This window comes from Macaca thibetana, chromosome 17, assembly GCF_024542745.1.
Source record: "Macaca thibetana thibetana isolate TM-01 chromosome 17, ASM2454274v1, whole genome shotgun sequence".
Taxonomy (NCBI): Eukaryota; Metazoa; Chordata; class Mammalia; order Primates; family Cercopithecidae; genus Macaca; species Macaca thibetana.
In genome coordinates, this window is record NC_065594.1 from 67,491,440 (window position 1) to 67,635,618 (window position 144,179).

The 144,179-nt window shown below is 34.5% G+C and overlaps 1 protein-coding gene and 1 long non-coding RNA gene across 2 annotated transcripts; both read left to right on the forward strand.

Annotated features, from left to right (window-relative positions):
• The first annotated feature begins 33,548 nt into the window (after positions 1–33,548).
• LOC126940661 (uncharacterized) lies at positions 33,549–86,105 on the forward strand. The gene is made up of 3 exons (XR_007720859.1): positions 33,549–33,784; positions 78,712–78,779; positions 85,792–86,105. It is a non-coding gene; the product is annotated as an uncharacterized LOC126940661 (long non-coding RNA).
• On the forward strand, positions 34,444–40,531 carry SLITRK5 (SLIT and NTRK like family member 5). Its single transcript, XM_050766699.1, has 2 exons — positions 34,444–34,506; positions 36,300–40,531. The coding sequence occupies exon 2, from the start codon at positions 36,308–36,310 to the stop codon at positions 39,182–39,184; it is 2,877 nt and encodes a 958-aa protein (XP_050622656.1). The 5' UTR covers positions 34,444–34,506; positions 36,300–36,307; the 3' UTR covers positions 39,185–40,531.
• Positions 86,106–144,179: the final 58,074 nt, after the last annotated feature.

A 144,179-nucleotide genomic window follows, 5' to 3' on the forward strand; every position in this document is an offset into this window, starting at 1 on the left:
ACTTATGAACTTGCCAAATATGTAATTACTTTCTATTGCATTAGAATTAGTTACTGGAAATGTCTTGATATTAACTTAAGAATAATTTGATGTGTATTAATGTCAGAATATATGTGTGCACTCAATATTTTTTCCAATTAGAAAGAAAAAGAAGATATAAATTCTGTAATTACATTTTTTTCTCAAAATTGCTGCAGTGAATTTCAAAAGTCTCAACTGCCACCTCTTTTTGCAAGGAAAATTTATCTATCTATCTCTCTTTCTAGAGACAGAAATTACCACTAGATTTCTTAGTAGTCAGGTGCAGTTGCTATTAAACTTGAGAATCATATTGGAGTATTTATGACTAATGTAAAATGCAGAAAATACACAAAGGAGTAAAGCATGATATTTGATATGAAGTAGCTTATAAATGCATAATAATTAGTCAAGTATACCATAACCATAATGTTATGTGAAGGGAGATAAATTCTGAAATATAGTTAAAACCTAATGATTGTTCAAAAGGCAAGGAAGTTACGTGCAGCTAATAGTCAAAAAAGAATAAAGGAGGACACAAAGGCTGATAGGAGCACTGAAAATTAAGCAGTCTCCGTAGTGAGAGATGAAGGAGAATACATGTAGGCAGAGAGGACACCATATGTGAGGTGTAAGAACACATGTTGGGTGTATTCAAGAATCAATAACTAGTTCACTTTGGCTGTGGTGCACAACTTGTATAAGGGATGCTGGGATAAAATCCTCGAAAGAAAAGTTGGATTCATATTGTTTTTTCAGACTTTGATGTTCTTAAAAATATATATATTATAAGATATTTAGATCCCTTCATTTCATTGGTGAGCAAACTGTTACACAAAATAGTTACTTGCCTTGCCCAAGATGACCCGAGGAATTAAAAAATAAGATTAGAAGATTAGTAAATGAATATCCTTACCCCCAAGTTTATTACTTTATTAATATCTTCATCCTCATCTACCAGAGCCCTACCTAGCTTTGAATTCCACTCTCAATTACTAATTATTTGACCCTCAGAATTTTATTTAACCTCTATTGGCTCCACTTCTCTCATTTTTTAAGTAAGGTTATCAATAATACCTACTTTATACAATTATGTATATTGAATGAAAGGGTTAGAACAAGCAAGCATTGGTTAGAACCCAGCAAACATTCCATAAAATGCTATTACATTATTTTGTTAATAGTATCATCTTAAAAGAGGTGATGGACAGGTTTGCAGCATAAATTGTGGAAATGGTTTACTTATCTCCAAATTCATTAATTTGTATAGATTAAATATGTACAGTTTTGTATGTCAAATTTCAATAAATTATTTTCAAAAATATATTTAAAATTAAAAAGTAATATTCCTGTTCTGCAGACACAGACTCTCACAAAAGCCAAAATATTAGTGCATCTATGTTGAGCAAAAGTGTTGGTATTTTATCCAGAAAAGTAGCTATAATGCATCAACCATTAATTTATTCATTTATTAAGTGTTTGTTTGGATCCTGTAATCTGACTTCCCACCTATCATGTTAAAAACAATGCTTCATGAGAGAAAAAGAAACAAGTAAAATTAATTTTAATATTAATAACATCTTATTAACATTAACATGTTATAACATTTAACATTAATAACATCAGTATATCCCAAGTATTATTTCCACATGTAATCATTGTCAAAATCACTGATGAAATATTTTACATTTTCACATTATCTATTGTATTAAATATTCAAAATCTGATGTGTATTTTACACTTACAGCACACCTGAAACCTGAATGGCCACATTTCAAGCGCTCATGGCCACTTATGGCTATTGCTTAGAGCATTAGATAGTGTAGACAGTGCAAGATTATTGCTTTCTGCACAAGGAGATATGCTGCTTAGTGTTTATGAGCATAGATTCTGCAGCCAGAGTTACTGTCAAGTTAATTTCAAATCTTACTGTTGTAACAAGGTTAAAAAATGATGTAATTTTGGATAAGTTACTTGGTGTCCTGTTCTCAATTTGGCTATATTATAATGAGGGTTATAAATCTCTAAAAAGATCACAACATTACGAGGATTAAATTAGCAAAAGCATGTAATATTCTTAAAGCCATTCAATAATTATTCTGAATTGTGAGTTTCTATCTTTGATCATAGGTTAAAAATAGACATGAAGTGTTTGTTTTGAATTCAAATATAATTTATCTCACCCTCCTTCATTTTAAAGACAAAGCTTCCCCTTTCAAATTACAGACATTCTATCCAAATGGTATGCTAGCTTCTTTTGTGAAAAACATTAGCTTTGTGTTTCTCAGGCTAATATTTTGTAAAAGAAACTGCTAAGCTTTATATCAAGTCATTTCATTGCAGAACAGTGTGTCAGACTTTGTGAAGAAATACTTAGAGAATAAATAAAGTCGTTTGCAGATCCAGTGCCCTTTTTCTTAGCCTCTATACTGTGAACAAGAAGTAAGGTGATATACCACATAAACACAGGATAGCCATTCCTATTGTGATCCATACAAATACAGCTTTTTAACACTCTGTCAAATGAGCATAATTATGAATGGTGTTTAGACATGAGTTACTAATTTCTAGTAGAGCAAATCATGGACATATTCCAGATTTCTCAACTCCACTATTATTATTATTACTATTAAAAGAATAACTTTAGACTAAATAAGTTTAACAGAGTTTATATAAGCAAGGAACAACTCCTGAGTCAGGCATCACTCAAAACTGAAAGGGGTTCAGGGAGCTCCCCGCCAGCCGTGAGAATAGGGAGCATTTATTTGCTGAATGTGGAAGTAAAGCAAATAAACTACTTGATGGCTACTGCTAGGTTTTTGCTTTACCTGGATGTGGTGGTTATGATTTGATGGGAGGTCTCCAGTTACATAACCAATTGGCCAGTTGACTGTTTGTGACAAAGTGAGACTCTATCTTTTTTCAGGTAAGTTACAAGAAATACATCCACATCAAATTTCGTTTGTTTTTGTAAGAGGCCGAGGAACAGGGACCATCTCCAGCCTGCGGCCTCTTTCTTATTTTCTTTAACATGAGCTAAAACGATCTGAAGTCATATTTCCTGCTGTAGAGAACATACAGGAAACATCTTCTGATACCAAAACAAGTTATTTGATAGAATTTGGTATTTGCATGGTGTTAAAAGAAAACTAGCCCTGCCATCTAATAATTACTAGAGTAATTTTTATTGATAGAAGTTTAAAAACCTGAAAAAGCTTATAGCTAATGATCAAAACAATCAAATATTTCAATTTCTGACAATTTCAAAAATATTTTCTATTAAATGGTACAATGGATAGCAGTGAAGCAATTATGTTCAAAATTTAAATTTATTTATAGTAAGTTTTTTAAATATATAAGCCAATTAAGATTTGCAATTGCCTTAAAAGTTCTAAGGTTGGAATTATTGTCACATCAGGATTTTTAATATAATTTTAAATTTTCCTTTTTAATGTTTATGTGTATTCAAAACAGTTTGTTATGGAATATCTTGATCTTGGCCATGAGTGTTCTATCAGTTCTTCTTCAATTGTCTCTGCTTGATAGTTCCTAAAATTTCACAAATGCTCAACTTAACTGACTGATGATGTAAGTGCTTTTTCACTAAAGTTACATCAAGCTGTGACATAAAGGCCAAGAATTACAATCTTTAACTTCTAATCATATTATATCAAATAAAATATTATCTACAATAAATAATCTTTGAGGAAAACTATGCAGTCTATTTTTCCCATATATTCAAAAATCTACTCAGGATTAAGCTATGTAGTCAGAAAGCTATATAAGTAGGAAGTATTCAATTTGTTCCTCAGAGCATTGTTTCAGTATGATGTCATCGCTCACAATAAGTAACAAGGTAATTGTTTTAAATTCACCTGTATGTAGACTGTAATAGTATCTGTTAAAATGTTATCTCAATTTCATTATTCAGGATTTGTTTTATGAGAATTCCTGAGTGGATTCCACATATTAGAAATATTTGTGTTTGTCCTAAGGATTTGCATGTATTTCACAAACAGTACGTATTACTTAACATAGAGATTTCCCATTCATATTAATGACAAGAAAACTTGTCAAAGTTTGGTTTTGGCCTTAGTGATTGCATGGAAATTTTACATATACATTTTTACTTAAACTCATTTTTATCTCCATTTCAAATCCTTATTCTGTCCCCCCTTTAATTTATCCTTTACATTCTGTTCTGATTTGCTATATTGAGGGATTTCATTTATCTCTGTAATCTACCTCAAGATCTTTTTGTAAGGATAAAAATAAAATGAAATAAATTGAGAAGATAAAAAAGGAAGAAAGCAGAAGAAATGAAGTTAGAAAGGAATATAATACAGAATCATATAGCTGAGTGCTGAAAGGTGCAAGAAAACAGTGCAAAAACTGAAACTGCATCTGATTTTGCCATATGGTAATGGTAAGATGGTATAAGGCATACATTTTTAGCCACCTTAGCCAATACCTGAAAATACTTATTCCCATCCTTATTTCTTTCCCCCTTCTCTAAAAGATAGTAGATATCTTTTCTTATTTGATCATGTTCTATCAGAGTAAAAACCTTTAATCATGCTTTGGATAACATTCCTTATAACTACACTTAGTCAATTATTTGAAAATTTCATCACTGAGTAATTCCCATGAACCTATAAATGAGCTCAAGTCTGTGCCATTTAAATAATAGAAAATCTTAAAAACTGTTCTCAAGCAAACCTCACTTCCTTACTATCTTCCTGTTCATCATCTTCCTATGCTGTTTTGCTATTGTTACATCTTCCTACCCCGCTCACTCCTCATCTCTTCATATTATGATTTCTACCTGCAGCATAATGCTGGCTTCCTTACTGGCCATGGCAGTGGACTTTTCCAGTTGTCCCTTACTTGTCTCTTTAGCATATCTATAATTCTCTTCTTCTTATTAAACTTGTTTCATTAATCTCTATGATTCTATTCTTCCTTTCCTCTTTGAACTCTCAGACTTTTTAGTCCTGTGTGATTCTTGTTGCCATTTCAAAATTCTTATTCTTTCAATTCCTTCATGATTTTGTGTTTTCACTGGACACACTTGCTTTACAAAATTTAATGGCTACCCCATGTTTTGCACCTCCAGTTTTATTATTACCATTAGTTGTGATCTGAACATTTGTGCCCCCCAAAATTCTTATGTTCAAGGCCAGTCACCAGTGTGATGGTATTAAGCGGTGATGGGCTTTGGGAGGTGATTAGATGATGTGGGGGCAACTCTCATGAAGGGGATTAGTTTCCTTATAAAAGAGGTCCCAGAGAACTGCTTGCTTTGCCTCTCAAATCATATGAGGACACAGCTAGGAGGTGCCATCTATGGACTGCAGAGCAGACCCTTATCAGACTTTAATATGTTAGTGTCTTGATCTGGACTTCTAGTCTCCACCACTGTGATAAATAAATTTGTATAGTTTATAAGCAATCTACTTTATGGCATTTTGTTATATTAGCTCAAAAGGGGTAAGACTGTCTTTAAGTAAGGATTTAAAATATAAACCACTCCCCTGAGTATTCAGCCACATAACAACGTCCACCCCTGAGCATAGCTATTAAAATTTTCTTCTTCTTCTCTCTATTTTTTTTTTTTTGAGATGGAGCCTCGCTCTGTCACCCAGGCTGGAGTGTAATTATTAAGAGCATGTCCTGTGAGACTGCCTAGATTCAAATGCTCATGCTACTGCTCAGAGCATCTGTATATCTTGAGCAATGTATTCAATTCACCTCACCTCTACATTTTACCTGTAAAATGTGGAAACAATATTTACTGTCTTGTAGTTTTTAAGATGATAGAATTTATTAGTTATATATTAATAACTTTTAATTATATATGTTAAGTATCCCTTTATTATTAATCTATTATCCAGGACTCATCTAGTATTTATTAGTGGTAGTATTAATTTTTATTTTTGTTATCTCAGTGGACTTTTTGGAGAAAGTAGTGAGTTAAATTTGAATTTGTGGAGATTGTAGTGCTTGTAGAAATCTCAACAGCTGGCCAGGCATGGTGGCTCATGCCTGTAATCCCAGCACTTTGGGAGGCTGAGGCAGGCAGATCACGAGGTTAGAAGTTGGAGACCAGCCTGGCCAGTATGGTGAAACCCCATTTCTACTAAAAATACAAAAATTAACCGGGCATTGTAGCATGCACCTGTATTCTCAGCTAATGGTCTCATTGAATATGTAGTATAGGTGTTTTTATTGTCCTAATTTTAAAGACAAGACTGCTGAATTGCAGAGAGATTGAATAATTTGCCCCAAATTCAACCCTAGGTTATCTGATTCAAATTCCATCTTTTTCCATTACTTCTATGTCATTTGCAATGATTGTTAACCATTCATCTACTCATTCATGTATCTATTCAACTCAGACATAAGGGTAATGTTTGGTGCCTCTTGGATAATTTATGGTCATGAAAAATACAGTCAGGGTTTCTCCCTCCATTCTGGCTTATATTCTAGTAAGGCGATACAATGTAAAATTTGATAATGATAAAAATAGAATAGCTTAAGGCAGTAATGGTGTCAATAAAGGGAAACTTGAATAATTTAAATTAGAAATGAGTTCTATAAAAGAAAATGTTGGAGCCTGATTTGGAGAGAACATATACTGGTAGTTTAGGAAAAACTTCTGTGAGAATTTAACATTTGTCTAATAGATGAATGATGAGAACTAGAAATTTGAATGGATAGCCAACATTAATGAATTCATTATTTAAAATCTAACTTTCAGTGAGGCTTTTGGTTATTACATAATTCAATTTTAAGAGTGTTAAAGTTAATATGTGTTTTGCTAGAGCACATTTTTAGTACATTTATTCTGAGACTCTAGAATGTATGCATCTAATGAATTGTAAGACAATATAATTTGTTAAATTAGTTTATATTAAAGTAGGTTTTATTTTTATCTCTTGAGACATGAATTTTGGGGGATACATTCAAACAAGATCACATTCCATTTCTTCCCTCCTCTAAATAAATTTAATATTTGCTTTAGATAAAACATCTCAAGCTTTAAATTTGGGGATGACCACACTCATTTTTTGATACTCATCTATAATTCAACCAAGTTGGAGACAAAATTTCCCAGAACACAAGTATCTGTCCTAACTTTGATGCAAATTTTCGGTAAAGTATAACTGAGTCTACCATTTTATTGGGTACATAAGAAACAAATAAACCTTTATTTCACTCATGAGAAAAAGATGAAAATAAACTTTACAGAACCTTGTAAAAAAAAAAAAGAAGTATGATTCATGCTGTATTAGTTCATTTTGTTCTGCTGCATCAGAAATATGAGACTGAGTAATGTTTAATGAACACACATTTATTTGGCTCACAGTTCTAGAGACTGGGAAGTCCAAGAACATGACACTGCCATCTGGTACACATCTTCTTTCTGTCATAAAATGACAGAAAGCATAACATGAGTGAGAGAGATAATTGCATGAGAGGAAGCATGAGATTGAACTGGAAGCCTCAAGTATTTTTATAATCTGCATTAATTCATCCATGAGAGTGGACCCCTTATGACCTAAACACCTCCCATTAGGCTTCACTTCTTAATACTGTTGTATTGGGAATTAAGTTTCCAACACATGAATTTGGGGGTACATACTCAAACCATAGCACACTCCATTTCCTGCTTCCTTTAAACACACAAGGTATCCTTAGCATGCCTTGGTAACATGTCTTATGGTGCAACTCAGTGTGTAGGACACACAATGATTAGTTAAGTCTATGAAAATGGAGAAGATGGTTATATTAGTCTGTTCTCGTGTTGCTAATAAAGACATACCTGGGACTCAATAATTTATAAAGGAAAGAGTTTTAATTGACTCACAGTTCCACATGACTGGGGAGACCTCACAATCATGGCTGAAGGTGAATGAGGACCACAGTCACATCTTACATGACATCAGGGAAGACAGTGTGTGAAGAGGAACTCCACTTTATAAAACCATCAGATCTTGTGTGACTTATTCACTATCAGCAGAATAACACAGGAAAGTCCTATCCCCATGATTTAATTACCTCCCACTAAGTCCCTCCCACAACACGTGAGAATTATGGGAGTTACAATTCAAGGTGAGATTTGGGTGGGGACACAGCCAAACCACATCAATGGTCAAAAGAAAGGAAAAAGTTTTCAAAAATGTCTGCTACTGAATTCCCTGAAAATCTCAATGAATTAAGAAAATTACTTATTTTCTTTGGCACTACGGTAACACAAGTATAGTCATAGCTAATGAGTTCTCAAACAGAAACTAATTTAAAATGCCATTGATGTAAGAAAATTAAGGTAATAGCTTGTAGCTAGTGGTAACTAAGAGTTTTCATTTTAAATAATTTTTGATGACATTCATATTAATTGCTGGGTTAATAATTCATATGTTTAGGTAAATGGCTAATAAAATGGTATACTAGATTTAGAATGAAAAGATACTTTGGTAATGCCACAAATTAAGATCACTTTTGCCAAAAATGAAAACAAATAGTGATACCTCTGCTATTTATCTCACAAGGTCTTTGTAAAGAAAAAATGAGAGATGTCAAAGGTTTCATTAATTCACCATATAAATCAAAGGAAGCGTTACTTTTATTTAGACAGGAATGGTTATAATTTTATGTCATGTTAATGCCTTTTTTCCATTGAATATGATTTCCAGGGGCTTAGAAAAAAATTTCAAGAGCTGAACTAAGAAGTCCTTGGAATATGTGGGTGAAAGTTCAATAATATTGACAACACTGTATTTATTCATTATTTGCAGAACATTCAATTTATTTACAGTACCAAGGGCTCTCATGTATCTATCTATTCCTATGTCTATTTGTCCTACTTTTCCCTTCCTTAATATTGTGGTTAGGGTAGACAAAAGCTTATAAACATTTTGCCAAATAATTTATTCAGAATAAGTTTTTCTATAACAAAAGGAGTTTTTAATACATCTCCTTTGGTCATATGTCCAAAGGTCACATCACATTGTAGGAGGGACTCAATAAGATTCTATGAGGTATAGGAAAAAATTAGATCCAGCATGTATATTTATTTTATTGTATATCTTTGAATGTATATATTTGCTAATGTTTATATTAATAGATTGCAGTATGCATATGACACATAAATAAATATATATTCACGTGCATTCATTATTTTTTGTTGATGGGATATAATCAACACTTATAATCTTGGTTTCCAGCATGAGTGTGGAATTTAAAAACTGTCAGTTTCCAACAACGAGAGTGACATCTCCCATAACTAAATGATTAGGCCCAGCAGCTAAAACACTTACTAAAAGTTCTAATGACAGTTAGATACAGTTCACTTGATGCTAAGGATCTTACATTCTTCTGGAGAAAACAGCCATATAAATTGGCAGTAAGAATGTAAGTTAACAGTGGAAGGACAGGAACAAACACATGAAGCTGTGTACTGCAACTGTATAATTTATTATACAAGTGGGAATATTTGTGAGTTAAAGTGGTCACTCTTTATAATTCAGCTAAGAAAACAGATGTAAACTGGTGCTACAACTGGAAACAGAATATTTATGTTCACCCTAATGATATGGGAGCACATGAAAGCACCTCAGAATGAAAACAAGATGAGAGTCAGGAAAAGTTCCAGGGAGGAAGCGACATCTATACTGCATTAAAAAGATACATTCATGTACAATCAATCAGGAAAATGTGAGTAGGAGAAGAGAAGGAATGTTGCAGGATTTTGCCTCCAAACTTTCCATTGATAAGCAGGTGCAATGACTTAAGAGAGCATCACCAGATGAGACAGCTGCAAGTCATGCAATGGAACTGCAATACCATGGTCTTGAGTTTGACAGATGGCAGGTGGCATGGGGAGAGATGAATCTGGAAAGGCGAACCCAGAGTAAACTGCTTTCCAAAATAGGGGATACAAAAAACTTCTGGCAGTGATCAAGCTATCTCACCAAGGTCACACAGATCACAGGTAGTCAACTTGAAAATACAAGTTTATGTTTCTGGATGCCCAGGCTAAGAATCTATCTACTATACTGTGAGAATCTTATTTCCCAATTCAATGACCCAAATAGCTGTTAAGAATAAAATATTGCACTTCATGTTAAAATTCTAAGGATTATTGTATAAAGAAGGCACTTGAGATTTATCTCGTATAAAGCATATGCTAACAGTTGTTCAAAGTACCTAGCTTGTGTATTAGAAAATGTCTTTTAGCTTTGAAGAAATGTTCAGCTAATCATACTGTTAAAATACTGTCATGTCATTATCCGTGTATCTATAGGCTTTGTGTAGTTTTCTAAAAAATGAATACCTTCAATACTGATAAACTGTCTCCAGAGTTCTGCCAAGATTTCTAGTATTCCAAGGCTTGAAGTGGTCGTTGATTACATCAATACCTTGGGGCATTCAGTTAAAACACTGCATAATTAACCAAAACAAGCTGTCAATGAAATCAGCTCTGATTAACTGGAGGATGGTAGAAAGATAAAGCCTGGATTTAGACAAAAAACGTTATACAAAGTAGATGAATTTGATAAAAATCACCTCATTACTTTTTCTTTATAAACTTTCGCCAAACTTTTGGTAACACTATCCCATCCATCTTATCCATGCCTAGTGCCATCGAACTATCTCAACATCTCTCATGTGAACCGGAAGAACTCATACTGTAAGGATAGCTTATGTTTAAATGATTTTTGTATTTCTGCACCCCAGAGGTCATATTTATAATATTTAACAAATCTGATATGCCTTATAATATTAGTGTGGTAGAACAGGTGTCAAGGAGCTCTAGGAAAGTTTTTCTATTTTTATCAGAGGTTTTCTGGAACTAAAATACTAAACAATACCAAATACTAAAACAAATTATTAAATTTTTGATCCTACAATGGACTTTTTGACCTTTCAAAGTCCAGGGTTCACCTTTACAGTGATGGTCCATGATGGGTTTATTTTGAATTCAATAATTATTAACTGGGTTTCTTCACTTGGTAACGAAGCAGATGTATTTTAACACCGAGATGTCACACAATGTTTTCAGTTTACATTTCTCCCTCAGTGATAAACAAAGAAACTGAAGCTCAATGGGGGAGTTTCATGCACAGATATGTTCCTGTGAGGGCTGTCTTTCTGGATAACTACCCATCCAAGAAAGTTTATCCAATAGGAAATCTGGAAGGAAAAAATCCTATGAGCTTTAAGTCATAGTTTTCAGCCATGTAATACCACGATATTTAGTACAAAAGTTTTCCTATTACAAACACATTTAGTAAGAGAGAAATAACAGAAACAAAACCTGCACCACGAACCTCAGCTGGAAGCTTTCCCCATGGTACATCTCAAAACCCAACAAGCAGTTGACTCTCCAGACTCTCAGAAGCCCACCAACTGAGATCAACTGGCATGTATTGGTTTTGGGAAACTGTTAATGATATGTACACTTTTACAGGGATTAAATTCTGCCTGGGAATCTGGCAGTCCAGGTAACCTCACTGCATTCTTTAACAGGCAATTAAGTGTTATTTGACTAAATATTTGTATCTCCACATTTCTGGAAAAAAAAGTCATAGCCATTCTGACGTCTTCTGTAGATTAGGAGAACTGAGAACTTGCCTAATATTACATGGTCAGTATATATTAGGGAAGAAACAAATTTTAAAACCCTAATCACTACTCTCTGTTAACATATTCTCCTGCTCTTTATTAGGTAAAGAGCATTTTCTGTGTACTGAAATTTCTATTCCTCTGCATTTAGTTCAGGATACTTAGATTCTTTTGAAAGCTATGGCATCAACAAATTTTATGACTTTTGATGTGTCTGTGGATGTCAGTTTCATCATCTATGAAATATGGTGATTGAACTATGCTTCTCATTTACATCTAATAATTATTTGCACCTACAGTGCTTCCCATTCCTTTCCTTCATTATGCTGGTTTCAAAATACCCCCATTAGCCTTTCAATTTTATTAGCAATCTGCAGAAATACAGGAAAACCAGGAGCATCCTAAATAGCACTACAATGGGCTATCAGTATAATCCATATCAGAAGAATTATACAAATTATTACTCAGATATTTTTCAAGGAAAAGAGAAAGGATATGTAACAAATATATGCATGCATACATATATACACACACACACATACATCTATCTATATATAGATATCTATCTACGTAGAGATGTATATAGATATGTGTGTGTGTGTGGGTGTGTGTGTGTATATATATATAGAGAGAGAGAGGGATAGAAAGAGAACACGTTAGAAAGGGAAAATATAGATGAAAATAAAAACAACAATACAAACTTGTGAAACAATCAGAAATATTTGAACTTAAGTTACTTGATAACATTAAAGAATTAATGCTAATTTTTAAGTGTGAAGTGATTCTGTTCTTGCTTTTAAAAATAAATTTTTATCTTAGAGATCCTCACTAAAATATTTGTGGGTGAAATAATATGATGTAGGGTTTTGTTATAATTTTAGATTCTGGGGGTGCATGTGCCTGTTTGTTGTATGAGTATTACATGCTTAATGGTGGGGTTAAGCTTCTAGTGTACACATCACCCAAACATTGGGCACCATAGCCAACAAGTAATGTTTCAACCCTCCCTCCTCTCCCAACCTCCCCTCTTTGGAGTCACCAGAGTAGATTTTCTCCATCTCCATGTCCATGTGTACCCTTTGTTTAACTCCCACTTAAAGTGAGAACATACAATACCTGATTTCTGCTTCTGTGTTAGTTCAGTTAGGATAATGGCCTCCTGCTTCACCCATATGGCTGCAAATGATATGATTTTGTTCTTTTATTATGGCTGCATAGTATTCATGGTGTACATGTACCACATTTTCTATATCTAATACGTTGTTGGTGGACCCTGTTGCTGCCATGACCTTGCTAATGTAAACAGTGCTGCCGTAAACGTATGAGTGTGGTTGTCCTTTTGATATAATGATTCCATTTCCTCTGGGATGTGGTATATTTAGCTAAATATAATCTGGTAGTTGAATTCACAGAGTAATAAATGAAAGAATGAGTTACAAAAGTTATGAAAGTTATTCCAGGCCATGAGTTAAGGGTACATGTTCAAAATTTTTAATAAAAATGAAAAAATATGTTTACCTCACTAAAAGTAAATATTTCTTGATAATGATGATCTATGGTAATTTCAACCTAGTTTAATTAATGGTGAATCTGATTAACATATGCTAAAACTGAAACCGCTTATGACAAGGTATTTTGGTACAAATAAAAGATTTATATAAATAAGTCAGAATTTTTAGTGCTTCAGATTTCATTGTTCACATATCAAACACACCTTTTTATGTGCCTTATTTTTTTTCCTTTGTTGGTCTGTTTACTCTTAACTTCTCCTCTTAAAATAGCCAAAGAAGCTATTAATCCCTTTAGACTATAACTGGAGAACTTTTACTACCAACACTTCAAGACATAAGTTGAAGCCACAGGTTTGTACTTAAGTAAAACAAGAAAATGCAACATTTCTTTAAACTTACATTCATTCAATTAAGGACTCATGGGATCCTTAGGGTGCCTAGATATTTGCTAATACAGAAATGCAAACTTGGTTTCCTTTGTATTACTTAATTTTTGACACAGTTTCCAGAAATGTTTTCAGGTGAAAGTGAAAACTCTCTATGTGCAAACAATTAATATTAAAGTTTCACTTCAATGCAAAAAATTTAAATATTTTTTCTTAGCTTAATTCAATAATATCTTCTTTGCCCATTTCACCTTGGTATGATCTCTTGGATGCAATAAATTAAAATTAATGTGAATCAAAATATTGTAGTAGTAAGCAAAATTAGCAACTATACATATTCTCTGGCAGTAATATATGTTCAAATTTTGAATATTGGTTTAATGTTTAAAAAGTCATATGCTAGATACAAAATCCTCAAATTAATCATGTCTTTTGCAGCAACATGGATACAGCTGGAGATCGTTATCCTAAGCAAAGTAAAGCAGAAACAGAAAACCAAATACCACATGTCCTGACTTACAACTGGGAGCTAAACACTGGGTATACATGGACATAAAGATGAGAATAATAGACACTGGGGACTACAAGAGAGGAGAGGGAGAGCACAAGGGTTGAAAAATTACCTATTAGGACTATGCTCACTATCTGCATGACAACATCAATTGTACTCCTAATCTCAGCTCACACATTATACCCATGTAACAAACCTGCAATGTACCTCCTGAATCTAAAATAAAAGCTGAAATTTTTAAAAGCCTTCAAAATTATAAAAGGGAATTAAGTATAGCATTTCAGAAACATTTTGCCCTGCAATTATCTAATTTGTATAGAAGTATTATTGCTTGGATTCATGGTAAGACAATGATATCCTTGTTAGAAAATATACTCTTAACCCATTTATATTAATTTTTAAAAGACAAGCTAGACTAATATTACAACTCCCATCTCAGTGGAGGTTTAGCCTCTAACATGTCAATTGGGGAAGTGACACAATTCAGTCCAGACCACTTGCTTATCCATTTTAATGTTAAGTATTAGTTGAACTCATAACTTACCAAAAAGCATATATAAATACTATAATCTTTCAACTCATATTAATAGGGCTAAATCTGAACTATATTTGTATTGAAATTAGAATGATCATTTTTGCCTATTGTTTTCTAACATCTACAGCCATTAAAAATAGTGAAGAAAGTCTTATTTTCACTTCCCTTCTGAAATATCACTACCTCTTTATAGAGCAAAATTTTTTTTCAAAGTTTTCTCTCAAATTGAAGTATTTCTGGGGACATAGCTGCTAGATTATATTACTCTATGGCTTGCAAATTTAAGGAAGTATCCTCTTTTCAGTAAATTGTGCAGTCAAAATATTACCGGTCACTAAGTAAATGTTAGTCATTTCATAAGAAAAATAAGTTGCTTTTAAAAATCAATGTATTTAAAAACAAATATTTAAGCATTTATATAATTGTTCACATTCAAGTCTCCTGCAAATTAATAAAATGCATGTTTCACTATTTCAGCATTTTTGTTTTATATCATATATTCAAAGATGTGCTCACTATGCTTATAAATTTTTAAATCTCCCGAGAATTTTCTGATTTAATTTTTTTCTATCATAGCCAGAATAATAAAAGATGTATGTTAATCATCACTTCTTATTCCTCTCCAATCCTACACAGACATACAAACACACACATAAATATACTTGAACAGGTACATGCACATATTCATGTTCTATTTCCATTACTTCAAAAATCATTGGAAAATATTTTTAGTAATTAGAGGTTTAATGGAGATTTACTTTTAATTCATAGTCTTTGTGAAATTAGTGTATTTTTCCATATTAGTTGCACTATGAATGCATAATTTACCACATTTTATATATTTCTTTTTCTATATAGAACATGAGCTCTCTAAAGGTGTAATCTTATCTTTGTTGATTTGATTTCTTTCTGAAAATTGACAATGAACCTTACACATGTTAAGAGATTAGCAAATGATTGTTAAATATGTAAATGATTTATAGAATTTAATTTTCAAAAATATAAACACAGATAAGCAGTGTTACTTGGTAAAGTATATACTAGAAATTAAAAGACATAAAGACACAGAATACAGTTTTTTAATAAAACGATGGGGTTTTGAAAATATACCTGAGAGCTTTATGTTAAAATCCGATGAAACAAAATTTCCACGATACATACTCTTCCAAGTTAGGTAAAGTACATACAGAACTTTAGGACTATTAAGTCAGAATGATTAATATTTATCATTCTTTAAGCAACTAATTTTTTAGCATATCTTGAATTTGACCCGTGGATATATCCAAGTGTATGTGCTTTATTCAAATTTATTTGTTTAACTGACATATAAAATTGTGTGTATTTATCACGTGTAACATTACATTTTGAAGTATATACATATTGTGAAATTCTTAAATCTAGACTATTAACAAATGCATTACCTCAGAGTTTTTTTTTTTGTGATGAGAACATTTAACATCTCCTCTCTTAGCGTCTTTCAAAAATATATATATTGTCATTAAATATCATTACCATGCTGAACAGCAGATCTTTCAAACTTATTTATTCTTCCTCTCTAACTGTAAATATGCATTATTTGACCAACAATGTATTCTTTAATGCAACGCTTCTCCGAACTGCCCCACTGTCTGGTAACCACCATTCTACTCTTTCATAAGATCAGCTTTTTCAGATTCCACATATGAATAATACCATGCATTATTTGTCTCTCTGTGCCTGGCTTATTTTACTTGACATAATGTCTTCCAGATTCGCCCATGGTGTTGCAAATGGCAGGATTTCTTTCTTTTACAGTTAAATAATATTTAATTGTATATGCCACATTTTATGTATCCATTCACATGTTGATGGACACTAAGATTGCTTCCATATCTTAATCACTGTGAATAATGCTGCAATAAACATGGGAATGCAAGTATCTTTTTGAAATACTGATTTCATTTCCTTTGGCTATAAACTCAGCAGTGGGATTGCTGGATCATATAGGAGATCTATTTTTAATTTTTTGACAAACCTCCACACTTTTTTCATAATGATCTTACTAATTCATATTTCCACAAATGAAGGGTTCCCTTTTTTCCATAGTTTTACCAATACTTGTTATCTTTTGTCTTTTTGGTAATAGCCATTTCAACAGGTGTGAGGTAGTATCTTATTGTTGTTTTGATTAGACTTTTCCTGATGTTTAGCAATGCTAAGCCTCTATTTCATAAAACTGCTAGTCATCTTTATGTCTTCTTTTGAAAAATGTCTATTCAGATCTTTTGTCCATTTTTTAAAATTGGTTTTTTTCTTGCTATTTTGTTGTTTGGATTCCTTGTATGTTTTAGATATTGACCTCTTATCAGATGGTGTGCAAATATTTTCTCCCATTCAATAGATTATCTCTTCACTCCAGTGATTGTTTCCTTTGCCGTGCAAAGAAAATGTACCCAATGTATTATCCTTTGCTAATTTGACTGCAATACTTTTGATTAACAATAATAACTGACTTGCTTACTGATTATGCTTTCCCTTAAAGTGTCTTTATATAGTCTGCATGTGTTGGCAGACCTCCAATTTTTATTTTGTATAACACAATCAGAATCATAGTATTTCTAAAACAAACAAATGCATTTCAAAGTATTCTATTTTATGAAAACATTCAACAGACTACCCTAAAACTTCCTAAAAATTCAGAAACTCTGGAAGGCCAAGAGCTGAGCACTTGAGAGTCACCTATTGCTCACAGCAGACAAAGAATGGCCCCTTCCAGTAATTCCTCTAACAGCTACCAGGTTTCTGCAGTCTTTTTAAGCTGGCACAGAGTGACTTAAATTCTCAGCTACAACCTGCCTCATCAACCAATCAGGAAGTATAATGGCTATATATTTTTAAAGCGTTTCTCCTGGCAGGAACCCTCGTGATGATTCAAAGAAGTCTTGGGCTGCAACAGCTACAACTACTGTGGCCCCCAGACTCTTCCTCATCAATGTGACCAAGCTTTGAGGACTGTCCTATTCTGTATTCTGTAAGAATATGGCTGGAAAAATAGATAATAATATTTGTAAAAGCAAAACTAAAAACAAACACACAAATCCTTTCAATTGGGTTTTAGAAAATAGCAAGGAATAGACAAAATAAACTTAGGGATTGTGTCTAAACATGCTGTCTGAATATTATCCCAACACAAAACCTTCATATACATAATAAAGCAAATAAATATTATATCAATATCTCAATTCCAAAAATGCAGTAAAATCAGAATCACTGGTTATTCTTATAGCAAAAAGTATCAATTAATGTTTGGACACACTAATTGTTATTTAAAATGATAAACAGATATATAAAAATCATAATCATCATGTGAACTTAATTCAAAAAATAATTGGGCTGCTAGAGGACAGAAAATTAGTAAAACATATTTGTTACTATCAAGGAAATTGCAGATTAGTGAGAGCATATGAAGAGTTTATTTTCATACATGAGGCAAGTGTCCTTTGAATTTAACAGCAAAAAAAAAATCAGTATTCAGGATGACATTCATGGTAAGTGCATTTTATTATGCTCTGATATTTTGTAATTTTATATTCCACCTATGGTATATAGATATATATACACACACATATATGTATGGCATATACATATATGTATGATATATACATATACATATATATACCACAGGTGGAATATAAAATACATATTTGTATGGTATATACATATATATACTATATGTGAAATATAAATATATATATTTCTTATCTGAATTCATTCTCTGTTTATATTCATATGTGTTTGTGTGTGTATAAAATCTATGCCATCCATCTGCACAGCTGGCTATGAAAATGAAGTTATACAGCTTTCTGAAATGTGAAAAGTAGTATATGTAAGCCAAATGCACCAAAATTAATCTTTTTGAAATCAAACATAATACCCCTGGCCAAAATATTTTCTTCAAAAGAAGTATTCTTTTCTTACATTTAACTTTCAAAGTCATATTCGTTGCTTCAAAATTGCACTTTAACGATAGTATTTTTTCAGTACAGGTACTTATAAAATAAATTAAATAACATAGTTCAAACTTAGTAAGTCTGTGTGCTTTAAAAACAAATTCAGGAACTACAGAAATAATTCAAATGACACAAGCAAACATAAATGTGCATAAAGATTAGATAGATAGATAATACATACATGATTGATAGATTTAAAACAGCAGACAAAACCATAACATTTCTCTGATATACTGACAAGAACAATAAATAATGCAGCTGAGTAATAATTTGAATTAATGAATATGCATATATAGTGTTCTATACATAGGATAAATTAATTAACTACATTAGAGCTTACTATCCTTAGTAACTTCAATTGACTTTCTTAATTTTTCCATTAAAGTAAACTTCACTCTAATTGACGTGAGATGGTATCTCATTGTGCTTTTGATTTGCATTTCTCTGAAGACCAGTGATGATGAGCTTTTTTTTGATATGTTTGTTGACCGCATAAATATCTTCTTTTGAGAACCATTTGACCCAGTGATACCATTACGGGGCATATATCCAAAGGATTATAAATCATTCTACTATAAAGACACATGCACACTTATACTTATTGCAGCATTATTCACAATAGCAAAGACTTGGAACCAACCCAAATGCCCATCAGTGATAGACTGGAAAAAGAAAATGTGGCACATACACACCATGGAATATTATGCAGCCATGAAAAAGTATGAGTTCATGTCCTTTGCAGGGACATGGATGAAGTTGGAAACCACCATTCTCAGCAAACTAACACAAGAACAAAAAACCAAACACCAAATGTTCTCTCTCATAAATGACAGCTGAACAATGAGAACACATGGACACAGGCAGGGGAACATCACACACTGGGGCCTGTGTGGGGTGGGGGGCTAGGGGAGGGATAGCATTAGGAGAAACACCTAATGTAGATGATGGGTTGATGGGTGCAGCAAACCACCATGGCACGTATATACCTATGTAACAAACCTGCACATTCTGCACATGTATCCCAGAACTTAAAGTACAATACAAAAAAGTAACCTTCATTCTCATATCTAAATATTGATTGTTATGTTGCAGATAATTTAAATATAGCCAAATTGTATCTTCATCATGAAGACAGTTGTAAGAATTGCTTATAATTTCTTTTTAGTATATCAAAATGTGTCATACTCAAACTTGACTTAATTTCCCATACAATTTTAATAAACTTTGTAAAGGATTCATGACTTTGTAAACCCAAGATACAAAGGTGTAGTTTCTCCTCTATTCTGTCCTCCAGATTTTTTAGAACAATGTGAATGCATGGGTTTCACAAAATTCATCATTAGGAAGTGCTGTCTGGGAAGCACTCCCTTTTTTTTTTTTTTTTTTTTTTTTTTTTTTTTTTTTTTTTTTTCATTCCAGTATTCCAGTAGCCAAAAGGAGCTCTAGAAATCTGCAAGCCAGCAACGGCTTAATTTTATGGTGGACTCTTGTTGCTATAAATCCATAACAAAGCAGGGGCGGCTGAAAACGAATGCAACTTTTCTTGAATAATGCTTATTCTGGAAAAAGAAAAAGTCTGATAATATCATATGTTGTTTTTCCAACTGCTTCTTTACCAAATAGACTCAAACTATACTGACACCTCCAACAACTAATAATATAGAGGCAAAACAATAATAGTAGCTAACATTTATTTAGCACCTACAACGTGCTAGAAAGTGTGTTACATATTTTGCATGAATTATCTCAACTAATCCTCTCACAAAAGTAGGTTTTAATATTTTAAACATATTTTAGATGAGGAAACAAAGATATTTATTTCAATAAATAACATTTTAAATCTACTAAGAGGCAGAAATATGATTGAGACCCTAAGGAACGTTTGCACACACCTCTGTTTTTAATCACTGCACTATCTGTGCAAAAGTCCATGTAGTAAAAAGCAATGAGATAATCAAAAGGACTCATACTACTATGTTTGAAAATATTGTATTTTCATAAAGAATTATTGAATTAAAAATGCAATAAAATACTTTTTTAGCTTCAACCACTTTTCCTAAACAATAATTTGAAAGATAAAACACTATATACTTTAGACATTTATTCAACCTCCTTATATAAGCACCTTTCTAGAATGCCATTTAGAAGAGTCTGCATTTTAATTGTCTTCTGTTAAAATATTATCAAGTTCACCAAAATAATCCAAAATGAGGTAGCCTTGCATGCATTAGTTGACATTGGATATGTACAGAGGAATCTACTAATCAAAGTAAAGATAGCCTAAGCATAATCTAACATACATGAATTAGTGTGTGTGTAAACAAACGTGTAAGGCATTTTAATCTCTGAGAAACTGTATCTCCACAAAGCTGATCAATATATCTGCTTGATTTTTTTTCCCTCAGTGAACACACATGTCAGGACTAAAACTTAACAGCTTACCTATTGCTCACTTTGTGTAAGAAAATTTTAGAGTAATCCAATCCATTCTGTATCAGAAGGTCTTATGCAAATGACATGGAATGCTGCCAAAACACAGCATGGGACCTGAGGTAGTGTTTTACTTTTATTTATTTTTTATTTTTATTTTTTTAATTATACTTTAAGTTCTAGGGTACATGTGCACAGCGTGCAGGTTTGTTACATATGTATACATGTGCCATGTTGGTGTGCTGCACCCATCATTTACATTAGGTATATCTCCTAATGCTGTCCCTCCCCCTTCCCCACCACCCTAGGACAGGAAGGGGAACATCACACACTGGGGCCTGTCGTGTTTTATTTTTATTATTGTGCTTCTCAGAATAAGTTATCAACTTAACTTAGCTACACATTTTCCTTCAGTGTGAGGTACACTGACCAAGGAGGCAGAAAATTGGGAGATCTATCCAATTTGCCAGTAACTATTTATAGGAGTGACACTTTATTAAAGAATTTACACTTTCTGTTTCCTTTAGAGTGTAGTATTCCATGATCTCTATGGGCCCTGCCACTTCTAAAATTCAAAGCAACTGAGTTTCCATTTTTCTTCATCATTTGTCATACCAACAAGGCCAAAACATAGTAAAAAATTGACATTTGAAAAAGTTTGTAGTGATTTTTACTTTGGGAAGTGATTTAAAAATCCTTTAAGTTAATCTTCAATAATTCACTAAGTGTTGGGAATCAGATTTTTATATTCAGGGACTATTGATGTGCTAATTGATACGACAATTAAAAACCAACACATTTTCAAATGGGCTCCTTTATTCAGCCATAATGTTGAATAGATATCTAACATGAGCTAATTTACTTACCTCCTTTTGGACCTCACCTAAACTATTACAGAAATAGAGATTTCAAATCTCATTTAGAATTCTTCAGAACTATTTTTAAAAGAACATTAAATGTTTTTTTTTTTTTTAAAGGAATGCAAAGTGTGGATGACTTGTTATCTCTATGGACATATAGAGCATATGGTTAAATATTTTCAACATAGTAATCATTGGTCTTGAAAAGACCTAATAATAAATTGGAATACATTATCTCAAATTGAAAACTTTATTTGCAAATGTTGCTTGCTTTTTGTATTAGTCTGCTCAGCTATATTACACAATTGTGAAGAAAAGTCTGTCTATTCACTTTATCAAGTATAAATAGAAACCGAAAATACCTGTTCATGCGTGCATTCCTCTAGTCATGCGTGCCCTCACACACTCACTCCCACCCAGTACTGCTTTGTGGGTTTGGCTTATGCTGCAGTTCCTGAAATCCTAAATATTATGTACCAGCTGCCAGCAGGTGTCTGCAGGTGTTTGCCTACAAGAAGTTCATTGACAGTTTATTGCAGCAAGAGTACTTTCTCTGGTAGTGGAAATTAGCTGCAAAAACACTGCAGGCAAAGTAATGTTTTAAGGACAATGATGCTTCATGTGCTGTGAATTCATAATTATTTATTATCTGTCAGGCCAAGAGTAATCACTCTTGTGTGATATTTTTCCCATGGAAAAAAATAGTTATCAAATTCTAGTTTCCACAGTCATTGTCAGTGTACTGGAAGGACTGCAGCTGTACTAGAGTCTCATGGACATTTAACTTCTGACAGCTGTGAATGCTTCTTTGTGAATGCAGACATTGCTCTTTGACTCAGAGTTTCTGGAAGAGCTCCAAGATGCATTCTCAAGTGCCCCTGCAGCTCTCTGAGTGCATATTAGGAGAAGGTGGTCAGAAACATCATGAATTGCTAAGGTGGAGATATGCTTGTGCTTTCTTTTACTACACATGTATTTATTTCAACATTGATATAAATAGATGAGGTGATAGTCAGTGATGAACCTAATATTTACAAAATTTCAGTATTTGGAGATTCATGATTATGTCAAATCTTTTCATATATGATTATACTTTTATTGAGGAAATAATGATATGCACAACACTCTTTTTTTGAGTTTTATGGAGATTCATGCCTAATATTCATAACAAAATTGGACTACATGACATCGATGCTCAAGACGACTGTCAGATGTTTAAAAATGAAGAGTAAAATTTAGCTATTTATAGGGTCTATTAGTCATTTGTGATTAATATTACCATAAGCTTTTTTTAATTATTGAGAAACTTAGTTATGGGATTATCTTACCGCATGTATACTTTTGAAAAAAATAGAAAATAGGTGTCACAAAATTCTCAATTCAAAATTATTTACATAACATATTTATGTCAGAAAGGATTATGAGTTTATGTGCCTAAACTTAAGCATGAAAGGGATTCCCCTTCAAATAAACTATTTTTGCATTTTCCACTTAAGGAAAAAGCATACTGTATGTATACAAGCAAGTGTTGTTTTATTAACTTGTAAGTTAATTTTATTAATTTGTTAGAGTAATATATTTGAATTACTCTAACAATTTCTGGTAGTTAATAATATCCTTGATATTCCTAAGTTAGATCCATATAGAAACAGCCTATTTATAAATATATTCATGATCAGTTTAATATCAATTTTATTATTATAATAATTAAAAGAGCAATAGTATATGTTAATATTTTGAAATGTATTTTCACTGTTTCATTTTCAAAATGTATCTGACATGATAGAAATGATGAATCACTTAGAAAGTATCCTTATGGAGACTAATTACTGAAAATAAATGTATCTTTTGTTTGTTTTAACTGATAACAAAGTTCAAAGGTATTAATTTGAACTAACATAGGTAAGGCAAATAGACACTGAGAGTTTGTGTAATTCATAGCATAGTCTGCTATCTACTGTCTGTATGAAATATGGAATATCACCAACTACCTTGAAACTCAGCATTTCATCTGTAAGTAATAATAACATCTCATGAAATCATTATAATAATGAAATGAAAAAATGAGACAATCTACATAAAATATCTGGTAATAGTAAATGATTATATGTATGTATGTGTACGTTTTATTTACCTTTGACTTTGAATTATAAATAAAGTGTGCATTGCCTGTGAATGCTTGTGTTAACCGTAGCTGAAGAAAGTCACATTATGCCGGGCGCGGTGACTCACGCCTGTAATCCCAGCACTTTGGGAGGCTGAGGCTGGAGGATCATGGGGTCAGGAGTTCGAGACCAGCATGGCCAACGTGGTGAATCCCTGTCTATACTAAAAATATAAAAATTACCCTGGCGTGGTGTCACATGCCTATAATACCAGCTACTCGGGAGGCTGAGACAGAATTGCTTGAACCCGGGAGGCGGAGGTTGCAATGAGCCAGTATCACGCCACTGCACCACAGCCTGGGTGACAGAGCAAGACTTCATCTCAGAAAAGATAAAAAATCATCACATTACATATCAAAAAAGTTCAGTCAAATGGATTCCTGTTATGAAGGACAAATGAATTTAGGCCTGCCTTTCTCTACATAATACATTACTATTAAATGCTACTATATCTATGCTATAGTGAAATATTTTTAAATATGAAAATACTCAGATGTCATGAATAAGCGGTAGTTTAATTGGTTAAAGTTTGTTTGTATAGCAGTCACTACTCATATAATAAAGCAGTTGAAGACCTAGATTGATTTTAGAATGAATCATGCATCTCATACTGGTGATTTAAATCAAAATTGGTTATTTGTTCATTGAGAATTATAATAATCAATTAAAATTGCAGCATACATCATAGCATGCTACAGGACAATAACTATACATTTTGTGTCACTATAAAAATCTTCATTAGATTGATGAAATATTTTTAATCGAAAAATTAAAATGCATCATGTAATATTAAACAAAAACTGAGCTGGCACAGGTGTGTTTTTCAGAGGTAACCTTTCATGAATTTACCATCCAGTTACCAATATCTGTTTAAATAAAGATCACTGGTAGAATAAAATGGGCTGAGTGTGGTGGCTCATATCTGTAATCCCAACATTTTGGGAGCCTGAGGCGGGCAGATTACAAGGTCAGGAGATCGAGACCATCCTGGCAAACACAGTGAAACCCCGTCTCTAATAAAAATACACTAAAAAAAAAAAGTTAGCATGGTGGGCATGGTGGTATGTGCTTGTAGTCTTAGCCATTCGGGAGGCTGAAGCAGGAGAATCGCTTGAACCCAGGAGGTGGACGTTACGGTAAGCCGAGATCACGACACTGCACTCCAGCCTGGGTGACAGAGCAAGACTCCATCTCAAAAAAAAAAAAAAAAAAAAAGAATAACTTAAAATCTGCAAGTTAAGATTAATAATAATTATTTTTAAAAAAAACCTCTTTTTGAAAGACAGGATCACATTCTCTTTCCCAGGCCAGATCATAGCTCACTGCAACCTAAAACTCTTGGACTCAAGGCACCCTCCTACTTCAGCCTCCTGAAGAGCTAAAACTACAGGTGCACACCACCACACTCAACTACTTTTCTTTATTTTTATTTTTGTACAGATGGGGTCTTGCTATGCTGCCCAAGCTCATCTTGAACTCCTGGCCTCAAGAAATCCTCCCACCTAGACCTCCCAAAGTACTGGGACTAGAGGAGTGAGCCACCATGCCTGTACCAGATTAATAATTATATTATACTTTTCCAAGGAGTTTACATTTTAATATTTATTATTTGATTAACCAGTGTGATAGTTATATAGTCCATTGAAGACATAGCACATTAACTTTACCATCTACCCAGAGGAAATGTTTTCATTTATGCAGAGGCGCAAATGATACAAAGCCAGAGCCAAGAATGAATTCAAGGTCTTGGAGAAACACTTTACTGATGACTAGGCCTAGTGGTTTCCTAATTATTTTGGACTTAAGCCTTTAAGCAATGTGTGATTCCTTTAAAGTTATATTGGTTTTTGTCTATGGAAGAAGTATATTGTTGGAAATAAAGGCCACTAATATGATGAATATTTTAGATAGATTGATGAAAAACACAATCTAACCTTAAAAAATTATAACTTCTGAATGGGACTCATTATCAGGTCATTATGTCTTTGTATCAGATTTATAAATGTCATTTTATTAAAACTGAGGTTTATTGAGCTTTTCATGGAAATTAGAGACCATATTAGCATTCTGTAAATTAGTTAATTATAATTTGCTGTTCAAACTCTGTCCACTCCAATTGTACAAAACAACACTAAACTTTAAAATCATGTTTTGGTATTAAAATAGATGGAATACACACATTCAAGTGCAGTTTTTTTGAGTCTTTTTGGCACACAAAACCTATCCTAGATAATTCCTGAAGCAAAATACCGATTTGGTATTTTCTTTTCCAGTTCTACTAACATCCCACTGTGTGATCTAGAGAAAAGTACTTTAGAGACTACTTTGCCATTCATAAAAAGGCACTTATCTTCTAATAAAATTCTATTGATTTAAAATAATCTACCTTTCTTTCTTTATAGAGGTATAATAAGGGTGTAATGAAGAATTTTGAAATGCTTGTAAAGTGCCTTGAAATCTTTAAAAGAATAGTAGAGGCCTTCAATTGAATGCAATTTGAAAGAATTGAATAGAGACCCTAAACAGAATGCAAATCAGGCCTCTTGCCAAATGTGAATCATAATTGCCCTTATTTATTGAGGATGTCATAATCACCATCATTACTTATGAGTGCAGCTGTTCATATTGATTGAATTTCCAAGGTATCCCAGAAATTGCACAAGAAACACAGTCTCAATCCTCTAGGAATTTATATTCTAGACCTGCACTGTCCAATATGGTAGCCACTAGCCACAGGTGGCTATTTAAATTTAAATCAGTCAAATTTAAATAACAATAAAATTTTAGTTCCTCTGCCATATCATCCACATTTCATTTTTTAAAGCTACCACCTACCGAAAGGTATCATTCATATTTCAATTGCTCAATAGCCTTATGTGGCCAATGGCTATCACATTGGATTGCACAGATACAGTTAATTTCTATTATCTTAGAAAATTCTATTGAACAGCCTCTTGTAGAGGTTTGCTGAACATATGCCACAATAAATATTATTCAAGAATACAATTTATGCAATAAAATTATATTGCATAAATTGTAATTCATTAATTTTGAGAGAGAAAGTAGATAATTTACAAAAAGTCAAACATCTCTGTAAGCATTCGGATATGAATCAACTATTTTCATCTCAAATACAAGAGATAGGATCTAGCACATTTTAGGCGCTAAATAAATATTTGTTGAATTAATAAATTCGTAAATGAACAAGTATTTTGTATATACAAAGAGATTTCTGGAGCTCATTTTTCTTGCTATTGAAGGGATACCATATACTGTTTTCAAAATAAGTAATGATAATGTAGTCTGGAAGAAAAATACACATTAAGCAAGAAATAGAACATTGTGCAGATCAAGTGTTTAAAAATGCAAGGGAATGTTTAGATAAGCAAGTCTTCACTGTTAGAAAGAATAAGAAAGATTTTTTCAGGTGGAGAAAGGACTTACATAGAATTCTCTAGAACAGTAGGTAAAAGAAAAATGAAAAGTCTGACAGATAAAAGGGCAGTGGAAACCAAAGCATTGGAGTTGGGGAAAAGGCTGATTCATTTTGAGGGGATGAAGAGATTATGAGAGTCTTCTGTTGAATGAAGGATTCCAGTTGGCAAAGTTGAATGTAGTACAGTCAATTTAGATATTTTTTCATTAGCAATGGTTCTTAAATTGTTGTAATTTGACTGTGTTTTAGGATAATTAATTGTTTTTCTCTGTAAAAAAAAAAAAACAGACATAACACAGAAAATATAGGCATAACATAATGCCTGTTTAGACTTATTCTCTAAAAATGACTAGAGATGTGCGAGAACCAAGGACCAATGGGTCCCAAGAGACAAATCATAGCACTAATAAGAGAGTTACATAGAAAAGCTAATCTGATTACTTTATGAAACTGCTTCATTTCCAGTGGAATGTGTGCATTTCAATGCTAGTATAAGCCAGATGGCAGTAGCCTTTGTTCTAACAGGGTCTGATGATAGTTTGTATATTTAAAATGTCACAACTACACTCACTTTTCTTCAGTAAATAGTAAAGAACAGCTGCTGACAACTTCAAGTGCAATCACTTATCTTCTCAACAGAGCCATTTTCATCTTCCTCTTCACTCACCAGAGTATCAAATGAAACTGATGTTCCCAACACACAGCATGGTTCTGAATAGTGAAGATAACAAAGCTAGCTTCTATTAATGACCATTCTACTAGCTGATATTGGTAGCTAGAATTGAATGTCACATATGAGTAATGATGAAAAATTATTGTAACTAATTAATTGGCACTCATATTTAGAAATATATTCAGTGTCTCCAATGATAATAATGTGTCATGAACAATAAAACCATTTGGGAACTATGGGATAGAGATGAATTTAAGGAAATCATCTTGAACTCTTCCTAAGCTCTTAAATCACCCTTCCAAATATCTTTATTTTTCAAGTGCACATTTTTATAAATTTTTATTGGGAATGTGTATGTAAAAATTGAACAAAATATAATAGAAACCAAAACAGTAAAAAACAGAAATAGTAAAGAAAAGAGCATATGATAAAAAACAAATTCCCATTCTATTTAAGGTGCCAGTCTTCTTCCAAAAGGTAAACACTATTATTGGATTTGTGTGTATTAATTTCTTTCCAGAAAAAAGTCTGCCTCTCACATATTACAGGTAATGTTATATATACTCCTAGAAATAGCAAAAACAGTATTCCTATACAAACTGGTGTTTAAAGTAGAAGAGTATTCTAAGGTATAGATGGATGTGTATGATTTTTCAGTGAGTCAGACATTTAACTTGTTCTTAGTCATTTTCAAATGCAAGCATCTGTTACAAATAATATCTTCTGACATAGTGTTTTATATATCTTACTTTGGCACACCTGAAGGCTACTTTCTGAAAAAGTGGTGTTCCAAAGATATATTTTTGTAGATAATTCCAATTGGTTATCCAAAAAGGATATTTTCATATGTAATTATGTCAAAAAATACCAGAGTGTATGTGCAAGGAACTGCATAAGGCAAGGAAGAAAATTGGCTATTTGTTGTATATTCTTTGGTAATGCCTCTGAGAGTCTATTTCTAAGATTGTGAATAATTAAGTCTATAAGTGAATAAATAATTTCAGCAAAATTATATTTGCTGGCCATTTTTACTTTGATAATTATAACTGCATGATGTTTGTTTTTAATTTTAAATGTATTAGACAAAATGTCAAAGACAAATGCTGTATACTTATTTAATTTAGCAATTTCATAGAGACACAATCATAAATGGTGACTCATTATTTTCCTCCAGGAGAAACTTTTATTTTCTCCTTTTAGATATGTAAGATATATATATTTATATATCATATATTATATATAATTATATATATGAATGTGATATATATAAAATTTCAATTTCAAAAACTTTAAAGACATATGCCCCTTAACTTAGACTTGAAAAATGTGTCATTTATTAAATTGAGTTGAACAGACTTCTTAGCCATTACTATGGAGGAATAGAAATTTAGCATTAGAATTCCATAATCTTAACTCACCAGTTAGGCTAACAACAACAACAGCAACAAAATTGCAAGCTCTACTGGCTTTAGATAGATGTTGACCAATACTTATGAAGTCATGCAATGATTAATAAAGAATTTCCTTGTTTATAATCCTCATTAGATTGTTTCTTAAAGCACCATAATTCTTGACTAAGCATTTTAATATTCTAAAGATAACACACAGCGATACACAAATGTGATAAGTGTTATCTTAAGAAATGTACTTAATATAATAATTCCTCTGTGTTCATAAAGCACTAAAATAATAATTCTAGAAATTAATAAATATAAATTTACAAAAATATACGGTCAATTTTAAGTGGCCAGTATGCTACTTATGTTTTAAATTTAAATTTAAATTTGCAGGTATCAAATTATGACCATATTGATCATGACAATTACATTTGCAGTATAAATGCCAAATATATTTGCCAAATATATTTCCAAATATATTTCCCCACATGATATGCATTTATGATGATACTCTCTCAATAGATAATTCTAATATGAAAAAATATATTTGCAAACATTTGGACAAATGTGACTTTCACATCCAACTCCATCAAATAATGTTTAATATTAATAAACTTAATTCAGGGGAGATATATTTGATCAATCATTTAATTTTACAATGGCCAAATATATCTATGTAATTAAGTGCCGTATCTGAGTGCTATCTGAAAGCATGTGTACACATATGACCATATGTTGCTTAATATAGACTAAAACATAGATACGTTTGTTCATGTGAGGTAAAAGTTTTTGCTCATATTTGAGCACTCTTATATAATTCATTTATATATTTTCTAAGCAATAGTCAACATTCAATGCAAATAAAGAAACAGATTAATAACTGAGGCTTCTCCTTATATCTATGATGTTTTCCCTCTTGTGTTCTTCTGTTCTGAACTCATGCCACAGTATTTTCTAAAATTTCATTTTCTTGCAGAGCATCTTACAGAGACACCTAGCGGCAAAAGGTAGTGGTGGCTTCTGGGGCCACCCTTACTGTTGAGTTAATGGTAGAAAGTTTTCATCATTTACTTATTTGAACCACAAGAGATAAACTAGATTATTAGCATAAGTGTTTCCAACAAAACCGTAACTTAAACTAATTCCAAACATATTTAATACTTCTTAGTTGAATAACACTTACTTTAATTAGAACAATAAGTATTTAAAATAAAATAATACAAAACCATGAATTAAACTTTAATATTGAATATAATTATGAAGATTTAGAACAGTGATAAAATACAATAGCTTTATTTAAGCTATTTTGAAAAAATAAATAATCGATTAAGACAATTTAGGACCTTTCAGGACTTCTACAAAGTTAATCAATATTGAAAATTATGTTTCTGATAGGACTCAATAGTTATATTCCAAAGGCTTCTGGCTGTAATTCCTATATAATTTTAAATTTAAATATTACATTTTCATTTTGAAAATATAGAAGTAATTTTACACTTAAAAATAAATTTTCTAAAATGTTTATATAGTGTTAAAAGTTAATGACTAAATAAAAATACAGAATAAGTCTTTTGTGGATGAAGTGTAAGTTATAATTGTTTATGCAATGTATCTATAGCTAGTGACTATCATTCCTAGGTCAAATGTTTCTAAATTTAATAAAACGTTCCATTACAAGACTTTGTTTTTATTATCTGAAATTACTATTACTTCTTTCCTTCCTCTGCCTTAAATATAACCCACACTCAAACAAAATTGTTTCCAAATAAAGTAATTATGGTATAAAGTAAAAATATATATATTTGCACAACATATGCAGGGGAAAGTTCAAGAAAGATTGCAATACCTCAAGAGACTGCAGTGTCCATCGCCTGAGAGATATATACGTCTCGGAACATAGACATACTATCGGACTCTATATTAATATTAAATATGATTAACCAGAATATTATAACACAGTATTATCCCAAATATTACTAAGAATAAAACAATATCAACTATTTCCAAAATAAAGTGGGTAAAATATATTTACATGGAGAAACTAACTACATAGTTATCAAAGGAACAGGCACATGTGCACTCAGTCTGCACTGAGTCACTTATGATGATCAACTTTTCTCTTATAGCTTTGATGAACAGCAGGTCTAATATTACAAACATTGAAAACATGTCTTATGAATGTAAAGACCCCCTTTGGGGGATGGAAGTGTCTGGTTTCATGGAAAGAGCCAAGAATACTTACTGTAGAGATGACTCTAGTAGAGTTTAGCAGATGACTCTTCAAGAAACTCGCTTTCTATCGATACTGCATTTACTTAGGGGTTTTCCAGCTTTTTAGTACACACCAAATGTATTCAAAAACATTCCCTCTGACAGTCTTTCACATTCCCTTGTGTTGCCTAGACACACCTATAAAACGTAATTCTATTAAAAAGAGAAAAGAAAAGTAGCGCCCTTGTTTGCAGCTAGGAGGAACCACTCCCTTTTCCAGGATCCTTAACAGTATGTACATGAGACAGCCGCATTCTAAATGGCAGGAGGAAGGCAGGCGATCATCCCTGGGCTGGAATCATCTGTTCCTGACCACCAGCAAACCTGGCACCGCCGGGGTTACTTCCACTCCTCCCTTTCCCAATCCAAGAATTGCACAGTCCCACGCTCGTATTACGCACATGGTCCAAGACTCCTCTGTCTCCCAAGAATGTGACATCCAAGGGGGCTCCGGTTGCGCCGCCCTAGCCCAGGGACGCCTTCGCCCTCGGCTGCCATCTATCGGCCACCGAGCGCCCGCTTCGCCCCGGGCCCACCATGTCTGCTGCAGCTTGGCTCGCACCAGAGGCGCGACAATAAACAAGTGCACTGGACTGGGCCCTGCACCCGCTCTGGAGCAGCTGTCTCAGAGACCCGGAGTTGCTTTCCGTGTTGCCACCTCCTCGGCGACCGGGAGGAAGACGCGACTTTCTCGGAGTTTTTTTTTAGAGCCACCGTGCTGCCAGGACAAGCCACAGGCATAGAACGACGCGGTTCCTGCCCGCCCTCCCCTCCTCTTCCCCCAGAAACCCCAAAGGATGTCGGTGATAGAGAGTTCCAAATAATGACGATTGTGCGCCGCATCTGGGGAAGGGATACAGAAAAAAAAAAAAAAAACCTGCAAACACCGTGAGGGATGAAACTGCCAAAAGGATGAGGGAGCCTCTCAAATACTAATTAGGGGCCGCGGCGGCGGCTGGCTCGGCGCGGGGACAGCGGCGGCGGGATCCCAACGAGGTGGTCGCCGCTGCGCTGGGGGCGGAGGACACAGCAGGAGCTGCAGCCGCCGCCTTCGCTGGAGCAGCGGAGGGGCCGGTGCCACCTTCGCTCGCCCCCTCACTACCATGTACAGTGTGCGCTGCAAGAAGAAGGCGGGAGATGCATGCACACCCCCGCGACCCGCTCCCTCTGGCTGGTCCCCGGGCGTGCGCCACTGACCAGGGGGGAATGTGGTGAAGACCGCGAGGAGAGCCGAGGGGGGAGGGGAGGGCCGGCCGGCGCGAACCCAGGCCCGAGGGTGCGAGGAGCTGGAGGAGGCTGGAGGGGGCGGCGGCCACAGCTGGGTCGGAGAAAGTTGCCCCCTTTGCAGATGGGAACTGTGAGTACCCCACTTGGGGGAGGGTGCAGCGAAGGCTGCCAGGGACCCCGCGATCGCGCCTTAACACGGATTGGAGCAAGTGTGCGAGTGATCATGAGTGTGAGCGGGTGCGAGCGCTCGGCGGGGCTGACCGTCACGTTGGCTGGGCCGGCGGTGCCAGGCAGTCTTCTCCGCGTCCCCCTCCTCCCGCTCCGTGCCTCCCCTCCCAGCAGCTCCCCCTCCCCGCCCCGCCCGGCTCCGGCTCCCGGCCCCTACCGCGAGGCGCCTCTCCAGCCGGACCTCCGCCGCCCCCTCCCGCTGCCTTCCTATCCCGCCGCTCCAGATCGCCCCCCGCTCTTCCCCCCACCCAACCCTGCTGCCCGCTCCGACTACCGCGGAGAGACCCGGGGAGAGTCGTTTGGGGAGCCCCGGAACCCGCGGTCGCCACCGCGGCGGCGGCCCCGGGCTGGAGGCGTCCGGGCGCCTCTTTCCTCCAGCCTCTGGGACCCAGCTACTCGCGGTCACCTCGCCCTGCCTGGGCTTGAGAAACCCAATGCATACCCCAAAGAGGGTTTTTGTGTATGTGTGTGTTTTTAAAGGATGGCTATGATGAGTGGGCCTTGGAGATGTGAAACGGGGTAAGTCTATCGTTTACTTTGCAAAAGAGGTTCGCGTGTGTGTGTGTGTGTGTGTGTGTGTGGCGGGGTGGCTTTCTTTCCCTCTCCTCCCTCCCCTTCTTCCTCCGTTTTCCCTTCCTTCTCTTTGGGGCGGGGTGGGGGAGGGGGAGCCTCGCGTCCTGGAACTCCGGGTGCTTCTCCCTGGGCGGCCGCTTGAGCAGCTGTGCCCGGAGCCTCCGGTTCGGCCTGGGTGCTGGGCTCCAGTACGAGTGGCTCCATGCTGCTTAATGCGGGGACGTACAGGGCGGTGATCCAGTACCTAAATTCTCTGGGAGAAAATGAATAATCCCCCCGCCCCCGCCCTCCAGGAAAAAAAAAAAATCTGAGAATCTGAGAATGTTCAGCGCACCCGCGAATTTCCATCGGAGGTGCGTTTCCCCGTCAGAATGTCAGCCTTCCCAGGCTCATTCAACTTTATTTTCTCAAATTTTTGGTCTCCTTTGCTAGCAAGGAGGAGGGGAAAGGGGGTGGGTTGAGAGGAAGCTCTTCGATCCTTGCTAACTAGAACTGAATTAAAGTTGTAAACGCTGGAGTTTAATACTGGCTGGACAGAATTTGCAATGGGCTTTCAGATGGGGTGGGAGGTGAATGGTGGCGGGGAAGCACAGGGAGGGAGGGGGAGGGGACCCAACCTCGCTGAATGGATGTGCGGATTTGATCCAGCGGAGAACTGAAATTTCAAGGTAAACGTTTTGCTTTCACTGGGGATGTTTTTGCCGCTTTTAAGCCGGGAGACGTTTACCGTTGCGTTGGGAGGTCGGGGATACTTGCGAGGTTTATGCACTATGGTTCCGATTCGTCTCGACACGTCTGGGTGGCCACACGTGAATGATTCGCAGGCACACTGGTACATGTGCGTGTGAATGCAGGGGTGTTTAATAACGCGGGCTGGAGTCGACTTGGGGATCAGGAGCAAGGTCTCCAGGCTTGAAACCGCTGTCTCGGAAACATCTTGGCTTTAGTTTGGAGTTGCAATTTGATATTAGACTTCGGTAGTGAGGCAAAGGCAAGGTTGACCAGAGAAAAGGCGTAGGTTCCTAGAGCCCAGCATTTCTATCAAATGTCCCCCACCCCATTAACCAACGCAGCGTGCACGCGCGCGCGCGCGCGCGCACACACACACACACTCACACTCACACACGCTCATTCCATTTATGTCCTTTCTTTAAGAGTGCTGCTGTTGATCAGAAGTAGGAAGTGGAAGGAAGCCTTCAAGGGGACAAAAAGAGAGCAAGAAAAAAGGGGGGGAGGGGGTCACATTGATTCCTGTGGGAGATGAAATTCGTATATTAAATAACTGGCCTAAGTCACTTACAGTTCTCCCTCCCACCTTTCTATTTTGCCTTTTAATCAACCCAGGCGTCCTTTCCCTGAGATTAAAAAAAGGAGAGAGGGGAGCGTTAACAATTAAATGTAATAAGCAACTCCAAAGATGGGGATGCTGTCGAGGTGGTAGTTCCGTGCAACCCTTGCTATTACCGTTGCAAATAGACGCGGAGCCCAAGGTAAGCGAGGCTTTGGCACTGATCCTTGGTTTACTGATTCCCAGTAAGCGGTAGGAACGTCCTTTTTAAACTCTAGGCATCAGGAGGTATTCGGAGATTGCAGATACCTTCGCTGAGTTCTTTGTAATCCGTCGTGCAGAACTATTTCAGTGGCTTAAAGATGCGGTTTGGTAGCGTCGCTGACATGATCAATGAGAAGTGGTCGCAGGGCGCTCTCAGGGAAGCGCTGCTAAGTGGCACCGTGCATGCAATTAGGACGCTGATGTGCTTAATAGCGTGGTAGTGAAGTCCACCATCAAAGCAAATGCGTTCTCCTTTTTCTCCTTACTCAAAGCTCCGGAAGACAATTGGTGATCTAAGAGCTTCTTAGGGCTCCTTTGATGCATTATATTACACCCTTTTTGCCTCTGAAAAGTATCCTTTAGGTTCCACCGTGGCATTTCTAGCGATGGTTTAAAATTCCCCAAGTATCTTGGCTCCTTGCCTCTCTGTGAAAATAAGAGACCTTCATGGTGAACTGTTAACCTGAAGAGGTTCTGAAAGAAAGAAAGGGGGGAGGGGGCTGGGTATAGGTGAGGTGGGGAACCTTGTAAAATGGTGCTTCTTTTTTCTTAAATTAGAACCATGAAACTGAACTGACAGCCATTTTATGTATATTTATGGATTGGTTTTGAAAAGGGGGGAGCAGAGAAAACTAAAATGGGACTTTATCTAACCTGCTCTTTTCTTGTAGGGAGCAGCATATTTGTGGTGTGCTCATTAAAAAAAAAATGAAATCAACCTTTAAATCAAAATGTATAATAGATTTTAATAAAATCTGGAGAATGTCAATGTTTCACTGGGGGGTGTGTGTCATTTATATCTCTTCCTTTTGGGTTTTAGAGTAATAATATTAAGAGAGAGACTTTCTGACTGATCCCTTAAATTTTTGTCATATTCTGTTGTTTCCTTGTTTTCTGTCTCCCTTACAGGAGGTAAAATGCACACTTGCTGCCCCCCAGTAACTTTGGAACAGGACCTTCACAGAAAAATGCATAGCTGGATGCTGCAGACTCTAGCGTTTGCTGTAACATCTCTCGTCCTTTCGTGTGCAGAAACCATCGATTATTATGGGGAAATCTGTGACAATGCATGTCCTTGTGAGGAAAAGGACGGCATTTTAACTGTGAGCTGTGAAAACCGCGGGATCATCAGTCTCTCTGAAATTAGCCCTCCCCGTTTCCCAATCTACCACCTCTTGTTGTCAGGAAACCTTTTGAACCGTCTCTATCCCAATGAGTTTGTCAATTACACTGGGGCTTCAATTTTGCATCTGGGTAGCAATGTTATCCAGGACATTGAGACCGGGGCTTTCCATGGGCTACGGGGTTTGAGGAGATTGCATCTGAACAATAATAAACTGGAACTTCTGCGAGATGATACCTTCCTTGGCTTGGAGAACCTGGAGTACCTACAGGTCGATTACAATTACATCAGCGTCATTGAACCCAATGCTTTTGGGAAACTGCATTTGTTGCAGGTGCTTATCCTCAATGACAATCTTTTGTCCAGTTTACCCAACAATCTTTTCCGTTTTGTGCCCTTAACGCACTTGGACCTCCGGGGGAACAGGCTGAAACTTCTGCCCTACGTGGGGCTCTTACAGCACATGGATAAAGTTGTGGAGCTACAGCTGGAGGAAAACCCTTGGAATTGTTCTTGTGAGCTGATCTCTCTAAAGGATTGGTTGGACAGCATCTCCTACTCAGCCCTGGTGGGGGATGTGGTTTGTGAGACCCCCTTCCGCTTGCACGGCAGGGACTTGGATGAAGTATCCAAGCAGGAACTGTGCCCAAGGAGACTTATTTCTGACTACGAGATGAGGCCGCAGACGCCTTTGAGCACCACGGGGTATTTACACACCACCCCGGCCTCAGTGAATTCTGTGGCCACTTCTTCCTCTGCTGTTTACAAACCCCCTTTGAAGCCCCCTAAGGGGACCCGCCAACCCAACAAGCCCAGGGTGCGCCCCACCTCTCGGCAGCCCTCCAAGGACTTGGGCTACAGCAACTATGGCCCCAGCATCGCCTATCAGACCAAATCCCCGGTGCCTTTGGAGTGTCCCACCGCGTGCACTTGCAACCTGCAGATCTCTGATCTGGGCCTCAACGTAAACTGCCAGGAGCGAAAGATCGAGAGCATCGCTGAACTGCAGCCCAAGCCCTACAACCCCAAGAAAATGTATCTGACAGAGAACTATATCGCTGTCGTGCGCAGGACAGACTTCCTGGAGGCCACGGGGCTGGACCTCCTGCACCTGGGGAACAACCGCATCTCGATGATACAGGACCGCGCTTTCGGGGATCTCACCAACCTGAGGCGCCTGTACCTGAATGGCAATAGGATCGAAAGGCTAAGCCCGGAGTTATTCTATGGCCTGCAGAGCCTGCAGTATCTCTTCCTCCAGTACAATCTCATTCGCGAGATTCAGTCTGGAACTTTTGACCCGGTCCCAAACCTCCAGCTGCTATTCTTGAATAACAACCTCCTGCAGGCCATGCCCTCGGGCGTCTTCTCTGGCCTGACCCTCCTCAGGCTAAACCTGAGGAGTAATCACTTCACCTCCTTGCCGGTGAGTGGAGTTTTGGACCAGCTGAAGTCACTCATCCAAATCGACCTCCACGACAACCCTTGGGATTGTACCTGCGACATTGTGGGCATGAAGCTGTGGGTGGAGCAGCTCAAAGTGGGCGTCCTAGTGGACGAGGTGATCTGTAAGGCGCCCAAGAAATTCGCTGAGACAGACATGCGCTCCATTAAGTCGGAGCTGCTGTGCCCTGACTATTCAGATGTAGTGGTTTCCACGCCCACACCCTCCTCCATCCAGGTCCCTGCGAGGACCAGCGCGGTGACTCCTGCGGTCCGGTTGAACAGCACCGGGGCCCCCGCGGGCTTGGGCGCAGGCGGAGGGGCGTCGTCGGTGCCCTTGTCTGTGTTAATCCTCAGCCTCCTGCTGGTTTTCATCATGTCAGTCTTCGTGGCCGCTGGGCTCTTCGTGCTGGTCATGAAGCGCAGGAAGAAGAACCAGAGCGACCACACCAGCACCAACAACTCCGACGTGAGTTCCTTCAACATGCAGTACAGCGTGTACGGCGGCGGCGGCGGTGCGGGCGGCCACCCACACGCGCACGTGCATCACCGCGGGCCCGCGCTGCCCAAGGTGAAGACGCCCGCGGGCCACGTGTATGAATACATCCCCCACCCACTGGGCCACATGTGCAAAAACCCCATCTACCGCTCCCGAGAGGGCAACTCCGTAGAGGATTACAAAGACCTGCACGAGCTCAAGGTCACCTACAGCAGCAACCACCACCTGCAGCAGCAGCAGCAGCCGCCGCCGCCACCGCAGCAGCCACAGCAGCAGCCCCCGCCGCAGCTGCAGCTGCAGCCCGGGGAGGAGGAGAGGCGGGAAAGCCACCACTTGCGGAGCCCCGCCTACAGCGTCAGCACCATCGAGCCCCGGGAGGACCTGCTGTCGCCGGTGCAGGACGCCGACCGCTTTTACAGGGGCATTTTAGAACCAGACAAACACTGCTCCACCACCCCCGCCGGCAATAGCCTCCCGGAATATCCCAAATTCCCGTGCAGCCCCGCTGCTTACACTTTCTCCCCCAACTATGACCTGAGACGCCCCCATCAGTATTTGCATCCGGGGGCAGGGGACAGCAGGCTACGGGAACCGGTGCTCTACAGCCCCCCGAGTGCTGTCTTTGTAGAACCCAACCGGAACGAATATCTGGAGTTAAAAGCAAAACTAAACGTTGAGCCGGACTACCTCGAAGTGCTGGAAAAACAGACCACATTTAGCCAGTTCTAAAAGCAAAGAAACTCCCTTGGAGCTTTTGCATTTAAAACAAACAAGCAAGCTGACACACACGGTGAACACATTTGATTAATTGTGTTGTTTCAACGTTTAGGGTGAAGTGCCTTGGCACGGGATTTCTCAGCTTCGGTGGAAGATACGCAAAGGGTGTGCAATTTCCTTTAAAATTTACACGTGGGAAACATTTGTGTAAACTGGGCACATCACTTTCTCTTCTTGCGTGTGGGGCAGGTGTGGAGAAGGGCTTTAAGGAGGGCAATTTGCTGCGCGGGTGATTTGTGAAAGGCCGCAGTCGTTTTTGTAGTGGTTGGAAGTGCTAAGAATGGTGGATGATGGCAGAGCATAGATTCTACTCTTCCTCTTTTGCTTCCTCCCCCCTTCTCCCGCCCCACCTCCGTTTCTCCCCTTTTAAGCCATGGGTGGGTCTAACTGGCTTTTGTGGAGAATTTAGCACACCCCAACTTTAATAGGAAATTTGTTCTCTTTTTCCGCCCCTCTCCTTCTCTCCTTCCCTCCCCTCCCTTCTCATTCCTTTTCTTTGTTTTTAAAGGATGTGTTTGTATGCATTCTGGACATTTGAATTTAAAAAAATATTGTGATCCTGTAAAGGATCACCATAGATGTGGACAAATCATTAAAATTACAGAGCTATATGATCCATAATTGATTAGTCAAAATAACTTATTGATGAGATATACAAATATTTTATTGTAGCACCTATTTTTATATGCACATTTAGCATTCCTCTTTCCTTCACTTTAGCCTATGATTTTGCAGAGGTGTCGAAATGTATTAGGATCTGCATTTCTAAAACTGACGTGGTATCAGGAAGGCATTTTCAATCATTAAAAATGTGGAGAATTTAATGGCAAAATCTTTAAAAGCCAATGCAACCCACCCAATTGAATCTGTATTTTTTTTTAAGAAGAAAGATCTGATTGTATCCCAATGCATTAAAAAAAAAATAGGGCAATTAATTGGGCCATTCCAGTGTGAATTGTGTGAAAGTTTTGGGTTTTATTAGAAAAGATTTGAAAGTTATTTTTATTAGTGAACCAAAATGACATGTTGATTTGACTACTATTGTAGCCGATTTTCGATTGTTTAACCAAACCCAGTTGCATTTGTACAGATCCACATGTACTGGCACCTCAGAAGACCAAATCATGGACTGTACAAGTCTCTATACGATGTCTTTATCCCTGTGGGCAGCAAGCAATGATGATAATGACAAACAGGATCTCTGTAAGATGGGGCTACTGTTGTTACAGTCTCATATGTATCCCAGCACATGTAATTTTTTAAATAGTTTCTGAATAAACACTTGATAACTATGTCAAATATGAGGGATGGAAGTAATGATTATTTAAGGTGCAAAATACTTACCTATGTGTGATTGATAGAATCTCCACCATTAACAATTTAGGAAGTAGTTCCTAAACTTTATTCCTAATACAAAATGTTTTTCCCCTAATCAGCAAAAATTTAAAGTATACATATATATATATATAAACATATATTACATATATATGTAATGTATGCCTTTGTTGGTTCAGGGAAGTATGGTTTTCTAAATGTGTCACTTAATGTGTTTATTATATTTTCAATGATGTAACTGTTTCCTTACTGAAGTATTCATCTGCTACGTGGTGCATGGTAAGTAATATATTGCATATTCACTTTTCTCTTAATATGATGTACTTGTCATATCAGTATTATTTATTCAGTCTACAGTTTTCCATAGTTTTCATATTTTTAACTTGTGTAAAACTACCTTCAACAATTATGATGGATTCCTTATCTAAAGTTGATCAGTATTCTAAATGCTCAAAATGTTGGTGGATATGACCTCATCATCTTTGAATAAGGTTTTCTAGTGAGTTTAGACTATAATTTAAGGATAAGAAATGTTTCAATTATGTGCCTCATTGCTATAGGTGGATCTCCCAATAACCTCACCTGGAATTTGTACAATATCAAGGGCCGTTCGTGAACTTTGTGTTTAAAGAACAATTTCCATGGCATTCTGCCACAAAGAGGCAGCATTCACCCATGAGAAAATTGACAGTAACTACTTGAATTCAGATTGAACAGGTGGTACCAGTTTCCCCGAGGATTAAAAAAAAATTGTAATGCTACATTGACCAAGTACAGTAAGCTATTCATATTCTTTGCAACATTTTCCTTTCTAAATTTTTTTTTAAAGGGGAAAGGAATAAGCTCAATAATGCCATGGTATTATCACGAAGAAAAGTGCATTGCTTGCTCTTCATCTACCTCCTGTATATTAGATCCAGGATTAGAAAAGAAAAAGAAATTAGCATTTGACTTCACAATTGAGATTGTTATTCACAGCGGCAGGCATTTATTTTTTTAATGTCAATATCACTTCCTCAACCTTATATATAGGTATGACAGTTTTATAAATTATAAAATATAAATGTAAAGTGGAATCCTCCATGTAACTTACTTTTATTTCTTAATTGATGCATAAAACAAAAAGATAAGAATTACATAAAATTAATGACAGTTCTGGACAATATAACTAACTTTCAAAGAAAGTTCAGTGATGTATACATTTTTTCAAAGATTTGCAAAATTTTATTGTAAAACCAGCATCATTTTACATATTTTTGTCACATATACTCCCTTTAGGTAGTTCATTTCTATCTTTACCCTTCCTAAGATGTCCAATATCTTATTTTAATCTTGAAAATAACATTTATAGATCGATTTTTAAAAGTTACCCTTAATTTGTATATTTTCCTACTGTATTAAGAAGATAAAAGTAAATTCATCCTTTCATAAATGTGAAAAAATGTTCCTTATCTCAGAATCATGAAACTGCACAGAATTAAAAAATGAATTTTTTTCCTCCTACCAATGGCTTCCTGCCAATACACTAACTTACACATTAGAATATAGGTGGTATAGTGTTGAATGTTTGATTTTTTGTTGATTTAAGTTGTTCACTGAGTAGATAATTAGACTGAGCATATCAGTAGTATATGACTGGAGTAAGAAACCCTGCAAATTATCTTCACAGAATTTTGGGGAACAAAATCTATAATGTTTCAGGCATCAATTAAATTTTGGGTGCAAATTAAGCTTATTATTTGTGCTTGTTCGATTTAATGTGTTGCATAAATCTCATATATTTCCAGGTAGATATTACAAAATATTATTTCAATGTCTATGTGATTATGACATAAATACTTAAATTATATAAGAGAAAATAAACATATTCCAAGAAAATGTAGATAATTTGTATGCTAATATAAAAAAATCATTTACAGCTAAACTATTGATTGAAGTTATAAGTTAAACCACCTTAGCATAGATAGCCGACTTGGAACATGTCTTCTCTTCAGTCCAGATTATCACCTTTACACATGAAAAGTGGAAAATTTTGAAAAATTTCCTGGGAACTCATGTCTGTTCCTCACCACTGTTCAATACTAGTAAGAAAATCAAACTAGTTTATAATGAGAACATCCACATGTACTGTGAAAAAAGTTACAATTTAAGAATTTAATCCAAGATCGCAGTTTCTGGCCTTACGTATTTACATGTGTGTTAATAGCTTGTTTTGTTGGCAAAATATTCAAATTAATATTTATTATTTTCTTTTTGCATTCTATTATTTCTTGTTTCCTTGCATCTCCTCCTTCCCTCCTTCTTTCTCTCTTTCTATCTTTTTTCTTCATTATTTTTCAATAAGGCAAAGGAAAGAGTGAAAATAGTTTAGTCCTAGTTTGAAATGCCAAAAGCTGGCTATATAATTTCAAGAGTTCCATCAATGGTTCCCAAAGTCACACGACTCCAGATTACTGATAGTACAGCAGATCACAAATATTCTGTCAATTCATTTGGAAATGTGCTCTTCTTGCACTTTTCAGACGGCTCCAAATTAAGGTATTTGCAGGCATGCAAGATACCTGGAATGACTACTTTTAAGAATAAATTTTACACTAAGAAAAAGGAACTAGAAACATCAAAGCAACAGATTTAAATAATAGAACCAGGCACAGTTAATTAATTAATTTTCAAAGAGAATAAAATGTTGCAAAAGTATAAACTGTTACTATATTAACAGTTGTAATTATGCATAAGTTTCACAAACCCTTTGAGATTCTCCACTATTGCAAATAAATACATGAGAATAAAATTAAAGTAGTTGGATAGACATTAGTCATGTGCCTAAAAATAATTATCTAACATCTATATCCTCATAAACTTTATATCCATTGATATAACAACTGTACATTATAATTATTAATTTCAATTCCATGTAATGCCTTTCTATAACCATATATATTTCCACGAATATATGTAGCATGTATATGACATACAAAAATAGATGGATTATCGAGGAGTCATTACACACACATTTTCCCCAAATTTTTTATATTTTAATATTTTCAAGGATTTCAGATTATACTTTTTATTTTAATGTTTTAGGAATGTTAGTTTGGGGACAGAAAATTTGATGCAGTAAAATTTTTGAATGTGACAATAATACAGTACTTTTTATTTCTTCCTGTGGTTTTAGCAGACCATGGCTTACTAGGCACAGGTCAAATACTTCTCATGTTAATTGTACTAGTATTATAAAAACTGTGCTAGTATTAAAAGAACAACATTTAACTCCAAGTTTGAGATATTTAGACTATTTCCTAAAAAACTTCTGAAGATTAAATTAGAAATATTTTATAGAAAATTGATATAATACAAATACAAAATAATTTGATTTTTTAGAGACCAAAACGAAAGATCAAAACAAAACATTATGATATATTGCGCAACAATGCTAAGTATGTCAGATACATTTTTATTAGATATTAGGGAAGTCATTTTATAGAAGAAAGTAATAGTCAAGTAATAGTCACAGAGATATGTTGAACGGAAATCTTCCACTGAGGTTTTTTTTGGGCATCTTTATTAGTAATCATGAAGAAATATTGTATATTATATTATAAAATAAGCATATATATACTTTAAAATTCATGTTTCTAAAAGTGGAAGTTATGAACCATTGTTTTGAACGATGTTTTTCATTTTTGTTGTTGATTTTAATTTTAATTTAAAATGCGCACAGATGACGTTGTGGGTTTATTTTGAAGACTCATTTATACCTGGTCCACATTAAACAAGCTTATTTGCAATTCGTATATTTAAAGAATTATTTCAAGACATTACCATACAAGTTCAATTCTTTCTTGATTATAATACTTCAATATTGAATCATATTTATATTCATATATATTTATGCAAGTAGCAAAATTCTGTGGGTTTTGGTGTTCTGGAATGTACATGTTTTAGATTTTTACTCACAAATTAATTTCTACCACTAGTGATCGTTTCTAGCATTCTTAACTACCACACTTTTCAAAAATCTTGTATACTTCATTAAAAACAATACATAATAATGGATATTGAAACCAAAATTTCTGCATATTTTCAATTTAGTACCTGCCTATTGAAATAAAATCTGAAGCATGTCAGTAACCCCAGGTTCATTGATTAGCAAATTTCTTTTAGGATACTATAATACTCTGACTAGCATGTTTCATACATGAGAAGTTTATCAGCGTCATGCAGACTAGTTTTAAATACTAAATATAAAAATCGATATATAAAAATGAAAACTTGACCAATAAATTTATCTCACCTGTAATAATATATTTTCATAAATTATCCACAAAAATTCTGCTTTTTAACTTTATAAACATAGAATATTTTTTGCTATATTAACATCCAAAGTCAAAAGGGTATATCACTCTGAAAATTCTAATAGTGAAAGACTTATAGCTATCAAATTTATTTAAATCCTCTGTTTTAATATCTACTTTAAATCTTCACTTCAAAATACACAGTTAATGGTATATGTTTTTCTTTATATAGCTGAAATCTGCCCTTGCTAAAGTTTCCTAAGATATACATTACATATAATAGGGTTTCTTCACAGTTTTCTTTTCGTTTAGCATTTAGGTATAAGATATTAAAATATGAAGTTATAAGTTGTAATTATGTTTCTTCAAAGGATATACCTCAAATCTATAATCATGCCCAAATTTTTAAAGCTAGTGACCATAAGCATATATATGGGTGCATCCAAATGAGAATATTGAGATCCAGAAATTAGTCATTTTAGAGAATATTCAAAATCATTCACCAGACTGTCATTTAAACGCATTCAATCAGTATAATGATATATGCGTTACCTAGTTATAATGAAAGATTCCTAATTCTTTGATGAAAATGTAGTGTTTCACTGGAAATTGTTTTTTGAAAGTTAAAAGATAATTATTGAGTATCCAGATTATAAATTTTAAATATCCTCTCCAAGACTTTATATATATACATACACACACACACACACACACACACACACACACACACACACACACACAGAAAATTAAAGAGGGTCTTTCTATAAAAGTAAGCATTTTAGGAAATTACTAATTTCATATGGCTTTCACTATGCTTGACTTTTAATTTAACAACTAATTTCATCTTCTTTTAAGATTTTTTCCCCAGAGAAGGTATTTTTTTGCATAGCATGCACTTGAGTCATCTGCTGTCCCATTATGGTTTTGGCCTTGTCTCTTCATTTAGAAACTCTGTGCCCAAGGTCAGACATTTAGAAAACGATCTCTATCATTGCCTTCAATTCTCACAACGGAATCATTCTACCACTGTCCCCAACCTCCTTGTTTTTTGAAAGAAAAAAAAAAAAAAAAGAAGAAGATGATATATCTCTTTATTTTGCCAACAAATTAATTTTAAGAATATCCTAAGTCAAATTCATGATATCCCCCACATTATTAAAATAAAAATACAACAACTCCATTTCTAACATGGCCATCAAAAACTATGTGAGCAGGACTTAATGTGAATAAGGGGATGGGGATTTTAAATTGTCACTATGAATTTGTCATTCATTAGTAATTTTAAATACACAACCTCTAAAACATAAAGGTGACAATTTCTTTTTTAGTATATTTTAAATTATACACTTTTGTTGACAGGGGAGGTCATATAGTTTACAAAATGCCACTATTGCGTGTTTACAAACATTACGAGTCTTGGTTGCCAACTGGTAGCTCACGTGGTAACTCCTGAAAAATTAGTTTTATTTGATCAGATCAGTTTTGTTTCCTTAAAAACATTGTTTTGAATTCAGATGATTTTAGGCTAGATTAATAGCTTCCATATTTCCATATTGTTTTAACCTAGAAACTTCAAATACTTTTATATTACCAGCTAGACCATAAGTGTATTTTAACTTTCAACCATGATTAAATGAAATTTGTTCCTCTAATATTAAAATGTATCTATCATAATCATGGATTTTTATGTATTGTTCTTGGGGAGCTCAGAGTTTATCAAAGCTTTATATGTGATATATGAGGTAGCAAATTCTATGTAGGTTTATATTAAGGAAATAAAACTTAAATATAAGAAACATAAGAATCAATAATTTTACATGAAAAGGGGGGGCTGGTTTGGTGTATATTAATATTGTATTTGAAATATAAATATATGTATTAAAGTTAACCATTTACAGTGACTTGGAGTCTCCCAGAGATGAAATTACTCCTGTTTAGATGATTTTGTAAAGTGCACTGTCTCTCACAGCCCCTGGACATCAAAAGGGAAGTGGCAACGGTAACTTAAGAGGTATGTGAATACAGAAGGGATATTATAATTGCAGCATACACCAGAAGCTTTTCCTAAACTGTTCAACTGCTCATATACTTGACAAGAGTGTAAATGGCCAATTTGTTGGAAATATGTGAAACATCAAATATCATGAGAATCACTTTTAGGATGACAGGTATAACTTGGAAAATCTGACCCAAAAGAATTAGGACCAAAAGATTTTAAATGGGAGAAGACAGAATGGCCATTTTTTTCAACGTCTTTGAACAAAAATATATTCTTCTACCTGTTATTTTACAAACAACTATGATAGGTTGTTTGTAAATAAATGTACGCCTACAGGAAGTAAAAGATAATGTAATGAAATTCTCAAACTCTCCAAATGTTTCTTTCCTTTTAAGATTTTTTTTCTTGAGACAAAAAACTGACATGCTATCTAAAATAATTTTGGATTTTATTTCCCCTATCATTTTTATAACAAAATGTTACTTAGCTTTATATATTGCTATATATATGTTTCTAGATAAATACATAATTAGTTGGATTTTTTTTTTCACTGTTGATTTGATTTAGTCATCACCTTAGCTTTTTGCCTCACTGAAAGTATAGGTTGTGCCTCAAATGAGGAAATAAGAGTTGCAAAGTATTTGCTGTTATTTTTATCAAATGATAGCCAATGGCTAAAAGTCAAAATGGTGATTCTGTTATTCTGAATTATGTTTCTTTGTCCAGCACAGATTGATGGTTTGTCTTTGGCAACTTTCTTTGTGTCTCTGCTTTAATTTCAATTTGTAAAAATGAATCCAATGAACTTGGTTTATGAACAGCTGAAATAAATTTAGATTTTAAGTTCTATCTACTAGGTGTATGGCAACTATGACTCTAAAATCTGCAACACAATAATTAATTATTACTGTTATTTACATTATGCACCTATGAAAGCGATGATTATATCTTTTAGAGAAAACATCTTTATCTTACTGTGTATGTGTCTAGTATTTGTAAAATAATTAGTTCAAAACATATTATCTAATTTCTCCATTAACTTTTATTTTACAAAATGAAATAATTGCTTGTAGATAATTAATGGCAACTTTAAAAGTACGACACCTTTGAAAAAGAAAGAACTTACTAGTTTAGTTTTATTTACTTTCTTACATATTTTTACCTTTTGAAATCACATTTAGCTTTCAGTACATTTAACAAGATATATCATCAGTATTTCTCAAAAAATTGAGCTACCTTCCTAAATTAGATAATTTTTTATTTGCTTATTTTATTTGCTTTTAACACATTTTGAACTTATGTGTGAGGTAATTTCTATTGTTTCAGTTTCAATTCAAACAATACTGAGCATACTTATAATAACTAAAGATCTTTGGCCTTTTTTTTTTGCAGAATTAATTGGAAAAGGTACAATAAATATGCAATACATCATTCACCATTTTAATATTCTAAATGTAGCAACTGCTCTTATACCTAATGATTAATAATATAAGTTGTTCTAATTTCCTTTTATCTGCTGTGGTATAAATTTGACTGTTAACCCAATAATAAAAGTATTTATATTTTTAATATTTTCAAATATCATTACTATGCTATTTACTAGTCTCAGTGACAATCTGAGGTCCTCCTCAGATGCTTAGAGGACTCTTTATACAGGGTTACAAACAGAGAATTCTAAGGGGTGGGGGGTGGTGGGATGGGTGGGGGGTGGGTTGGGGGGGGTGGTGGTGGTGTGGTGTCGGGGAGATTAAAATTTAAAATGGTAGTAATGACAAGTCCACTATAAACATAATAAATAAATCACTACCTTCTCAATTAATGAACAGAAACTTCATTACATTAAAACTAATATCTTGAAAGATATTAGAAGTGCAGCAAGCTGGTACTCACACCTAATAAAAAGGTCTTAGTGAAAATCATCATACAACAATTGCATTGTTCTTTATAAATATTGTTTCTATTCCATGCAGGATAATTAATCCAGAATTATTTGGACTACGAATTTTTCTTGCTAATTAATTGGTCAAATACAATGTAAATAAAATAGGAAATGCTTCATTTAGTATTTACTATATAAATATAGTAAAAACAAACAAACAGATAGTGGGATAATGGTTGTATCTATCACCATATTCTAGAATTGTGCCTGGCATTCAGTAAGCACCTAATGGATTAACAAATATGTACTTATAGATGTCTGCAGACCAAGGTGAATTTAGTGAATATCATAAACTTCTTGAGTGCTCCATCTTAACGCCATTTATCTTGACATAAACTGCAAAGATGGCTCAAATGTCGATAAGGATATCAGGTGAGTGTTTAGTACTTTGGCATGAAAATTTTTGGAAAAACTTTGGGATGCTACTAGTGATATTTAAATATATTTATACTAAACACAGAAAATATTTTCCAAATGGCTCCCTTTTAGTCTATGTTTGTTTTAATTAAGTTCAGACAGTTAAGAAAAAAATGGAAATAGAACTAGAGAACTTCAGCATAGAACTCATTTCCCTGTCTTTAATTGTAATTATTTATTTTGCTTTGATAGTACAATTGGTTATATTTTTCAAAAATAATAAGAAAAGTAATTGTTGCTGTTCTGCACTAACATTACTGTTTTAAAGTTCAGGGTATGCCTTAATGGAGATGCTGGTGAAATTTTCAGGCATTTTCAATGAATATGCTCCCAGTTGTTTTTTTTTTTTTTTTTTTTTAAAGTCTGGTGAGATGTTTATTTAGAAAGCTTTTCTGGGCACTATGTATTTTCCCCTGGGAGTAGAAAATCAGTTCATCTTTTTAATGAGAATGTTACCTCAAGGGAAAAAGTAATCCAGAAGGAATAATACATTCCTCAGGACAATCGCCTACACAGGGACACATTTTTCTCTGGGGCTGACTGCATGTATATTTCAGTGGAAGAGTTTTAATATTTTAAGATATCATTGCATTTTGTCAAAAGGCACCCTGACTAAAGGATACAGTATTTTTTGAATATATATTAACATATTTTTTTAAGCTTTTTATACATCAATAATAATTTAGGAAATGTTATTTTCTGTGAAAATTTTAGCTGTATTCATATTTGAGGCAAAATAAAATAATTTTAATTTTCAATTTGCATGTTTTGTTAAACATAACATCAGAAAACAGGAGGCATAAGAGGTATTTGAGTTATACTTATGAACACCAAACAGCACAATTTTAGAAGTCTTTTAGCTATTTTGATAGCAAAATATATATTCTTCATTCTTTCTATCCAAACTTTAACCTTGATGAGTACTTAGATGATGAAGTATTTACTTACTGTCATCACTTTGAATACTTTGGAGAATGTATAATTTGAGATTGTGAAGCAGTTTGACTTTGCAGTCACATCTTTTAATTCCTTAACATATTTAAGATTCATAAATTTCAAAGTTCTGTTTTCACTTCTTTTGCCCATTAAAAATATTGGAATACTACTAAAACATCTTTGTACTTTAAATACCTATTTTTTTTTCTTTTACAAACTCTTGCAATACTTTTACTTCCAAAATAAGAATAAATTTTATATGGAATATATAATGTTAATGCATTAAGATACATTGATATTGTGTTTGCATTATAAAATGTATGCTCACAGAACTACAACTATAGTAAATAGCTTTGTTTCATGAGATATTAATATTATCAAAACATCTCAATAGCAATCTGATGATAAATATAAAATATAGATTACATTTTAAGAATACTATACTTATGTGGAATAATGAAGAATAAATATTAAGATTCTTTTCAAAGTAACTAATATGATCAAAATGAAAATTAGATTTTTTGTATTTAGGAAAGATCTTTTTTCCTGTTATTTTCTCTAATTTTTTAATACAAAATCAGTTTTATATTTATTCATTTAAAATTAACTTGAATTTCTGTTTATTATTTTTAAACAAAATCATTATTTGTTGTATAAAATAAAAATAATAGGTTGATTAATTTATAAATTAAATGTAGCTATTTCGTTGAGCATTTAAATACATTTAAACTAAAATCAATCAAAAACAAGTCATTTAAACAATGAATTTTCTAAATTAGAACTGCAAAACCAATGATAATGTTGGGTACTAAAGATGTGTTATAATATGCTGACTCATAGTAAATACTTTTAAGAAGAAAAGTTCATAGCTTTTTTCCTAAAATTTGAATCTCTTTTTAATACATGAAACATGAATTTATGAATAGTGCTAACATGAGAACATCAGTTTATGGGTCTTTTTACGTGGGAATGTGGATATTCATGTGCATGAGTACTCACATTTATAGTTGAAATTACATTTTTGTTTGTTAAATTGAAAAATAGATGACATAACATCTAGACAACTGTGTGAAAAATGTATGCTCTGCATATTGATAACATATTACATCATAACATATTATATTCTATTATAAATAGTTTTGTAAAGTGACTTGGAAAAATACAATTCCATGTGTATTTTCAGAAATTTAAATTATATTTGTTAAAATTAAATAATGTGTACATCTTTAATGAAAAGTTTATATGGCTGAATTTCTATTTGGAATGTCTTAAAGTAAAATCACAACAAAATATTGTTATTATATATAGTATGAATAATACTATAGGAACATTACTTCCAGTGCCAGAGAAAGAAGAAAAATGTTAGTTTAAAGAAGTAGTTTTCATTTATAAATAATCAGAAAAACAACATTTATGTGGGTTTTTCACATGATAACCAATAGTAGTATGAATTTTCATACTCTTACATGCGTACTCCAGACCACGGCTATGAAAAATTTGTAACCATCACAATAGGAGCAGTGATGTTTGGTTTAATTTTGCTCTCTATTATATGTACTACAAATAAAGATTCCTTTCAATTTGGAAATCTTTCTATAAAACAATAAATTTCCCATGCAGATGAAATGGGGTTACAGTGAAGCAAAGGAAATTAAGATGATAGGTATTACCAAACTAAGACAATTTATAAAATTATCTATATATCTATATCTATGTCTATATCTATATATATATACATATATATATATATTTTCGAGACAGAGTCTTGCTCTGTCATCCAGGCTGGAGTGCAGTGGCGCAATTTCTGCTCACCACAGCCTCCGCCTCCCGAGTTCAAGTGATTCTCCTGCCTCAGCCTCCCAAGTAGCTGTGATTACAGGTGCCCACCACCGTGCACGACTAATTTTTGTACTTTTAGTAGAGACAGGGTTTCACCATGTTGGCCAGGCTGGTCTAGAACTCTTGACTTCAGGTGATCCACCTGCCTCGGCCTCCCAAAGCTCTGGGATTACAGGCGTGAGCCACTGTGCTCAGCCAAAATAATAAATGTTAAGTTAGCTTTCAGGAGTTCTGAACTTAGTATCTGTCATGTAGTACATAAATAAATATGATAATCTTCTAGGAATTTAGGGTAAATAATTTTAAACAAATTCTTAATCTCACTACACTATGTAATCTGCCTCAACTTTGCTGTTAGACTTGTATAATGAAATATGAGAAGTACTGGACAAAATTCCATTTGATCTCATTTTCTTGAAATGAGTTAAATTATTGTTGTCGTCATGTTTTTCTTTTAGAAGTCATTCTGTAATAAAACTCTTTGTAGTTCTTATCATCTGGAACTGTTACCCTGGACCTATGGGTGCTATCAAGAAAATCTCTCTTAAAAAATGAAAGTCATTTCTTTTACCAAATATTTATTCAGTCATAAAAAATATATAGCCTTATATTTTGGCTGGGTATCCCTATTGATTTATAGCTGAAATGCTGGAATGAGATTGTGTATTAACCAGGATTGGGGGGTTGGAGTCTCACATTTTTCTCATTAAATTTTTATTTATTCTGGATACGGAATTTTGGTACAAACGTTCCTATATAGTGATTATTCAGATGAGCCACATTAACATATTTATATTATTGTTGGACTATATTTCATGATATATGATTATAGTGTCAATTACTATAATTATATGTGATTCAGGAATGTTAAAATACTTATCTCTGTATCTAGATTGTCCTATTCCTTTCATGCACTATATGTAACATAGCATGTTTATCTGATAACTCTTGTATTGCAGCAAGCCAGAAGGGGTTGGAAACTAAAGTAAATAGAGTCAATACTCACTTAAAGTTATTTAAAGGTTCTTGGAAACTGCGACTTTAAGCAAAAAACGTAAAAGGAAAGCAATTTTACCATAGGTTAATGATGTAAACAAGAGTTAAATTCCTAGGGCATATTTCTGGTCACAAAAACATCACCAAATTTCTAAATAAAGAGCAAAACACTTCTAATACCAAACATTGAAATATATGTGAGCTATATATATAGATTTAAGAATGATTAATAAAGTCAAGTAGAATTATTTTTTACCCAATTATTTCAGTTCAGGGTCTCCAGTGGCTGCAGACTATCCCAGAAGCTCAGGGTGCAAGGCAAGAAGTAACTGTGGGACCAGGCACTGTGGCTCTCGCCTGTAATCCCAGCACTTTGGGAGGCTGAGGCTGGTGAATCACTTGAGGTCAGGGGTTCCAAACCAGCCTGGCCAACATGATGAAACCTCATCTCCATTAAAAATACAAAAATTAGTTGGGTGTAGTGGTATACGTCTATAATCCCAGCTACTCGGGAGGCTGAAGCTTGAACTTCGGAGGCAGAGGTTGCAGTGAGCTGAGATCATGATACTGCACTCCAGCCTGGGTGACAGACTGAGACTCTGTCTCAAAAAAAAAAAAAAAAAAAAAAAGACCAACCGTGGGCAGGACATCATCCCATTGCAGGGTGCACTCACACACACCCACACTCACTCAGACTGGGACAGTGTAGACACTCTGATGAACCTGACATGCACATCTTTGGGATACAAGAGGAAACTGGAGTACTTAGAGAAAACCCATGAGAACACAGGAAGAACGTGCAAACTCCACACAGATAGTGGTTCCTGCAGGGTTTTTGTGTTTGTTGATTATTTGTTTTTCCCTCATCAAGTTTGTAATGAAACGATGTTGAATGATAAAACGTTATTTGAGGAATTGTTGCACAAGGATTTTGGCATTTGTCTGTATATGGAAATCAAAGATATTTTAAACTGATTATAAATCTTTGTACATGTTGACAATATTCAATTCAGTTAAAGCTTTATCACGGTACATTGTAATCTCTCTTCAAATGGTTACATTACTTTGAGTTCTGAAAATTTGTTATATTTACATTGTTCTAATTGTTCATAACTAGTAATTCACTGACTCTGCTTTAATGTATGCTAGGAAAACTGAAGTAGATAAAGCATACTTCCCTTTTCAGTCTCCTTCTCTCTTTTGGATTTAATTTTAACTTGAGGTTTTTACTTACAGAAATTACACTCATGTTGCTGCAAATGTATTCTTTCTAGTTGTTAATTTGTTGGTGACATTCTGCTTGATGAAGTAATATTATGATGAAGGTACATAAGAGAACAAAAAAGATTTCAAGGCTATACCTCTAGCTACAGAACCACAGGATATGTGACAGCAATGATATTAGGGGATGCCCAGCTGGAAACCCAATTCAGCACCAGAGACAGAAATACTGTATTTTGACTCATTCATCTTATGTGAAAGGTGAAGCCTGTCAATCAAGTAGAAAATGTAGGCCTCTAAGACAATAACTCACCTGACTTTTTGTGGTTTATATTTTTCATCTTGGTTAAAAAGTATTCATTGATAGGCAATTTAATCAAAACATTAAAGAAGACATAAGATAGCCACCAAATCTAATTATTTCCAACTACTGGATATCAGAGCTTTAACAAATTGTTTTTAACTGCATTGGCTTCATTTTTCATACAGGATATTAATAGAGAAATAGAGTGCATTTCTGACAGTTGTATTTTCTCATATGTGTGGCTATGTTTATTCTGATATTAGTGAATAGTTTTAAAAACCAGCAAAGAAAATATACACAGGTTTTTGGCATTGATTAGCTGATACAATATTTATGTATGTAGGAGCTTGGGCAAAAATGTATTTTGGCATCCGCTGTTCAGTTTTAAGTTATTTATTGGTACACAAGTCTTTTATTTCTACTTCAATAAATGTAATTAAATTTTGTGAAAGCTGTGTTCTAATGAACAAGTAATTCTTTATTTAAAATATTCCTTTTAATTCTAATTTAGTTTCTTTAGTAAAAATATAGCTCTTCAATAATAATATTATAATGTGTTTCTCTTCTAAACTAAACAGATTTCATACTCATTCTTTTAAAATGTGATCAAAACCACAGAATTGCTTTTAGTCTTTTGATTGGGATTTTTAAAAAGAAAACTCAAATTTTGGCATTAAATGTATTTTCTATAAGATAATATAACCACATATGATAAAATGATTAAGTACTCTGATAGTGTCAATATTTCAATACCATTAGTATCTTTAACATACGTTAAAACACTCCAGTGCATAACTAATAAAGAGGAATTCACATGACCAGCAATTTTAAACTGGTGCGGTAAACTTATCTTTTGTGTCTGCAAACATAAGAGAACTGAAGCAGCAAGATGCAAACAATGTCTCATTTGTTCAGCATGTTTTTATGTTATAATACATTCATTCATGCTGTGTTATACACATTTTGCAGGGAGGGTTTTATCAATTTGCATATTTTTATTTCATATTTGTAAGCAATCATGAGCATTTTTCTTATAAATTGTACACAACAAGAACTTGTTGAAGATTAGAAGGAAGGAGCAGCACATACTTTTAGCAATCCTTTTATCTTACCAATCACTGGAAGAAAATAATGCCAAGACGACATGTGAGATATCATCTCTGTCTGTCATGTTTTCAGGACAGAGTGTGGCTTACTAATGTTGCTATTGCAGGCTATACTTTGTCAAGTGAATATGTTTTTCATCTTAAGGGGATAGTAAGCAAGATGTTAGCAATACTCACTAATCTTCAGATTTCATTGTCAAATATACTAACATTTCAAAATATGGTTTTCATCTAGGAAAAAATGAAGGAGATTTTGAGTGTACAAATATAGCCAATGCAGGTTAAATTTAAATAGAGATTTTTGTTTTAAATCGCCATCTTTTTTATACTCTTTTTTTGTTTGTTTGTTTTTTTGAGACAGGTCTTGCCTTGTTGCCCAGACTTCAGTGCAATGGTGCTATCTCAGCTCACTGCAACCTCCACTTCCTGGGTTCAAGTGATTCTCCTGCTTCAGCCTCCCAAGTAGCTGGGATTACAGGCACGCGCCACCACACCCAGCTAATTTTTGTATCTTTAGTAGAGACAGGGTTTCACCATGTTGGTCAGGCTGGTCTCAAACACTCCTGACCTCGTGATCCACCTGCCTCGGCCTCCTGAAGTGCTCGGATTACAGGCATGAGCCACCACACCTGGCCCCCTTTTTTATACTTTTTTACAAATAATCTGACACTAGGTGCCATGTAATAGAGATAAAGACAAAAGTGCAAAACCGTGTGAAATATTGACCTCTAATTGTGAATTAGTCTACCTTTTCTACTTGCTATGCCTTGTTGGATATGAAACATTACAAGTATGTCATTGCAGGATTATTTTTGACATTTTTTTTTTCTTAGAATGGGTATTTAATTGCATAATTCTCATTTGCTATACCACTTTTCTAAAAAAATTAATGTTTGAATTATTTAAGTATCCCAAGATACTCCTTGTTATATAATTGTAGATCATTACTTTATTTTTAGACAACTTATGCTATTGTGGATAAATATTCAATGTATAAAATACAGGACTTCTTTTTTCCTGTTTTACAAAACTCCAGTGCCCTACTTCTTATCTACTATTTTAATATTACTTTGCTATAGTATATTGCATAATGTGAAGTCAACTATTTTTTACAATATTTACATGATGATCTGAAAGTTCGTACTGAGTTAAATAATGAAAAAATAATTTGGGGGACTTTGCATTTTAAATTTGTTAAAAATTGTTTTATTTGTGTATGTGTGTATAAAATTAAATTTTGCAAGTTGGAAAATGTATTATTCATTTAACCATGTTGCTTTGAGTACTCCTGAAGCTTGTAATAATTCTTTGGGGAGTAATATAAAATATATCATGCACAAGTGAATGTTGCATTACCATTATTCAAGAATAATTGGTTTGCATTTTTTATTTTCTGCTCGACTCTTCTGTTACTTTATTTCTCTAACCTCTTAAAAATAGTTTGGTTTGGGTTATAAATGGCTATGCATTTATATAATTTATTTTGAAAACTACACTAATCTATGAACTTCATAAGATTATACAAGCTGATATTTAAAATAATCTGAGTCACTCAAAGATCTTACTTTGGAATAGCCACTAAGAATAGTCAGAACAGTTTAGTGTCTCTTGAACTGAAGCATTTTTCTGCTGCTGCATTTGAAATTGCCTGCTCTCCTTACTTAGATTCTCAAGATAGCTGCCTGTGAAACCTCTCTCACCTCCTACACTTTCACAGGCTCCTGGGGCTGGCGCAAGGTACAGCCATTGGTGGCAATATGAAGTTAACAACAACAACAAAAGCAGAGTAAAGAGAAAAATTGGAAGAGAGACTATTTCTGAGGTTGTTTCCAAACAACCCTAGAATTCTGTATATGCCAGGCACTTTCCAGTGCCTATTCCATTTTTTCATTCATAGTTCCCAGGAAAAGTCCTGATGGGAAATGCAAAGTCCTGGGCCTAGTTTTTGTGATGGTATTTCCTTGCAATTTCCTTCTCCTGTGTAGATGCCTTTTGTCTGTCTGTCTGTCTGCTGTCAGTAGGAGCGTTAGGAGCTTTGTTTGAATGTGTGTGTGTGTGTGTGTGTGTGTGTGTGTGTTACTACTCCCTGTCTATACGCAAAAAGAGACTGGCAGGCAAAGAAGAAAATTCAACACTTAACCCTATCTCAGTGTCTTTCTAACACTACCAGCGAGAAGGAGGGGCGGGGAGTGGGGAGAGAGAAATGGATCGCGGATTTGTTTCAGATGTAAAAACCACTGCATGTTGGTAGTTACATTATATTATGTGATGGGTTAGGGAAGAAAGAAATCTTCATTAGAAATAGTGGATAGTGGCTGGGAAAACATCAGTAAAAGAAAAGAAATTGAGTGAATATCACTTGGCTTGAGATGTGTTTATCCTCAGGAGTTTCCTTCTATTTTTCGCTACCCAAAGCTAACCCTAGTACATGAGCTGAATATCCATCTCCAGGATTTTCTCTCCCCACTGTAATATTCACCTACTATTACCTGCCTTGAATTTCTTTAGCAGGTCTTGATATGTGTAATTACTTTCTTAGAATTGGAGTTGTTCCTGTTTTCTTTATATTTGAAGAAGACAGAAGGAAATAACCTATCAATTGACTAGAAATATGTTTCCAGTAACTTAAATTTGAGTTTTAATTTTTTAAAACATTGCAACATATAGTTCTTTGTAATAGTCACCATTGTAATAAATACTTAAGGGGCATTGTAGGTAGATTATCTTTGTTGACAGCATAAAGTTTGGGTCTTTTTAGACTTTGATTTATATCAGAAGAGAATTTGACATCACAAAAAGATTATAGTTGCTAAATTCAACCCATCTGTAAATTCATTTTGGGTGTTTCTTAACTATTTCTTAACTATGCATTTAATCCAATTCGTTAGTGACAAATATGTAAAAAGATATATGCCTTTATAATTAAAATTGCTGTTCAAATACTTTGCATTAGGCAATTTAAATGCCAAGTGCTTTTTTCTTTTAGTTACAGACATACACCCTTGAAAATACTGTATTAATGCAAAAGGTGTGGCCATAACATTTCATGCAGCACTATGTAAATTCTAGTGGAGCAATTTGCTACTTGCAGTAGGCGTCTTCATCTTTTTTAAATCACACCATGAAAAATTTGTGCAATTATTTGTTCAGACAAATACATACAATTCTAAATAATACTGTAACGTTCAGTATGTCTTTTTAAAGTATTCATTTAAGTTTCAAGTAAAGTTTATATGTTACTAAGCTTTCGTTAAAGCCAGCCTCTGCCTAGTCAAACTTTAAGAAAACATTGTGATCTTGCACATTTCTAATTAAAGAATATTATTTTGAATATCCTTACTATTTAATGATTAGCCAAGTCATAAATAAAGTGGCCCACTGTAATAACTGAGCTGGATTGTGGAAGGATTTCTAACTAATTATCTAATAATACCTTGAAATTACATGGTTTCTAGCATGTGAGCTGGAGAATTTTTGAATAAACGTTTTACAGCCTGATTATGCCTATGAAGTGACAGCAGCAGACAGATTCTAATGACAAGGCAGAATAGCTGCATTTGTGAAAAATCACTGTTTGAAGACCATAAGGCAAAGAGAAAAAGTGGTAGATAGGGAAAAGCCTTCTGAAAATGAGAAGACAGCCACCAAGACAGCAAAAATGTATAAACACCATATATATATGAGAGATATATGTGATATATATTATGTATATACCATATATATGTGATATATATGTGTATATATATCACACTTCTGTCAAGTCAGATGACTACCACTCTGACCGCTTTCAGAAGGAGCAGCACAATAAGGCAAAACTGTAAGGTGTGTTATGTGTAACGCTTATGCTTTACTTGTACTGCTAAAATCATGCAAGTTTTCATAATCTTCAGGCAGTAAGGTCAGTATGGGATAAAATAAGTAGCAACATTACTTTGGTCACTTCTTGGCAAATGACAATGGTTCTTGTTAAAAATTGGCCAATTTTGATTGACCTTTTAACATAGTGGCCAGAGTTTATATCCTTTTAATGTAAGTAAATAAATGAATGAGTACACCTTGTCTTACTATGTTGATTCTTATTCATTGAGCATCAAGGAGATATTCCACATACAATGCATATTTTAAAATGACAAAATAGAACCAGTAATTACTCTCCACACACTGGCTACATGGATAGAGAAACACATGGAAATATATAATTTTAATATAAAGGATATACATTTATAATTTCCTCTCATCACTTTAAGTTGGAAACCTGGCCTAAAAAAAAAATGCCTTTTAAATGTTAATCAAATATTTATTTTAATACTAATTACTTTGAATTATTTTTATTTTTATTTTTCTATTAATCACGTTTATCAGTATAATAGTAAAATATAGTGGAGCTTTCCACTGTATTTCTGAGTTTTCTACTCATCTCCTATTTGAATTTGTCTTTGCTAAAATGTTGGGTAGTCTTGATTAGTTTTGCCACCGCAACCATTAAATAAAATACTTTTTATTTATTTATTTGAATTCATTATTTGTCTTAGGAGTCACAGTTCTTGGGTACATTGTAATTTTCTTTATTTTTATCCAGAAATAATTTAATTTAATTGGAATGCAGTGTGTATGGATACTCAAAAAGTGATTACTAAAAACAGAAATGATAATAGAAATTATGAATGGGCCTCATGCTGAGTCAACTGCTACATGGGAATCAACTACCTAGGTGAAAGATAGTAGTTTCTGCAAGGCACTAGAGAGTTTATTCTCTTTTCTCTTTCTCCTCCTTCTTTTCTGTTACCTTCTTATTCTCCTTCACTTACTAATGACTTGGAATAATTCGTTGATTTCAGTTACAAGACATGCTTGCAACCATATAGGACTTTACTAACTGATGGATCAGGCATAATAAAAACAATTACTAACATTTTGCTGTAGCTAAACTACTCACAATAAAGACATTCTAGTTTCTTTGATTGTTGTGTTTGTAATTGCAACTATGTTTCTGATTCTAGCTACATGATTATAACAAATATATAATCTATAAATACAGTTTACATTGGTCAAATATATTTGATTTTTCTACTTAACTGTGATAAACATATTAGAAAATCATCAATTCTCTTCAAATCAGAGAAAAATTTCTAATTTTAGTTCGATAAATCTGTGTAGATTAAGCTTGAATATATACCCAAATTCATAAAATTTATGCAATTCTGGTAATTTCCTTTAATAATAGAATGTAAATAGTCCAAAATGTATTAACAAAATGGACAGAATTTCTAACCGTTGGGTATTTTAGAGAAAGGTATGCTATGCCTGAAGAAGTTAATCTCTTTATACCTGAAATAGTCTATGCTACAGATGGACTTCATATCCCAAATATTCCATATTACAATTTGGACTAAATTCATAAAATTAAAACATATGTTAGTTTTCAAATTACCAGGAACTGTTCTAAACTGTTGCTCTTTTTTATGTTTTATAGTTTATATCCAAAAATTGTGTATGTTTATAACAATTACTCACTACAATATTGTTGTAGGTATAATTACAACACTTTACTTCCTTTTACCTAAAAAGTGTTCACTCCCTTGACTCCCGCTGAAAATAGTACCTTCACTCATTGGCAGTGAAAATCAGCAGACTATCATAAAGTCTTATTATAGTTAAATTTTTATATTTATTAACACTTATCCATATCCAAAGTCTTATTTCCTTTGGATCTGAAAATTTTCTTTTTATAAGATAGAAGAAAAAGTTAATTTCCATATCTCACTTGTAGGTTTGCTGAAAAATAAGATTCTTTTAATAAAAAATTACATATAGTAATAAAGCTTTAAAACTTTCATTGCAACAATTTTTGAAAGATCATCAATGAGGAATAAACAATAAAAAATATAATGCATAGATTTAGTAAATATATAGTGCAATATGATGTAGCTTACTTGTTGATTACGTATTAATGTCATATATTTCTTCCTGTGTAGTGAATCAACAAGAAGATAATGGAGAAAAATTAAATCAAAGCAAAACTTTCTATTTAAAAGTACCTAGAGTAGATTCCAAATTTTATGCACATTTGTGCTTGAAAGTCTCAGGTTTTATTTAAATACCCAGCATTTTGTAGTCATGACGTTCATTGAAAATAAGCATTTTCCTCCAGTAAAATATGTTACAAATATGCATTACATTTCTAATATTGGCCAAGCACTGTGACTATAACCACCAAGAAGCCTACCATTTTTCTCTGTTCTAGAACATACAGACATATTTCTCAAATGGTAGTTTACATGCAGATGCCTTGTGGATTTCTACATACATGATTTCTAATAATTCTATAAATAATCTATTTCTGCTTTGCTATGGGAAAAATGAATCAGAAGTGAAGTATTTCAAGGTCACTCAGTATTTAATGAAGCCAGGACTCAGAAGCAATGCCCTCTGCCTCCAAAAAACTAAGAGTGTGTCGAAAAGTTTATATAAGAAAAGGCAACTGTGAGGCCTCTCATGCAAATGAAAAGGGAGGTGGTGAGAATTAAAATGAGGGAAGATACACTAGCCTGGGGATTATAAAAATATTATAGAAGAGGAGGTATACTCAAGTGTTTGAAAAATAAGTTAAAAATTTTAACAGGGAAGTGTGGGGATTGTCTGATGTGTAGCAGCAACCAAGGCATGGAAGCCAGAAATACAAGGGGCATCCCTAAGAGTAGGAAGCAGTCCTTTTTAAAACTAGGATTAGTTAAGTTGCATAATTTTCAGAGCATTCTGGAAAATCAAATCATTGTTCATAAATAAACTGCCTTAAAGAAATGTTGAGGAATATCTAGGCAATAGGAAAGCAATTAAAAGTTTTTCACCAGAGTTCTGGCATAATTAAATTTTTTTTAAAGAAAAATAACTCACAGAAGAGGGTTCACTGGTTAAAAAGGAGAATCACTGGAAGATGAAGATTTCTTGGGGAGGCATTTCAGTAACCCAGGTTAAACAACGAGAGGAAAAGAGTGACAGAAGAATAGGAAATGAGGGAGCAGTTACCAACAATAATATAGATAAATAATTGTCAGGTTTGGACAATAGAGTGAATTCACTTGAACTTAATTCTACAAACACAGGTTTTCTTTGGTTTGATTTTGTTATCGTTGATGCTATGTTTTAGTTTATCTAGTATCCCCAGTGCTCAGGCCAGTGTCTGGCACAAAGGAAGCAATCAGAAAGCATTTTTAAATTAATAAATACGCAGTGGATGAAGAAGAAAAACTAGCCAAGTATAAATAAAACTTGCATGACAATGTTTGACATGGGTTATGAGGTTTTTGAAAACATATTTTTATCATTTCATGTTTTGGTATAAGTAATATTTCTCTCATCATTCTGGTTCGCTGGTTAGCTTTTCAAACACTTCACATCTTTTTGGGTATGTATGACTATGCCAACAATAGAAAATGGAGAATGGCAAATATTTATCTCTTGTTTTTTGTAGTTTTTACATAATTAACTTACATGAAATAATTTGTTATTGTTAACAGCAGCTTAGCACAGTGGATTTCTTTTAAATAACGTTTTTATATGCCTGTGGCTTTCAGAAGTTCTGAAAAACCATGATTTTTGCATGTCATTCCTAAGAATTGAAAATAGCAAACTAAAAAAAATAAGTATTTTCCAATAAGTAGGAACTGAACATCTTCCACCTGAATACCACTTTGATAAACTACTCTCTTGCTTTTTTCTGGGTGTGTTTGTGTTCCTATAGAAAATGTATATTTTCCTTCATGAAGTAATTAATGATTTGAATCTCCCTCTCCTCTAGTTGTTTAGGTCTGAGGAGGATTCCCAATTTTTAAAAAGGGGAAATTATTTCTAAATTTCTCTAAGGCAATCAAAGATTTTATCATATTACCTTGAGTGAGCTCTATTCCTTTGGCGTTCTTTTGAGACACTTAAGGATTTAATATTTTATTCCATAGAAGAGTCCTGGTAACATAATCCATGCTTGTCTAGTAATATAATATACTTCCGGCATCAAACTTTCGAAAACTCATTTCATTAAGCACATTTTGCTCCCTAGGCCAGATGGACTCTTAGTTCAACCGCTTCTTTACCTAAAGTGGAAATGGACACACAAGTGGTGTAATTTGTTCATAGTGCTGGCGGTGAGATTTTTCCTGCAGGGTGCTCTTTTGCATTTCTATTACCCTGAAGTATTTTTTAATCTCTTGTGAAATTCATGTGCTACAAATGAAATGAGTAAGATCGGGATTCAACACCTGGAAATGAAGCTATCTCTGCAAGGACCTTTATGATTTCTTGTAGAAGATAGTCTTTAAGAGCTGTGCTCTGTCCTGCGGGCCCCATTTAACTCCTCACTTGCAGCATAGCTACATTTGTGATATTTCCTTTTTGAGCGCATGTATAGAGGTGGCCCCTAGGCACTCATCCTGAGAGAGGAAGCAAAATGTAAACTGGGACATACGTTTTCCAGCCTTTTATTTGAGTGTCAAGCTGAGGAAGAAAAGACAACAAACTATGAGATGTGTAGAAATGTTTAGATTCTGAATTCCTTGAATATCTGCCTAAAATAAGCACCACAATGTATTTGTTATAAAAATATAACAAAATATGCATCATAGTTTTTTGAGAAAGAAAATCCTTTTTTTTTTTTTTTCTTTAGTTTCAACCAAAGTAATTTAAGGCTTACTGCATACACGGAAGAAAATTCAGAAATCAAGGAGAGGCATCTGTTTAGCCACCTCCAGTTAAGGTTACCTTGTTCTTTGGTTATAATCCATATGCTTCATGTCTCTTCTCCTTTCTCTTCTGTGGCTCACTCCTTCTGCCAGATGTCCACATTGTCTATAAACATGCTCACATACCTTTCACATGAATGAAAAAGCTTTATTTTATCTTATTATTCCTCTAGCTATTATGCCTCTTCTTTCTCTTCTTTTACTTAATCCATTTTTAAATCATGATCTACCATTAACTTCTTAAATCAGGTCAGTTGATATTGTATTTGCCACTACCCATGTTAATTGTATTTATGATTTCACAACAGTTTTGACAATATCCAGCTAATGTCACCAGTAATTACCTATTTTAACCCAATATATATTTTTCCTTAGTGGACATCTCCGGTGCGTTTGACACAGTTAACTGCTCCTGTATTTCATGAACCTCTATCTCTGGTTAGCTTCCATCTACCTGTGTGATTCATCTTGTACACCAGATGTCCCAATTCATTATCCTAATCTTTCTTTCTCTCCAGTGTTTTTATTTGAAAATTTTTGATATGCTTTTAAGTCATCTAGGGAGCTTATTAAAAATCAAGATGGTTTGGAGACTCTCCCGAGCCCTCTACCTTCATTCAGATTCTCCTGGTCTGCAGATTTTGCCATGTGAAAGATTTTGTCTTACTTACCATTTCTGGTATATTTAGACCACTACTTCTGAAAACTTAAAAGAAGACAGGATAAATATAACCTACTTTGATTACATAGTGTAGTTTACTCTTCCGGTTACTTTTCTGTTTCTCCATATGTTGCTATTTTATATTGCAGATATTTCTCGACTCATTCTCTCCTATCCCTGCCTACTAATTAAATTTAGGCCATCCATTTGTCTGTTTGTTTAATAGTGGTAAATATATAACACAAAATTTGCAATTTTCACCATTTTTAAGTATACAGCTTGGTGGGCATTAAGTATATTCACATTGTTATGCACCCATCACCTCCATCCATTTCCAGAACATTTTTCACCTTCTCGAACAGAAACCCCACATTTATTTGACAATAACTCCTTATTCCCACTCCCTCCAGCCCCTTGAAACAACCATTCTACTTTCTGTTTATGAATTTGACTACCCCAGGTACCATGTATAGATAGAATCATACAATCTCTATCCTTTTGTTACTGGCTTATTTCACTTAGGATAATCTCTTCAAGGTTCATCCACACTGTAGTATGCATTAAATTTATTTTCATTTTTTAAGCTAATTAATATCCAGTTGTCTGTATATAACACATTTTGTTTACCCATCCAGCTGGCAACAAACACTTGGCTTGCTTCCACCTTTTGACTACAATGAATGATGATACTATGAACATGAGTGTACAAACGTATTTTTGAGTCACTACTTTCAATTCTTTTTGGTATACACCCAGAAGTGGAGTTGATGCATCATATGTTCATCCTATTTTTAATTACTTTGAGTTAATTTTCATATGGTTTTCCATAATAACCACACCATTTTACATTTCTGCCAGCAATGCACAAGAGCATCAATTTTTCCACATCTTCACCAACACTAGTTATTTTTATCTTTTTTAGTATAATAGCCATCTTAATGCGTGTGGGGTGATATCTCATTGTGGTTTTGATTTGTTTTTCTTCATGATTACCGATGAACATCTTTTCAGTGTGCTCCTTGGTCCTGTGTGCATTTTTTGGTGAAATGTCTATTCATGACCTTTTCTTATTTTTAAAAATTGGGTTGCTTATATTTTTTATTGTTAAGTTGTAGAAGTTCTTTATATATTCTGAATATTAATCCCTAGTTAGAGATCAACATGATCTGTAAGTGTTTTTCTTATTCCATATGTTGCCCTTTCACTCCACTGATAGTGTCATGTGATGCACAAAAGTTTTAAATTTTTATATAGTCAGTTTACCTATTTTTCTTCTTCTTGTTGCCTGTTCTTCTGGTATTATATCCAAGAAAGCACTGCTAAATCCAATGCCATAAAGTTTTACCCTACGTTTTCTTCTGAGTTTTGTAGTTTTAGCTCTTAACATTTATTTCTTTGATTTGTTTTGAGTTTCTATAAGGTAAGGGTTCAACTTCATCAACATATTCTTCATTCATTCTTCCACACTTTTTCCAGATTTGTAAAATCTGATCATGGCATTTTCTTGTTTAAAACCCCTCTGATATATCCCTTTCTCCTATAGAATTAGGCTAAGGTCTATAAGACAGCAAATGTTACTTTCAGTGTTAAGGGACTTGCCTCACTCTTCACACTTTCACATAACACTAATATATAATATGCTATTTATGGCCTTACTGCTTTTGCTGATATTGTCCCTTCCCCTAGAATGCCACCTTTCTCCTTCAAATTATACCTGAGGCAGAAAGTCCTTCTTTGTAGCTCTTTAAGCACTACACTCGAATAGGGGTCATTTCACATGCACCATTAAATCTGATGCTTATCTCTAAATATGACCTTATCAGTAGCTTTTTCTAAAAAAATAATAATGTATGTCTGTCACTTTTCCAAGTCAAATCGTGAGCTTCCTAGGGAGGGGATTGTATTTTATTCACCTTTATATCACCCATAATGTCAGGTTTAATATTCAATTTGTGGTTAAGTGGAAACTTGAGGTTTTGAGATATGTTGGGTGAAGGAGGTAAAAGCTGGGGGTCATGGAAGATCTATCAGCAAGGGAAATGTAGAAATCTCTCAGAATGAGAAAAGTTCAAGAGTAAAGCCCACACTTGAGAGCACTGCAATTCCTGTGAGTGCGGAATCTGGATAAAGGCAAGAGAGCGGATACATAAGGGGGATCAGAGAAGATTTGAAGAAGGTCGTCTGACTTTGGAGGTCAAGAACATCTAGGAAAATAGTGTTTCTTTCTAGGCTAAACGCTATGTTGAAAAATTGTTCAAAAAGAGGCATAGTTACTTCCCAATTAGGAAACAAAAATCGCTGTCAGCAGCAGTTGGTCAGCAGCTGCAGCCATAGATACATTCCCTACAAGAAAATGGAATTATGACCACAGAAAGTTATGACTCAGCCTTTAAAAGTACCTGGAAGAGAGGACACACTGCCATTTAACCACTCACAATACATTTGGGTTGGAGCCCATTCCTTATTATAAGATACACATCAGAATGAAAATACCAGGAGAAACGGCACACAATGAGCGAGATTCTTGTTTTCCTGGGCAATTTAATCTGGTAGTAAAATCAGATTACAGTTCTTTTAAAAAAAAACCTTCATGTTCTGAAAATTCTGAACTATGTATTCTGCCGATAAACTAATTACAGCATAATGCCACAATGCAAATTGTATTTGTCAAGTATCTCATCTTTTATTACTTATCAAATCTTATAAAAACTTCAAAAATGCCATGCTTAATTAAACTACCTCTTTTCTATTTGGCTTCTGACTTGTAACATCTTGAGATATTTATGCTAATCTATCATTACTCTTCTAAATACATAAAACCATTACATTGATATTTCTAACATTAGCAGTAATACTCATAATAATAGCAGAATAGCTGCATGTTCCTTAATTTATTTTAGTGCTTTTAATCTGCAGTATTTACTTAATGAAAAGTATGTATTTAGTTTTTCTAAAATTGCTGTGGTTTTAAGAATTTTAAGGATTTTTAAAGATTGCTCACACATTCATGCCTATATCTTTTTTCCCTGTGGATGCTATTTGGCTCATGCAATGTGTCAAGCAATGTATTTGAGATTGGAAAAAGAAATAAGTAGCCAGCTGAAATCCTGGAAAGCTTGCCTAACACCACTATGGTAGATATAAGCAGAAAAAAGCTTCCCCCCGCCTTTTTAAATTATTATTATTAAAAACATGGGAACTTAATCCAGTGGGGGTAACGGAGGAAAATGATGGAAGTCAGCAAAGCAAACTTCATGGAATATCTGCCTTCTGAGCTTTATTTTGAATAGTGAATTCTACTGGTGCAGAATTTTTGGAGGAATTTTGTGCTTTCTGTGCCCTTAATTTCTCCTTCCTTGCTTGCTTCCTTTCTTTTTCTTTCTTAGTTTTCTGTCTCTCTTTCTTATCTTCCCCCCTTCCTCTCTTCCTCCTCCCTTCCCCCTTTTTCTCTCCTTCTTTTTTATTCTGTCTCATTTTCTTTCTTTCCTCCCTTTCTCTTTTCCTCCCTCCCTCCCTCTTACTTTCTCTCTCTCCTTTCTCTTTCTTTCTTGCTTACTTTCTCTTTCTCTCCTCTTCCTTCCTTCCTTCCTTTTTCCCTTCCTTCCTTTTTTCCTTCTGTCCTTCCTTTCTTCTGTCATTCTCACATTTTAAGAAAGGCTTCAGCCTTTCTTAAAAGATGAAGAGACTTGAGAATGAAGGTGATAGGGGTAGGAATGCAAATGCTCATGACTGGTCTGGGAGCCTGAGTTCTACATGGCAGCTCCTTTCAGAAACCACAGTGCACAGTGATCATTGATAATATCAATGATATTATCTTAGTCTTTTTATTTCCAGGCTGAAAATCTTATAATCATGTTAGTGTCTTCTCACTGAGTACTAAACTATCAGTAACATGGTCTGCAGTTGGATAACATGATCTGAATTTGCGTGTTGAGTTACTTCCAACTGACTGCAAAAATGTTTCTATTAATATGTGAATTATGTCATAGCGTTGACTCTTTTACTTCAGCTTCCATGAGACACATCACACGATTTCATATGAGCTAAATGATTTTGGCATAAGGGTCAATTACTTCTGTTCATTATGCTTAGCATAGAAGTTGAAAGAGAAGAATGAATTCTATGGTCGAATTAATATATCAATATTTCTCTGGTAGACTGTGAGCAACTCAAAGTACAGGCCATGTCTTTTTCACCTTTTATAACCTTTAATGTGTAGCATGACATGGTGAGAACTCAATAACGCTAATAATAGCTAAAATTTATCTGCAATGCCTGGAATACACATATTTTAGATTCTTAAAAGACATCTTTAACTTTTTACCAAGAATTTCTATTTGGCGTTAAGTAAGTAAGCAAGCTGTTTTATCTATCCTAAGGTCACATACCTAAAGAGTGGTAGAATTGAAATTGAACGTGCATTTCTCTCATTCAAGTGTCTTGAAGTTTTCCAGCAAACCAAGTCCCTGTCATGCTGGTCTCTTTCTTGTTCTGCATATAGGCTATGCCCACCCTGATTTCTGTACCTTCAACTCAGATTGGTCTTTGATTTTGAATTGGCTCTCTCCTCATCCCAAGTCTTCAAAGCCTTGTAATTTTAAAGGGTTCCTACCTCCTTGACATGTGTCCCAGCTGCTTCAGCCTTTCTTAAAAGATGAAGAGACTTGAGAATGAAGGTGATAGGGGTAGGAATGCAAATGCTCATGACTGGTCTGGGAGCCTGAGTTCTACATGGCAGCTCCTTTCAGAAACCACAGTGCACAGGCTGTGTTCCAGGCTTGCTGTGTGGAGGGTGGCTCTTCTCTGTAAGGTTTGCCAGGTGAGGGCTTTGTAATTGCCTATGGTCTGAACTAAAAAACAGACTCCTTGTTTCATATATACACCCCACTAATTGTCAAGACACTGTGGAGATTCCATGTTAGCACTATAGGAGAATGTAGTTGCCACTTTGCTTTAGAAACTTCTCCAAATAGAACTGTAGAAGTGTGGGTTAAGTCTTAATCCTTACAGGCAAAAAAAAAAAAAAAAAAAAGAAAAGAAAAGAAAAGAAAAGTTGGCTGAGCAACTAAATAGAAAGTGAAAAAACTCCAAGTTGCTCTAAGTTGCATATATTTATGTTCTTGGATGAAGAGGTCTCTCTTTTAGAGCTCGGAGAAATGTGAGACTTTCAGTAATTACTTCACATTGCCACCCAATTATTGAGATAAAGATAATATGCAGGAGAAGGAAAAGGGAACACAAGAGGGTTCGAAAATGAAGTAAGAAAGCTGCTTAATGGTAATATAAAAGTAACGTAATAAATTATTTTGTTCATCTTAAGAGAAAGCAGAGCCATGCCGTGCTATATTAGATAGGTTTATTTCAAAGATAGGCGATAGAAAGTTTGAACAGGCTTCTGTAGCGACAAAAATACATTTCAGATGAGTGCCCTTGAATGTCAGAAAGGGAGTGTAGAATTGTTTTCTTTCCTTTGATAATAACTTTATGGGTCCAGGTGAAATTCATTAAAAAACAGGTTCAATTGTTTATGTCACGCTCAGGCTCTTGGCCACTTTGTAGTTGATAGTTGGAGAATCATTCTTCCAGACATAATAATCTTACAGAATGAGAATAGTTGTAAATGCTTATTATTATGTATGTGTTTAATTATGTATCCCGATTCCAGGATCTCCACAGATGGAATCACTAAAACAGGGAGCAAGAGAGCTTTTGGCTCCTCCTGGGGATGTGGACCCTAGTGGGGGAGGAGTCAACACAGCTGCCAGGGCATCCTTTGAGGCAGGCCAATGCACTTTTAAATGATAGCTCTGTTCTGAGGGAATGGGGCAATGGAAAAGTCTGCAACAACCAATGATATCCCATCCCACTTTAAAGGACACTGCCACCAGCATCTGTGACATAGGTGAGTGACGCTGGATTTGGGAAGGTGTGTATCTTCCCTGGGGAATCTTTACTGGCAGATGTTACTAAGTTACAGAGAAAAGGCAACCAGAAATGCAATGAGCTTGAGGGATTTTTCAAAATCATTTCCACACAAAATCAGGAATTTTAAAATATGAATTAGTTTTGTTATTATATTTATAATAATCAGAACAATACTTTAACATTATACTGACTTGGATATCACTACATATGTAAACTTACTTAAAGCCATATTTTATGAGACTTACACAGTTTTAAAAGATTAGAACATGTATTTAGATTGACAGTCAGTTGTTTCATGCCATGCAAGTGAATCTTTATGCAGTGGTCTGAAAAGCTATGATTCCAACAAATTCAGTGTTAGATCAGCATTACAAATAACTTCAAGAGAGTAACACTGATATTTCATAGATTTATATACTTACACACCTTTAGCTATTGAGACTTTTGCCAACGTAAGTTGACACTATTGATAACTTAAGTACTCATTTAAGAAAAAACACTACATTGCTTGCTAAAACCTTGAAAATAATTTTTTTAATGTACATTTGGTCTACTTGTCATGATTAAGAATACTTCAAATAAAGTATATATTGTGTATTAAATTTTATATTTCAAATAAAATCATGTTCTTCAGAAATGGGTATCTGCCTGCTTCCAGCCATTCTTTATCTAAAAACATTGCAAGTAATATAATTTATCTTTTATTCTCTTTTGCTTTCTTTTTGTGCTCTATATTACGCAAAGTTCATGTGCATGAGATATGATGTAAAATTATGAAATAGGATATATATATATATATATACACACAACTCAGTGGCTTCAAACTTCTTGAATAATTTATTTCTGTAATATATAGAGAGATTTCTAAAGTGTAACATATGGAAATGAGAGATGGAAAATTGTATGAGATTATGTTACAGAAATTACAGAACTAATCAACACAAAAATTCCAGAAATGACTCTAAATCTGAGTAAAACAGGAGCAACAGATATACAATAATAAACTTCATATTTGTGAATTACTTAAGTTTTAAATATAAAACACTGAAATAATAAAATAACAATAATTAGTCCTCTATTTTTCTTAGCATTGCTCCAATGAAAAATAGCAAGCAAGAATGATAAATTATATAAATAAAAACACTTCTATATATTGGAGAATTGGTAAACTAAATTTAAAGACAAATTGAGAAATATTTGCTTGCATCATAAATTAAAAAGTTTATTTCCTTGGTAGTAAAAAATCTTGCAATTCAGTAAAAACATGAGCATTCCTGTAGCAAAATACAGACATTATATTAATAAGATATCCTCAAAGAAGAATACATGAAAACATCTTTAAATGTAATTGTTCAAATAAAGTAAAATAAATGATAAGGATAGACTTTTTTCTATTAAAACGCCAGATATTAAAACAAAAAAACAAAGTCTATAATACACAATGTTGGATATTGTTCAGGTAAAGGCTCATGTTCACATATAGGCATTGAAATATGAATATCAATACAGTACAAATAAACAAAAAATGAAGTTGGAATATTTTTATATGCACAATTTTAATGACATGTGGTAAAAATAATTAAATATGGAAAAAGTCTTAATGCTAAGGACCTTCTCATATTAATGTTACTCTTTGTAGCATATTGGACTAAATAGTTGACTAAAATATGGGATAATTCATATTGGCAATTTTAGTCAAATATGGGGTAATTTGTCAAATAAATGGTGGTATTTCAGAATACAAAATTTTAAATAATGTAGCAGATTGATGATTTTTACATAAATAATTTTAACTTATTTTACATGTGTTTTGAGTTAAAAATATATTGCAAAAAATTATGATAATTTGTTATCTATAAATACATAATATTGAATGCTACCTGTGTTTTTATTAGTAGTAGACTTATGCTGCTTTTGAATTTTTAATTCTATATCCTACGGTTTGTAACAACATGGTTTTCTTTTAAAGTAAAGAAGTATTGGTTTCCAAATATTAAAAAGGCATTTAGTGTAAATTATCCTTATAAATACTCTAAAATGTATAATTATTAGTTGAATTTCTATTTAAATTCAAAAGGTGCCAGAGAGATAACTTTACAAATAGTATAATGAAAGAAACATTATACTTTATATTTAATTTTTAAAATTATAGGCATTTGATAATCATTAAATGACATGGGATATGGCTAATACATAAAAATTTACTGCACTAATTGCAATCAGTGTACACATACAACAATCGCAAAGAAACGTGTGCTAGCATTCTTTATTCATAAATTGAAGCAGATGAGTCTACTGCAAGTGTTGGCCATCTGGCTAGGAAAATTTTCCTGGCATAGGTGATTATGGATATTAAATATCCTTGACAGCTAAGTTATCAAATGTGACACTGGCTTTGAGTGTGCAAATAGGAGGAAAAAGAATAAAGAAGTACCTGTTTAAATAAATAATGATCATATACAGTAAGATACATTAATGAGTTTGTTGAAATAAACCAAATAGACTGTGTGATATCAATATATTTTGTTTTGAATATTAATCATATTTTGCCATTAATATAAAGTGTTTTATTGAAATTCTACCTTTCAGCATGAATAACATATTAAGATTGAAATATATTCAATTAACAGCATAAATTTTTAACCCTTTTTTTTTTTTTTTTTGAGACGGAGTCTCGCTCTGTCACCCAGGCTGGAGTGCAGTGGCGCGATCTCGGCTCACTGCAAGCTCCGCCTTCCGGTTTAACCCATTTTATATTTCTCAAATTTTGCATAGGAAATTATACATAATAGTTTTTTTAAATGAATCAAATAGCAAGAATAACTTAAGTACTCATTTAAGGAAAAACACTACATTGCTTGCTAAAACCTTGAAAATAATTTTTTTAATGTACATTTGGTCTACTTGTCATGATTAAGAATACTTCAAATAAAGTATATATTGTGTATAAAATTTTATATTTCAAATAAAATATTTTATAAATTCATTCATAATGAAACTTTTATGTTTTAGAAAATATCAAAAGGTTTTCCCTTGGCTATTCATCCACATACAATGTAAATATGTCATTCTTCATCTGATTACTTGGTGCATATAAATCCCAATTTGGCCAGGAGAATTCCCATCATACATGTATTTGAATAGTTTAAGTTATATGATTCAGTATTTATTTCTTTCTTAATTTTAAATTCGGTCTTAGCATTAATATTTGCATTAAAATAAGCCAGTATAGGTTTGGTAGAACTGTACTTTGTGAAACTAGTTCTTTCTATGGTTTTGTCTAGTAGTTACACTTGAACATTTAGTTATATCTTTAAGATTACCTGTGACCACGATTTTCTTTTTTTTTTATTATTATTATACTTTAAGTTCTAAGGTACCTGTGCACAATGTGCAGGTTTGTTGCATATGTATACATGTGCCATGTTGGTGTGCTGCACCCATTAACTCGTCATCATTCTCAGCAAACTATCACAAGAACGATTTTCTATATAACCAATTCCAGAGCAATGTTACCAGCACCTCCCTTTGAAGTGTGATCTATTTGCTTGCTTGCTGGCAAGGAAAAGTACGGACAAAAGGAAATAAAAAATATTTTGATAATTTTTTTTTCAAACAAACGTTATAAGTGAAGCAATATAAATAATTCACTCAAAGCATAGATATTCATTACTATATTTACTTTCAAAACCTGTTGAATTTTGAAAGCTTTGCTGGTTGCTGACCAATTATATAGTCAACACTACCTATTGCCATCATCATAAAAGCATTAACTTCTTATTGTATTCAACTTTTGTGTTAATAACAAAAATTGCTCCTAAAACTCTCAATACTCTTCAACAGTTAAATATCAAAATTGCATCCACTCTTCCTATTATCAGCTGTTAAAATTATTGTTATATGTAATTAAAACTAAATATAACTATTTATTCAAATTCTTCTAAATTACTCTTTTACACATTTGATACGTAACAGTTTTTCATAATTTTTATATTATTCAGCAAATACACTAAAGGCTTTTGTTGCCTACTGTTTTGTATGATGGATGAATATGTACTCAGCTCTCTAGTTACTTCTTTAAAAGCCTAAACACGGCCAGAGTTAGGACATTTTATTCCCTCGTTTGAATTGTTACATAATTTTTAAATTAAATTTGCTTCTATTAATTTCTCCTTTTACCATTTGTTGCAAATGAACAATGACGTGATTAAAAAATAGGTGGCCAGAACTAGAGGGAGCAAAACAGACTCTGATAAAAATAAGTTGGTCTTTTAATATTTTTTCAAGGGACTTTGCTCTAAATATCATGTTTCTTTTAGAATTAAATGATGGAAAAATTTAGCAAAACAACTCAAAAAAAAAAAAAAAAAAAGTCCTGTGATTTTTAACTGGCTTGAGAGAGTGAATTCAGTCTAGGAAGAATTAAATACAAGGAAAATATAACATTCAAATGAGAAATTGATGCCCAGGAAAATCGGAATTGATGATAACCTAATCTGTGTGGGATGTCTGCCTAATTTATTTGTCATCGAACCATCTAGGATATTTAAAACAAAGTGACAAAACATCATTACGAGTGGCGAAGGAAGAAGAGATGAAAAATGAATAGCAACATTTTGCAAGAATTTAAGCTTTTGGAGTGACTTCAAGTAAAACAAAATTAGAAAACTATTTTCATAATTAGGCCTAGTTTAGACAAAAGATATACCCATTGCAAGGTCTGCATCCTAGTAAAATGAATGTTAGTAAGATATTATATCTCCTATTATTTTTGTTACTAAGTTGCTATTGTCATCTTTCCTCATTTTGGAAAAGAACTGAAAGTGGAACATCTGCTTTTGATTAAATTGGTGTACCAGTATTTCCGTGCAAATCCCAATCATAATTAAAGGTTGCTATTCCTATCTTATCAAAAGATATTTTGAAAATTACATCTCATTTAGAAAAATTACTTTCTTTTTTATATAATAGTTATGCTTCTTTTGTTTCTCAAAAATAAAATGAAGTAAAATGACCCATTGTGTAAAGGTGAAAGCAGTTGTTCTGAATACTCTTTAGCTCATGACACCTTTTATGCTGATTGTTGCCTTGGTGAATTTAGCTAATAATTGAGTATTCTAGACAGCTTTCATATCCTTTTCTTCTGAAAGTTTATCAAAAGTGCAATATTGTCTAAGACTCACTTATTTGATTTATGTCTGATAGTGCAAGGGAAGACTCAGCTAACTTTAAAAGAAAATGAGAGGAGGGAAAAACCTTTCACTTTCTTTTTTGTATATTTAGTTTACATAAAATATAAGTATGGTCACAGCTAAACACTTTTCTTCTTAATTCTCAAACTTGAGAATTAAGGCATTTTCTATTATCCTGTCCTTTATCTTCTTCTACACCTTTAGTTTACAATGTTTAGGAATGTCCTAATAGAGTCTTGTTGGTTGCTACCCATTGAAAACAAATGCTTTGCAATATTCACTTCAGATTCCCACTGGCATTGAAACTCAAAATATATAATAGGAACCATATTTTCAACATTTTTTTTCTTAGATTTCCCATTTCAGACATCAATTTCACTACCCTCCTAGGCACTCAGCAAGAAACTCATGAGTCATTCTTATTAACCAGCCTTTCATTGTCTCTAGACTTTCTTTAGTTAAGAAGTTCATGAACTTCGGCTAAACTATTGCAGTAAACACCTAACTATTCTCAAGATAATATATCTAGACAACAAATTAGATACTCTCTTTACCCAGATTAAAGTCCTTTAATGACACATTATTAGTATTAATATAATTATCTCTATCTATATATCTCTATCTACCTATCTATCTATCTATGTATCTATATCTGGAGCATCTTAGTTTGTATTTCAATAACATAAAGCTCAAGCATCAACTTTCAAGAAAATTATTCCTGAGTCATCTCTAAAAGCAATCACTATCCCATCAGAGATTGAGCATACATTACTATCATTGTTCTAAATATGTATTTCTGCAATTGTATTTTCCTCTGATCTGTAGATCACTGTTACATATCTCCCCTATCAGAATACGAAGATGAGTCTAATACATGTGACTGTGAAATCAGGTGCCAGTAACCAAGCATCATTTATGTATCAAGCTACAATATAGGCTCAAATCTATTAATCAACAATTTAAACCAAAGTTTGAGCATCAGAGACGTTCTTTGGAAATATCAGGAAAATCAATTTCTATGACTAGAAATTAGTGTTGAAGACAATATACTGGACTTAATTATAAGAATGGGAGACACCAGAGAAAGGTCACTTTAGGTCCAGATGTCAAAGTCATGTCCTCTTAGGGAGAGTGGAACTTTGAGATTTAGGATGGGGATGTCTGTGCATATGCACTTCAGAACCTTGAATTCTCAGATTCCTCTTAACCTCTGGTTTTTTGGAAGTGGCTCATTATACCTGGTTGAAAAATAGAGATTTTCTTTGTTTGACGACTGTGGTAAATAAAACAGCTGCTTTACAAGACAATGTTTTCCCTCTTTAGGATCTGTCCCAGACTTCCTCTCCTCTCCAGGAGATCCACTACCAGACTAAGAAAGTGCTAGGCCTGCTAAGTGAAAGGAGCCATTATACACAAAATGACTTCAACACCTCTAAATAATAATAATAATTAGAAATAATAACTAATAAACTGATGGGGTTGCTCTTGGGAGTTTGAAAAAGCAACCCTCCAAATTAAATAAAGTGGAGATGTAAGAACTTCCATCATGAACTCAAAGGAAACAATCCAAAAGATTAAAGAACTGAGTGGGGTAGAATGGGTTTACTATAGAAGACAATAAAAAACTACAAGATGACCACATTCCTCAAAGCAGCTAGGAGGCTACTCTTTTTAACAATGCAGTACGGAGTGTAGTGTTGAAAAAATCAGTAAGGACTGACCTCTATAAATCTAGAGTAACGGTAGGAGATGTTATTAGAGAACTAGGCTTCTGTTAGTAAAGACATTAACACTTATATTTCATATGCTTTAATTGAATGGTCAGAAAGGTAAAAATGTTATGTGTGGAAGATTGCTATAGGAACAGAGAAATGACTCAGGGCAAGATAGGCATCAAATAAACATATGTGTTTATTTATTTGAATATGTGTGCATATAAATTCAATAATATATTAACAAAACGCTGAACGCAGCCACCCGAACATCATGGAAAGTCATAATAGCTTGCTTAATTTCCAGACCTGATCATGCTTTCAGACAGAAACCGTGACCGGAAGAGAAAACAGGTGGTTATGCAGAAAGACACTCATATCTCAGAAAATCTACAAAGTAGAGATTCCCCCAGTTTTTCTCTTAAGAGACCTACTATTATTTGCCTACATAACCATATGCGAGGTAAATTGGGATATCCAAATCTTCCAAGGGCTGGTGGGTACACTGTGAAAATGAACACTGGTATAAAATAACATAGTTATAATAACATAGTAGTGCATGGATCTTAACTAAGAAACTATGTTCTGGACCAGGCCTAGCTTTCAAAGACATGCTCAGTGATAATGTCACTGGTTCTAAAGTAAACTTGCAATAAACATACTTAGCAGTTGACAGCACAGTTCAGCTCAGTTTCCTTGACCTGGACCTGTTATTGGAGGTAAGGTGAATCAGAAGTCCTAAAATTACTCCTACTGAGAAAACTCAAAGCAATATTGTCTCCTGGGAAAAGTGGCAGAAATTATTGCCACCCTCTAAGATTTGAAAGATGTAGTTTGTGACTGTGATATCTCTATTTAATTCAACAGTCTGGCCTCTGGAAAAAAAAATCACATGGATAACAGCAGAGACCAGTGGATTGCCACAAATTTAACCAGTGAGTATCCCTAATTGTAGTTGCCATGCCTGTAGTAGTATTCTTTACTATGTGGGATAACATTACCTATGACTGGTGAGTGTGTTCTTTACGCATTGAAGAAACATTAGAAGAAATTCACATTTACTTAATATATACTCATTATCTTTTTCTAGTGCTGTGTAACTCCTCTGCCCTATTTTCTAACATAATCCAAAGGAATTCTGATGTTCCAGACATTTTGAAAAATATCACATCCATCTACCCATATTGATAACATAATATTAATTGTGTTTGATGAGCAAGAAATGGCAAGTGTTCTGAATGCCTTGGTAATACATATGTGCTCTGGAGCATGCAAGGTAAACCCTACAACAACTTAAGGGCTTGCCACATCAGTAAAGTTCTAGGGTCCAATTTTCTAGGACATGCTAGGACATTACACCCCAAACTGAAAGGCAAGTCATTGCACCTTATGCCTCTGAAAGTTAAGAAAAAAAAAAAAAGAGAGAGAGACTGGAAGACATCTTTTGGTTTTGATATCAGCATGTTCCATACTGTTGGAACATTCCAGCATGTTCCATACTGTGGAATACTGCTCTAACCCATTCATTGTTGTGTAAGGCTGCTAGATTTGAATGAGGCCCACAACAGGAAAAGGGTTTGTTAACAACTCTAAATTGTGATATAAAAGGACCCACTGTTTGGGTTATATAAGATCCCATGGCACTTGAGGCATCTGTGGTAGAAAAAATATGTCATGTGGATTATCTAGTGTTTGCTAAGATTGATAAGTATTGGTAACACAGCCATAGTGTACACAAATGCAATGGCTCTGGAATAAGGAAAGGCCAACTGCAGGAATGCAGTGTCACCAGGCCGGAGTGCAGCGGCATGATCTCAGCTCACTGCAACTTCCACCTCCTGGGGTTCAAGCGATTCTCCTGCCTCAGCCTCCTGAGTATAGGCACGCACCACCATGCCCAGCTAATTTTTTTTTTTTTTTTTTTTTTTTTTAGTAGAGACAGGGTTTCACCATGTTGGCTAGGATGCTCCCGATCTCTTGACCTCGTGATCTGCCTGCCTCAGCCTCCCAAAATGCTGGGATTAAAGGCATGAGCCACTGTGCCTGGCCCCCCACGTCACCTTCTAATGCTAAACCAGTACCTCTTCCTCAATCGATAGCTATGACTCCATGGCTTCTCTAGGAGGAAAATACCTGAACTTGGTTCATAAATGGGTCAGCTTGGTATGACAATATAAGCTAAATATTGGCTTTTTCTTTTTTTCTTCATGACAACTCTTCTTAAAAATGGCCCTGAATGAGAGCAGTGAAGGAAATTCTCTCAATGTGCACAGACTAGGGTGGTTTAAGTGGAAACAGAAAAGCCTAAGAAAGGGTATACACACTCTTAGGCAATACAGATTGGCTTAGTTTGTGGGTCAGGTTATTGGAAAAAGTGATATTGAAATAATGATGACAAGGAGACCTGGGGAAGAGGTATGTGGATGGACCTGTGGACACAAGAAAGAAGTGTGAAGATCTTTGTATCACAAATCAGTGCCCACAAGAAGCATCACGAAACAAGTAAATAGAGAACTGATTATCCAGCCAATACATTTCTGCCACTCTGTGTCCTAAGCTAACACAGTACTTATGCATTGCATTCCTGAATATTAATGCTATGGTAGCAGAAGTATCTGATATGTATGGACCCAACTGCACAGGGTTCTTCAAAGCAAGTGCTGACTACTTATGCTACAGAATAAACGACGTGCCAATGGTGGAGACCAAAACTGAGTTCCCAATATAATACCCTCATCAAATAGAACAACCAGGTTCTTAGATGCAAGCTGATTAGATCAGATCCCTTTCACACTGAACAAGCAATATTTCATGTTGATTGAGATTGTCAAATATTTTTTGATGAATTTGCCTTTATTGCTAACAGAGCCTGCAGAGGTCTTATCCAATGGCTTCTAGATTATTTAATCTTCCAGAATAGGATCCCACATAACATCTCCTCACACGGAGGAATCTGCTTGCCAGCAAAGAATGTGTACTAAGCACATGACTCCATTTGCTCCATCCAAATGCTGCATTATAAGTTTCTTTCTAACAGAGCAATGAAATAGCATTTTGAAGACACAGCTGAGAAGCCAGCTCGGAGATGATAATCTTGGGAAAAAAGGCTCTATCTTTCAAGATAGAATATATATCTTAATCCGATGCCATTATATGGTACTATGCCCATATAACAGTAGAATACATGAGCCCAGAAAACAAAAGGTGTTAGTAGAAGTGACCTCACTCCCTAACACTACCAGTGACCTGCTTGAGTAATCTGTGACTCTCTTTCCTAGTTTCCAGATGCTTCCACTGGATGGGCACAGTAGGAGTTCCATTAAACCTTATGCTGTAGCCACTAGCTAGCCATTTTAGTCTCCTTGTGCTAACAGGCCAACAAGAGAAGAAAGGAGTTAATGTTCTGGTACAAGTAATTGGCCCTGAGCATCATGAGCTAGAAGCACAGACCTAGGAGTTTCCCAGGTCAGGGCTGTGACACTCTCTCTAGAGCTCTGCAGTTTCTGGCATCTCCAAGCTTCTGGGCACCACCGTGTTTCCTGGTGCCAGTCATGGAAGCTGCTTGCGCTATGCCTGGTCCAGCCACAGCCACACAGGAAGCCAGCGCCCATGTCAGTGCCTGGAGCTGCCCCCCCGCCTCAGCCGGAGTACCTGGCTATGTACAGTGGCCAGATTGCACACTTGCTTGCTCACACACACTCCTTACCACTCCGTGCCTGGCTCGTCCGTGGCAGGTGTGAGATTCAGGATGGCAGTGCAAGCCAAGCACAGCCTGCCAGGCTGAGTGAGCAGAAGGAGACCAAGGGCCTTAGTGAAAACTCGGGCGAAGACACCACCAACCCCAGAGGTTTCTGGCTGGCAAAGCAACATACCAGGGATACCATGACAATATGAAAAAAATAAAATGAAAACTTCGCCAAAGACTCTGAGCCTAGACTCTTTTTTATGGCAAGTTCCTATAATTTTCAAGAGACAGGCAACTTCTAAGTTACACAAATTGATTCACAGCATGAAACTTGTTGAAGTGATACAGTATATATACACACATACACACACTTATATATATACCTATATAAAATGAAATGGTACCTAAATGTACAAAATATTATTAATCCTAATAGAAAAAAATATAAGCATAATTTGCTCTCCCAGTTTGTATATATTAATCTGTTGTTTCAATATTAATAAAGGGTATATGACTGTCAAAGAAAAGAGAAATATATATTTTCTGCACTGCTAAAGGGAAAGAAATTGACTGAACAATTTTGGAGATCTACTTTTTAAAATTCATTAAATTTTAATATGTGAATATGCTGTAACCAGCAATTTTAGTTCCAGGAATTGCTATAAAGATCTAGGTACAGAAGGCCATACATAAAAGTATATAGATTAATTTCAGCAAGATTTATAATAAAAACAATGATGCACATTCCATTTCTACCCATACAAAACGGATTAAATGATTTATCATACACATAAATTGGAATGCATATAGCTTCTTTAAAATTGAAGTGCAGGCCGGGCGCGGTGGATCATGCCTGTAATCCCAGCACTTTGGGAGGCCGAGGCGGGCAGATCACGTGGTCAGGAGATCAAGACAATCCTGGCTAACACGGTGAAACTCCGTCTCTACTAAAAATACATAAAAAAAAAAAAAAAAAAAAATTAGCCAGCCGTGGTGGCGGGCGCCTATAGTCCCAGCTACTGGGGAGGCTGAAGCAGGAGAATGGCCTGAACCCGGGAGGCGGAGCTTGCAGTGAGCCGAGATCGTGCCACTGCACTCCAGCCTAGGCGACAGAACGAGACTCCGTCTCAAAAAAAAAAAAACAAAAAAAAAAAATGAAGTGCACATTATTCATGTATACCAAACCATAAGTATGTATACAAGTGTGTATATACAACTATGTATTTATATGTAAATATATGCATATACAATATATTTATAGGTATTTGTCTATCCATATAAATAAATTTTCCAAAACATAGCTAAAAAGAAGCTGCAGATTATGACATTGTATTTCATACTTTTAGTTTTAAAATAATAAATCACAATACCTAGTAATTTTACATATTGGATAAATAATAATTGTACATATTTATACAGTAAATGTAATATTTTGATACATGTTTAAAATGTGTAATAAAAGCAGGATATTTAAGAAATTCATCACATTTATCATTTTTCTGTGTTGAGAACATTTTAAATCTTCTATTTCAGCTATGTTGATTACAATATATTGTTACTAACAATAGTCACCCTCCTGTGCTATACAGCACTACAATTTTTTTCTTCTATCAAAATGCATGTTTGTGCCTTTCCTCATTCCCCTCCTCTTGCCAGCCTCTTGTAACTATCAGTCTACTCTCCACCTCCATAGGATCAACTTTTTTGCTCCTTCATATAAGGACATGTGATATTTTTCTTTCTGTGCCTGATTTATTTCACTTAACATGGTGGCCTCCAGTTTCATTCATGTTACTGAAAAAACATGATTTTATTCATCATATATATATATCTTCTGTGTACATTGATATTGTGTCTTGAAACTTCATTGAATTTGTCTACTAGTTCTAGCAATATATTTTTAGAATCTTTAGGATTTCCTATACGTAAAAACATGTCATCAGCCAACAGACACTTTCACTTTATACTTTCCTATTCTAATGCTTTGTATTTATTTATTTATTGCCTAATTGCTCTGGCTAGAACATCCAGTACTATCGTGAATAGAAGTGGCTTGAGTGGGCATCCTCATTTTGCTTGTATGGTTTCTCATCTTAGAGGAGATGCTTTCAATGTTTCGTCATTGAGTATGGTGTTAGCTCTGGGTTTGTCATTACCTGACCTTTCGTGTATTGAGGCATGGTCCTTCTACTTCTAATTTGCTGAGAATTTTTACCATAAGAGAATGTCACATTTTGTCACATGCTTTTTCTGCATCTATTGAGATGAACATGTGTTTTTCTGTCTTTTATTTTCACGGATTAGAGTTTGATGCAATCCCATTGATCTAGGCAATGATTTCTGGCTACGACTCCAAAACACAAGCAACAAAAGCAAAAATAGACAAATACATTTAACCTAACAGGAATCTTTCTGGATCAAACTGACATCCTTTTGCACACAATAAGATAAACAATTAAAAGAGTGAAAAGACCAGAATTAGAAAAAAACTATTTTAAAATTCATATGGAACTATAAAAGAGCCTGAATAGCCAAGACAATCCTAAGCAAGAAGAACAAAGCTGGAGGCATCACACTACCCAACTTCAAACTATACTACAAGGCTACCATAGAAAAGAAAGCATGGTGTTGGTACAAGAACGAACACATAGACCAATGGAACTGAACAGAGAACTCAGAAATAAGCCTGCACCTACAACCATATGATCTTTGACAAACCTGATGAAAAGAAGCAATGGGGAATGAATTCCCTATCTAATAAGCAATGCTGGGAGAACTGGCTAGTCATATGCAGAAAATTGAAACTGGATCTCTTCCTTATACCTTATACAAAAATTAACTCAAAATAGATTAAAGACTTAAATGTAAAACTCTGCCAGGTGCTGTGGCTCACACCTGTAATCCCAGCACTTTGGGAGGCCGAGGCAGATGGGTCACCTAAGGTTGGGAGCTGGAGACCAGCCTCACCAACATGCAGAAACCCCGTCTCTACTAAAAATACAAAATTAGTTGGGCATGGTGGCACATGCCTGTAATCCCAGCTACTCAGGAGGCTGAGGCAGGATAATCTCTTGAACCTGGGAGGTGGAGGTTGCAGTGAGCTAAGATCACGCCATTGTACTCCAGCCCGGGTGACAAGTGCAAAACTCTGTCTCAAAAAAAAAAGTGAAACTCAAAACTATGAAAACTATAGAAAAAAATCTAGGCAATACCATTCAGGACATAGGTACAGGCAAAGATTTCATGAAAATGCCAAAGGTAATTGCAACAAAAGCAAAAATTGACAAACGGGATTTAATTAAGTTAAAGAGCTTCTGCATGGCTAAAGAAACCATCACCAGAGTGAATAGACAACCTACAGAATGGGAGAAAATTTTTGCAATCCATCCATCTAAAAAAAGGTCTATTATCCAGAGTCTACAAGGAACATAAACAAATTTCAAAACAAACAACCTCATTAAAAATGGGCAAAAGACATGAATAGACATTTATCAAAAGAACATATATATATGGCCAATGAACATATGAAAAAAAGCTCAAAATCACTGATCACTAGAGAAAGGCAAATCAAATCCACAGTAAGATACCATCTCATGTCATTCAGAATGGCAATTATTAATGGCTTACAGATGCTGGTAAGGTGGTGGAGAAAAAGGAATACTTTTACACTGTTGGCGGCCATGTAAATTAGTTCATCGTTCTGGAAGACAGTCTGGCAATGCCTCAAACACCTAGAGACCAAAATGCCATTTGACCCAGCAATCTCATTACTAAGGGTATAACCAAAGGAATATAAATCATTCAATTATAAAGATACATGTACGTGACCTGTAATCCCAGCACTTTGGAAGGCCGAGGCAAGTGGATCACTTGAGATCAGGAGTTCAAGACCAGCCTGACCAACATGGTGAAACCCTGTCTCTACTAAAAATTATCTGGGTGTGATGGCAGGTGCCTGTAATCCCAGATACTTGAGGGGCTCAGGCAGGAGAATTGCTTGAACCTGAGAGGTGGAGGTTGTGATGAGCCAAGATGGCACAACTGTACTCCAGCATGGGCAACAGAGCAAGACTCTGTCTTAAAAAAAAAAAAAAAAAAAAAAAAAAACACACGAATGTTCATTGCAGCACTAATCACAATAGCAAAAACATGAAAACAACCTAAATGCCCATCAACAATAGATTGGATAAGTAACATGTGGTACATATACACGATGGAATACTATGCAGTCATAAAAAATAACAAGATCATGTCCTTCACAGGAACATGGATGGAGTTGGAAGCCATTATTCTCAGCAAACCAACGAAGGAACGGAAAACCAAACATCCCATGTTCCCACCTATCAGTGGGAGCTGAATGATGAAAACACATGGACACATGGTGGGGAACAACACAACTGGAGCCTTCCAGAGGTGGAGGGCATGGGGAGGGAGAGCAGCAGGAGGAATAGTTAATAAATGCTGGACTTAATACCTAGGTGATGGGATGATCTGTGCAGCAAACCACCATGGCACACGTTTACTTATGTAACAAACCTGAACATCCTGCACGTGTACCCCTGAACTTAAAATAAAAGTCGAAGAAAAAAATTCATTAGCCTGAATCGAAACATAAATAAATAAATAAATAAGTGAAAAGACAACCCATTGAGCTGGAGAAAATATGTGCAGCCCATACATTTGATAAGGGACCAATATTCCAAATGTATAAGTAACACAAACAACTCAATAGCAAATAATAGTAATTGATTAAAAATGGGTAAAATACCTAAACAAACCTTCCTCAAAAGAAAACAAACTAAAGGCCACCAGGTATATCAAAAAATGTTCAGCATCTCTAATCATCAAGGAAATGCAAATCAAAATCACAGCAAGACATCACCTCTCACCTGTTAGAATGGCTACTGCCAAAAACATGAAAGAAAACAAGTGTTGGTGAGGATGTAGAGACAAAGAAATTCTGGCACATTTTTGGTGGGAATGTATTTTATTATTTAGTATTTAGTATTAGTATTAACATGGGCATTATGGAAAACAGTATAGAAGTTTCTGAAAAAACTAAAAATGGAATTATCATATGATCTAGTAATATCACTTTTGTGTATATATCCATAGAAATTGAAATCAATATTTCAAAGAGATATAAGCACTTCCATGTTTATTTCAGCATCATTCACAGTAGCCACAATGTGGAATCAGCCCAAGTGTACATCAATGAATGAATAAATAAAATGTGGCTTACTACACAATGGAATACTATTCAGCTTTAAGAAGGAGACCGGGTGCGGTGACACACGTCTGTAATCCCAGCACGTTGGGAGGCCGAGGCGCGCACATCACCTGAGGTCAGGAGTTAGAGACCAGCCTGGCCAACATGGCAAAACCCCGTCTCTACTAAAAATACAAAAATTAGCCTGGCGTGGTGGCATGCACTGGGATTACAATCCCAGCTAACCAGGAGGCTGAGGCAGGAGAATCACTGGAACCCGAATGGCAGAGAGGTTGCAGTGAGCCGAGATCACACCACTGCACTCCAGCCTGGTCAACAGAGCAAGGCTCTGTCTCAAAAAAAAAAAAAAAAAAAAAAAAAAAAAGAGGGAAGAAAAGTCTGTCATTTGCAATAGCACAGATGAGCCTGGACATTATGCTAAGTAAAACAAGACTGTCAGAGAAAGACAAATACTGCATGATCTCACTTGTATGTGGAATCTTACAAGATCAAACTCATAGAATCAGAGAGTAAAATAGTGGCTACCAGAGGCTGAGGAAGAGAAGGAATGGAGATGATGTGTATCAAAGGCTAACAAGTTTCAATTAGAGAGGAGGAATAATTTTTAGCGATCTATTGTACAGCATAGTAACCACAGTTAATAATGTGTATTTCAAAATTGCTAAAAGAGTAGATTTTAAACGTCACCACAAAAAGGTAAATGAGACAAGGGATGTGTTAATTAGCTTAATTTAATCTTTCTACACTGTAAGCATATATCAAAACCTCACATTGTACACCACATAGATACACAATTAATATTTGCCAATTAGAAATTAAATATAAAATAAATTTTATCAGTCTCATGCACCATTAAATTTTTAACATTAATATAATGACAATTAAAATGTCTAAAATGAAAGTAATATTATAGATCTAGTGAAAATACGAATTCTGACAGCTCATTAGTTTGGTAGCACGTTCTACTGAGGAACATCTGGCATGCATCACGGGTTTGAGCATACTCAACATCATGTTTTAATTTTGAATATCATGAACAGTGAACTGTGTATTAAGTTTAGGATATGTGTGCAACTAAATCATTTCATTGGACACCTTGACTGTCCATTATATTACCCAGCTCCTTGAGCTATTGTACATGGCTGGGGCCATGGGAGACAGTGTTGGTGGCTGTGGGGTTGAGTGGGTCACTCAAGCGGAGCAGGAGCCTCACTAGTTGTTCTAGGTTACCCCCATGAATGGTATATAGAGCTTTTTAAGCCAATTTCTTCCATCGAAATTCATCCAAAAATGGGTTTGATTATATGTTATTACTTAATAAAATGTGTAACAATTGGCAGATTTAAAAAAGTAACTGAATCATTCTCAATAAGTCAATTACCACAAATTTAAAAATCTATGCATCAAAAATAAACACTTGGCTAAAAAATTGCATTAAGTTTGGCTTATTTCTCCATTATCTTTTAAGAAGTCACCTTTGGCACCCTGATGATGCATTATGTCTTTGAGACACTCTTCTTGGTTCCTAATACGTTCACTGACAGATTTTTGCTGGCATCACCCAGGCCACAAACTAACCTTCTGTCCTTCATGTTCAGCCTATGCTCAAGATCAAAAATCTCAGAGATTCAACTTGATATCAGTGTTGCAGTGTGTGAAGAACGTACGAAATCCCCGAACAGTAAGTACATCTGTGAAGTTTGAGAATTTTGTTTAGACACTTGTGCAGAAGTCTAGAAGGCACTACATTTTTGGCTTTGGGTTTGGGGTCCAGGAAGTTCACTTTATATTGACTTTTTCTAATTTGTTTACATTTTATCATTATTGTTGAATGGAATTATGCTTCAGAAAGAGAATCATGGTTGAAATAACCTCTACAAATTCATTTGCCCTTCCAGAAATTTTTCTGAGGTATCTTGTGTACTTCACTATGTGAACCCAACTTGGCTGAAGCTTGTGTTTTAAATCAGTGCTAATTAGAGCAGTGGAACTTAGAGACCCAGTTTATGAGTGATATCATGAAGATATTAATTAATAAATTTTAAAATAGTGGTCCTAAGTACATACAGACTTTCTATATCCTTAGAATAAGGCTCCCCCCCTAAATTTGCCAAGAAATCTGGACCTAAAATACCTTGGCTTTTGGAAGTCAAATTAACACAAAGTCAAATAATATTACTGATGTAATAATTATGTGATTCAAAGGTAGGATGGAAGCACATTTAAATAATATATTAAAAGTTGAGAAAATTAATAAATCAATGCTTAAGTAAATGAAAGAAATTCCTATTTTTTTTACTTCAGGCTCATAGGATATCGTAAAGATTTAATGCACAACATCTGAAAACATTTTTACTTGATTTCCTCTTCTCTTACAATGTGTCACACCAAAGGTTTTCTTAAGCCTTCCATTTTTCAGCCTTCTTCCACCAGAAATACTCTACTATGGTATCCCAGCCCAAGTCACTACTACACCCTCTTCCCCTTCCTCTACTTTGCCACTTGGGCTCTTTCTGTTAGATATTTTCTTATATCTATGTTCCACTTTGACTCATTTTCTGATTTGCATAATGAATGCAAATGATTTTCTTCATAAGGTGAATACAAAGTAGAATTTGAGAACTGGTCAGGATTTGCACCCAAGATTGTTACACAATGCTTAACAAATTGGAGGAGGGTGTTTTCTTAATCTGTTTGTTTTTTCCTCAGCAGGTACAATGACTATGAGAATTTCTCTCTCTTAAGAGTATGTATGTAAAGGTGCATGTGTGTATTAGCCCTGATAACGTAGAACTCATTATTAATTAAAGGTAAACGGGACCTATTTATGAAGATATTGGAAGTTTTAGAGAGTAAGAAATATATATGTGAAAGGAAAATGAGAGATATGCTAAAGGAAAAATTACAACAATGAAAGATGGCCTAGCCCCCTACATATGGGGCTGGAATGAGGCAGCTAATTAGTTATAAGCTGTCAGCCTGTTTAGTAACAGTGTACTCCGGAACGATCCCAGACAGTGAACTGGGGTGACCCAGGTAGCTACAACAACCTTTGAAAACTGTAAAACATAAAAAGAGCAATAATAAATTCAACTGGATAACCTCTTACAGATGGATAAAGCAACTACATAATACTTCTGTGCCAGTATGGAAAAATGTAGACAATGAACATTTTTCAGGTTCTATTCTCTGTGCTTCTTCAGATTTTATTCAATGTGTTTTACGGTGACACAGTTTGTGTTTGGTAGTGAGGGGAAATCAGGATGCCACATTTAATGAAAGAGCATGCCTGGGAAATGTATGGATTTATTTTGAAAGGGAAGTTCTGAGAAGAAATGTACAAAAAAGGAAGTCAAGGTTAAGTCTAACTTTGAATTAGATACTATATCTACAATAAATAGAGTAACCATATAATTTATTTTCCAAACTGGGACACTTGTGAGTGTGAAAGGGAGTGCTATTAATAGTAACCAAGAAACAATAAATACAAATTAGGACTGAACTGGGCAAATAGGACATGTGGTGCCTGTAACAACAGGGGCTGCATCTTGGATTAAATTATCATTCTCAGTGAAGTATCACTGTGCATGATTTGTGAAAGTAACACATATTTTTGGCAGTCAATAGCTAATTGACATTACAGCGCTAATGACCTCCACTATGCTGAAAGGAGAAGGATATTAGGAAGATGTACTCATGAGATAATAAGCAGAAAGAAAGGAAGTATGGCTGTATGCCCAGTTTTGGTACTAAGAATAGGTCTACTAGATAGATCTAAGAGAAAGGAGAAAGAGACGCACCAAATAAAAGTAAAGATGAAATTATGTTGATGCTAGAATATAGACCATGGAGCATCAAAAGCTACTTAACATAGCCAGGTAAGATCAGAACAATACTGGGACACTAAGTGAACAATACTGTCAGTAATACAAACCCATCAAAATCACCACGTTATCTTACTATGGAAATGGTCCACAATGTTCTGAGCAAAATAGGGATTTTTATTTTTTTCAGAACTGATGTATCATGCTGTCATAATACAGAGACTCTAAAATGTTAAAATTAACTCCAGCTTTATCATAATATTTACAATTAAAAATTATAGTACCATCACCATAAATACAGAGATCAGCTGAAAGATATATTTTAATTTTAAAAAGACAATTAGTAGAACAAATGAATTACTTCTAGGAAATACATAAGTTTAGGAAATAAAGCTAAAATCAGATAAAAGGTTAGATCATGTCTACCTACCCCAAAACTAGATAGATTCAAGATTAAAATATCTCATGTGTGCTATTTCTCATATTTCCAGTGATCAGCTGGTACTACAGGTGATAAACAATGATCAGATTTCTTGGAACTCTATTATCGGTACTAGGATTTTTATTAGTTCCAATTTTCTTGAAATTTATGGCTACAGGAAATGGGAATATACAATATGTAGAGACTTATAGATGAGGCAAGCAAGATTCATCAACTGAGTTAATTATACTGGTATTGGAGAACTAATTTTAAAAAGCATTATTAAGATTTTGCCAATAGGTGAAGACATTTAGCAGTTAAGAATTTTCCAGTAGTACCAATCAGTTGTGCCTATGCTTATAATACTAGGTAGGATACAAGGTGAGTTCTGAAAGAAATATTTAGATAGTCAGTTGTCTAACAGATAGAATATCTGTGGACCTCAGACAAATTAAAAACAATATAGATTATTGCTGTAAACTTACTATTATTCCGAAGAATTCACTGCTCACTTCTCCAAAAAAGAATACTGTGTCCTCTCTCATTGCCCTGCAACTTTCCACATCTCTATTCCCTACAGGAGAAATATATTTCATGGACGAATTAACATTGATTTTGGCCACGTGATTGGATTTGTCCAGTGGGATATGACCATACATAAATGATGCCATTTATAAGTAGAAAGTTTAAGAATCATTTTTCTTTCCCATGAGAATGGCACGTTTGCAACAGAAGCTGTTTCTTTAGCTCCAGAGTGGAACTAAAGCAGAGCCACAAGAGCCAAGTGACAGGTAGTGACTTTACAGTATGAGTGAGAAATGATTAGACATTGATGAAAAACTCAATGTTAAGTGCAATATAAACCACTGAAAATTTTGAGATTTTTTTATTAGGGCAAAGTTAATACAGGTAACCTTCAAAAGGTATTAGATCTGGGTAGATTAGTTGCAGTTTAAAGGAAATAAGGTAAATATATCTTCTTTATAAACTCTATATGGATATAGTGTTGCTAAACAAAAATCTAATCACAGAAAGAGGGTTATGAATGACTACAATGAACTCAAAATGTTACTAAGTCTATTAGACCTTAATGTCATACACCAAAAAATACCCTAAAATGTGGAATTCCAGCTAATGTTCTCTATTCTCTTGAATTAAAAATAGATTCTACTCCATATCACCAAAGGAAATACATCAGTTCAAAGTGTGTCACACTGAAGGTAGGCAGAAAACAGGAAGAATTCCATCAGCAATCTTGTCTAGTTATAAGAACACTTTCAAGAACAGAGGTAGCATTTATTAAGTCAGGGCTTGGAAGGTTTCTTGCTATACAGATTATTCAGAAATCATAGGAAGATTAGAAAATAAACAGACATAACTAAAGGAATTAAAGAAAAATAACGGTGATTCCCAACTGGAAGGAGTGCATCTTTCTTAAAAGGAAAATCAGCTGGTTGTTGGTTGTATAATGTAATATGTTCAGCTAATTTTCAATGACAACCAGCCAAGGAGAGAGGAGCATCAACTAATATAGAAGTTAGTGAAAGAGACTGTAGCTGTACTCCTGCTTGGCCTCATTACATCTAATGCAATTTTTAACCTTCATGCAATAATATCTGCTAATTTATGATTCTTGTAATTAAGTGCATAAAAAAGAAGAGAGACCTGTGGTATATGTTTACTGAGGGTTTTACTATGTGGAAATGAACTGTAGGTGGTGAAAGAGGAATTGCCTGTTTAAAGGGAGTGCCAGAAATGGTTGATAGTAGTAGTGGTGGGAAGGGATGGTACAAATTTCAGAACTAGTCTTACCACTAAATCTATTATTGGCTTAAGCTGGATAAATTTAAACTATTCCCTAGTGCAGAGATCTATATGAAACTATTAGAGAACATTATGGTTTAGTCAGAGGGAATGTGATCACATGAGAAAATTTGTACTTTATTGTAAATGAAATATACTTCATATACAAGTAGGAAAACCTGGGCAGTTTTGATTGACCAACTGGTAGATGGATAGTAGGATAGATAGGTAGATAGAAAAATACAGTCACATGTCACTTAACAATTCAGATACGGCCGGGCGCGGCGGCTCAAGCCTGTAATCCCAGCACTTTGGGAGGCCGAGACGGGCGGATCACGAGGTCAGGAGATCGAGACCATCCTGGGTAACACAGTGAAACCCCGTCTCTACTAAAAATACAAAAACTTAGCCGGGCGAGGTGGCAGGCGCCTGTAGTCCCAGCTACTCGGGAGGCTGAGGCAGGAGAATGGCGTGAACCCGGGAGGCGGAGCTTGCAGTGAGCTGAGATCCGGCCACTGCACTCCAGCCTGGGTGACAGAGCGAGACTCCGTCTCAAAAAAAAAAAAAAAAAAAAAAAAAAATTCAGATACATTCTGAGACATATAAGCCATCTTTGTCATTATGCAAACATCATAGAGTATACTTACACAATTCTACACAGTATAGTCTACTACAAAACTGGGCTATATGGTATAGCTTAATGCTCTTAAGGTACAAACCTGTACAGCATGTTACTGCACTGAATAATGCAGGCAATTGTAAAACAATTATATGTGTGTATCTAAGCATATGTAAACACAGGAAAGTAAAAATACAGTATTATAATCTATGGAACCACCATTGTATACGTGATCCTTAGTTGACTGAAACATCGTTATGTAGTGCCTGACTGTATGCTGATGGGAATTCAAAATGCAATGAGAATGCAAAGATTTCAGGAGTTAGTGTCATTACAATTCCCAGGGAGAAAATAATGGATCCCTGAAATTCAGTAAGCCTTGGAAATTATGTCAGGAGGCTGGGTAGCTGTGCTGTAATACTTTGGTAATAAAGGAAAATTGTCCCCTGATGATTGTAAAAGATTCTATGACTCTAAGGTCAAAATGTGCTTCTTATTTGGTGAAGTGATAATCAGTTTCTAGCCCCAGAGGGGATAAGCAAAGGGAGTGTAGATACAGGATATAACTTCAAATTTATAATACAATATCATGTGCAAAAGATATGGGTCATGCTAAGACATGTGTGTGGTCAAGGGGACATTTACAGAGCAGCTTTTCAATTTCATTAGAAAGAGATACAATATTCCAAGGTTCCTGAGGACAAAGGACAATTCTCACTCACTAATGGAAATTAACTCTGGCCTTCCTTCAAAAAACAAAAAACAGAATCCACAATTTGCCTTTGTCTGGGCCCTGAAGAATTTACTCTCCAGTTACTTGCAAGTGGAAAGTCTTGTGGTCTAAGGATGTAATTTTGAATCCAAAAGAGTTTCATATTAAGGGATGAATATAGACAACTGGCCTTTGAATATTGTACTGATAGCATTCAAGATAGGGTCAGGGTAGGATGACGGGAGCAAACAATTTAAATGGGGACACCATCTACCCTACACAATTTATTGATTTTCAGCAAAAATAAGAAGAGCTGAAGCAAGGATTTCAGGACTTTGGAAACATGTCTACTATCTTTCTACTAATACACTGAAACAAACATATTATTGCAATAATAGCTGTAGTTTCTCAAAAATGAATATAGGCTTTTCTCACCAATTATCAATCCATTAAGGTCGTCAAAGAGATCCTAGCTTATAAAAGATTTTCCTATAAAAGATTTTTCTCCAATATTACTGACTTAAACAATGGGCTCACTTTGAGAGTGGAAATTGTAATAGATTATAAATATATATATAAAAAAAAATATGTGTGTATATGTGTGTGTACAGATGTGTATATATACATATATTATATATAGTAATAAAGTATATAATATATTATGTGTTATATACACATATATAATATATGTATTCATAATATGTTATATACACACATATACAAATGTATATTTATAATACCTATAACACAATATATTATGAATATACCTATACCTATAGGTATACCTATATAATATAGCTATAATACTATATATTATGAGTGTATATATAACATATAAAAATTATGTATAATGCAATATATTATATAACCTTTCATATATTTTATATATAAGATAATATATAATTAGGAAAAAAATATGTTTAGGGGCCTCTTCCACTGAATGCCCTCTAATGTGATAGTTTAATGCAAGCTCCATATCCTAATAATACTGTCAACTGAACTTTCTGAAATTCAGGAAAATGACTAAAATCAATGACGGTAATTCTAATTTATGAAAATGTTTTAGGCATTGCCTTTAATCACAATTAAAAATGAAATATTTAATTGGTTATATAATATACATATACACACATATTATGTATTCATATATTTGTAATATAGACACACATATGTATAAATTCTTAATAAATTATGTATTAGGTTGGTGCACAAGTAATTGTGGGTTTTGCCATTAAAAGTAATCACAAAAACTGCAATTACTTTTGCACCAACCTAACATAAGCTAATTATATATAATATAAAATATTACATATGATGTACATATATTCTTCATAAATTGCAGTAACTTGAAAGCAATTGGGAAATTAGAAAATAAAATCATCTTACAGGGGAGAAACATTTATTTAGTTATGTCCTTATCTTCTTTCTATTTTTATGCCAGTGTGAGAACTAGAAAAATTCTAGAGGAAGAACTAGATTTTATTTTATTGTTTGGAAATTCATTATCCCCTGCTCACTATCCCTTGCTCGCCCTTTATAAGTACACAAATCACAGAGCATCATATGGAAGAATGTGTCCCATAGTTAGCCAATTTTTATTTCACTTGAGAATATGGATCATACATAAGAGCACGTATGCCATTATGTGAAAAGTAATCTGAGAAAAAGATACATTAGAATATAAATTTTGGAAAATTTACATATTTATCCAAAATCTAGATGGCAAAGACAATTTCTACGTTGAATCAATTTGCCTGCCCTGATAGACAATGGTGCTAGTGACCTGAAACTGAACCTCTAGGTTCTGAGACCTGATGGGATTGCACTTGGTCTTTTGATGTGTATGTGTCTCTAACCTATTTAAGGACAGATTTGTACCATTGTTTTGCAAATAAAGCAAACTAAAGTCTAATGGGATTTCACTGTAAGAGAGCTTGAGGGGAATAGTCATTGAGGAGTTTTCACTGTGACACTAGGAAAGTTTATTAAAATATAAAAAGAGTCAGATCTTTTCTTTCATATGTAATCTATTATCCTAGAAATATCTTGATAATACTATTCTGCTGTTAGCTGTAGGTACCTCTTCCATTGAATGACATCAATGTGATAGATTAATGCAAGCTCCATGCCTTAATAATCAATCGAACTTTGAGGAATTCAGGAAAATGATTAAATCAATGACAGCAATTCTAATTTATAAAAATGTTTTAGGCATTGCCTTTAGTAACAATTAAAAGTGAAGTGTTTAATTGGTTTTTGTCTGTTGTGTTTTAAGTTTTATAGTTTTTTAAAAGTATGAGATTTTGCTTAGTCCAGAGTGGTACTTTCTGAAACTAGAAGAAAAAAATTATGTTAATAAATTTTGCTACAATTTAGGATTTATGGGCCTATATAAATTACGGAAATTAATGGTGAGCAAAACAGACACAATTCTGCTGTCATCAAAATCTACAGTCTGGTGGGAAAACTGGTTATTAAAAATACGATAATCCAGTGGCTCATGCCTGTAATCCCAGCACTTTGGGAGGCCGAGGTGGGTGGATCACCTGAGGTTAGGAGTTCCAGAATAGCCTGGCCAACATGGTGAAAACCCGTCTCTACTAAAAATACAAAAAAAAAAAAAAAAAAAAAAAAAAAAAAATAGCCAAGCATGGTGGCGGGCACCTGTATCCCAGCTACTTGGCAGGCTGAGGCAGGAGAATCACTTGAACCCCGGAGGTGGAGTTTGCAGCGAGCCAAGACTGTGCCACTGCACTCTAGCCTGGGCAACACAGTGAGACTCCATCTCAAGAAATATATAATAAATATGTATATATATGATCATCGTTAATCATTATGAAGGACAAATGCAGTGTGCTATGAGAAGTGCAAGATTAATTTAGTCTAGATAAATGTCTTCAGTATTTCTCTGAAAATAATTGTTTTTGATGTTTTCATTGAGATCTAAAAGAGAAGTGATTAGCTACAAAAAAATTTTAAAAAAAGAGAAAAGTAAGACAAAATGTTTCGGGCAAAGAGAACACAGAGTGTGATGGCCTAAGACAAAAAGCAGTATTGGTCATTTGAGAAAATAACGGGAGGTCAGTATGGAAAGAAATAATGACAGCATATTATAAGGTAAAGTTGGAGAGAAGTCAAAATCAGCTAATGGTGAACCTCGTTGTATGAATTAAAAGTAGGAAAACCATTGAAATATTAGAAGCTAGAAAGACACATTCAGATTTGTATTATTAAAGAATAGATTTTCCTCTTCTGAGGGGAAAGGATTTGAAAAGCACAATAATAGTAAAACCACAAGCTTGTTGCATTAATTCAAGGAGTAGATGATGATAGCTTTGATTAGGATACTGGCAAAGAAGGAGCTAAGAGAAAGTTTGAGAGTTATTTAGGAGGCAAAATTGATAGAGCATCAGAATTCATGATATTGAGGAGGAGAGAGGTGGATATCTTGAAAGATTCTTAGCTTTTCACCTTGAACAATTGTAAAGATATTGTCATGGTTCAATCCGACGGAAGCCAGGAGAGGAAGAAACTATAAGTTCACTTTCAGACATGGCACCATACAACTAGGCAGTTGGATATATGTGGCTAGCATTCAAAAGCGACATTTGAGATTTAGAATCATATTTACATATTTAGTGTCATGGTATATACCTTATAACTGAGGCCTTGAGTGTGGTGTGAACACTAAACTTAAGACATTCCAGTGAGAAGGGACAAAACAGAGAAATTTTTAAAACTTAAGACTGGATAAAAGAATATAGATTATCCATGTGACTGAGAAGAAAGAGTTAGAGGGATAAGAATAATGCCAGGGGAGTGTGATATCCCATAAAGAGATGTGCTTTTAATTTTATTACCATTATTATTATTATTTTATTTAGATGTTATAGTTATTATTAATATGCAATGCTTCTGAAATATTAGGCAAGGTGAATATTGGAAAAAATCTCCTGGACATATAAGATGTATAAGCAAAAGCTCCCCAAGTAGAGGGGTCAGCGGACAGGTTGGAATGAGGTGAAGAATGATAGAACAGCGAGGAAAATCCTTATAGAAATTCAACTGTGAAGACAATAATGCAGAGTGGCAGCTGGGTAGGAAATTGGCTTTAAAGGAGGATTTAATTTTTTCAATATCATTTAGGTTAGAGAGATTCAAGCACGTTTAAATGACAAAGGAAAAGATAAAGTAAATAGGTGAAATGCAATATACACAAAATGGGATTTGATTTAATTGTGTAATTAATCAAACCCAGTAGAGGCAGGAGTAGCTGTGATGCACAGCCTCCGAGCTCTTGAAGAGGAAAAATAGAGGCAGGTGCATATCGTGAAAATGAATGTTTAGGACACCACAGGCTCTTCTAAATGTTCACACACATTAACACATTTAATTCCCAGCCATCTGAGGTAGAAACTACTAATATCTTCATTTTATAGATGAGAGATTAAGTAAATTGCTCAAGGCTAATTTTGTGCCTTGTAGAGCCAGCAATGAAACCTAGAAAACTTGACTCCAGGGTCAAGGCGGTTAGCCACTACCCTGTATAATATGTGGCCTTTTCTGGTTTATTTCAGCCAACACAGAGGGAAGCTTGTGTCATGATGTCCACTTCTTTTTTTTTTTTTTTTTTGGAAAGATGAATTGAATCATTGTAATATATTGCATAGGATTATTCCAATATTTTAGGTAAATAAACAGAAGTTTAGAGCAGAGAAGAAATATCCTCAATTTTATATATAGTAAATAATAAAGACAAAATTTGAACCCAGCTCTAAATTAAGGCCTTTTCCCTTGCCAAGACGAATGATTATCGAATTCTCAGGTTTCAAAACTGTCATCCTGCCAATCACAGTTATTCCAAGGTTATTCCCTCGACCTCACTTTAGAAGAGAACTTTTATCTCTTTTATTCTTTTTCTTGCTTTTTCTTGTCTAGAGCTTACTATAGTAATTCAAATGCGTTAACCTTTTCCGTGCTCCCATAACGCTCCATACCTACTTCAATCACAGCATACCACTTTGTACTCTAATCATCTGTTTCATTACAGAACAAGATCACTATCAATACTTTTTAAAAAATCAGCAATGCTACTAGCTGGCAAAAGGCAGCCTGCTGAAAGTAATCTTAAAAAATCGTATAGAATAGTAAACATTATGTATTCTGGTGTGCTCAGCTTTGTAAAGATATTGGATATATTGTATATGGAAATCTGGGCTTTGAAAAACAAGAATGCTTGTCTTGAATTGCTGCACTGTAAGATAAACATTTGGCATGGAGAAATGGTGCCATCGTCTGATGTCTTTTGGTGAGCAAAGATCTCAACAACACTAAAGGATTCTGGGGTCAGGGGACCAGAGGGTGCTACTCTGAGCTGAGGCAGCAGGAGGGGCGCTTACTTGTGTATCTAAGTCTATATCTAAGGCTGGGATACTTTTGAGACTCTCTGGTTATATTTGCCAGGTAAGAGCCAACCATGGAGGAAGCACAAACGGTGCCAAAAATAAACAAAACTGGACACTAGTTAAAATGTTAAGGACACATTTTAATCAGTAATAACTATTGCAATAGAAACAATAGTCCAACACAAACTGACCTCAACTTCAATTTATACAGTGACTGGGTGTTTTTTCCTAAGAATAAAGGAGTAGGGAGGGGAGTGAGTGGAAGGTCTGTTGAGGCAGAAAATGGAAACATCGTAAATGTGGGAAGAGAAGGTAGGTCCGTGTGAAACCTGTCTGGGTTTGCTGATGTTTATGGAAGTCAGGCACCTACCCTTCCACAAACACTAGGAGACAGGGGTGTTATTTTCAAGTGTTGCCTGGAACAAACAGTAAACTCTTTCGACAGCCTTGTGTTTTCTCAGGCAGGCACTTTAAGAGGGACTAGGGTCATCCTAGGGAGGCAGGTTTGAGCTGCAAAAAAACTCGGATACTGTTTGTTCAAGTCTTTAAGACTTAGAGGCCAAGGTGGAAGGCTAGTTGTTCTGAAATAATTGTAACAGCTATTTGTTATGGCACTTATCGCTACTATTCCAGGAACGTTAGAGATATTATCTCATTTAATACTTAGAATAACTGTAGGGTAGGTACTGTTATTTTGCTCAAAACTGAGACTTACAGGCATTAAACTACTTGGTCAGCATTATATATTTAGTTTTCAGTAAAATCAGGATTGTATCAAGATGAAAACACAAATTGTTTAATTATACAGGCTGTACTCTTAATCCTAGACATTATTCTGTAGCTAGTCAGAAACAATAGGTTGAAACTATTTAAAATGGAATCCGTATGAATTAAAATTTTATTCATTATCAATCTTTTTAGAACAAAAGCATTGTATTTCTCATCTGATAAACTATATTTTAAATAAAGATGTGTTAGGTAATTAGCATTAAATTTTTAGCACTGATTCAGTACTTTTATGGTTTTTGAAAATATTTTTAGTAACTACAATAGCTTATTTTAATTTTACATCACTAATCTTTTATAATATCACTTTATTTCCTTTGTAGCACTTATTTATTTAATATTTATTTATGTATTTTAAAAATACATTTGGGGGGTAGACATGTAGATTTCTTACATGTGTATATTGTGAAATGATGAAGTCTTTTAGTGTACCCATCATCTGAATAGTGAACATCGTACCTGATAGGTAATTTTTCAACCTTAATTCACCCTGCTTTGCCCCTTAACTCTCCCACCTTTTGCATTCTCCAATGTCTACTATTCCACTCTGTGTGTCCATGGGGGCCCATTGTGTAGCTCCCACTTATAAGCAAACACATGTGGTGGTGTCATTCTGTTTATGAGTTAATTAACTGAGGTTGATGGCCTCCAGTTTCCTCCGTGTTGCTGTAAAATACATGCTTTCATTTTGTATGGCTGAGTATTCCATTGTGTGTTTTTGTTTATGTGTGTATACATATGTTCAAAACTGAGACTTAGAGGCATTAAATTATCTATACAATATGTCTTTAGTCACTCCTCCCCTGATGACACTTAGGTTGATTTCTTATCTGTGCTTTGTAAATAGTGCTGTGACAAACACTCAGGTGCTGGCATCTTTGTTATATAATGGTTTCACTCTCTTTTAGGTATACCCAGTAGTGGGATTGCTGAATTGAAAGACAGTTCTATTTTTAGTTATTTGAGAAATCCCCATACTGTTTTCTATAAAGGTTGCTCTAGTTTACATTTCTACCAACAATATATAAGTAAATTTTCTCCATATTCTCATAAACCTCTATTTTTCTTCAGATTTTTAAATAATAGCTATTCCAACACCAGTTGGAATAGCTATTATTTAATGGTGTCTCATTGTGGTTTCAATTTGCAATTCTCTGATGATTAGTGATGTGGAGCATTTTTTCATGTTTATAGGCCACTTGTATGTCTTCTTTTGAAAAATGTCTTTTCATGTCATTTGTCCACTTTTTAATAGGGTTTTAAATTTTTTTCTTGTTGAACTGTTTGAGTTCCTTGTAGATTCTGGATATGAATTAAACTAAAAACTTCTTCACACGAAAACAATCAACAGAGTAAACAGACAACCTACAGAATGGGAAACTATTTTAAAACTGTATCAGTAATTTTGGAAGAGACACTTTGATTAAAGACTGTGTAATTTGAAAATTCATGGTAGTAGATAGCAAACAAAAAACATTTATTAAGTTTGCCTTGGAAGGGAACAACCTTATGTAACTTATGCTATATCTTTGTGTTCCCAAACCATGAATACAAAATGGAAGAAGTACACAAGTGAAAGTTGTACAGCAGCAAAAATGTTTGCCTTGAATTAAATCAGAAAAATATGAATGCAATATTTGTTGTGTAGTTTCTAAATATCATTTTTGTAGTCTCTCTTTCTCTTTTTCTCTCCATCTCTCTCTCCCTACTTCATTCTCTTATTGTTTCTCTCTTTCTTTCTGTCTGTTCCTTTCTTCATCTTGTCTCTGTCTCTTTCTCCCTCTCACATATCTGCTACATAGATTCACAAAATGGATGTACCCTTACAGAAGTCAACCCACTGCTATTATGATAATATCTTTCTGCATTTCCAAAAAGAAATATGTGATCCTGTGTTTTGTATTGTAGTAGATCACCATGAATATTATTGATAACTGAAAATTATAATCCTTAATGATACGGGGGAAAAGTAGAAATGAATAGTCTCAGAAAGTGCATGACATTTTCTTGAGTCTTCTTCCTTTTTCTTTCTATGCAGATCTTTACAGAATATTGTGCATAAGATAATCTTGCACAATGGCTTTTCAATTGTCTCTCCTAGTATTTCAAATAATGGGGTGTTATTCTAAGTCAACATTTTTTGACACTGAGGATTAATTTTTTAAAGGTGTGATTTTTAATAATACTGCCAATGTAAATTATTGTGTATTGGGTTCTAAAATCTAAAAGTTTAATTTTATCAATTTCCAAATCAAATCAGATTATTTACTTAGGCAAATCAAAGGAGGAAGTTAAAAAATTTTTATTTCAGTGGTTATTCTTCAGGAAAAATTTCAATAAAGTTTAACACATTAAATTCAATTTACATTTATATAGTACTAACATGCGTATAGCATGTGAAATAATTAAACAATCTGATGTTTTCATCAAAGCATTTTTTTTTTTTTTTTTTTTTTGAGACGGAGTCTTTGCTCTGTCACCCAGGCTGGGGTGCAGTGGCGCGAACTCAGCTCACTACAAGCTCCGCCTCCTGGGTTTACGCCATTCTCCAACCTCAGCCTCCCGAGTAGCTGGGACTACAGGCGCCCGCCACCTCGCCCGGCTAGTTTTTTTTTGTACTTTTAGTAGAGACGGGGTTTCACCGTGTTAGCCAGGATGGTCTCGATCTCCTGACCTTGTGATCCGCCCGTCTCGGCCTCCCAAAGTGCTGGGATTACAGGCGTGAGCCACCGCGCCCGGCCCCATCAAAGCATATTTATTGAAAAGCATTTGATTTCAAACTTTTTAGCAACTTAAGGAAAACTAATTTAAATGAAGGTCAGCTTCTTAATGATCAGTTCTGTATGCTTTCCCTTAAACAAGACCACTACTAATGTTCTTTTGGTTTTCAAATTCCTACTGATATAATGTCATATGTACTGATTTGCTAGGGCCACCTTAATAAAAATACCATAGTATGGGCGGCTTAAATATCATAACTTTATTGTGTTACAGTTCTAGAAGTTTGAAGTCAAGGTGTTAACAAGGCTAATCCCTTCTGAGGACATATTTACATAGTCTTCTTTTATACATTGCCTGTTTATAAATTTTCCCCTTTGTAAGAGCACCCAACATACTGGATTAAGGCCCACTCTAAGAACTCATCTTAACGTAACTAATTTTATATGAAATGGCCCTATTTCCAAATGAGGTCACATTCTGAAGTACTGGGAGTTAGGTCGTCATAACATGAATTTTGGGGGGGACACGGTTTAACCCATAATACTATCAAATATTATATTTAAGTTTTTCTTTTAAGCAACTATCAGGAAAATTAAAAATGCTGTGAAGATCTTTGGAGTTTTGGTTTCTCCTTAATATATGAGCAATAACGGGGCATTGTTATAAACGGAATGTACTCCTGACCATATGCAAAAGATTATATGATTTTTTCTTCTTAACTCTTCCTTGTACTCAACTAAGCACCAGTTTGGACCTGATGATTTAATATGCAAAGAAATACTAAAAGGCTTTTACTATGTTATCTTTTGTTTTTGGATGTCCAGAAAGGGAAGTAGTGGGGATCATAGGTTCCTGTGTATGTGCTAATTTAATAAATTACTATCAAATCAGTTTTGGACCCTATAGATCATTTCCAAGTGTAATTATCATGCTCAAAGTATTACATATGGGATATTTTGCTTTTTTTCATTCCATCCCACTCTTGAACTCAGATATTGCAGACTATAAAAAACAAGGTTTAAGACATGGAATAATTCTGGGAATAGATTAAACCTCTCATAATGCAGTTCAAATTATAGTCATTTTTGCTGTTTTTACCATATTGAATTTATCATCTGAGTAGTACAAACTTTTATTTCTTTGGCAATCTATCATGTAGGCTGGAAATTAAAGATATAAAATGGCCAAGTGGAGGAAATCAGAGGCTGCAAGTGTCCTGGGGCATGAACCAAGGCTCTAGCTCTTTCTCCTTTTGGCCTGACTTGCTGAGAAAGGCAGCTTTTCTCGGTATGACTGATGTCGTAGTCATCTCTCCTCTTTCTCTTGGTTTATGACTTGGTATATGACTTTTTCCTCAGACTCTTCAGTGTAGTGTGTAGTTTTTATCCTGACTTTAATTCAGTGTATCTAAAATTAAGCACAGGCTTTATGCCTGGAACTTATGTAATCTTAGAACTGAAAATGTGCATAATATAAACATAGACTGATTTGGACTCATGTTCTCATGTTATAGACTCTGTTGGAGATGAGATTGAAACTTTCCATATTCACTACTTATTTTACATGGGGCAAATTACTTAAACTCTCCATCCTTCAATTATTCTCATTTGCAACATGAGAATAATAATAACTGTCACATAAATGGGTTCAGAGGATAAGAAAGATGACAAATATAAAGTGCCTTGACATTGTTTTCAGTAAATGATTAATAAGATAATCAACATTATAGTACGTAAATCCCAAATAATGTTTTTTTTTTCCATATTCCAGGTGCGAATTGGCTAAGAACATTACCTTTAGCAATAATCCCTTTTAACAGCATCTCAAGACATACACATTAGTAGCCTGATCATGACTATTTTTTAAGAGCTTTGTTGACTTTGAGTAAGCAGTTTTCTCTCTGAGCCTCAGTTTACACACCTATAAAATAAGAACACTAGCATGCATAACGGGATCACAAGGACTACTTCCAAAGTAAATTGTAAATCCTAAAGCACAGTGTAAATGCTTCATCTCTTCATGGTTAGGTTTTGGACCAGTATTGCCATTCTAACATGTTATAAAAATGGAGTTTGAGGGACAGATGCAGACAGGCTTACTTGAGAATACTGAGAAATATACAATTATCTAATTAGTTATCAGACATAAATAGATATATCTGTAGAATCTACCCACCAGTCATTAAGATCATCATAAGGTATTATACTAGCAGACTTGAATCAATTTAGCATTACAAGTCAAACCATATCTGATTATATAACTTTGACATTTCAAGACTAATTTTTTTTTTTTTTGAGACAGAGTCTCACTCTGTTGTCCAGGCTGGAGTGCAGTGGCACAATCTCAGCTCACTGCCAACTCCACCTACTGAGTTCCAGCGATACTCCTGCCTCAGCCTCCCAAGTAGCTGTGATTACAGGAGTGCACCACTACTCCCAGCTAATTTTTGTATTTTTAGTAGAGAGAGGGTTTCACCATGTTGGCCAGGCTGGTCTCAAACGCCTGACCTCAGGTGATCCGCCTGCTTCAGCCTCCCAAAGTGCTGGGATGATAGGCATGAGACACTGCACCTGGCCCAAAATTAATTTCTGTAAAATGGTATTATTAATCTGGAATATTATCTTTAAAAGTGGATGAATGATTGTCAAACAAAATCGACACATATTTGAGCCTTACACAACTTTGCCTGTAAGTCGTGGAATGTCCTAAGTCATGGGTGTATAAATTAATCTAAAATATATGTACATATATATACATGTATACATTAATATATATACACATAGATATGTATACATAGATTTACTTATATATACACTATATATATACACATACATATACACAATTGCTGGATATGTATTATATATTTGTATACAAGACAATTATATATTATATATTTCATATAATATATATATCCTGTTACATTAGTTAAAATATGGATATGAAGCTTATCATTTTAAAAGTGACTCCTGTTATTTAATATTCAGTGTCACATTAGATAATTTTTATTATATGCACACATTGAGAAACATTCTTTTCTAAAAACTGATGAATGAAATTAGTTTAATGAGTAGAAGGGCTGATAAATATATTTTCTATTTTAATATATATTTTAAGCTGTAGTTTCAAACATCTATCAACAGTTCCAAAATAGCATTTCCAAGACAGATGCGTACTCAGTAATCCATGAAGGTAAGATATGAATGATATAGGAATTTAACATGGAAATAGCTGGTAAGCACAATGGCAATCATTGTGAAAAATGATTATAAATTTACAATTATATTTACTAACTTGTTGAATTTTTTTATTAAATAAGATTGGAATTTTCTCAATTTCAAAAATAAGGCTTACAAGCTGGAATCAAAAACAGCTGATTTCTGATACATAGTATAAACATGGTGAGAATCAAAGAGATTTCAGTTAACAAAGAAAAATCCAACTCAAGGTAAGACTATGAAGGTGAACAAGATATCCATGAAAGAAAGGAAATGTAGTTTGCAGATGGCTTATACAATTAGGTCAATTCATTTGTTAATTGCTTTTTCTTTTGAAAGTTCTTTTGAGAGAGTTTAACATAACAGTTATTTTAAGAACAAAATATCTTTCTTCTCCCATTCTCATATTTGATCATTAAAATTTTTAGTATCAGGGGAAATGTACTACATTACCCTTTGAATCAGCTAAATTATATGAATAAATTAGGTATCTGTAACAAAGAGCTCACCTATTTCTTGATATAACAGTCAAATTAACTAATTAAAAAGAATGATTTGAAATATACATTATATGCTACTTACTTTCTCTTCTTTTTCAGTGAACTGCATGGGATTATTATTAGAATAAATGTGTCAAAATGGCATAAATTGTTTTAGAATTTACTATAACATGTTTAATTGTTGTGGTGAAGGAGAGCATTGATCTTCCACTAAAATTATTCAGAATAAACATAGGTGATAACCAAAAGGGTAAAAATACAGGTATTTTTGTATCTTCTTAGAGAAATCATCACCTGTAACATTTAATGTTAAATATAAAAGGTCTATCAAGAAAACCTATATTGTGATAAAATCATTAATATAAATAAATATAAAATCCAAAATAACTAAATGCATATGCAATATATTTTTAAGAGTACTAGAAAAATTTATATTATATGTTTCATAACATTCCTGCTTTAATAGTTCATCACCTCTAGAATTTAATCTCCATGCCAGCAGGAGGTAAATACTTTGTCCTCTGTTCTACATTAAGTACATAGATTAGAACCCCTCATAAGTCAATAATCAATAAACAGTAATTGAGATATAAATGGAAAATGACATTCTAATCGTTTCAAAATTAAAGATTAATTAATAGAATATTTAATATGAAGAAGTCACTGTTAAGAAAACTTTCTGTTAACATTTATTAAAACTTAAACCTTATTTAGGATCATACATCATATTTTAAAATATATTATTTTTAAATTTTAGCCATATATTACAGTGGACAGAGAATGCATTTGGAATCAAAACCAGGATATATTCCTGAACTTAGGCTTGATTCATTATGTGACATATCCCTTTACTGGTTCTTGTTACTTCTCTAATTGCAGAATATAGAAGATAGCTTTGATATTTTTATCATGAAGCTGACTTCTCTACTGAGACGAGACTTTTCAGTGATAGAGTTTGTATCGTCTCAGTGAAAATGAATCTTCGGAGTTAGTGAGTTTTTTTTTTTTTTACTAGAATTGTCCAAACCAAAGCTGGGAAATAGATAATTATGACTTGCAGGTGCTATAGAGAGGATGCTACATCAAATATAAACTAGTATAGTACATTGGCTTTCAAACTGTATTCTGTAAATTAACAGATATTCTTTTCCAATTGCCAACAGTCCTGTTTGGTAATAAAGGGAGAGACAAGCAGATGGTGCTCTAGAGACTCCAATCATGCTTAAGCAGGACAGATCGACTTTACCTAGTTTATATATTGGGTCTGCACAAGGAATTTCTCCTGAGGAAAGTAGCATGTAGTTATTGAAGCTCTATAGCCACAGCATTAAAGACTCTTTGAGGTACATTATAACTTTGAGTTTCCATAATTCCATAAATATACAAAATAAAGATATCATTTGGCTGCATACATATTCTGTTATCTCTTTTCGCTTTGAGTGTATATTGTCCTTTCTGTAGGAGGATTATATTACTCCCATCCTGTGAACCATGTGATTTGTTTTGGCCAATGGAGTGGGAGTAAAAGTGAATTGTGTTTCTTAATGCAAATGGTTTAAGATATAACAAATATTTTTATGTGTTTTCTTTTTTCTGTTTCTACCATACCGATGCACCTGTTAAGATGAGTTTTCATCAGCCTGTAAACCTCAATGACTATGATGAGCCCAGCCCCTACTAACCTGCTATGGACATGTAAGAAGAGTAAAGCATCACCTTTATTACTGTGAGATCCAGGAAATTGTTACTTGTTGTTGATGTATAGTACACCCTGAGAAAAAAAGAAAGTGCCAAAAGTGCTTGAAAATGTTGAGTCAAACCATTCATTTAGTGGAAACCAGAGTCTTTTACTGCCTGCATGGTATGGGAGGAAGTAAAGTACAAACCACAAGCACACTCAGTTTGATGGCAAATCATCAAATTCCCACGACCCACTTAATTTCTAACTTTTTGAAATAGGATTTCTGTCCCCAAACCTATGTGAAAAATGTGCTTTCTTAAAGATAACCAACAATAATCTACCTACCAAATATGTGAGCTTTTCTCAGTCCATTTCTTCGACTATTTCATTGTTTTTTATACACGAATCCTTCTCTTTAAAACAATCCCTTCCACAACATGCAGTCTTCCCCATGGTCTCTGCTCTCAGCTTTTCTTCCCAGTTTCTTTAGCTTTCTGTCTAAACATAGAAGTTTTCCACCGATTGTTTATGCTTCAATCATCTTCTTTATCTTAAATTCTTTTCTCATTACTACAAGCCTTTTCATTTATTTTTCTTTTTTCTTTCCTTCTCTCTCTCTCTTTTTCTTTTAGAGGCAGAGTCTTGCTCTGTCACCCAGGTTAGAGTGCAGTGACAAGACCGTAGTTCATGTCAACCTCAACTCCTGCCTCAGCCTCCCAAGTAGCTAGGACTACAGGTAAATGTCACCATGCCTTTCTACTTTTTAAAAATTTTGGTAGAGACAAGGTCTCACTCTATTGCCCAGGCTGGTCTCAAACTCCTGGCCTCAAGTAATCCTCCCATCTCAGCTTCTTAAAGTGCTGGGATTACAGATGTGAGCCAAACTGCAACTGCCATTAAGACTTTAGTTACAGTAGTTGACCCAATTATACTTTTATACTTGAATCTCCTCTTATGTTTTTATATTCTAAGCTTATACATGAAGGTCCTTCTGATAATTCCATGTTAAGATTGTGCTTCTCTTAAGATTTTTTATTTGAGAATTTCAATATCTAGCAAAAAAGCATTTCTTATAAATCACCTGTTAAATTAATTAATGTGTGTCTTCTACAACTAAGTACATGCTGCCACATAACTGTAATTCAAAAGTCACAATCAGTAAATTAGTATTGATTCATTATGGCCACTTAATCTTTAAATCCCATTCAAGTTTTGTCAATGATCTTTATATTGCTCTTCATAACAAGTTGATCAGGTTCAGAATCACCCAATTCATCACTCTTTAATCTCCTTCGATCTTGTAACATTCTCAGTGTTTCTTTGATTTTCATGGTCTTAAAACTTTTGAAGATTACCAGAAAACCATTCTGTAGAATGTTCCTCAATCTGAGTTAGCTGATGCTTCCTTGTGATTAGATACAGGTCATGTATCTTTGCCAGGAATATCACAGAGGCTATACTGAGTTCTCTGTGTATCTTATTAGGTGACATATGATTTTGATTTTTCTCAGTACTAATGATGATCACTTTTGAGTAAGGTTGTCTCTGCCAGGTTTCTCCATTGTAGAGGTACTCTTTATTCTTTGAAATTAACAAATATTTCATAGACAGGCACATTGATAGTATATAAATACCCAAGTTCCTTCTCAAATATTAAATTTGTTCATTTCGTTTACTTACAACAGAATAGACTCATGACTTCCCATTTTATACAATGAGTTAAAATCGACTACTATTATTATTTACTTGGCCGGTAAGAAAGCCCCTTCTTTAACTTTCTCTCACTCTCTTCACTTTCCAATACCCAGCTATGATAATCAGAGCTCGTCCTCCATGGCTGCCTAGCTGAGACCCGCTAGCACAGATGCCTTCCTTGTAGTGTGCTTCATGATAGTTTTATGACTGAATTGCTTTGGAAAGTAAAAGGAAGGATGGGAAAAGGAAGAAAAACAGAAACAACATTTTAACTTTTTATTAATAAATATGCTGTTTTGTTGTAGTATTTAGATAGTTAAATATTGTTTTCAGAGTATAAATGTTCTTTTACAATATAGTGAATGTGATATGGTGGTTGTGGGGTATCTGTGTTTATATGTGAGTACATTTTCTCCAAAGAGCAGTGAAGTAGTGTGTCATAGTCACAAACCTTCTGCTAATAAGATTTATATAAAACTGAAATCTGAAGTTAGAAAAATATTATGTATCTAAACGTGAAATATCAACCATCTATCTGTTGCTTCTGTATTAGGACCATTTTCAGAGGCATAGTATAGAAACATCAGAATTATCTGTAAATTTTCTCATTCCCTTATCTCCTGCAAAATTCTGTTTCATTTTTGCAGTATTTTTTAAATATCTTTTTTGTTTTCATTGACTTTCAATGTTCTCTTTCTGAACCTTGATTATTTTCCCTGGTTTGCTAGAATGCTGCAAAACTGGTCTTCCTACTATAATTTTATGTCTCCATTTTACATGTGTTACCAAATTAATTGTCCTCTCCTTTCATATATAGGACAATAAAGGCATTTAATAATATCTAGGATCCGTTTTCTAACTTCTTAATGTTTTCTTTAATTTCTTCCATAATTGTCACTTCTGCTAATGTAGAAGATTATTATTCCTTTTATATGCCCTTAGATTTCTGGTCTGGGCCTTCATCTTCCGTTTTCATCAATAGAATTCTTTTCTTTACTACTCTATTTGCTCAGATAGTCTCCAACACTTAAAGCCTAGCTTAAATGCCGACTACTCTGTGAAATGTTACTTGTGTATTCCGGATAGAAGCACAACCACCCAGTTTCTAACCAAATGTCATACATTCATCATGGGTTTCATTTTTAGGACATGCCAAATGCTATTTTAAGTACTTTATAAATATTCACTAATTTAATTCTCAACGCAACCCTATGAGATAGTTACCATTGGTAACCTTATTTAAAAGATTAGAAAACTAATCTACAGATTGTTTAAGCATTTTATTTGCACAGTTTGACTCCTGAATCCATGTAATAAATTTTATGTTGTGTGGCTGAAGTTATATATATACATATATATATTTATATATATATTTACCATTTTAACAATAATCTAAAGAGATAATCAGTCATTTCTGTCCTCAAGACCTATTCCCTTGCATTGCATTTATAAGGGATTCTAAAAATATTCTAATATACACTTGATAAACAAAAGTGTTAACATTTATTAAGCCCATATTGTAGAGAAGTAACATTATTATACAATTTGCATTAATCAGTTTATTCTTCTGATACCTACATAATAGGTACTGTTACATTTTAAAGGTTAGGAAACTGATCAGAATAAGTTGCAAGCCACTTATTTTCTCATTACCTGCACCAGAAGGTACAGATTGGGAACATTTGAGTATGTGATCTATAAATTATTTGACAGCTTGAATAGATTATCTCATTTCAGGCTGGCAACAGCCATGTCATCAAAGAATGTTATCCCTACTTATAAACAGGGAAACTCAAGTTTAGAGTTGGCTATTTACCCCAGATCACACATTTATGATAAGCACTTCCTGGATTTCAACCCATTGTTTTCTGATTCTAAAATCCGAGAGATTCACTTTTCTCACTCCCACTGCCACACTTGCCCCACAAAAGGATAAACATAGGAATGGAGGAATTGTGCTCTTACACATCCTTTTCAAAGAAACCTTTGGGAAACTAAGACCAGAGTACTAGTTTGACTATGAGCAATGTGTAGCAATCAAGGAAAACATTTCACCACATCGATGTATACACAGTGCAGTTTCTACAGAGAGCAAAATGTGAAACTGTCTTGCTTCTAGGTACCAGACATCAGGTCAATAAGAAACAAAGTGGCAGACTTCCATGAGAAGTGCAAACAAATATTTTCTATGCCACTGAATATACTAGTGGTTTTAAATGAGTGATATAAATTATATTCAAAATGATAAAGTAGCTATGAAGATGTGATTGATTGTATCATCTAATTTCTCAGAATGTTATCTTACCAGCCAATTTAATTGGTGAACAGGGAATACTTCTGCACCTCCTCAAAATAGTCTTTGGAAAAAGAATAGGCTTACCTTGCCAAATCGATTCAATTGTTAAAGAAAAATGAGTTTGGAAACTAAACAAACAATGCAGCAAAAACTATGGATTGTTATACATTTCTAAACTTTATAAACTTTATAGCTATCATAATAAAAACACGAAATTAAGGTTATGGCTTAGAAATTTTAAGAACACAATATCAGCAGTGTACAAGTGTTAACTGAAATTTAACACTTCATCAATAGTAGCCATTTTTTAGCATATGTTCTACTAAGGGCCAGAAGTTTATGACACACTCCCATTGTTTTTAAACACAACAACAACACTTCTCACTGTGGAGGTGAATCTGAGTGCGGGCATGAGAATGGCCAGAATTACTACTTTCTTGTTGTACAGACATACCTTGCTTTTTTGCATTTCACTTTGCTGTGCGCTAAAAACATTGAATTCTTTACAAATTGAAGGTTTGTGGTAAGTCTAGTTTGAGTGAGTCCATTGGCAATAATTTTCCAACAGCATATGTTTCCTTCATATCTCTGTGTCATATTTTAGTAATCCTTGCAATACTTCAAGCTTTTTTATTGTTATTATATCTGCTATGGTGAACTGTGTTCAGTTAATCTTTGATGTTCCTAGTAATTGTTTTAGGGTCCCATGAACTTTGGCCATACGAGATGGAAAACTTAACTATAAAACTGTGTGTTTTGTCTGCTCCACCTACTACTGTCTTTTCCTCCATCTCTCTCCCTCTCCTTTGGTCTCCCTGTTTCCTGAACACAGGAATATTAAAATTAGGCCAATTAATAACCCTATAATGTTTTCTAAGTGTTCAAGTGAAAAGAGGAATAGTAACACCTCTTCTACTTTAAGTTCAAGGCAGACATGATTATCTTAGTGAAGAAGGTATGGTCAAAAGTCAAGATACACTGAAAGATAGGCCTACTGTGCCAAACAGTTAACCAACCTGTGAATGCAAAGGAAAGGCTCGTAAAGGAAATTAAAAGTGCTACTTTGGTGAACACAGAAATGATAAGAAAGCAAAACATAAATTCTTCATCTGAGCTAATGTTCAGAAGAGTTTTTCCTATGTTTGCCTCTAGAATTTTTATAGTTTCAAGTCTTACCTTCAGTCTTTAATCCACCCTGAGTTAATTTTTATATGTGGCGAGAAAAGGGGTCTAGCTTAGCTGCTTCTGAAGCTGGATATCATTTTTTTTCAGTACCATTTATCGAATTCAGTGTCATTTCCCCATTGTATATTTTTATCAACTTTGTCAAAAATCGGTTGTAGTGAGTGGCTTTATTTCTGGGTTTTTAACTCTGTTGTATTGATCTATGTATCTCTTTTTGTGCTAGTATCATGTGGTTTTTGTTAATACAGGCTTGAAGCATAATTCGAAGTCAGGTAATGTGATGCCTCCAGCTTTGTTCTTTTTGCTAAGGATCGATTTGGCTATTCAGGCTCTTTTTGATTCCATATGAATTTTAGACTAGAGTATGAGCAATGTGTTAGCAGTCGATAAAAACATTCCACCACATTCATGTATACACAGTATCGTTTCTACAGAGAGCAAAATGTGAAACTGTCTTGACTGCAGTTACTGGACATCAGGTCAATAACTTTAGGATTAGGATTGTGTTTTCTGAATTCTGTGAAAAATGACATTGGTAATTTGATAGAAATTGCATTGAGTCTATAGATTGCTTTGGGCAATATGGTAATTTTGACAATATTGACACTTCTAATTAAAGAGCATAGGATATTTTTCCATTTGTCTGTGTCATCTACAATTTCTTTTTCAGTGTTTTGTAGTTCTCCTTGGGGAGATTTTTTACCTCCTTGGTTAAATGTATTTAAGCTTAGTCATTTTATTTTTATGACTTTTTAAATGGGAGTGGCTTCCTTCTTGATTTGGTTTTTTGCTTGATTATTATTGATGTATAAACACGCTACTATTTTTTGTACATTAATTTTGTGTCTGAAACTTCACTGAGGTAACTTATTAAGTTGAGGAGTCTTTTGGAGGAGTCTGTGTATCAAAAATACACCTGCACTGGTATGTTTATCACAACACTATTCACAATAGCAAAGTCATCGAATCAACCTCAGTGTCCATCAATGGAGTGCTGGAAAGAGAAAATGCGATATACATATATATGGTGTGTGTGTATATATATAATGGAATAGTATTCATCCATAAAAAAATAAAATAATGTCTTTTTCAGCAACATGGGTGAAGCTGAAGGCCATCATCCTAAGTGAAATAACACAGAAACATAAAATCAAATATTGCATGTTCTTACTTGTAAGTGGGAGCTATACATTAGGTACACAAGGACATACAGAGGTAAATAATAGACACTGGGGCCTCCTAAAGGCTGGGAAGGTGTAGGGGTAAGGGTTGAAAAATTGCCTATTGAGGGCAATGTTCACTCTGTGGGTGATGGATACACTAGAAGCCCAAACCTCATCATTTTGTAATATATCCAGGTAACAATTTGCACTTGTACTCCTTGAGTCTACAAAAATAAAATAACTGTTAAAAAAAAAAAAAGAAAGAAAGAAAGCAAAACAGCCTTATTGGAGATATGGAGAAGTTTGAGTGGTCTGGATGGAAACTAGCCACAACATTCTATTAAGCCTCAGCCTAATCTGAGCAAGGCCCTAAGTCTCTTCAATTCTATTAAAGCTGAGAAAGACGAGGAAGATGCAGAAGAGAAGTTTGAAATTAGCAAAGGTAGGTTGGTTCATGAAGTTTAGGGAAAAGAAGCTTTCTCTGTAACATAAAAGTGCAAGGTGAAGCAGCAAGTTCAGGTGGAGAAGCAAAAAGTCCTTCAAAAGATAAAGCTAAAATCATTAATGAAGATGGCTACACTAAACAACAGATTTTTGACGTAGACAAAACAGCTTTCTCTTGGAAAAAGACGCCATTTAGGACTTTCATAGCTAGAGAAGAAAGGTCAGTGCTTTGCTTGAGAGGACAGGCTGACTCTCTTGTTACAGACTAAAGCAGCTGGTGACTTTAAGTTGAAGCCAGTGCTCATTTGCCATTCTCAAAAATCCTAAGGTCCTTAAGAATTCTGCTAAATCTTCTCTGCCTATGCTCTGTAAATGAAACAACAAAGCCTAGATGATAGCACGTCTGTTTACAGCATTCCTTACTGAATATTTAAAGCCCACTCTTGAGATTACTGAACAGAAAAAATTTCTTTCAAAACATTACTGTTCATTGACAATGCACCTGGTCACCCAAGAGCTCTGATAGGGATGTACAAGGAGATTAATGATGTTTTCATGGCTGCTAATTCAACATCCATTCTACAGCCCATGCATCCAAGAATAATTTCAATATTCAAGTCTTATTATTTAAGAAATACATTCCATAAGGCTGTATTTACCATAGATTGTGATTCCTCTGATGGATCTGGGTCAAACTGAAAATTTCTGAAGAGGATTGATCCTTCTAGATGCCACTAAGAACATTCGTGGTTCTTAGGAAGAGATTAAAATATTAAAGTTAACAGGAGTTTATAATTAGCTGATTTTAATCCTCATGGATGATTTTCAGGAGTTGAAGATTTCAGTGGTGGAAATAACTGTAAATGTGTGAAAATAGCAAGAGAACTAGAATTATATATGGAATCTGTAGATGTGAACAAATTGCAGCAATCATACGATAAAGCTTTATGAGGAGCTGCTTCTTATGGATGAGCAAAGAAAGTTTATGGAAATGGAATCTATGTCAAGTGCAGATACTGTGAATATTGTCAAAATGACGAGAATATATTTAAAATATATAAACTTAGTTGATAAAACAGTGGCAGGATTTGAAAGGATAGACTTCCTTTTTGAAAGAAGTTCTATTTTGGGTAAATTACTATCAAACAGCATTGCATACTACAGAGAAAAGTTTTGTGAATGGAACAGTTAATGGATGCAGCAAACTTTATTGTCTTATTTTAAGAAATTGTCTCAGTCACCACAGGCTTCAGCAACCACCCCCCCAACCCATCAGCAGCCATGAACATCGGGGCAAAACTCTCCACCAGCAAAATAGATTGTAACTCGCTAAAGGGTCAAATGATTGTTAAGATTTTTTAGTGATAAAGTTTTTAAATTATGGTACATATATATATATATAGTTTTAAAAATAATCCTATTGTGCACTTAATAGACTACAGTGCAATGTAAACAGAACTTTTACATGCACTGAGAAACCAAAAACAATTCATGTGACTGGCTTTATTGCTATATTCACATTACTTCAACGGTTCAAAATTAAACCCATAATATTTCTGGGGTATGTCTACATATTTCCACTGGAAATATACTGGCATTAAAATTTTACCTACCTAGCTATCTTTAAAAAATGAAGTTTCAGTTACTATATATTGGGAAAGGAAGCCTTCCCTTACCCAGAAAAATCTTACTTTGAATCTAACCCTGGTGCTTCTACATCATGCTCAAATAAGCCCTTTTACATGATGAGGACACCTCATTATTTTTTGCTACCAAAACATACTACATTGATCATCTTCATGTCTATATCATGGTGCTTATGAGCAAAAATGTACATAATTTTCCCTCAAGAGAAATGGCAAGATTATAGGATCTAACCATTTAACAATTTTAAAAATAGTTAAAACTCCTTCCAAAAATACTTCCCCAGATTATACTCTAACTCCATGTATAATAGCATCAATTTTCAGCCTTTTAGCAATATTTAATAAGATATAAATAGTTTTTAGTTTTGAAAGTCAATATATTGAGTAGACAATTATCTATTGTTTTAAATTTTATTCCCTATATCATGAATAAAATTAAGTATTTAAAAATACTTACAATCAAATTATACTTTTTTCATTGAGAAGTGTTTATATATCATTTTCACCCTTCTTTTGGCTCACTTGTACTTTTAATTATTTTGTTACCATCTTTATAATTTCTAGATTTTTATATTTTTAACTTACATATATTAAAAATATTTTCAATGACTTTTAATTTTATATAAAAATTGTATTCTCTGTAAGAAGTGATGTTTTTGTCTTTTTTGCTCTAGTATTTATGCTACTTAGTTATTATGCTTTTATCACGTGATTATGTTGAATAAATTGATGAGCGTGTCTGTTTGATACAATAATATCAAAATTGAACTCCTTATAGAATATTTAGCTAGCATATTTTTGAGTAAAAAGAAGTCTTTATACCATAATAAGTGGTTTTTTTGAAAAAATTGTACAATTTTTTAAGAGTGTTGTGGAAGTATATCTTTTACTAGACCATCATTATATGAATTAAGCCTATAATTGAATGGTTTTCAGTTTGTGGAATTTACCACTCTCTTCAATTTTTGCAATATATACGTGTAATTTTTTAATCCATTTTTTCAAATAGAATTTTAGTATAAGTATAGTCTTTTAATCTTTTCAAATAATTTTCAGAAATCCCGTAGTTTTCTGAGTCCAAGTATGAGCTTGAGTGTTTCATTAAACCATTTACATTAAACTTTGAACTAATGCCATTTTATGATACATTGATTATTTTCACATAAATCAGTTGTCTCATCAGGAATTAAAAAATGGTTAATTTCTAATTTTTGTCTGCATTTATTCAGTGACTTTCTTCTATGTACAGGAAATTATTATCATTAACAATGTGGTTATCTCAAATACAGTTAAGGTAAGAAAGTCAAGATAAACAATTTTTTTCTTCAATTTAAAATTTTTCAGAGTAACTAGTTGGTGACCCAAGCAAGCTCTACTATGAGTTACTTGTTTGCAAATCTTCTCTACATACTCTTGGATTTTTATATATTTGAACTATTTTAATCAATGGGAATCATCGTTCTTATGTTTTGTTGAAAATATTATATCTTAGAAAAGAGAGCTCCTTCAAGTTGCAAACTGTTGACACATTCTTTGTGGCTGTATAGTTTTCTTTTCTAGGGGTGCACACACACGCATACACACACAAACACACACACACACACACCCCACCCACACGGATGACCCAACATCAACTTGTATATTCCCTGTACCAGACTTAGATTTAACCATTTCTACAGAAAGCTTTCACTTCTTTCTTGGGAATGAAATTTAGAAACGATAATCTGGGTAATGGAGGATGGGGAAGGCTCATTAACAAGTTCACGCCAGTATTTTCAATTTAAATGTAAGCTTGAAACTTTTAATGTTTTTATTACTACCAGGTGAATTATTTTAGTTGACACTTGGTTCAAATTCTTTAAAAAATAGTAGGACAATAGCCATAGAGAACAATGAATATCAGGTATATAATCCACTGACTGCTAAAGCCACAGATTTGAGTTGTTTTTTTTTAACTCTGAGATATCTAACTATATAAAAGTACTATATTACTATGTTAATTTTAGATATTTATTAGATCTACTATGTTAACTCTAGATATTCCTTAGATCAACCCCAGTTTTGCTCCTATTAAGAGAATATCAGAAAGCAAATTTTCAAAATAACCTCAGACAGTACGTTTTTACAATATCAGATTTTTAAAATTCTTCAGTATTATACCCCAAATTATTATCATTTTTAAAGTATATACTTAACATGTTCTTCAAATTTCTTAAGCTACTGAATCCTTTATTGAGACAAAATTTTGCAAAGCTTATTGTGCAAACAAACGAAGCAGAACTACTCTGGTTGTGTCGGGGTGGTGGTTTAGGTAAAACTGTGTTTTAGGAAAGGCACCTAGAGGTTATACCACTAGAACTATGGTACCAAAATTACATTAAATCCAAAAATAAAGTAAAAAATAAGCCTTTGGTTTGAAATAGTATTAACTGGTACCTATCTTACCAATTCTACTTTATAGTTCTGCAAGTCAGGGAAGAAATTATTTGATCTATGGGGGCATGGCTTCCTTTTGCATAAATTGAGAATCTCAGAAAAGGATTTTGTTGTAAAAATACAATAAAATCACGGTTTTGAAAGTACTTTGATATAGTAAGCTACATATAAATGCATATTACAATTGTTTATATACTAAATTGTATTTTCACCAACTACATATACTATTTTTAATCCTAATTTTCGATTCGGAATACTCCCTTTCAAAAAATCTATAGGATTGTAATATACTCTGTTATATAAAACAGTTGTGAATATTTCGGGCTCACATTTTTTTGGCAAAACCGCAAAGCATTACTGGTAAAAGATGTTCACTGTGGTCACTAAATCATTCTGTGTGAGTTACTGTGTAGTCAGATGCAATACTACATCTATTGATATTTTAGGGCCTAGGATATTTCATGCATTTATATTAATGTAAATTCACAATCCCCCTGCGGTGTTGTGGAACAGACAGCCTATGCATAAGCTATTAAGAAAAATCTGACACAGTAGATAATTTTATCTTCAAAGGTTGATATAGGCTGGATTCTACATGAGATAATAGAACCATTAAGTTTTCTTTTAGGATCATTTCACTTACAAGTTGATCTCACGGTAGGGACCTTGAAGAAAGACATTTTAGAGAAGCACGAGTGTCAGGAGTGTTTTAATTACATTAATGATATGGAATGCATGTCTAAATGTTTACTAATAAATAGTACTGAGGGGCCATGTGTATGCCAGTTACTATTCAGAGTTTTAAGTCCAGTGTCTTCCTTGCTGGCTACTACACATTTGCTAAACTGACAAAAGCGAAAGTAAAGTTATCCTAATATGAGTTGCGGAAGATTATTCTGGATATTATGTTTTGAAAAGGTAGGAAGAAGGAAGGATTATAAGCTGAAAGCTCAACAAACATAAAAGAGTCTAATATTACAGAGTATTTGACAAGACCACATTTAAGTAAAAATAATAGAAATTACTTTAATTGCTATTAATAGCAGTCTTCTAACACTTGAAAGACACATTATCATTTCAGTTATTCTTCCTGGGAAATTTATTTTTTTATTATTTTTATTTTTTTTGAGATAGAGTCTCGCTCTGTTGCCCAGGCTGGAGTGCAGCAGCGCGATCTCCGCTCATTGCAATCTCTGCCTCCTTCCTGGGACATTTTAAATTTCAAGAAAGATGACCTAAAAATTCTGTCTGACACTTGATGAAAGAACAAATGACTATAAATTAACCATGCGGAGGTTCTGGTATTATTATCTGATAACACTTCCTAGAAGTTTTGTAGCTTAACAAAATGAAATCTAATAGGAAGTTATAATTTGTTCCAAAGATTAAAGTTATGTTATTGGTATGTACCTATTTTCATAATATATTATTATTCTGGTTACAAATGTTTTCAATGATAGTTAACAGGGCAAAAGTAGTGAAGAAATCCATGTAATTAGATAAATAACCTCTTAATCCGGAATCAAGAGAGTTAATTTACTTTTAAAACAAATAAAACAAAACTTCATTTTCATACTTACTTTCAAATCTTAGTATTTGTTTAGCTTCAATTAGATTTGTACAGAGCTGTCCAACCTTGTACACACTTGAAATAAATTCATTTGAGAAATACAATATAGTACTTTTTGGTAATAATATAACTGTAGAAAAATAAAAAGTGAAAAATACTGTTAAACTCTGCCTTTGACAGAGTTTGATGCTAGGCAAACCGTAAGGGAATTGCGAATGATCACACGTGTATAAGAAAAAGTATATGAATTGAAAGGAAGACTCCCTGAAAAATGGGAAACTTCCACTTTAGCAGAAAAATAGCTTGCACTTGAAAGGAGGAAAATAAACTAGACTGGTTGCTAAGGGCAACTCTAAATGCAACTTCTTCAAGCATGACATTGTATTGTAAGATTCATGTCTATGCCTCTGCTATTTATCTATCTGCAAGTGATTGAGATGATACTATTTTAAGTCAGGTGTTCACACAACTGTCAGTCGTCATGAGTTGGGTAGCAAAGAGCATAAGCACGTGGACTTAAATTTCATACCTTGTGTGATGCCTGAGGCACAAAACTGAAAGACAGTGAAGGCTGGGAACAAGAAGAAATGTGAGCCCCTTATCAAGTAGATTGCTGCCCTTGTCAAGTAAGGCTGACATTTGTTAGAATATAACAGGATGCCCATCTGTTTGGGGCAAAAACGCAATTGCTGTCCACTGGAAAATTAGCCAAGAGTAGCATGAAATATTTGTTGTTTTGTAGCTCTTTGTCCAATTACTGGATATAGATTTGCAGATAAGTTAGGGATATGAAAATAAATCAAGCTAAAGTTATAATAAAAAAGCTCATAAAGATCCTCTATGATTTAATACAGGTATTATAATGACTAACATATTGTGATGCTTGGCTGGATGCTATTTCAATTGATATTTACAATTTGTGTTAGATAATACTTCATGGTGTGTAAATATTTGTAACTCTGATTTTAAATCCAAGTCATTTAAAGTTGTTGGTCTTGTGGAAGTTGTGATTGTCTTTTGTGCCTAAACAAAACTATCGATACATTTGTTTTCCTTATGAAAACATGTTAATTTGACAGAAAAATGTGCCATTAAAACTTTGGTATCTGGTATTTTGTTTGAATAAATGGTTGTGAGTTTATACCACGGAATGATAGACTGTGCATTTCATTCTATTGCTAGAATATATTAATAACTTTATTTGAAAGCAAGTACTCCTTTCATTTTGGTATCTCTAGCATCATGCTAATGTTCCACAAATATAAGATTTATCAATACCGTTGGATGAGATATTTTAATTTTTAGTGCCTCAGGTGCAACAACAAGGCATCAAAATTCAGTTACTTCACTATTAATCCATTATAATCTAACAAAACAATTCCTAATTTTTAATATAAAAATGTCATAAGAACTTTAGAAAGTATTGAGAGAGAAAGTGAAGCTCAGACATAGTCTGTATGCAGTAACATAAATAAACTTAACATCGTGCTATCACTTCGCTTTGCACCTGCAAACAGATAAGTCACCAAGAGATTGCTGAGCACAGGTGTTTGCTGCTCAGTTCATCTGAGACTCTTACACAAAATAAACTGCTAAATTTACTTCTCCGTCAAGCCTCTGAGTGGATCTTTATGAAGCTCTTGATGAAATGAACTCTTCTATAACCTGAAAAGTAGTTATGTTCAAATATAGTCCCGTTGTTTGTGCCAATGAGATATTAAAAGTCTGTGGTCTTACTTGTGATACTAAAATCGATGTGTCTGACCTCAGAAAGCTGATGCAAGAAGAAGCATATCATATACTAACATTTTGTGTTTATTAATAAAAGAACAGATTTTACCTATTTCCAGTGAAACATGATAAACTGATTTATTTAACAAGCTCAGAAGGCATTTCTAAGCATGGAATAGTCAAACAAATGCTTATGTCAGAGCCGGGGCTTGGAAGGGCAATTTTGAAAGGTGTGGCTTCTCAGGCTCCACATCCCAAGGTTCTTATTCCATATGTCTGCTCAGGGCCCAGAAATCTGAGTTCTTGATAACATTAAATCCCTAGGTGTCTCTGCTCCAGTAAACCTATAGACTGAACTTTTCATTAAAAATGAAGTTTACTGCAGCATTATATAAAAAAATTAAAAATCAAACTTTTTAAGATCGCAGTTTGATGAATTGCTTAACCAAAAACATAATGAATGTATAGAACAACTTTATTACCCCAAAACTTTTCCTCCTGCCCTTTTGCAGGCAGGAGAAAAATCTTTTCCTTTTTTCTTCTCCAAATGTCTGACAGTCATTCATTTGTCTTCTGTCAGTAGTACAATATTATCTTTACTAGAATGGCATATAAAAGGAGTCTGATATATACCTACTAAATGTGCTTCTTTTACTTAGCACTATTCTGTAAAGATTCATCGCATGTTATTACATGAATCATAATTTATTTACTTATTTTGGTTGCAGAATAATATTTTATTTTGTGGTTATACCACACTTTCTTTTTGTCATTTATTCACATTTTTATTTTACATTGCATTTTACTAATCAATACATAAATTTCTCTCCCTCTTAAATTTTATACTTCTTTCAAATTTCAGGATATTAACTTTACACCTATTTTCTCTTCTCTCTCTCAATTAAACCACTTTATTGAGATATGATTGACATGTAAACAGTTGTAGATATTTGATGTATAAAACTTGATGTGTTTGTAGATAAGAATATGCCCTTGAAACCATTATCAAAATCCATGTCAAAAACCCTTTCCAAAATGTCATATGAAGGGAATCATGCAGTATATAGGTTTTTCTGAAAGACTTCTTTCACTTAGCAATATGCATTTAAGATCCATGCATGGATTGATAGCTCATTCTTTTGCATTTCTTAACAGTATTCTACGTAGAGCTGTATCACATTTTGTTTATCCATTCGTTTAAGTGCATAAGGATAATTTCCATTTTGGGTGATTATGAATGCAGCTGCTACAAATATTCACATGCTGGATTTTGTGGAGACATAAGTTTTCTAATTAATTGACTACCTAGGAATGCAGATTCAGGACTGACCAAAAAAACAAAAATGTCATGAAGATAAAGGGATGCAGTATTATTATTTAAAATAATATTATATCTGTGTACTTGTGACTTATTACTGTGGACATGTGTCACTGAATTTAGCACAGGACCTCCACTACAGTAGGTAAGACTACATTACTTTGTAATAAACAACCAAGCTATCTTCTAAGGTTGTGGCACAACTTTGTATTCCAACCAGCAGTTGATGACAGTGTCTTTTGTTCTGTACCTTTGCCAGAAATTGCCACTGTCAGATTTTGTTTCATTTTGTTTTTTAACCATTAATAAGAATAGTGGCATCTCATTATAGTTTTTACTGTTTCCCACAATGGCTAATGATTTTGATCATCTTTCCATATGCTTATTTCCATCTGTGTACCTTCCTTTGTGAGATGATTGCTTAGGTCTTTTGACCTTTTAAAACTTGTGTTGGGCAGGCACGGTGGCTCACTCCTGTAATCCTAGCACTTTGGGAGGCTGAGAGAGGCATTTCACGAGTTCAGGAGTTCAAGACCAGCCTGACCAACATGGTGAAACCCCATCTCTACTAAAAATACAAAAATTAGCCAGGCGTGGTGGCGTGCATAATCCCAGCTACTCAGGAGGCTAAGGCAGGAGAATCACTTGAACCCAGGAGGCAGAGGTCGCATTGAGCCACTGGGTAACAGAGCGAGACTCCGTCTCAAAAACAAGCAAACAAAAAAACAACTTGTGTTCACTTTTTTATACTGAGTTTTACGTGTTTCTTTGTAGAGTTTGGGTGCAAGCCCTTTAACACGTATGTGGTGTTTCAAATATTTTCTCCAGTCTATGGCTTGTCTGTTTTAACAGTGTTTTCTTTTTCAGTGAAAATGTTTTAAATTTTAATAAAGTCCAACTAATCAACTAGTACTTGCATGGAGTATGCTTTTAGGGTTTAATCTAGTACTCACCACCAAACCTAAGGTCATGTATATTCTCACTTATGTTTCTATCTAGAATTTTTATAGTTCTTCATTTCACATTCATGTCAATGATAAATTTTGATTTAATTTTTGTAAAAGGTACAAGATTTGTTTCTACATAATTTTTTAAAAAAGATATCAAAATATTTCAGCATCATTTGTTGAAAAAAAACACAAAACCATATTTTCTGCATTGCATTGTCTTTGCATTTTTTGAAAGATAAGTTGACAATATATGTGTTGATTAATTCTCTGATTTTTGTCATATGTTTATTACAGACTTCCCTTTATCTAATTTGCATTTAATTTGTTTTTTTAATTTTCAAAAAAACCCCTCAGATCATTGATTTAAGATGTGCTTGTGTACACATCAATGATGTATACATCAATGATGATTTAAAATGTGTGTTTCCATATATCCATATATGTGTGTGTATATATATTTATACAGAGAGAGAGAGAGAGAGAGACAAAGTGCCATTAAAGGCTATGAAATTATTAAGTACAGCGTTGGTTGCATCCCCCAATTTTTGATACATTCTATTTTCATTTAATGGAGTAGGAAATGGATTTTGAAATTTCTTCTTTGATCCATGCATAATTTTAAAGGATTGCTTAGTTTCAAAATAATTTTTATTTCCAGACATCTTTCTGTTATTCATTAACAAGCAAATTATTTGTTGCTTAAGCATATGATCTGTGTGACTTCTATTTCTTTAAATTTTTTGAAATTTTTGTTTTTCTGAAATAAAATGAGGTTTTATGTGGTAACTTCTGTATTGACTTGAAATAAATGTGTATTCTCACTGTGTGCAGTATTCTGTAAATACTAATTAGGCCAAGTTGATTTATTTACTGATTTTATGTCTACTTATTTTATCAAATACTGCAAAAGGATGTTGAATTCATCAACTGTAATTGTTAGTTATTTTAATCATTTTTTACTATTATGAATTTCTACTTTTCTTGAAACTGTCATTAGGTAAGTAAAAATTAATAATTTTTAAAGATTAATATGTTATTTTTATACAGTGAACATATTAGTCTCCAGCAATATTTCTTTGTATAAAGTCTTACTGTATTCTGATTTTAATTTAGACATTACAACTTCTTTTAAATAGTGTTTGCATAATACATTTATCTTTTCATCCTTTTACATTTAACCTAGATCGTAGACCCCTTGTTAGTGTGTTTGTTAACAGATGACACTGAGTTTGGTCTTGACTTGTTACTTTGTCTGTCAGTCTGCCTTTTAATTGGAGTGTTTAACTATTCTTATTTAACGTGATTATCAGTGTCACTGTGCTTAACCAACCACTCTGATATTTTTCTTGTTGTGAAATCTGTCCTTTTCACTTTTCTTCTCTTTCTGCTTATTTTTTAATTGAGTAGTTTTATGATTCTATTTTATTCTCACTATTGGTTTAATAGTTTTCAACTGCTTTAATTTAAAATATTGCTCTATGACTTACAATATAACTGTAACTTACCTGGCTGTTTTCCAATAATTTTATGCTACCTCATATGAAATATGAAAAGATTACAACAAAATCCTGCTTTTTAACACTCCCATTTTTGTGTTATAAGCTAATTCTAAAAATGTTATTATCCACAGAAAACATTGTTTCCATATTTGTTTAGAGTATTGGTTTATTTATTTGTGTAGGGTTTCTATATTTGTTTTAGAGTCAAATATCTTCTAAGATGGGCTGGATGTCGTGGCTTATGCCAGTAATCCGAGCACCTTGGGAGACCGAGGTGTGCGGATCACCTGAGGTCAGGAGTTCGAGTCCAGCCTGGGCAAAATGGCGAAACCTCGTCTCTAATAAAAAATTTAAAAATCAGCTGGATGCAGTGGTGCACACCTGTAATCCCAGCTACTCGGGAGACTGGGTAGGAGAATTGCTTGAACCCAGGAGGCGGAGGTTGCAGTGAGCTGAGATCACACCACTGCACTCCAGCTTGGGATATAGAACGAGGCGCCATCTCAAACAAACAAACAAATATCTTTTAAGATGAATAGTCATACAATTATTCAGTATTTCTGTACACATTACTGGTTCTACATTCTTTATTTTCCCATGATTTCTCTGTCTGAAAAGCTCTTTTATTTTTTAACATTTATTGCAATGTAATTCTCCTGGAAATGAATTTATTAGTATTTTTTTTGTTGAAAAACTATATATTTCATCTTCACTTTTAAAATATATTATTTTCTGGCTCTAGAATTCTATATTGATAGATTTTTATTTTTAGTGTTTCAAAGATCTCATTCCATTGTGTTCTGGCCTGTATAGTTTGAGATAAGAATCCTGCTATCATTTTTATTTCTCTTCCTTTTTATATAATGTTTTCCCTACTGAGTTACATCAGGATATCTTGTTTATTAATGACTTGCATCGATTTTATTAGAACACAGCTAAGCATGTGTGTATGTGAGTGTATGTGTATGAATTTGGAATTTGTTTCATTTTCTGATTGTGTACCTGTGTATGTACTTTGTATCTACCCCATTTTCAATGTACTTTTTACAATTTTCATTTGTCTGTGGTAATTCCCATCTGCTCATGAATGAATGTTATCTACCTTTCCAGTTTGGCTGTAACATATTAACTATAGTTACTTTAATCCCCTTCTTATAGTATTTAATACTGAAATCTGTATGATCACTGTTTCTGGTTGTATTGACTGCTTTTTCTGTGGAAAAATAGTGTATGTGCATAGTATATGCACGTATGACCAGGTGCTGGACATTGGTTGATAAAATTACACTAGAAACTGAGGTAAACAATATTTATGCCAAGAAAATGTAGAGCTTCGTCCTGTTGATAAGGGGAGCTGAGTCTTTCTATTTTGTAGTTGAGCTATGTTTCAGTTTACTATTGCTTGAGTTACCTTAAGTGCACCACAGACCTCAAATTTCTCCAGTGATAGACTACTGCTACTTTAAAAAAGAGTGAGATTTGAAGTACAATACCACTTTTCCTCAGTGCTATGTTCTAATTTCAGCAAGACTGAATGCCCATATCAGAGATGGTGGTCTTTCTAAGCAGACTTGCTTTTCTTCTGCCTATGTGTGAACTGCTGGAACTTGTCACTTACAGGAGGGCATTGCCATGTGAACTTCAGGGATGAGTTTTTCTCAGCATCCTTACACATCCACTATGGAAGCTGAATACTGTCTTGTGTCACCAGAAACCTATGTTCAAGTCTATTTCCTGCCTCCTTTCTAGTGGTCGCAGGTCACTGCCCCTGGCCCAGGAGCAAAGGGTGTTGCGTAGCATCATTGATGGAAGGCTGTACATAGGTTTTCTTCCCTTCACTTAGTTGATCCTGGCTTTTGCCTGGGACTTCTGCTGTGGCAATTCTTTGCTCATCACCCAGATGCAGATAACTTTTATCTTTACCCCTAGCACACGGGCAAAACTTGCCAGGAACAGATGGTGGGTGGTGGTGATTGGCAGTGAAATAATTTCTGCTCTTCCCTTGGTGGTGGATGTTTTTTCTATGTATGGAAGAAGGCCTCAGTAGTTGGCACCTATGCTGAAGCAGAAACCATCATTTATGCACTTGCCCCATTGAGAGTTCTCTCAGGTCCCCTAACATGAACCCAAACTTTTTCATGAATGTCTGGTAGAAGCCCAGGGAAGACCTGACAAGAGGCTGAAGGCACTCTTGGTCTTTGTGGCTACCTAGAATTCTCAACCACCACACAAGTCCCTGACCATCAGGTTTTTGTTATTTATTTACTTATTCTAATTTTCTTCTTACCCACCCTATGGCTACCACCTTTTCCTCCCCTACTCTCCCAAAGGCAAAACCTATTTCTGTGTCCTTCCTTTCCTATAAGGAACTTGTCATCATCTGGAATATAACTTTATAGATTATCTGTGTTTCAAATAAAAAGAAAGTGGGGGAAGTAAATTTGAAAATAAAATTGGAAATCACAGATATTCTCCTCTAATAAAAGAAGAGCAATATGAATTATATATATATATATGTCCACATCTTAAATTATGAGTATTTCCAAAGTATATATAAAGAAGTTTAATCAGAAAGAACCTACTAGTAGCTTGCCCCTCTTTTCCCCCTGTCTTGATCATGGAATAAAATTTGCCATCTCTTTATTCTCCATAGGGAATTCTAAATCATTAACATGAACACGTTCATTTTAAGAAGGAAGCAACACTGAAATGCTTATGGAGATTTACAGAAAACTTTCCTGAAGCTAAAAAGTGAAGATGCCTATCATTTATGAATAAAGTACCCGGGAGGCCTCCATGCGGATCAGAGATGAAATACCTCATGCAATGAGTGAACAGAATGCTTAACTGTGGGAGGTCAGCGTTATTGTGCACATGTCCCCAGAGGTGATAAAAGTGTTTAGTAAATGAAAAAAATAAGTGTATATCCATTTTTTTACTCTCAATAGGTTGATAAAACAAAAACTTTGTTGAGCTAAAAGTAATGAAATAAAACTGAACCTGGAAAAATATAAGCTCCACATAAAGTGGGAAAAACAGCAGACAGATTTATTAAAGTATACTAAAGTAACCCTTCTAGGAAAGGGTTAAAGGCCTGACCTTCTGAATCATTTAAAAAGGGCCCAGGGAAACACACACACACACACACACACCTTGTAAAGAGACACGGTAAGAGTAGCAGCACACACTGAACAGGCTAAATGTTTACCTATCTTTAATATGTTTGAAAGCAGTGATAACAAATAAATGTCATGGCAAGTATATTTGGAAAATAACTTATTAGGATTAAAGAATTAAAACCATATAAATGTAATAAATTTTGAGTTTATTTATATGTTCTGCCAATGAAATATATAATATTAGAAAAGGAAAGTTCTATTTATACTAGTACACAAAACCTGTAAGTCCTAAATATAGGAAACCTTACTAAATTCAATTAAAAAAATCTTAGTAGTTAATGTCAAAAACAAGCAGTCAGCAAGAAACAGATACTAATCAGATAATAATAATAATAATATGCTAGATATAGGATTCACTATAATTAATACAAGCCAATATTTACTTGATAATTATTACATGCCAAACTCTCTGCTACCTACTTTATAAATATTATTTCATTGAAATCACTTAATGACCAAATGAGATAAGTAATATTATTGCTCACACCATGTAGATGTGGAAACTTACATATATTGAGGTGCCCATGTTCACACAGATGTAAAGTATTTATGCAGTATAACAAGACCACAACCTAGGTCTGCGTATCTTAAATCAGCACTTCTCAAAATTTCATTTGCATTTGCATCAACCAGGGATCTTGTTAAAATGCAGATTATCATTCATTGTATCTGGGTTGGGGCTCAGGATTCTGTATTTCTAACAAGCTCCCAGGTGATGTTGATGTTGCCTGTTCAATAGCTACACTGTGATTAGAAAGACTATAGAACATTACCTTTTACAACTAAAATATACTACCTCATATATGGATATCAATTGAATTAATTATAAAAAAGAGAGGTAATTTGTGGTGTTGATGTATGTACAATTATGAGTTTGTGGATGTTTGTTGGTAAGGTTGTAATAAGGAATTACATATAAGATAATAAGAGATTAAATTGGTATAAGCACTTTTAAAACAATATAGCAAAGATTTGGATAATTTGAAATGCAAAAATCCTTTGTATCCAGTTGCATGTCTACACCTATTTTAAAGAATTAGATTCTCACATGGGCTCAAATATATATATATATATGTTAAAAGTATTGATTTCAGTATTATTCATAATAGCCAAAAAGTGGAATGCTTCAAAGTATTCAACAGTAAGAGAAAATAAAACAAAGTTAATCCAGTGAAACACTGGACAGCATTTAAAAAGATGGCATATACCAAAATGACATGTGGAAAAAAATCTCCAGACAGGGCCGGTGGCTCACACCTGTAATCCTAGAACTTTGGGAGGCTGAGGCAGGTGGATCACCTGAGGTCAGGGGTTCGACACCAGCCTGACCAACATGGCAAAACCTTGTCTCTACTAAAAATCCAAAACTTAACCAGGCATGGTGGCAGGTGCCTGTAATTCTAGCTACTTGGGAGGCTGAGGCAGGAGAATCATTTGAACCTGGTAGGTGGAGGTGGTAGTGAACCGAGTCATGTTATTGCACTCTAGCCTGGGCGACAGAGTGAGACTCTGTCTCAACAACAACAACAACAACAATAACAACATCAACAACAACAACAACAGCAAAACAAGCCCCCCCCCCAAAAAAAAAAAGAAAAGAAAAAGAAATGTCTACTTGTTTTGTAAGCCTAGTGAAGGTAGGAACAGTTTTGTTCATGTCTATAACATACATACAATTGAACCATGCCTTTTACAAAGCAGGGGCTTAAAACAATAATTTTTGCTGTGTTAATGGATATATAACTTCTATGATATACTATTGAGTAAAAAACATTAATAGTATTCATGGGGTTTTAAGGACAGGATTCTATCAAGAAGTTAGCATGTGAATTTTTAGATCCCCAGTGATTTTCTTATTGTGAAGAAAAATTACATTACCTAAAATTGACCATCTTCACCCTCTTCAATGTATAGCTCAGTAGTGTTAAGTATGCCCACAATTTTGTGAAACATATTTTTAGAACGTCTTCATCTTGTAGATCCAAAACTATACCCATTAAACAACAACTCCAGTGTCTTTAAAAGATTTCAAGCTGCTGTGTTGACTCAAAGACAAATTTTTCTTCTAGATTCCCTCCACATACTTCATTCATACGTTTAAGTTTGTGTAGCCAAAATTAGCCTCAAGACTTGCCGTTTGTCATTTTTGGGGGGTCTACTTTGTTTAATGTGGTTCCCCAAAATGTGGGTATAACCAAAGTGAATTAAACGTTATCATACTGGTTTATACCACTATATAGTTCTGCATATCCAGTTTATAACATTAAACATTGTAAAATAATGAGGCAATCTGGGGATTAAGAAGGTAGATAAAACCAGAAGAAAAAGTAGTGATTTGTATTCCAAATCTGTTCTCATAGCATGTGCTTACAGTAATGACTATTTTTATTCTTCAATATTGTTGACATTTAGTTGTAAATAAAGTAGAACCTGCTCAAAATTTCAAAGAAGCTAAGTTATGGGTCCAGACTCTAGAGGTTTTTAATACAATTCACACAATGTGCAACTACAATGCTTTATTTCTCATTTGTAGAATATGTAAATATACCCATTTCTTGAGGTTGAATCAGAAACAACTTACTTTATCTTGAAGGCTTTGAATTATTCACTGGAATCCATAAATACTAAGATGTCCCCAAATCCCTGGGACCCAGAACTCCAGCCAGAAGTCTCAGGCTAACACTGAGTCCTAAAAATTTATCTTCTCCTGGAATGAGTTTACCGATAATTTGAAGAAGTTATTTCAGGTTAACCACTAACATATGGTACAACCAGTTCTCTTGTACAACTGGAATTACTTTTTCATTCATCCTATTTTCAATCTTACCAAGTTCCTTCTTCATGTACAGAAACCTGACAGCATTAGAGCTGTACTTTTCACAAAGAGGTACCTTAGAAGGGGAATCATACAATAGGTAGAGCTTACAGACTGATGGTATAGTCTAGAGAGCTTGAGATGTCGGATGCACTCATGGCCAACATGATTGACTCCACAGCAAATGCTGATTGATAATTATGTTCCTGTGGGTAGGGAGGACACTGGATATAGGCTATCCATACCGCCCTCTGCAGCCATTGTCCACAGTTAACATGGAAGCCCTTTTCTCATTTTCTTAAGTTTGCAACTGCTTTATATTATATCATCCATTTGAATAATTATCTATAAAATTAGCAAATTATTTATAAATTTCTAAAGCCTGTCAGGTACCAAAAAAAGAGGATACATTTTAACTTTCTTCTCAATTTTTAACAATGTAGATTACTTTAGAAGAATAATAGGACACATGAAAATTTGCTGGAATAACATAGTCACAAAGTTTTACATGAAAGATTTCTAATTGAATCTATAGAAAACATAAATCTCATTAAAACTGCAACAACACAGTGAGCCGAGATCACTCCACTGAACTCCAGCCTCGTGACAGAGCAAGATTCCATCAAAAACAAACAACAACAACAAAAAAACTGCAACAACAACAAGAAAACCCCACAAGAGTTTGCACACTAAAAACAAATTAGGCTAACTGATCTAGAGAGCACAATTTGACAGTACACTTTAAGGTAACAATTCTCCAGGTGTAATCTAGGGTCCAGTGGCATCATCAAGACAAAAGAGACTTTTAGAAATGCAAATTCTCAGGCCCACTGCAGGCCGACTGAATGCAGCAGAGGGAGGCCCACCAACCTGTGTTTTAAAGACCCATCTAGGCAATATATGATACAGGTGGAGAATCACTACTAAACATTATAGAGTAAAATAGGGTAAACCATTCACAACTGTTTCATCAGTGCTAAGTATTCTTAACTGAAGAGAAAAAGAAAATAAAGATAAACTGCACCAACTATATAGCAGACATTTCCTTTTTTAGCCCAAGTACATTTTGAAGTGTACCTGGGCTAATTTAGTCTTACTGAATTTAGTCTTTGTTCTCAAATTTCAGTAGCTCAATTTGTAGCTTTGATAAGAGTTCCATGAAGCTTACTATGTATTTGTATATACACTTAAACTGAGTGTTCAATGATCATAGTTTATCAAGGTTAATTGTGACACTGGGAATTCCTATTTCAACGCTCATCACTCATGAGGCTGCAGGTGTGACTGGTTTCTGACTGCGCTCCAATACAGAGTGCCCTCCTCTCTCCAGCTGAGCCCGAGATGCTGACAATACAGGTGCAGAAAAGGGTCATTGTGCAAAACTAATTTCAGGTATCTTTGTGAGGCAGTGATTTTTTTTTTCCCACAAAGTGGCTAATTATGAATACTCTGACAAAATTGATACCCTTTGTGCTTTTGCCTCGCTTTCATCCTTGTGATCATATGAGTACCAGTACTGCTGGTGGGAATTTGACATGGGGAATCTGGATGACTGGAAGGAAATGCAACATTTGAACTAAAATATCCATGAAATTGCTTTAAAGTCTAATTTGGGAGTGGGCAATTTCGGGCAAATGTTGGGAATGCAAAAACAGTTTTTGTGCTAGTATTACTTTAATAGAACTTATGTAACGAACTAGAATAGGATTTGAGAACCATACATGAAAAAATAACTATTTTCCTATATCATACATAGGCTTTCAAATTATCCTTTAAGACTTAGATAGGCAGTGATGGTATTTATTAAGTGAATACTTGTGATTTTGTGGGGTAAAACTGTAATTTTTTGCATGCATATTTTTGCACTCATAAAACGTATAATCCCAAGTTTCTTTTTTTTTTTAATGGTACATACTTTTCTGTTTCCTTTGGGCATCTCACTGGTATTTTCAGTGACAAAATGTTGCTTTGCTCCATTTTTGGTCTCATAATTTAATTAAAAAGTAGATGTTGTGAATACATGAGATAGCCAACTGGGGTTATAATTATAATTTTTTGTGAACGATGTAGCCCTATTAAATGCTAATGGGCTTATGCAATAACTAAATATATTTTCATATTATAGCACAAGGATTTCATGGAAATATAGAACCAAGTATTAAAGTTGTACCCAAAGATATACTAAGGCTTGTAGTCTGCAGAGCAGCATCATCTGTGAGATTATCAGAAATGCATAATCTCAGGAACTACAGCAGAACAGCTGACGTAGAATCTGTATTTTAACAAGATTCCAATTTAATAAATTGGAATAGAATGCCTATCAGAATTTGAAATGCACCATCCTGACAGGGAAGGAAATTAAACAATTTTTGGTTTATTTAGCATATTGTTCTTTGTCATCAAAAATGAACACGCACTTCGATATACTATTACAGGAGTCATTTTGGGGATTAAAATTATATTTGCATTTTCTCACGCTGCTAATCAAGACATACCTAAGCCAGGGTAATTTATAAAGAAAAAGAGGTTTAATGGACTCACAGTTCCACGTGGCTGGGCAGGCCATCACAGTCTTGGTGGAAGATAAAAGGCACCTCTCACACTTGGCAGCAGGCAAGAGACAGCGCAAACGCAGGGGAACTCCCTTTTAGAAAACCATCAGATCTCCTGAGACTTGTTAACTCTCACAAGAACAGCATGAGAAAGAACCGCACTCTGATTCAATTACCTCCCATCAAGTCTCTCCTATGACACGTGGGAATTATGGAAGCTACAATTTGAGATTCAGGTGGGGACACAGCCAAACCATATTTTTCTCTGGCCCCTCTCCAATCTCATGGCCTCACATTTCAAAACCAATCATGCTTTCCCAACAGTCTCCCAAAATATTAACTCATTTCAGCATTAACTCAAAAGTCCACAGTCCAAAGTCTCATCTGAGACAAGGCAAGTCCTTTCTACCTATAGGCCTATAAAATCAAAAGCAAGTTATTACTTCTGTACTTTTGTCCCTTTTAGCCCAGGCTGGAGCGCCTGGGATGCTGCACACAGCAGGGTGTCCCTGGATTCAGCCTGCTGAATGATTTTTCCCTCCTAGGGCTCTAGTCCTGGGATGGGAGGGGTTGCCGTGAAAGTCTCTAACATGCTGTGGAGACATTTTCCCCATTGTCTTAGTGATTAACATCCATCTCCTTGTTACTTATGCAAATTTCTGAAGCCAGCTTGAATTTCTCCCCAGAAAATGAGTTTTTATTTTCTGTTCCATCGTCAGGCTGCAAATTTTCCAAACTTTTATGCTCTGCTTCCTTTTGAATGCTTTGTCGCTTAGAAATTTCTTCCTCTAACTCATCTCTCTCACTTTCAAAGTTCCACAAATCTCTAGGGCAGGGACAAAATGCTGCCAGTCTCTTTACATAGCAAGAGTGACTTTTACTCCAATTCCCAACAAGTTCCTCATCTGCATCTGAAACCACCTCAGCCTGGACCTTATTGTTCATATCACTATCAGCATTTTGGTCAAAGTCATTCAACAAGTCTCTAGGAAGATCCAAACTTTCCCACACCTTCCTGCCTTCTGAGCCCTCCAAGTCTCTAGGAAGTTCCAAACATTCCTACACTTGCCTATCTTCTTCCAAGCCCTCCAAACAGTTCCAACCTCTGCCTGTTACCCAGTTCCAAAGTCGATTCCACATTTTTGGGTACTGTTACAGCAATGCCCTACTCCTGGTACCAATTTACTGCATTAGTCTGTTCTCACACTGCTAATAAAGACATACCCGAGACTGCGTAATTTATAAACAGAAAGAGGCTTAATGGACTTACAGTTCCACATGGATGGGGAGGCCTCACAATCATGGCAGAAAGCAAAAGTCACATCTTACATGGCAGCAGGCAAGACAGAGAGAATGTGCAGGAAAACTCCTCTTTATGAAACCATCAGATCTCATTAGACTTATTCACTATCATGAGAACAGCATGGGAAATACCCATTCTCATGATTCAATAATCTTTCACTGGGTCCCTCCCATGACATGTGGGAATTATGGGAGTTACAATTTGAGATTTGGGTAGGGACACAGCCAAACCATGTCAAAAATATATAGAATTTATCATGCCATCAGCATGAACCTTGCAAACCTAGGCATTTCCTACAAGTGTATAACAAATCCCTTATTTTTATATACCTATTATGTAAAAATCACTTTAATAGTTATTTGGTGTTAAATAAGCTACTTATTTTTCTCATCTGTAATATGGGAACAACAGTGATACTTCCATCGCAAGGTTGTTGTGAGAATTACAGGAAGTATACATGTAAAATCCTTTTTTAAATTTTTTATTTTTATTTTTTATATTGAGACAGGGTCTCACTCTGTCACCCAGGCTAGAGTGAAGTGACTCGAATAGGGCTCATCCCACAGTGACTTGACTTACTGGGGTCAAAGGGTTCTTCCATCTCAGCCTCTGGAGTAGTTGAGACCACAGGTGCATGCCACCATGCTCAGCTATTTTTATTTGTTTGTTTGCTTGTTTGTTTCTTTTTCCCCTTTAGAGACAGGGATTCACCACTTTGCTCAGGCTGGTTTTGAACTCCTGGGCTCATGTGATTCACTCACCTCAGCCTCCCAAGTGTTGGGACTGCATAAGTGAGTTATTGTGCCTGGCTGTAAAATACTTAAGTGTCAGATACATTGTAGGCACTCATTAATTCTTTACTCTTAGTATTTTTTTATATTAGGTACAGAGATATGGTTTTTATTCTTCAGAACAATGGACAGGAAGGATGGAACCAATGTACGTGAGTGAATGGGTGTCAGTATATAAATGCAGTGGAGCACATTGGTCCTTTTTTTGACCTCGATTCTTCATAATACTCCTTCTTTCTTGGGCGAGCAAAACAAAGTAAGGCCAGGCCAACTGAGCATCTCTGGTCATTGCAGGTTATAAGAAGTCTATGATCATAGGCTAGAGAGAAATGTACCTGCTGCTCCTGAGGCTGGCATAGCTCAGCCAAGTTCAGCCAGGGCAGCAGAAGGCATTGGTAGCAGCACCCACAATCAGCACTATTTTACAGCATCTTCATCAACGAGGTCTAGCACCCTTCCAGAAAGGGGACTAGTGGCATCCAAGATAAAACATGAAAGAATCAGAACTTTCTCAAGGGTCTCTCTCTTGTCTCTCTCTCTCTCGTCTAAAAAGAATTTACAGAGATAATGATGTATTAAAAAAAAATCTGGCCAGAGGGTATGAATTTCACTTAGTATTTCAGCCTCTCTGAGTATTGGCACATCTCTTGATTTTTAAAATAGTATGTTTTTACTTAGGATTTTTTTTTTTCCAGAAGATTGCTTAGGATCAAATTTCTAGAAGCACGATGATTTTAGGAAAAGTGTATTCCTTGCTTAAGTGTAATACCGGAAATAAAAGTACAGACTGAACCTTCACTGAAAAGGCAATTTCAGATAATGTTTCACAGAGAATTAAAATGAATCAGTGTAACATTACTTTTTTCTTTAAAAGAAAATGAAACAGAAAAAAGACACAACTAAAATGACTTTTTTGAAAATGAGGAAACATCATACATTTGCCATGTGTAAAGTGACAGAAGTTAATGACATAATTTATGAAATATACAAGACTGTATACAAATCCAAAATGAACAATAATAATTATAATGATCCCATTAGAAACTAATGCTATTTTTAGATTTGGCTTTTGTAACGAACAAATGACTTCATGTATTACTTCTAAGGCTAACAGCGAACTACAAGATAAGTACTATTAATATCAGGTAGTACTACTTCTTTTCTAAAGATCAGGAATATAATGTTGAGAATGTTCTGAGATGTTTTGTAACTTGCTCCAGTATACAGATAGAGTGGTATTAAAAGATCACAACACTGGTCATTCTCATTAGTTTACATCATCATCTTGCCTTAAGCCAGGCCAAATAAACTTCTTCTTTATGAGTAACATTTCTGCTTTTCCCCAAACGATGCTGCTGCACTGTCATATATTAACACCCAGGGCCTTTGCTGCACTGTTCATAGTGTGAGTATTCAACCCAGGTACGTAAGTGTTTCTGTAAAGTCGCCACACTTTAAAAACTTCTTCTCCTGCAATTCACCATGTACACAATAACCACTGTAGACATTCTCACTTGTTAGAAAACCATTTCCTAGAAAAAATAAAATTCCTATTTCTCTTAGCATTACCTATACAATAGGGCAAGAATATTTCTAACAACGTTTATTGTCTCTACACATCTGAGATGATGTGATGATCTTCCATGTTTGTTTTCTAAAAACTCTGTCTCCATGGCATATAAATATTGGTGCTTGATATGCATTGCTAATCATTAAAATAAAATGACCTTATACATTTTCTTTCCTTAGAGGCACACAGGGCTGCTGAGAAGGGGATCTTCCTTTCTCAAAATAAATAAAGGTAAGTGGAAGAAAGGAGGATTTATATTTCCCCTGAATCTTAGACTGTATCACAATTTTTGTTCTCTTCCAGATAAAAAGGGAAGGCTAAATCCATTATGCTTGAATATACTCTTGAATTTGTCAGATGTAAGCAACCAAATTACCATTTTCATCAGAAAGATTAAATATGATTGTTTTTAACTTCTTGCTAAGAAAAAGTTCAGGGCAGCTATCTTCCTAAATGTACAGATAGTTTTCATACAAACTATTTTCTATCTGCTCTCAGTACTCAGTACTTTGTGACTTTTCTCACCAATAGTTTTCCCTTTTAATATTTTATTTTAAATCACATTATTCCTGCATTTTTAAAAATTCAAAATCCATATTAGGCAAAAGATTCCTAATGAATTCAAGTGACCTTGAACACCAAAGAAAACAGAATATATTACCATTATGGACAATATCCACAGTGTAAAGCACATGATTTTTGAAGGTAGGAGATGCTTGCAAAAGGAGATAGGAAAAGATATATTGGCCGGGCATGGTGGCTCACGCTTGTAATCTCAGCACTTTGGGAGGCCGAGGCGGGTGAATCACCTGAGGTCAGGAGTTCCGGACTAGCCTGGCCAACCTGGTGAAATCCCGTCTCTACTAAAAATACAAAAAAGTTAGCTGGGCGTGGTGGCAGGTGCCTGTAATCTCAGTGGGGGCCTGGAGGCAGGAGAATAACTTGAACCTGAGAAGCGGAGGTTGCAGAGTGAGCCGAGATCGTGCCACTGCACTGCAGCCTGGGCGACAGAGCAAGACTCTAAGAAAAAAAAAAAAAAAAAGAAAGAAAGAAAGAAAAGAAGAAAAGAAAAGAAAAGAAAAATATATGGCTAACATTTTAGAAACCAGTTATGAAATTTTGATTAGCGTGTTTAGAATAATAATACCTTCAGCTTGATAGTTCTAAGCTTATTTCCCAGGAAGCACACAGAGAGTCCCAAGGAGCTATCTTCGGTGTTGTTATGGGAGAGAGAATGTTCTGGCAGACTCATACATGGGATTTGTGAGACATAGCAGCACCGTGTTGGTCTGAGCATGGAACAAGGCGATGACTTGCCTTTAATGACAAAACACACCTATAAGATACAGACAACTTAGCTTGCAGATACACTGAGTAGAGACTGTCTTTCAAGGGACAGAAGAAATGAAGGAAATACAAATGGAAAGCTTAAGATTTGGGCACTTATAAATATAATTGTATACATGTTAAAACTAATTGAAAGGGGCATTGTAATAGAAAAATAGGTTTTATATCTATATAGATATAGATATATCTCACTCTACATATGTACATACATATATGTATATATACATTGTGTGTGTGTGTGTGTGTATATATATATCCAACAATACTCAAAACATAAAATACAGCCAATAAACCTATGAAAGATATGGAACTTTACTAATTATCAAAGAAAAGGGAATGCAATAAAAATAACAATAAGAAACCCATTGGAAAAGACCAAAAAAATCTAGTAACAAGTGGGAATCAGGTACTCTGATATATCATGATTGAGAATGGAGGAAATACATGATGCACACATTTGGAGGAAAAATGTCTCTTAAAATGCCTATGATTTTAATATAATAATACTTAGAATTCATCACAAAGAGACAATTACAATTAAAAATGACATGTAAGGGGTTTTATTACAGTATGTAGTTGTAAGTGTTAATGGAAATGAAGATACCATGTTAGAGTTTAAATATGTTTAATAATTCAGTTTGCAAATTCAGTTTGTAAAACAATATCTACTTTAGAAGGCCAGTTATGTAATTTTGACATATAAAAATTCAACACTAAGTATAAAATATAGTTATGTCCGGATGACAAAATTATTATTTTCTTCCTTAACTTAAAAAAAAATCATATTCTTATAGGTAGATCTATTATATAGGAAGTTATATAATCAAGAGCAAAAATATTCTAAACTGAACCTTCCCAACCTCCAGGCTTACTCGACAGAGGTAATAAATTTAAAATAATTATTTTTGTTTTCAGTTATGGTAAATACAGCCATAACACTAAGTAATATTCTTAAATCACTATTTATCTCTCTAGTCGATTAAGATTTTATTTATATCACCCACTCTACACTTTTTCTTTCTTACTAAAACATTCTTTATCATGCAGTGTGATTTTTCTGTTTGTTAAATTATTAAAGTAAGTAAAACATTTAAGCCACATATCTTTCTATGTCTACAACAGAAATGATCTCTTGACATCTCATTTGTTAGATGAGACTGTAATTGTCCTATTCCTCATTTCCTTCTTTGCTCCTCTTCTGCCATGCTATTTCTGATATCTGTAGTATTATTTTTACATTTGTAAGAAAACAGCTATTCTGTAACATACTAACTTTTTAAATCTGTGTGGTTTGTTTTTATATTTTAAAGCAATTGAAGAGGATTAAGTTGATTATGACTACATGAGATTTTCTACTGCAAAGCCAAGAGGTGTGCTTGGATTACATGTTCTTCTTTGACTACCATGTCTTCATCACTAGACCGGTCAACATTGAATATTCTTAGGACCAAATTGTTTTTCTTCCATGCTATGGTAACCATGAGAATGACCCTTGTAAACCTTCAACTGTAGGGAATATATTATTAACCAAGGATTCCAGCTATGGTGCCAGGCTTGCAGGGGCTGCTCTTGGGTAATGACTGAGTGTGGGATGCTCACTAAGGTAGGCTCATTTCTGGGACACATGAGACTCTTCTGATCACTGCTTTGGCTCAAGGTCTTCTTAGAGCACTTGTTGTATCTTTCTTCTACTGTTCAGCAGGCAAAGATGCTCCCACCAGTCTTACTTCCCTCTTCTTCACTCAGAGTCAGACTTGCATTCCCCTCTGAATGCTCTTCCAGTCATCCCAGCGTCCTCCTCATTTCCTCTTACAATCATTCATCCTAATAAAATACAGGTTTAATGTTGTCATGGAATCCACTTCTCTGGCTACCTGGACTAACATAGATGCCATTCATTCCTCCAAATAATGCAACATTTTAATTTGCTTTATATTTTAACCTTTAGTTTTGTGGATTATCCTTATTAATATCATATCAGTTTCAATTATATTATTCATTAAATATTAGATATATAACATTAACTATGTATCAATTAATACTTAATACATTTATTAAAATGATTAATTCACTGAATTCCTTCTAATCTGCTTTACTACTTTTTTCTAGTTATGAATTATAAATTAGTTAATTGTTCTGATGCATATTATGACTTTTTAAAAATGCCCATGACATCCCTTCCAGCGAACTCTGTTTTCCTGCTTCGATTATTATCCTGGAATTTTCTTCCAATGATCTCCAGGTTCAGAATTATTATTGATTGAATTTCAAAACCTTTTCTTGACTTATTCCTCTTTTTAAAATTTTCTGAGAGATATAATTAATTTACTAGGAAAAGATGTGCCAGAAATAAATTTCTGATTTTTGGAAATTTGCAATGCCATTGTTCTGGCTTAGATATTGTTGACAATTTGTAAAAGTTTTCAATTCTAGTAGAAAAAAACTTTTCTCAGGATTTGTAGTGCCTTGCTCCATTGTCATCCAACATACATTCTTGCCGATAAGGATTCTGAGACCCATATGCTTTTGTTCATATTATGGATAATCTGCTTTTTGTTTATAAATTCTCTTGTAATAATTCCTATATCACTGACATGCTGAATTTCACAACAATAATTAAATACATAAATTTTGTGGGTGTGTGTGGTTGGCAAAAACACTTTTAAGATCCACATTTTTCTTTAACTTTTATTCTTATTTTTTAAAATTTCCTGCCTTTCATTTTCATCATTGTCCATTTCTAAAATACCTTCAGTATGAGATTAGATTCTCTATATTAGATTGTTCTCCATATTTTATCCCTAATATATTTTCATTCTCAGTTTATTTCATATTTGGTCAATATGGAAAATGTAGCTTCTATTTATCCCATAACAGATCTGATATTTCTTCTGAACCTCATGCCACTTCTAAAGATACATATTTTGGTTAACTGTATCAGTCTTTTCCTGTTAACATAGTTCGTCTATTCATAGTTCAACTCCCCACCAGTGTTGGTTTAAATAGTTCCTTTTATGTACATGAGTCTCTTTCAGATTGTGTCCCGCCTTCTCTTCCCCAAAATGGCAACCGTGTATATCAGGGGTCTTACTGTGCCTTTGTTGTGGTTAAAAAGGACCTCACATTGGTGAACGTCCTTTGTATCTGAGCTATTTTCTGCTATGAGGGGCCAGACCTGTCCACTGACTCTGGACAGGTCTTGTTTGTATTTTGCAGGACATACTGACACCTACTGCTAGGATCTGTGGTTCTTCTCCATTTGCCTTTGATCTTAAAGTCTTCATATTCATAAGCTTTTTTTTTTTCTCCATCCCAGGGCTGTAACCTTTTGCTCATTTAGTCAGCACTTCCTATTGACTTTGTGAAGTAAGTGATTATTTCTAGGCTGCCTGCTCCCTATACACAGGTTGAGACTGGGGGCATAGAATTGCATCTGTATTGTAACTAGTTGCTTCCCCCAAAGGTTCTCATTTCTTATCTATGTAATCTTTCTAATACCTTGGTGGGCGTGGCACTGATGTAGAAGCCAAAGTTCTTCAATGAACCTTGACTCTTTCTCTGTGCTGGTTCAAGGGAAACAGAACATTTGCTCCATGTGCTCAGGTTCTCAGTGCATATTTCGTTACATTTAAAACTTTCCCGTTGCTAAGATTGGGGACTAATAGACAAAGCAACAATTAAGTAGGGGAGCTTCATCACTTTACCACAATTGTCCTCTTTCACTAAAAATCCAGACAGAGAAAGAAAGAAGCAACCTAATTTTTACTTCTTTCTTTCAAAATCTGGTCTCTGGACTCAGCCCAGTGGCAGTTAGAGTCAGGAGAAAACCATTCTTCCGATAAAGAACTGATCAGGAGGCATTTCACACCTATTATATTTACCATTGGTCTTTAGGTGGTAACTAATGAACACTTCTATTTTTCCCTCCTGAATTTGAAACTTTTTGAGACATAACACACTAGAATTGGATAGATGGGGGAAAATGGCATCTTTATTGCTGATAAAGCTATTCGATGAGTATGGTTTTAAGAATATAGCCACCTGGCCATACTGCCCAAGGTAATTTATAGATACAATGCCATCCCCATCAAGCTACCAGTAACTTTCTTCACAGAATTGGAAAAAAACTACTTTAAAGTTCATATGGAACCAAAAAAGAGCCCGCATTGCAAAGTCTGGCTAGCCATATGTAGAAAGCCGAAACTGAATCCTTTCCTTACACCTTATACAAAAATTAATTCAA

Coding starts and splice junctions, on each gene's coding strand:
- SLITRK5 (XM_050766699.1), top strand. CDS start 36,308: ATGCACACTTGCTGCCCCCCAGTAACTTTGGAACAGGACCTTCACAGA.